We start from the raw sequence: 143285 nt of genomic DNA, 5'->3' as shown, positions 1-143285 counted from the left end.
GCTTCACAGGCCACAAAAGACATAACTATTTTCATAGTATTCCTAATAACACCAACTAATTTCTTTGTGATAAAGGTAGAGCTGTTCTATAATTGCTCATCCGCATGGTTGTTGATTCATTTACAGTATTGTCAAAGGACTAATAGATTTATTGTTACAGAATAAGCACTTGACTATTTGTTTCATTATGAAATTATTAACCCCATGTTCATCACACAAGACTTTCCGACCGTCACTGTGAAAAGTACTGCAGAGACAATAGCCGCGTTCACACCAAGTACTTTCCTGTACTTAGTTCCGGCACTCAGAGCCCCGGCGCTTTTTACCCCAGGGCACTTAGTACAGATCGCGTTCACAGCGGAGTACTTTTCCCTGAGGGAAGATTACGCAAATGAGCCGCTGACGTCACTTCTTCTTCTTCTGCTTTGGCTTTACTGGCAGGCCACAAACCACTTCACGGCGAGTACAGTAGGTGGCGGTATGCACCTTAAAGTTGTTTGCAATCCGCTACAAAACAAGAGAAGAAGAAGAAGAAACACTTCCCGCGTATACTGCGACGCCCACCCACTCGCTGTACATTAGGCGTCTGTTGTTTACCTTCCGACCTCAGACATGATGGAGATGGAGTCGACTGAAGTTGTGCTGTTTGTGCTCATGTTATACAGCTTTGTAACTGAGTTAATGCAGCCTGAGCAACTTGCGTACAATAACAAAACAAGCCGAGCACGGGTGGTGGTGGAGAACGCTTTTGGCAGACTGAAGGGCAGGTGGCGGTGCTTGATGAAAAGAAACGACTGCAAGATGGACAAGATCAAAATCCAGGTGGCAGCATGTTGCATATTACATAACCTTTGTGAAAGTAATGAGTACAGGGACGAATGGACTGCCTTACCGGCGACCCAGCTTTATGAGGCATCTGAACAGCGTGTAAATTGTACATTGTAAACATTTTGACAATAAAGCTGATCTTTGTACAGTGCTTTTGTTTCTCTCTTTTATTTTCCAGTCAAGACAGGCAACATTACAATAGTGTACAGTGTGGCAATATAATAACAATAAACTGTGCCAGGTGTGTTGTATGCACAGTAAATAGGATCAGCAGCAAACCCACCTTTATTATTTATTATATATCTTCCTGAGACCCACTGCATCCGTCTGCCATAAACACTATGCAAACCTACATGTTAGTTTCGGCCCATAGTGGACTCCATTTTGTGTTGTGTAAAATGGGGGGGGGAATTAAAAGTTTGCAAATCCCCATGTCCTCCTCAGAGGACAATCATAAAAACATTTAGTTTTAGGTCAAATAATATTTAAAATTATATAAATTATCATATGTGTGTATGTGCCCCTGCCATTCCTCCACAAGGTTGCAACATTGATGATAAATAAATGACAAATAAAGCTTTGCCAGTTTATAACCGATGAAACATGATGGTATCAGAATAATCACTTACTGTACATGTGATGTATAGGATGCTACACAGGTCACTAAAGATAAAGTATCAGGAGAAATAAGCAAGCTACAGGATCTGTTTAACAGTAAATAGAAGTTCACATTTTTTATGTAAATAAAATAGAAGTTGTACATGTAAATTAACATTATCAATATAAAATAAAGTGTCAGTTGTATCAAGACTATATAATAACAGTAATAACAATAATATAAAATGAACTGGTGAGCATCTTGTCCTCCGTTTCCTGGGCCTTGGTGAACAGCACCATCTGATCCCCGTGCATCGACTCTTTCACCACGGCACGCCGGTTCTCCAACGCCTGGACGGTGTCAAAGAAATTCGCATCCCGTGTCCGCTTTCCTAAGAGGGGAAAATAAGCAAGATACAAGATCTGTTTAGTCGCCATGTAGTTTTACAACATACTAGTGTGTGTGTGTGTGGGTGTGTGTGTGTGTGTGTGTGTGTGTGTGTGTGTGTGTGTGTGTGTGTGTGTGTGTGTGTGTGTGTGTGTGTGTGTGTGTGTGTGTAGCTGCCGCTCAAAGTGCCCTTCTTTATTGTTTTGTATTTTTGAAGAGTGCTTCATGTATGCTTGAACTTTGTTTAATGTTGTTGAGGCAAGTTTTCTTACCGGAAGTCATGTGACCTCTAGCCCGGATGTTTACAATGTTTGTGAGAGAGTAAAAAGGCGCGAACATTTGTAAATGCCGGTCTAGGCGAATACGTTTTCACGCTGTTTCATAATTGTACCAAGAAGGAAATAAACATGATTGTGAACATCAGTTCGATGCGTAACGTTCTTTCAAGACAAAGTTACAGTGTGTGTACGTTTGCGTTTGGTTGCTGGTAAGGGGGACGACCAAGCGCTGTGATCTAGAATGCAAAGCTCGCTTGTTTCCAATCCCGAGAGTTGTCCATCCTCGCCTGAAACAGACGATTAGTGCCATGAGTTAGTGAAGCAAATTACAGAAACACTGCACAGTTATTCACAAGTCAAAACGTTTTCATAGGGGCCGAGAATATCTAGCTAGCTAGATGTAGCTAGCTCGGGGCCGGTGTTAGCCATTTCAGCCTAGCATGGCTAGCTTGATCTACTGAGCAAATAAAAGTACATCTGAGACCATTATTGTGCAGATTAAAACCCCAGTGCATGTAGTTGATTTTACCTTCGTCGTGGTCGTCATCGTTGGCCACTGAATCCGCCGTTTGTAGTCCTGCCTGAGTTTATTTATTTTTAGCCGGTATGCTGTGGGGCTGTGCACGATTCCCAGGTTGAGTGAAAGCTACTGAACTGGCTTCAGTAGCATTCCCTGGGTCGCGTCCTCCGCGTAGATCTCCAGAAGCGCCGACACGTCCTCATCACTCCACCGCTCCGATGATTTCTTGATGCTTGCCATAACTGCTTTCAAAAACAGACTACTCTCCGTCGGTGCGCTGGGTTTTTGTAGCGAGGAAAAACAATGGCGGCTCTACACAACATTTTCACAGTTGTACGGGGCGTGGTTTGCAATTCGCCCAGCCAATCAGCACTGGGGCACTTTTTTCCCACAGGAAAGTACGATCTCTCAGCGGGCACTAAAAATGGGGGTAAAAGTTCCCGAGATTAAGTGCTCTTTTTGGTGTGAACGCGACATAAGGGGTACTAACGGAACTAAACGCGAAAAGTACGGTGAAAAGTACTCCGGTGTGAACGCGGCTAATCTACTGCCTCTTCTGTGTCCTTGGTTAAAATTGATTCTGCACAATACCCACAATTGAACACATTTTTTCGCTTCTCTGATTTATGTGCATTTTTCAAAGGAACACTATTGCTGAGCCCTGTCGCTGCTGCTATAATATTGTATATTGATTCAGATTAACAAATTCTGGTCTCACAGAAGACTGTACAGAATAAAGGGCACCCAAAGGTTCCTCACATCCTTAGGCTCCTTTATGAGTGAAATCATTGGACCACATACTGTATAGTATCGGGTTGGGACAGTAACATCACTTTCACTCAATAGGTTTGCAGAGGTCACATTCATCTTGGGATGCTCTCTGGTCCAATAGGAGGCGACATTATTACCTGGTCAACTCAGGATTGTAAGTGATTGAGCTATGCTGTAATGTGACACTGTATTGAGTAAGATCCAGACAGGTCACACCAACCCTTCCCTCCTGATCAGCATCACGAGGCCTTCAAAACGGCCTGCTCACCTCAATCAATGACCCTTATATACATACATTTGCATACTAACCTAATGGATCTTTACCTTGATCAGACCTGACCAGCACATGGACTTTTGGCTGTGTATCAAGCACTTACTTTGTTAAAGACAGCAGCAGCAGGCGATTCGGTTTGGTCTCACCCCAGTCGCAATATGTACATTACAAAGTGTAATAAAAGCTGGTGTTTTCCTTCAATTAAATCAAAATTAAACCAATAGACAACCTTTTTGTTGTTATTTCCAATGCACATTTAGTTTTTGCCACAGAGAGGATACAAGTTGTAGGGTTTCAATATGAAAACAAAATAGGAGCCCATCAATCCATGTAATCTAATATTTAGCACCTACGGTTACGTGGACAGGTTGGCTAACTCAGTCATCCAACTCAATATAGGTGCCCAGGGTCACCTTAACACCAACATCATATCTTGGATTGCACATGCATTTGATCAACAGGTATCAACATGTGGCATTTATGGGCAGAGGGTAGTACAACTCCTCTTGACAAGAATATGATTTATACAAACCCATACAGCATAAAATGGTTGCTTGTGCTGTATAGTTGTATTTTTTTTAAAGTATTTTCTTTATAAAGAATCTCTAAAAACACTGTTATGCTCTTATATACATGGCAATTGACAGAAACAGTTCTGTTAATGATAATAAAAAGATCTAAAGGAAGATGTTAAAGAAGTGGGTTTGAGTCTGGATTCAGATTTCCAAATATCAATCCATTATCTGTACTCGCTTAAAGGTAGGGTAGGTAAGTTTGAGAAACCGGCTCGAGATACACTTTTTGTTATATTCCATGGAATGCTCTTAACATCCCGATAGCAATGAATATCTTAAATGCTTTGACAATAAATCCATAAAAAAATGTCATCTGTGGAAGCCGTAGTACTGTAAAAAGTACGACCAATCATTTTAGCCGGCCCGGCTAAAATGACTGGATGGCCTACCTGCCTGTCAGCCTTCCATCTGTGCACAAACTTATCTCGTGCCCTCATTGGTCATGTGCGCGTTCGTGTGTGTTGGAGGAGGGGCTCTGTAAGGAAGTGGCAGATTTTCTCCGGTTGTGTATTTTCAAATTCTAGCGATCTCGAGCCGGTTTCTCAAACTTACCTACCCCACCTTTAATTGTACACTGCCTCTGCTTTCTGGTCCTTATATTCAAATGGGTTTTCTGCTCTTGCAAAAATGTAATCATGTCTGGGATTGTTTTCTCATATGTCCAGGATGTCATTAATATGATATCACTCAATATCCTTTCGTCTTTCTCTGATTTCTCACAAAATCACTATCACAACAAAGAGAAAGAATGAGAAAGAAGGCCAGCAGAATAAACTCCTGCCAAGTATCCTCCTCAGGGCAGGCTTAAACGGGTCTGTGGCAGTCCATTTATTTATCAGTGGCTAAATTCAATAAAAAGCCCCATATATGAAAGAGGGGAAATAGTCAGCGCTGTCTAACCGGAGGATTTATCACGGCTGAGAAACATGTTGTGGCTCTTATCTGTCCAACACTGCGCCATTCTCTAACGGCTGATGACGTACAGCTCTTCCCACGTCCAGCCACAGTAACAGGCTGGAAGAAAGACCATTGACTGTATATACGGTTTACAGATAATGATATCTGTAGAATAAATCCTAGATTGGAGGTTTGCAACAACTTGTGTTTATTTACTCAACCTTTTTTAACCGTGAAAGCACCCTGAACATGTGTTCTTTCTAAATGAAGTTATATTAATTTAAGTTTATAGTATAACACCTTTCAGATGTATTTTTGTTCAAGTACAGCAAAATATCAAAATTGTAGTATTAAAAAGTGTAATGTTCAAAATTCAACTATATGCAGAAATGTATTATGAGGCTTTTGTCCTTTTATCTCCAATCAGGCTGAGTCTTTTATGAATAGTTTGATATTAATCATATACAATTATTCTTTCTCAGTAAGAAAGCAAAAACCGCAAAATGTCACAGAATTAATTTTCAAATAACAGCTTGAGCTTTATTTTTATTTTTTTCAAGGTGTGAATACGATGTACCTCAACTCAGGGCCATTATAACACTATTTATTTGACACACACACACACACACACACACACACACACACACACACACACACACACACACACACACACACACACACACACACACACACACACACACACACACACACACACACACACACACACACACACACACACACCACACACACACACACACACACACACACACACACACACACACACACACACACACACACACACACACACACACAGTTGGTCCTCGCTGAGTATAAAACCGGAGATGTTTACAGCTAACAATGTGAGAAGGCTCATTGGACACTTGGTGATTAAGTGAGCAGGTCAGGGCAGCAGCACATTCCCCTGTCACTCAGCTGATGGCAGATTAGTCGTCTGAGTGGCAGCCATCAAATGCCATTTTTGCAGGTCTGTGCACGTACACACACACACTTGCAGATGTCAGCAGGCCTATGTCTGTTTGACAGGTCTGGCAACAGGTCTGCCTTTTCCATTGCCTGTCCAGTCCCGTCCCTCCATCCATCCATCTGTCGGCCCTACATCAACCACCTCACACACCAAACCCTGGCTCCTGGCTGCCCTGTATTGCCATCAGTGCCACACACACTGTACACACAGCATTTCTCGTCTTGCCTCAGACAGACAGATGGACAGTCTGAATGACACTTGGACAGATACATGCAAGTCCCCAAGCGCAGTAGCAGTCAGTCTGATTAGGCCCACTCATAGCCGCATGCAGCCACTTACACAGTTACACTTACACATACAATACAACAAACACACGCGCCTTAGTGCATTTATATATGATGTTTCTCCACTGATATTATGGATGCTATAATACCGAGTTGATTATTAAGGCAGATTTGTCTGAGGAATTCCGACTAAATGTCTTAATACACAAAATAGTTCACTATGTGATGTTTAAGGCAAGCCACACTTCTAACCAATATTTATTAAATAATAAGTCACAAACATTTAATCAATGTTTATAGAGTGCCAATAAGATTGTAGATACTTCAAAAAGATAACTTTATATTGTGTATTTTTTTCTTATTTCATATTGTTCAAACTTAGACGGAGAATTATCAGACAATAAAGGTTACAAATGTTCTGTTTAATGTACAACTGTATTTACGCTGTATAGTATCCAAGTCCTTTGGATTAGACCAGATGGGGACATTATAGATATGACAAAATACTTCACAAATAAATGCATTATTATAGAAAATATAACAGTTATGTCTGTTCACATATGTCTATTACGTTTTATATTTTAAAGGAGAGGTGTCATGCTTTTCCGGTTATTACCCGTCCCCTTGTGTGTTATGAAGGTTTTTATGCATGTAAACGGTGTGCAGAGTCAAAAACCCTCAAAGTACACCCTGGAGCGAGTAAAACTCTAACACAGAAAATACCTCCCCAAAACGCCTCGTTGGAGATACGTCATTGTCCATTTGATTCTTCCGGGTACGGCATGATGTCATGCCGTACCCGGAACTAAATGGACCAATCCGTGGAGCCGTTACGTTATGTCCGCGGAGCCGTTACGTTAAGCCCCCGCTGATTGGTCCAAATTGACCAATCCACGGACTTCCTCACACACACACACACACAGTGCAGGCAGCTCTGCTGATTTCTCCTTCCTGGCTGCAGGCTGATAACAGACAGTTGGGATCGCGGCGAAATTCTCTCTGCAGACCCATTCTCACAGCGTTTATCAAACTTTTTCTTACTCAATATCAAGCCACACTTATTGTTTTTACTTCGGCTGTGAGTTTGTGTGTGCTCAGGATGAGTTTGGCTGTGTTTCGCTATGTATCCTAAACTAGGAAACAACACCTCCACGGAGCTCAGCGCGATTCACAACGTCCCGACCAATCAGAGCACACTGTGCTCACAGGGAGGGTGGGGGCTGGAGCTTTTGGAGCTACAACGAGCCGTTAAAGGCAGAGAGTGAAATTCAGTGAATACACGTAGTTTACAGAGATGCTGTATGAGAAACCAATGTGAGTTTGGAAAATTGTACAATATAAATCTATTTTAGTATACCTCAACAATGGAATTATGATCAGTGGAAATGGCCATGACACCTCTCCTTTAAGTTAATCTCCAGTACACCTTTAACAGTTCTCCTGCCTTTGTCTTATTCATCCTTCAGAGTATATTTTCTGACATATGGTAACCCTAAATTGACCTGGCATAATTTGGCGAATAGACCATGTCAATTAGTATGGGAAAGCTAAAAAAAGATCCACACTTTAGACACGTCATGACCTCACACACATAAGAACATTTCAGCAGAAGGACATCAGGAAGAAATGGCCTAAGCTAGGACCAGCCTTGTGCAGATATCAGTTCGATTGGAGCTGTTACAGCCGTCAAACTGTTTTTTTTTGTCCTTCAATGTCCCTGTCTGCAGTTGATCTATGGTGAACGATATGGGGTAAAGGAATGGAGCAGTCCTTATGTCTGGACATGAGTCTGGTGAATGTTTATTGATTGACAGTTAGCCAAGGTTAAGGTTACTTCCTGTTGAAATAATTCATCTGATTGGCTTAAATAGAAGACTGCAGAATGTGTCGGAGGGTTCAAACATCTTCCACTGGATGTTTTTAACAAGTTTCAAAGTTAAATGTAAAATAAACGTGTAACCTTGTTATAGGGGTAATTCACTTCAGAAACACTTTTTGTTATATTCCATGGAATGCTCTTAACATCCCGATAGCAATGAATAAATTAAATGCTTTGACAATAAATATATACAAATATTTCATCTGTGGAAGCCGTGGCACTGTAAAAAGCAAGTCCAATTATCTGCCTCGGCCCGCGGCAGATAACTGGATGGCCTACCTGCCTGTCAGCCTTCCATCTGTGCACAAACTTATCTCGTGCCCTCATTGGTCATGTGCGCGTTCGTGTGTGTTGGAGGAGGGGCTCTGTAAGGAAGTCTGAAGGAAGGGGCAGAATTTTTTCCGTTGAGTACTTTCAATTTCTAGCGCACTCGAGCTGGTTTCTCCATTCTTACCTACCCTACCTTCAAATGTGTATTTTTATAGTTACTGAGTAGTAGCAGTTAAATTAGGAATTCATACACTGAGATTAATTAATAGTGACAACTTAATTATGATATTTATTAATCAAGTCTGAGTCTACTGGAAATAAAAAAGTGCACGGAAATGCTGCCTTCCTTTTTCCAAAAGATGCAATAAGAAAGCATAAAAATGAAGAGAGAAAATGTTTTGTGTGCAACAACAAGGCAAGGACATTCATTAATTGTTTTGCTTACATTTTTTAACGCTTTGCTAACAGATTTGAAGACATTACTAAAAAAAGAAAATATACTATATCCCCTTTATTCCACAAGGGTGAAGTACGGAAATGATGGGTATGTGGTTCAAGGGTCAAGGCCTTTTATACAATATGGTTGTTACTTATATAGCTAAAAAGAAAATACTGTAAGTGAGAAAGGGCAAAAAACACACATTGCAACCACCGAGGAAGGAGAACTTTGGTTGCATTCCCATGGTAGTTTGCACAAACCCCTCAGGCGTAGCTTTATCCCCGAGCTAACATGGTGGAAAGCCTCTGAGTACCCCAATGATCAAAGTCGCCCATTTGTTTGAACACACTGAGACAGAGTCATTAGAAATGCATATTACACGACAGCTATTGCATATTAACACAGTCAGGCAGCCAATTAATCATTAGCTCATCAATATCTCATTTGCATGAAATTATTCTCTTTTAAGAGCCTGTGTCTGAGGTGACGGGGTGAGCTCATCGATAATGCTAATGTCCCTGTGGGCCTGGGAGACGAAGGGGAAGGGCGGAGACATGGGGGAGAAATGGAGAGGGGGAGACCTTGTTCAAGTGTTCGACTCCCACTTTAAATACCATATGAAGAGAATTAGCATGAACATCAGCTAGAAGAGTTTTATATCAATGAGTGTGGGAGAGTTTCTGTGAATATGCTTAAGTGAAATGAACGTTTGCAGACGAGACGTGCTTGATGCTCACACAGATTCAAGTGTGAGCACGGACCCACACACTTATGCTATTGGCAAGGCCAAAGTGAGTGGAGTGTCTCAAGGTCGCCTAAGGCTCAGGGCTTTTATAGATTGCAGCTATGGCGCGTATGTGCCCTGGCCACACCTTTGTGTGTGTCAGCGTGTGTGTTGCAGGGCTGGTAGATGGAAATGGCAGCACTGGGAGTGATTCCGTCACCCTTCCCTAAAGAGGAAGGTGAGATGTGCCATGCTTGTTATCCATCAAGACATTGATTCCTCGGAAGGAATATAGGAAAAGGGAGAGAGGTGAAAATGCAACAAGAAAAGACATCAGAATTAATTGTCAGCCAATTTGTATAACGATGAAGTAGACATTAATTCTAATGCACATACTTCGTTAAAGTTAGCCCTTTTTTGTGCTTTTTAATTTAAAAAACGTTTTGCTCATGTGTAAAAGTGATAAGAGTATTCTTACAGGTAAGCATGTGCCTTTAACATAGTGGTTATAAGTAAATAAATCCTAAATCTAATAATTTGTTAATATCACTTACTATCCATGTGACAGTTTACATCTCCGGATAAATCTAGTAAGTTGTACTTGAGTTAGGTCTGTTTTTTGTAAAACTACATTTATCAAGGTCAAGAAGGAACTGCTGCTTAGCGTTTGAAATAAACAGAGTGCTCCTGATAAGATCATAACAGCTCCTTGTTGGAAGCAAAAATAAAAGTGAGTGGCCCTTGAGCATTCAGTTTCAAAACAAAACTTTACAAAAAAAAACACTGAACAAAAGAGAGAGAGAATATTTTGGGGCACAAAATGTAAACTTTGTTAAACCAAACTTAAATGATTTGCTTAATTTGTATTAAATGATCATACAAAGTAACTATTTTTCATGTGAATCTCACCTTGTTTCGCCATCTTATCTCCTAGTAGTCTTTATTTCTTTCTCCTTGATTCTCCTTTCCGTCCTCATAGCTCGAGGAGGTGATAGCTGATTACCAAACATGGAAAGGTTTTCCTGAGTTCAGGACTTTTCATCGATTACCGACCCCCTGCTTCTTATGCTCACTCTCTGCCTCTCCTCTCTTCCTCATTGTCAATTCTCCCTTCTCTCCCCACCCTTAGCTCCCTCTTAAACCCCTTCCCCTTTTCATCAGCACCAGAACCTGCCCGTGTTACCGTTGTTAAGCACGGTCAACATAACACATCGCTGCCAATTGCTATAATTGTGCATGTGGGTGTCTGTGAGAACACGATCTGTGTCTGTCTATTCAAGTGTTTGTGTTTGAGGATACACTTGAGGCCTAATTAGAACCGTTATAGCTGCAAAGGGAGTGGTATAATGGCACATAATGAAAAATGACAAATTTCCTCTCCAATAAAAGCGAAATTGATTAATGAAAAGCACTTTGAGATAGAAGAGGTAAAGCGTTGTTGGATATAAAAGATGATGTATTAATCCTCTGCCGTTACAGATGGTTCAACCCTCCTGACAACTGCTATTCTGTCGAGACACTGTTAGCATGCATAATTATGCTAATTAAGACCTAATTAAGTGCTAATTCTTTAGAGAGTCTCTTTCTTTGGTTGTAATTTAACACGACTCAGCATTTAACACTTCTTAAAGAATTTCACATCCCCTGTGATTCATTTGTAGTCCTCGTTTCGTTTGTTATGTAGACACATGTAGGCCTCCGCACTGGTCAAACAATGATGTAAAAAAAGGCCACGGTTGAGAGAGAAACGGGCCCCGAGCAAGAAAGAAAGAGAGAATTCAGTGCACTGGCATGGACATACAGATAATGGAAATGTAACTGAGAGCTTGTGTTAGGCAGAGGTGGGAAGTAGTGGAGTACAAATACTTCGTTACTGTACTTAAGTACATTTTTATGGTACCACGACTTTTTACTTTTACTTCTTACATTTTTAACACAAATACCTGTTCTTTCTACTTCTTACATTTTCAAAACAGGCTGGTTACTTTAGTTTTAATCTGCGTTTGGTGGCGTGATCATTATTATTTAGAGTCATTGCGTGCCTATTGATTTGATCTCTAAACAAGAGGGATTAATGAAAACGTTGTCATGTTGCCGTTGTTCAGCATCGAAACATTCATTAGCTAACAATTACATTATTGTTCCATTAATATAAAGGGAGGTCAGTTACTCTTTAAAACAGATGGTAGTTATGGGTACTTTTGACTTAAAGTGGACCTATCATGCTATATTTTAATAATATAGTGTAGGACCATACCTATATAAGGCATATTTATACTTTTTTTTGTTCAAAATACCAAACAGATCATGCATTTTAGCCATGCCTCATTTCGCTCAATTTGCACTTTTGTAGCAAGGGCTGATTCAGTGAGAACAGCACCATCTACAGGCCTGGCATTTGTACTACAGCGTCTCCAGCGCTTTCGAACGGCAATGGCCGTGGCTGTCTCCTCCTGATTGGTGGAGTTGGCCCAATAGCCGTAGCGCCACTGTCCTGACGTCAGGACAGTGTTCAAATCTGGATCAGTTTTTATCAGATCCGTTGCAGCCCCTTTTTTTAGAGATTTGGGTATGGAGGAAAATAGAGAGGGTTGTGTTTTCGGACACTTGGTGAGTTCCCTGGAACACCGGGGACACATATTCATGTATAAAAGACGTACAAAAGTGCATTTTGCATGATAGGTCCCCTTTAAGTACATTTTGAAGCCCATACTTCTTTACTTTTACTTGAGTAAAGAAGTTTAGTCAGTACTTCTACTTTTACCAGAGTATTTCTAAACACGAGTATCTGTACTTCTACTTGAGAAACGGATGTGTGTACTTTTGCCATTTCTGGTGTTAGGTTGCAGAATTTTGACATAGTTCATTAGTAAAAAAGTTGCATCACTAAATATTTTTATATTTAAAAAATGTGGTATGACAGGGGATCACTATTAAATGAGGTGTATTTACTCTCCATTAATGGTCACAATGTGCAGAGGTTACACACTAAGTATTTCTACTGTGTTTCTGTTTTCACTAGTTCATGAGAGGATTAGTTCTCCAGCAGGCCGACAGGACATAGTTATGTTGAGTGACAGACAGATCACAAGTTGTTACATTATATTGCGTCAGAGGAGAATGAAAATTGTGTGACAGTGATCCAGTATGTGTTCAACAGTGACCCTGCGTACACACAAGCGGTGACTCACTGTCATTAAAACAAACCCATTACAAAGTTGACATGACATCTGTCAACCCAGCCATCATCACAGGTCAGGACTCTTGACCTCTCCCTGTCATGGTGCATGTAGAGATCAGACGTAACGCAACCCACTGATTGGCTGTGGAGCTCAGGAGCAAAAGCTGTTTCATAACGATGTCTATTGTATCAGACAATAAGGACTTTTTCAGTTGGTGCAAATTGGGTGTTGTGTTTTTCTTCAACAAGAAACCTAATGTCATGTTTTTATAGCCCCGGTCTGCAATTTCAGCATGCCTCTTCTTGTTGAAAGTCACAAAAGAAGACTTCATGTTTTATTTTTATGTGATGTAGCTTTCAATGTTTTTTGAGAAACATATGAGACTATATCCTCAAGTCAAGATGGTCGAATGAATCCCAGATGTTATCCTTAAATTCAAAACTCACTGAAACCGAACGCTTTATTAATCTCAGACGGAAAATGTTTTAGGAGGAAAAAACAGACGCAATGTAGGGTGGAGATTTTCCGCGTTACCTTAAATCAACGATGGGCTGATACATTGGAGCAGGAGTATATGTGCTGATAATGACGTGTGGCACTAAGTAACTGTGGAGTTCCTGCCAAAGCTTAATTAGAGATTCATCCACTGGTATATATCACTGTGAGTGTGTGTCAACAGGGTGCCGTGCATCCACTGGTAGAAGGGGGTTTATGGTGTAAACTGCTGGTGTGTGTGTGAGAGAGTGTGTAACAGCCACATAGGTCTGTGAAATTAAAGAGCAATAATTAATGAGAGATGGGAAGTTTAGCACCTGTTTCAGTGTATTGTTAAGGGAGATCTTGCAGAAAATCTACTTTGTAGGGCCTGAGGGTGACTTTAAATAAACAAGGGGTCTGAGCGTTATACTCTGTTGTCTTACACCGATAATGTGGTACTGTTTATCTGTTGGTTTTAAAGAAAGAAAAATAATGAACTGCGTGCGCTGAAATATATCTGATTAATTCCATTAAAACAATTCAAATACTGACTGAGTGTAACAGGTAAATACATCCCCCAATCCAGTCTGTGTGCATACAAAAAAATATGAATGATCTGCTTTTGTATCTGTGTGCTATTTTCTTATACAAATGTAAACACAATATGTCCTTGTACATCCTAAATGTTCCCATAGTGTATACTTCTACATGGTATACATATGGTCTCATTTAAGTTTAAACAGATTAATATAGAGTGATGTAACTGTGTGGACCAAAGAGGGATTAAATGAGGCATCATTTTTAGTTCAAATGCAGCCGGTGGAACCTTATAGCTGAATCTTTAATACACACAAGTTACATGGCACATTCCTTATTGCATGTTTCGTGTGTGTGTGTGTGTGTGTGTGTGTGTGTGTGTGTGTGTGTGTGTGTGTGTGTGTGTGTGTGTGTGTGTGTGTGTGTGGATATAGTGTACATGGGGACATGGGGACATGGCCCCTGAGGTTTGATTATGAGCCGGTGACCAGAGTGCCCAGAATATTTGGTGGAGAAGGAAGCACACAGACAGCGGTCCAGTGACACAGCCCCTGGGACTCGAGCTTATTCAGGCTCTATGAAGTTGCTGGCTGAGGCTGGAGCAAGACACACGCACACACACACACACACACACACACACACACACACACACACACACACACACACACACACACACACACACACACACACACACACACACACACACACACACACACACACACACACACACACACACACACACACACACACACACACACACACACACACACACACACACAGGATAATGACGAGGTCCCACTGCAGAAAGCACATTGCTCAGACAACGCTGATTACTTGTAAGGTGGACAAATTCAGGGCGTGCACACTTTTATTTCAACTGTGACCAAAGAAAAATATTTCAATTGTGTGTGATGTAGCATTAAAGATGGAACTGAATACTGTAGTGGGTCTATCAGTCAATATGCCGCTGTTATGCTCTCTATTACTTTTTGTTATTTCACACCCATACAGGAGAAAAACTTCAAGTCCATTTACAAAACAGGGGGATTATTGAGGAAAAAGGAGAGAAACAGAAAGCAGGATGGAGGAAGTGAGGCAGAGAGAGAGACAGAGAGACAGCCAGTGCAGCTTTGACTCTGTATTAGCAACATGTTTCTGGGCTGTGTCATTTAATCTTGCTAATTGAATGCTCTAATAATTCTAAAGAGATTATTGTCCGACAAAGCTTCACACTGGGGTCAGAGGTAAAACAGGCAATGATCTATTTGTCAAATACATCAAGCTTTCCTCTAATTTCCCTTGATTGAAATTGATCATTTTGTAAATGCACGGTCCAGATGGCTGATAAGATGTATTCCCTTTGTGTTGGGGGAGGTTGAGCTAATATTATGTAAAGAAAGTGCGGATAACTCTGGATTAACTAAAGATCCATGTGAAGAAAGCTGGTTTTAAAGCTCTATCTGCCACAAGCTGGTGATTCCACGTAAAGCTATCATGGTTTTAGTTAAGCCTGAGCTTTACTTGAAAAGGACTTGCAGGGTGTAACCTCGAAAGCATCTTTCATTTGTATTATCCGATTAGGGATCTTTATTTGTACTCATTCATTTATGGCCTCACAGTTGATTAAAAACTGTTGGATAAAACGCCCATCAAGGCCAATGTTAAACAGCAGTATTTAAAGGACAGCGAAATCTATTTATTATTTTATTTCATTTCTCAATCAGTAGATGTGCAGCACAAAGGCAAAATAGATTGTGTAGATATTTGTGGCAAAATGTAAACCTCAATGTGCATCATGGCCTTGTAGCAAGCATTTCCCATCTGGTTAGCAGTTTGTAGAATGTACAGTATTTGACCAAATAGCCCTTCAAATAAAATCACCAATTGTAGAACCATATAAAAAAAACCTGATGAATTTGGTTTACCCAATCACTGATCGGTGGCCAGGCCTTCAGCCAAAGCCTTTTCAAAATCTGTTATGCTTTCAAGCACAATGCATGTGCAGATTGACATTGATTGATGTATGTATACTTAATATACAAAACATTATCTCATCAATGAAAAAAAAAGAAATACATCCTGTGTTTTTGTTTGCATTACCCCCCTCATTTTATAATGCCTTAAGAATTTTCAAGAAGAAATGTTTATTATGACCAGGTTTTTCATCTTCAAAAGCATTTTATGTTGTTAAAGAACTACTGAACATCACATAAACCAAGTTAATGTTGCACAAAATAAATCACAATGGAAACTGATCTAGTGAGACAGAGATAGAAGAACGAGAGGGATTGGCCTGTCATTTCAGATGGTCTGTTGATGGCTCTATGTGCAGCTGTATATGAACTGCTGAAGTGCATTTCTCTTCTGACATTCCACAATATGAAGGTCCAGATTATTCCAAAGTCATTCCAAGTTTACCAAAGCAGGTCGTTTCCCCCCTAAAAAGTCACAGTCTATGTTACTCAATCTGATCCCAACTCAGCGTTTCGGAGAGTTTTCTGTCAGCCTTGCAAGATAAACAGCTCTCTCTCTCATGCCCCCTTTTTTCGCCCCCTCCCCTCCTTCCTTTCTGTCTCTCTCTCTCTCCCTGTCACAGTTGCTCATTCGCAGGTTGATGGGAGGCATCAGAAGGGATGAGCAGGAGGCCTTTGAGACAAGTGTGTGAGAGACACAGCGGCCTATCGGTGGAGAGGGATGTCTCTCTCAGAGCCTGTCTCTGGTCATATCCACAACCGGGAGACAACAGATGATGCAGAAGAGAGGGTAACCCGGGCAATCACCCAGGGGCAGGATGGCAACGCTGAGCGGTTACCGTAGAGAGAGAGTACACCGAGAGAGGAGGGGTCACCAGGCCAACTGAGCTGGCTCTCCCGCCCATGTCCCATCATTTACACTGGGTTTTTGACTGCCTGCTGCCCCTCCCCTCCCTTTGCCCTTCTCTTCCTCCCCAATCCTTCTCCAGATGTAGAGCCTCATCAAATAGATCTGCGCTGACAGGCCCTAGCTGCGTGTGTACACTGACCGACTGCTCTTTTTGACTTTGTGTTTGTGTGAGCAAAGAGAGGCGGGGGAGATAGTCTCTCTTCCTGGCATCTGAAGGGTCTGATTTTTGTGGCAGGGCTGTCAGATCTACGTTCCCTCCACGCCAGATCAATGCCACCACCAGGCAAGTGGCAGCGCCTGATGAGAGCCACCCGCCCCTCTGACGGGTGCCCACTACGACAGGGAATATGTTCTTCCAAATAGCAAGCTGGTAGCAACTGAGTGACGCACACACAGAGTGGCACCACAGAGGGAAATTGGTTCCTTTACCGCACAGGAACACATTCTGGGATAGTGGAAAAATAAAGACGACAAGTACAGAGGGCCTTCAAGTCCGTATGTTTCCTATAGTTAACCCAAATACTAGGGCTGTAAGTTAATAATTAATGCAGTGATATGATATTGTATTTTGAGATAGTGACTTGAATCAAACAAATAATTTTAATTCAAGTCTTTAGATTAACTCAATCAGTACTTTCATTTGCAAAGATATGTGGGCTCTCAAAGTAATGCAATGATTTTGGATGTTACAAGAACAGTGATAAATGCAAATGTAGATCTCTCTCTTCTGAAAGCATTAACCAAGGACACTTTATTTTAGACCTAGTATGCATAGGGCAGTATGTTCTTTATACTATGACAGTTTTGCTAAGGTTTCATTGTTAAAAGCACAATACACAGCCCTAACAAATACACCTGTGGACTACTCATTCTGCATGGTGTGGATTGGGGTAGATTATTATAAAACGATACATGACAGACTACATTCTTATATCTTTATTCAGTGCACCAATTATTTGACAATTTATAATTGCTGTGTCTTTAGTAGCTGAATCATTGAACAACATATGAAGTGATCATTTCTATAAAACAATTCCTTCTTTTTTTTAAACAAGAAAATACCAATTAAATGTAACTTTTAAAGAAAGATTTGTTTCCACTTTAGCAAAGGAAGCAATGAGGATTATTAATGTACTTCATTTGAAATTAATAAAGTTTCCTGATATGTTCATGGTGAGTAAAAAATAAATATGCAGTGTATTATTTTGTAAACAATTCAGAATGTAGCGGTTTGACTCTTCATCAGTAAGTGACGTACTGTAATGGGGATAAATATCAGGCGCAGATTTTAAAAAGGATGATTTTGTCAAATGAATGCAGGGGTGTCAAACTCAATTTCATCGCGGGCCACATCAGCATTATGGTTGCACTCAAAGGGCCGGTTGTAACTTTAAGACTATATAAAAATACATATATAAATATATCATATATATAAAATAATGTTTTATATTACATTATTGCCTCTGCATTGGATTATTATCGGATAGGGTAATAATAACTTCATAATTAACTACGACTGAAAGCAGAAGTTTAGGGCAAATAATTGCAAGTCTCTTCAGTGAGAATGTCACAAAATGATTTAAAAAGAAAAGCCAAATTCTGGAAAAAATGTCACAATCAAAAAAAAGAAGTGACATTTTGAAAAAACAAAAGTCAAATTCTAAGAAAAGGGCAAATTCTAAGAAAAAAGGCATATTTTGAAGAAAAAACATCAAATTCTGAGAAAAAAGGCAAATTTGAGATGCATTGTGCTCCATGTATGGGCAACGTGCTTCTGTAAATCGGCATGTCACCGTATAATAAACATATTATATTCTTTGCAAGCTCTTGTGGGCCACATAAAATGAAGTTGCGGGCCGGATTTGACACCCCTGAATTAATGCCATTAAATAAAAACTCTCAGCAAACATGCCCATAGAATAGCAACAGCCTATTTCCTTTTTTCTATTCCATCTTCTTGGCTGATATTAGAAAATATCTGAACTCCATCAAAATGCTAACACAGCAGAGTAACACTTAAAGGTGGGGTAGGTAAGTTTGAGAAACCGGCTCGAGATACACTTTTTGTTATATTCCATGGAATGCTCTTAACATCCCGATAGCAATGAATATCTTAAGTGCTTTGACAAAAAATTAATTAAAAAATGTCATCTGTGGAAGCCGTAATACTGTAAAAAGTACGACCAATCATTTTAGCCGGCCCGGCTAAAATAACTGGATGGCCTACCTGCCTGTCAGCCTTCCATCTGTGCACAAACTTATCTCGTGCCCTCATTGGTCATGTGCGCGTTCGTGTGTGTTGGAGGAGGGGCTCTGTAAGGAAGTGGCAGATTTTTTCCGGCTGTGTATTTTCAAATTCTAGCGCACTCGAGCTGGTTTCTCCAAAATTACCTACCCCACCTTTAACTTCTAAGAAGTAGTTCAGCCTGATGGAAAAACTCTCTCATTCTCTGAACACATTCTTCACCAAAAGTCAGATACCGAAGACCGAGTAAAGGACAGCAACAGAGCGAGGCTTTTAATGCACGGCATCAAAGCCATAACACTGTAGAGGCTGCCCATTTAAATCTTTACATTCTTCATTCACTTTAGCTCACCAAACACGACAGTCCCCATAGGCGAGTAATGAATAATCATTAGCAAAAGGTCCACAAATTATTGATGTAAAATAAGCAATGATTCTTTTTTTTGTTTCGCAATTTATTGCCATTAACAAGTAACTTGCAATCCAATAAATGTCAGCATGGCTTTCAGTTAATTAAAGGGAAAGATATTATACAGTAATGCAGGGTGGCGTTTATATCTCGATTTCCACAGACTGCAATTTACTGCTGAGCCTTTATTTGAAGGGACCCACAAATAATGGCTATTAAGCCGTCAGAGGATGGACAGGGGATCACATTAATGAAATTAGATAAGGTGGAATGGTGATCTACACAGCCTGGACTCTGGAGACACACACAGACACACTAATCCACACAGACATGCATGCACCCTGCACAGTATGACATATTAGGACTGGGTGCTGTTTTGTTTCCACTTTCCACCTCCTTTTGTTCCCCTGACCTGCTACCTTGTGTTTTTTACTTTCTTGCCATCACCTCTTCTGCACTTTGTCCGAGCGCCAACTGGAGACAGTCAGGTGTGCAACATGAGGGCCTGTCAGCTCATCAGGGAAACTTTCCCTGTTTGTCCTGAGCACTGTAGGCAGCCAGTCAGTCCATCAACCACGCCATCAACCCCGCCAACACACACACATATACATACACACACACATACACTGGCACACGTGTCCACATCTCCTCCACTAACAGGGAGGTGTCACTCGGGGAGGCAGCTGCAGTCGCCGGTGTGACTGCTCTCCTCAAATCAGAGACCCTCGTCCCTGTCAACAGCAACCTGGCCCTGAGGCTACCACTGTCACACAGCGTGCAGCCTACCGAACACGCTCACACTCAGACACACACACACACTGACTCGGGGGGAGGAAGAAGAGGAGTTGGAGGAGAAGGTGGCTGTGTTGTATCTTGAGAGCTGATTTCCACTGCATTAGGGAAACAGGATGATGGAGACGGGAAGAAGAGAGAGAGAAAGGGAAGAGGGGGAGAAGAAAGGATAAAGGGAGGGTTGAAGGATGTGTGTTTTAGTGAGAACAGTGGGCCTGATTTCCCCCCTGACAGAGAGGCCCAATTATTAGCTGTGACAGTTTAGGGAAATTGGGCTTGAGTGTGATGGGACAGATAGGAGCCGAACAGACAGGGGAACTGATAATTGTTCAAGAGACGCTCAAGTCAGGTAGAAATTCGGCTGCAGGATTCACTTCTGCTCCGTATCATGTATACAAATCCAAAACAAAAAAAATGTGATAACTCACAAATAAGACGCTGGCCAAAAAGTCTTAATATTTCCTTTTTTTCTCAGATGGTGCTTATCCTCTCACCCTCCTTTTCTTTCTGTGTGTGTGTGTGTGTGTGTGTGTGTGTGTGTGTGTGTGTGTGTGTGTGTGTGTGTGTGTGTGTGTGTGTGTGTGTGTGTGTGTGTGTGTGTATGAATGACTTGGAAGGCTTCTCAATTCTCTAATTTCCCCTCCTCGACTCCTCGGTCCTCCGGTAGTGACCCGGAAATGAATTTCAGCGCGCCATGTTGAAGGACATCTCATTTCTCTAAATGCACATCGAGGACCGAGCATCGAGCATCGAGGAGGCTCTCTGGTGGAGCTATAACCAAGGATACACTGATGGCTCCTCTACGGATGTATTTCCGGCAACAGTGATGTTTCAAAGAGTCGTGACGCACGGCCGGACTTATCTCAGCCAATGACAGCTCTGCATGCATCCCCTGGATATTATTTTATTAACTGCTTTCATCGCGACGCAATGTTTACAGTGAGAACAGCTGTGAGGTCCGTGCAGAAAGCAGAGCAGTGTGTAAAATATATATCACTCAGTATAACAGGCCTACATTACTCTCTGTATTTGTATGCTGTAGTTTAGTAGATATCTACAAACAAAGAGTCGATATTTTTCTAAGACCATTTAGTGCTTCACATAATAAAATACACAACGGCTGAATATATATATATATATTATATGCTTTAGGAGCTGTAGGTGCGTGTTGTACAGTGTGTAGGTGTGTGTGGTACAGTGTGTAGGTGTGTGTTGTACAGTGCGTAGATGCGGCGGACAGACGGGTCTCAGTTGGTTTGGTGTCCTATGCTTACTTTTAATACTTGTAAATAAAACTTTTGGCCCGTAATTTAAATTCCCCATTTCAGCGACCAGAGAGGGGGGGGGATATATCCAGTCTCTGATTGTGTTACGTTATTATGAGAGTGCTCTCATACTTGTTTGATTCTGAAATTGTATATATAAATATATGTGTGTGTATATGTCCGCATCTGTAGCCTGTTATTGTCTCATTATACCGCACTGTGAATGAATTCAAAGTAAATATATAAGTCATCATGAACACAGTTCTGTCCATCAGACGGAGGGTGTTTCTCAATGTCGAGTAAAGCTGCTCCAGAGCCACTATTTCAAGCATACTACGTCATCGAGTGCCGCCGAAGTACTGTTCCAATGTCCAGCATACTTGGAATTCTACCGAGCCCGGCGTACTTCGTAGCGAGAAATTTCGAGGCTGCACATGTGTAGACTCCGCGGTCTTAAAATCCCCACAATGCTTTGCGCACGGACCAATTTCGCCAAATCTGTGGCAGAAAATGTAAGGCGGGGCCTCTCATATGACGCACACCTGCACACTTGCTAGCCTGTTCCACTCTTCGTTTTCCGAATGCCAGGAAGTATTCTTCCCTCGCTTCTGAAGCAAGTGACTCGGAAGACATGTGCTACCAAGCAAGCGTACTCGACATTGAGAAACACCCAGAGTGCTGTGCCTCCTGTCATCATTAATGGACGTCTCTTTAAAATGACCGCTCAGAGGAGAGGATTTCTCATTTCTCTAAACGCCTGCTGCTTCCACTCCTCTCTCCTCGGTTCCCCTCCTCGACTCCTCCGCTCGCATCTCCTGTGGGCGGGACTAAGACATGAGGATAGGAGTCGAGGAAGGGTGTCGAGGAGGAGAAATTAGAGAATTGAGAAGCCTTCTTGGTCTGTATTTGTGCTGGCAGCATACATAAGAGGCCCTCTGTGCAATCGGACAAGGTGCCGATATCTCAGTCATGTGACAGTGACTTCCTGTCTGTATGTCAGACAGCAACTGAAGGCTTGTCAATACAAGCGCGTGCTCACATCCTCTCCCATCTACTCAAACACAAACTTACATGGCCTGTAAAGAACCGTAAAAAAGCTACCTTTCGCTATTTCAAGCGTCTCTTATGGGAAGTAATGCAAAACTTCAGACTATGACAGTTTCTTTCTTTACAAAAAAAGTTTAAATATACTGAACATTTTACTTAATCACACCCCAAAATACTGTTATAAATAAGCTTTTGGCAGAATTAAATAATGAATTATATTGATGTTTAACAGGGCACAGTAGCCTCCATCTATTCCATCTACAATCTCTTCCAGTGTTGCATGTCAGGCTCCGCAGCCTGCTAGAGAGAACCTGGAGACTTTTTCAAAGGACAACACTGCCCTCGTATGGCGAGATGATGCTATTTTACAAAGTCATTCATGATGGCTTCACTCTGAAGTTACATGTGTTGCAATTTGGCACAAAGAAGTTATCAAAAAAGTGTCAAAGGCACCTCATGATCAGTGGTCTACATGCAAACATTCTTTAGACGAGTCAATAATGCATCAAGAAAACTAAGATTTGACACACTTTGACAGAAGCTGATCATTTGCCAGTTATTTAATGCAACAAACACACTCACACACTAACATAGGTTGGTCAGTTATCGAGATGAAGCCCGCAGCATAAAACATTGTTGTTTGGACTCATTGATGCCCGTTGCTTTGACCACAACCATTCACTCTCTGCTTAACATTTGCCATTGATCACAGTCAAGCCCCCATTGGCAGGTCTAATTCATTTACGAACTTGTCATTCCACATCATTGATTAAGTTGTCCTTCATCCCAGCTTTAATGATATGCAAAGATAAAAGATTTTCTCATTATTGTCTTTAATCTAATGAAAGGCCTTGTGCTACAGCAGGGGCTGGTTCAGAGGTCCAGACTATTGACCTTGGAGGGCACAGCTTGCAGATGAATGTTTTTAATTAGACAGAGCCGACGGCTTTGGGAGGGAGAGCGTTAAGTTGCCCGTTAGGCCAGAGGGTGGGACAGATATGTATAGAGCAGTTTAATAGATCTCAGCAGGTCACTGTCTCTTACCTATATGTAAATACAAATAAGTGGAAAATAAATCAAACTGAGAAAATGAGATCAACTATCTACTTGAAATTTGCTTTTAATTTAGCACTTTTTAGATTTGGAACCACTTGTGGAAGTTCAAGCTGCTTCAGTCACTGGCTGACGTGACATTTTGAATATGTTAAAATAGACATTAGGTCTAGAGAATCACATTTGTTTCAAATAGGTGTATACAGTACTTTAAAAGTATATCATCATCATGTTATATGATTGATCTTTTTGAGCCAATGAAACCTTTAAAGCAACATAAATAAAATGCATAATTTGTCAAGGTATAAATAAAACATCATGGCGTTCCAGTGTCCTCACCAATATTAATTTCTTTTGGCCACACTTTGCAGCCTGTGAAAAGTGTTGACTGTGCACAAAATATTCATATAATAGAAGTTGTACTAAAACCCAATAAACAAATCTGACTTGTCCAGTGCAGTAACATGATGCTGCATTGATTTGGAGTCATGAGGTCGAATGACTTTGAAGATATTGAAAAAATCCTAAATATTTCAACAACAAAAAAACAACATTTTCATAGAAATAATTATATATAATAGAAAACACACAAAAATCAATTAAAGTGTTACGTCTTATTTTTCCAGTTTAGTTATCATACATTGTATTAATGGGCAAACAATGGGTCTCATGAAATGATAACTATTGTTTTTGTATTATTATTTTCTATTAAAATAATCATGTAAAATCAATTCATGACTAATCATAATTAAAACGATAATTTATTGTTGGTCGCTTAAGCCCCGGCCACACGAGGACGATAACGCAAACGGACCGCAATCGTTATCAAAAAAGTATTCCGTCCACACGCAACAGGCACCAGAAACGTGTCCGTTCACATGAGACCGCTCGAAAGCGCTGGAGACGCTGTAGTACATATGCCAGGCCTGTAATGCTGTGTTCACACCGGACGCGATGCGACGTTTGGGGGCGGCGCGATTACATGTAAAGTCAATGCAGAGACGTGGACAGACGCGAATTCGCTCCGACGGCGCGCATGAAGCGGTGGACGCAGCGCGAATCACACGATTGAGGCGATTGAACAGTGCCGCGTTAAACGCGAGAGTTCAATTTTTTCAACTCGAGCGTCAAATTCACGTGACGCGTTCTCGCGGAAGCCAATCAGCGGTGAGGATCTCAGCCGCCGTCACTGACGTTCAACCACACAACATCAGCCGTTAGCTGTTAGCAGTTAGCACACAGAGCTCACAGCTCCTCATATCCGTTCAGAAACTGGACAAAAGTTAAACAAGTACAAACCACAGACTGTCTGTGTCATGGTGAATACAGTCGCTGCTTATTTATGTCTGTAGGCCGTTGTTGTGAGTGTGGAATGAGCATATACAACGTTAGCTTAGCCTGGTTGACCCGATCTTCATTCAGAAAACAAGCATTTTAAAAGGTGTTTTGCCTGCCGTCTTGTCTGCAGACTTGTCAAAGCATTAATTCATGGTTGTTACTAACCGGTATCAGTATGTTGTTACTTCGGCATCATTTAGAAACGTGTATTACAATTTAATCACGGTAAAATATGTTCATTTGTTGTAGTTGTAGCTCCCGAGCCAGCGCGTCTTGTTTGAATGATGCGAGTAAACACAGCTGGCAGCCGCGGTGAACCTCCAGCGTTTAGAGCGATGCGATAGGAGCGATTAGAGCGAAGCGAATAGTCGCATCGCGTCCGGTGTGAACGCAGCTTAAGTGGCGCTGTAGTCCTACCACAAAAGCAGCGAAGAAGACTTCCCGCGCATGGTTGCCATGGTTGCCCTTCTGTTTATTCTTCGCTGTGGACGCTCTGGCTCTTTTTCTCCCTCCCCGAGGCAAGCGCTGTAAATCTCTCCGGTAGTCCACCAGCAGATGAAAAACACCCACCTCTCCGCCTCTTCCAAGGGACGAGGGGACCGTGCGGCAGGGTTTCAGTTAGATTTTTTTCCGCCGGTCAACATGTCCGTTAAAGTTTAAATCTTCCGGACAAAATTAGAAAAGTGCCGGTCAAAGGTCTTCTTTGTTATTTATTGAGCTTTAAACCAAATGAATAACGACTCTATATAATAATATAAGAATAATATACGGAGCCTCTCTTTTCCTCCCCCTCTTCTGACAGCCCAGCAGCTGATCTCTGAGCAGGAGAGGTGAGGAGAGGCGGGGCTATTGCTTCAACGTTATCAGGAAATGATCGTATAGGCGTAAACACGGAGCCGTTTGCCCCCCCAGAGCATTTCGTTTGCAGATCTACCCACCTTGGGACCCGTTATCGTTTTCTGCGTTTCCATGTCGGCCTTGTGTGGCCGAACCGCCTATCTGATAGTGAACTGTAGCAGATACGACCGTTATCGTCCTCGTGTGGCCGGGGCTTTAGTGAAATGTCTGTAGAGTGTCCAACCTAAAACTAACTTCACTGAGGGACGACCAAACCCAGACAATTAAGGAAATAATGACGAAGATTAAAAACAGCTGTGGACACCGCGGCCGGAGAGTTTTGTTGTACTTACTTGTCTGTATGGCTTCATCATGTGAGCATTGAGGCCGGCGAAGTCCTGCAGGCTGTTATAGTTTCAACTTTGCTCGTTTATTCTCAAAGCATTATAACCAGCCCACTCAGCCTTCACATGTACACTCTTCAAAGGTTCAGAAGGCTGAATGTGGCTCTGCAGTCACACATATGGGAGGTATTATGATAGCATCTGATGGTGAACGAACGCAGAAGTCACTGCTGGAGTCCATCACAAACATTTTAGCAATTAGCATGTTAGCCAAACCCGGCGTGCACCTGTTGGGCACAACCCCCAGGAAGTGCTCCGGACTCTGTGCCCAACATTCGTGTCCAAACGGCGGTACTGCAACTTCCGTATCAGTCCGTGACGTCACCCGGCCCAAAACAACTTTTTCCCATTGACTAACATGGGGAAAGAGACGTCTGAAAATCAGCGGATAATTTTTTTTTAACTAAATAAACTACCCAGTATGAACTATGTTATAGCCCTTATTATAATCATTAGGTCCTTGAAGTTGTAAAATGCACTAAAAGCCGAATCTAGATTTATTTTCTCTCTCCATTCATTCTAGTGAGCCGAGAGTGGGAGTTTGGGGGGCGGGGCTTAAGGGGCGCATGCTCTGTGAGCGCACATACGGTTCTTCTGCTCTGACAGCCAGGCATGCCAGGTAATCTGTGACGTTTCGCTCTCTCAAAAATTGGGCCATTTTGCCTTCATGCGCCAATGAGCAGCTCTCATAGGAAAGAACGAGACCCCGCCTCCCACGCTGTATCCAGTTCTTATTATACATCCATGGTTGGGCACCGATAGGTTTGAGGTGTGTTTGATTTGGGTCACTGAACGTGCTCGCTGGGCGGTGCCGTACGTCAGGTAGATGCAACTTCTGATGATGCTAATTAAAATGTAGATGAGTAGGCTACAAAATGACTTCTATTAATAAAATAAGCTTAGGTTATTATAGTGCAATTACTGACTAGCAGTATCAACTTGTAGTAATAAACCCCTTTGTATGTTGCATTACTTACAATAATATACCCAACACTAAATAAAACCATAGGCCTATAGAGTGGCGAAGTCCCTCCCCTTCCGGTGGACCTCCATGGGACCTTATTTCGGAAAAATTATGTATTGAAGTCAATGGAGAGAGAAAGATTATCTTTCGATCCCGTTTGAATTGTGCCACGAATTACACATATGATGTGTGTCAATTTAAAAGATAATTTTGCAAGTCAAAAACTGTGAAGTAACACATTTGTTTGTGTGAAACGCACACAGGCATCTTGTTAAAGTTATCTTATTTTAGCCAGCGCCATATAGATAGATTATATCTATATGGCGCTGATTTGAGCTATCTCTTAGTTAGTGGAGGAAAACAATTGTGACATCACTTACGCGACTCTGGGATTTGTAGTCTTTCTAGTTACGTATTTTTCATAGTCTTATATTTCAACAGTTTTATGACAAACTGTGACTTTTTTGACATGGAAATTATTTTTTAAGATTGACAAACATCATATGTGTAATTCATGGCACAATTCAAACGGGATCGAAAGATACGTTTTTATTTCCCTTTAGGCCTAGATATATCTGCTGCCCAAAAAAATGCTTAGATCTGAATAATATGACGCAACAAAAATAAACATTTTAATAAATGACAGAATGTCAGTGATTCATATAGGGGGACTGGAACAACTTTCTGCATGTGATATTGCAGTGACATTTTCAATTACGATTAAGATACGACATGGACGATGGATCACATAAAATTAGAAAATATAACTCTTAAACAAATTCAAAGATATTTAGGCATCGCCTATGGGCGTTGTCTAAATATCTGCACAGGGGGCCTCATGACAAAATGTCGCTTAGGGCCCCAATTTTGCAGCACTGTCTATACCTTAAATAATTATACAAACAGGAGTGAGAGGTCTTGTAATTTCGGGCTGAGCAGATGCAACTGAAGGAATACACCACTTGAGGACAATACTGCCTCATATCAGCCATTATGGCAACAATGTGTGACTACTGTATTATCTTAATAGGTTGCAGTTCACAAAAATGTTTCCAAGTTTTTCAACAGCATGTTAAAAAACTTGATAATCGACAGAATAGAACAGTTAAGTCTGTTTTATAAGCTGTCATTTTATTATCTTTATTTACAGAATAAAAATATATATCAGCCCTGACGAGCAACTAACTTGAAGTTGCTTTTAAATTGAGGACCCTCCATATCACTCCTGCCAAATCATTATCTTTATTGGCACTTTAACACTTTTAGATCACCTGGATCAAAATATAAAAAGAGTAACATGTTACACCAGATAAAAATACATGTGTGATATCACAATTGGCTTGTAGTATGATCTCAACACTATTTTCAAATAAGGCAAACATCTTAATTTACAAGGCTGCACACAAACATAGGCCACTCTAGCAAATACTTTAGGACTTCATCACCACAGTTATCACATGTCCAAACAAACACGAGGACGAACGTATGTATAGTAACACTTTGGACTTCTGATCCGATTCCTCTGGACAATAACCGTTGAACATTATTCAGTGCTAGCTGATGATGTTATGGCTCATACTTATTTCAACTAGCACATTTGGTGTCCAGAAAGCACAATGAGCTTAATATTGGAAATCATATCAGTTCCTTCTCTTTTGAAAGAGAAGATGAGAGTAATGAAAATGATAAGTAGTTTTTATTTACTCCACCTACTCCTAATATCTTAGGGCTAGATTTCTTTCCCTTAAAATCTCAAACTTTACAGGGATATTTTCATTACAACACCAAAATGTTCTTTTCTTTTCTTTTCTGACATAGTTTGATGCACAGTATTAACAAGCTTTACAACCTGAACACTGATCCAAATGTGGCCTTGGCTATTCTCGCTCCATCAATACACAAACATCCACCTACCAAAACATATGGTTGCATGTTTACATCCATCATCCAGCTGTTGACAGCTCATGCTGGTTCAGCTCCATCAGTATGTAGCTATTAGTGGTCCATTTCAGCATCAGACTCATGATACATTGTGAACAGAAGTAATCCACCACTAGGTGGCATTATGCATTCACTTCCTGGTGTTTCATTCATACATTGATTGAGCCAGGCCAGTCTGCTTGAAGGTCTCAGCCACCTGTCTGGAGTGCTGCATCTTAGCCGACAGAGCCTCGAGAACATCATTCTGGTCTACAGCAGTGGCTGTCCGGTAAATAAACGTCCCCATTGACTCCAGACCCCGCATACCTAGATTCACCCCACAACCTGAAGGATAAAATCGAAGGGAAAGGAAAAGCAGAAATCACAAACATCATACAAATAAAATCTATCTTAGTAACTCACAATGCATATTTATATTTATACTGTTCTTCTTTTTGCATCCTTAAGGTCATAGTTGTGGCTTAAATGAACAAAGGCACATGCATAAACATAAAGCAGCATGAAGACAAAACCATACGCGTTGGCTGAAAGGCTATTGAATGCAGTAATGAGTCACACACAGGCATAACTCATATAAAATTGATCCTCTCCTTTATTTCCATATTGCTCTTTCTCACTCTGTCTCATGTATTCAGAGGGCTCTCTGTTCTGCTTTATATTATGTCTCACCTTCATCAATACTTTGAGGACAGAGATAACATTACATATTAGAATCGTATACAGTACAGTGTTTAAGGGCAAATATCCCTTTTTATTCTCAGCAAAGCAATAAATAAGGTTTTATAGACATTTTATAGTACCTGTGTCGAAGTTGAGGACGCGTGCTGCCTCCCCCTCCACAGTGACCGCCACATTGTTCCCCTCTATGTAGGCAGCGCTGATTCGTCTGTGTGATAACTGTATCTCAAATAGACGGCGGCTGCACTGCATGTGGTGGAGAGTCACGTCATTGAGACGGGGCTCTATGTCTGTCTTATACACATTGAAGGACTGGTGGAAAATGTTCTTCATGATCTAGGCAGAGAAACAGAGCATGTCATTTACAGCATCATTTAAAGTCTACCTTACCATGTTTTAACCATATTGTGAACATCAAATTGATTATTTCAGTGATTTTACAAGCAACGTTTGCGTTTCTTTGTCATATATGATATGAAAAAGCATATTTGACAAGATATATATATTGATTGTAATATTTTTTTTTATTCCATATGAAAAGCAAAGCAAACCAAATACTCAAACAATGATTTGCAGATTGATCCATGATGAAAACAACCACAGCAGCCCATTTAAACTATCTGTTTTAATGGTGCTCTGTAAGTCAAAATAAATGCCACTTCTAAAGGTTTTGTAGCAGCTTTTCTTCTGTGTGCAAGACAACTGTGACTCATAAAAGCACTTTGTCATTTTATGTTGATGGATGGACACAAAAAAAAAACTTTTGTGAGCCTTTTCATTGATTTTTAAGCAATTGTGTGTATTGAGTGACAAGCCTCGTGCATTCTCTCTGCTAAACTCTGCACTTCTTCAACCCATACGTGCACAGTCATCTGTAACTAAGTAACAGTGTATCTGATTGGCCACCCACATAGCAACAAGCTCTCCAAGGATGGTCTATCTGTCTCTACTACACACTCCAGGCTACATTTGACCAGAGCAGTACTTGTCATGAAACATAGAGTGTGTAAATAAACACAGACTGCCCAGCGGTTGTAAATGCACAAACAGCCTGTAGTTGAGCACATGAAGAAAGGATCCTGCGCAGCACTTGTTCACTGAGGTGTAACGGCAGGGTACAGATGGCCTCCATACACAAAAACACCAGTGATGTCTATTTTCTCTTTCCCCTCTTTCCCCATTTCTTCATCTCATGCTCTCTTTGCCTTAGATACACTCAACCACATCCACAGACTTAAACACTTACACATTCACTCACGCAAACATACACCCACATAAAGACACTAATGGATTCCCAAAATAGTGCAGTCGAAGGCCATTTGCTGAATGCAAGGTGAGCAATAAGTAGCTACTGTATTTCAGCACAGCGCTGTCTCCAGAGATGTTTTTATCTGTGTTTTCCTTGCATTAACATGGAAATACTGCTGCATATCTTTCACATCTGCAATAAGTAAGCATATCTCAGATTTGATCAAAAGGATAAAGAAAGTCTCACAGAGGAGTTGGCCGTGTGCCTGAGGAAGCGGACCATCTTGGTGTCGGAGGCGGGGCACACGAGGGCCATGTAACGGTTTCTGAAGGTGCCGTAGATCTTCAGATGGAAGCCGGGTTTGGCCGTTGGATTTCGGTGCTCTCGGAGGGCCTCCATCCCGTAAGCCGACAGGTCGAAGTAGAGGCTGTGGGCACGGATCTCAGGTGTGGGTACCTGAAGAAAGGAGAGGCAAGAAGAGATCAAAGATCAAATCATTTCAGATACCACAAAATATACAAGGAGGTTAATGTAATATTTGTCGACATGAAAAACATATCTCATTATTGTCTTAGCATTCACGCACCCTGTTATGTTAATGTGGTGAAAACATTACAACATTACTCATATCTTCCTGTGGGGATATATTCATTTGAGTGGAGAGTAAGAATATCTTTTTATTCAGTGCTTCATTCTGGCAAGGACGCCCCATTTTCCCTCAAGCCAGAATGGATCCATTTTATTTTCAATGACATAAGCCAGCCAAGTGGGATAAAACGGCATTTATCGCAACCAAGGAAGATAGTGAGGGAACAAGAGGCAGCTGGGAGGGGATGGGAGCAATGGTGGGGACGAGCAGGTCACACCCTGAGAGCTAAATTAAATCAGTACAGGAAACAGCCAGGGAGAAAAGGGGCCAATAAAAGGCAGCCACACAGCCACTACAGAGAACGTAATATGAATGGTTATGGTGGCAAAGAATAGCAACGTGGGATATGCTTGTGTTCAGATTCATACAATGTCTTTGTTTCTTCAAACAAATCCTCTCTTTTTTGTATAGATTGTCACTGTTGATAATAATCATTAGCACAATTCAATCTTTATGAACAATACAGTCAACAATGGCTAATGTCTGGGTTGATGTAGGAGACCACTGCTGTAAATATTCTTTGTCTGCTGTTTCAATGTCTCCTCCTCAGTGGACCAGTAAGAATGCAGCATTTGTTTTTCAGTCTGAACAATATTTCTTCCCCCAAAGGCAGATCAGATGTCTTTGCCTTACCAATTTATTTCCAATTTCCTTTATCTGCAGCTTGTGTTACACAACTCAAAATCAATTTCCCTCTGAGGGAGGGTTCCGTATTCATCTTCTCTGTGTTTTCTGGGGCTTTTCTGATGTATCAGTCAAGGTATCTGAATGATCTGTTTATATAATGTCAAGTGACCTTTGGCACACTAAGTGAAAAACATTGTGGTGGATGTTTTTGATATATATTTGATCACATTCACATGCCAGGAAAAGCTTTTGAGTCTAGCCAGAGGCGCACAATGGATCACATGTTTTTTCATCACTGTCACCTGCTTCCATCAAAACAACAGCTGCTCTTATCAAATTCAATGAGAAAATCAAAATAGGGCTGCTGTTGATGCTGACGAGATCCAACAGTCTGCTGTAATCTGGCTGTTTATATGAGAATCAGATATTGTGTTGAGCTGCTGTTGGCAGGTCCACATGACTGTTGGCTTTACTCAGTTTTATGAGGACAAATAAAAGACTCTCACTGCAACATCCTGCAATATCCTGTTTCTACTCCCTGTCAACCTTTACACAAACAGCAACCTGTTGGTTAATGACTCAGTGTGTGCACATGAGTTAATGCATCCGTATGTTCATTTATGTGTTTACAGATTGTTTGTGCGCGTTTATGTGTGTGTGTGTGTGTGTGTGTGTGAGTGTGAGTGAGTGTGCATGTGTGTGTCCTGACCTGCCTCTGGTCTAGTCTCTCTATGGTTGCATTAGCTCCATAGGCATGGCAGGTCTCCACAGTGTAGTCAGAGCTGATGCCCAGCACTGAGCAGGAGTCGCCACACGACCCATCAGCCACCACAATCACACGCGGCCACTCGTTCCGCGGGATTCGCCGCAGGTATTCCTCTGTAAACTGAAGCAATAAGGTTGTTATTATTATGGTTATTGGATATAATAGTTGTATTAACAGTGAGTTAGAATGTACTTTTGCATAGCTTAATGACTCCTTTATTGGAGGGGGAAGTAACACAGTGCATTTACTGAGATGAAGTATAAACATTTTAGTTTTCATTTGTAGCTGTAGATATTAAGTATTTTTGAAAAATAAAGTTTGCTTGCAAAATAATATGCCTTATTATGCATAGTATCTTGTAATGCTTACATATGTGGGATAGTTGGACCAAGAGCATATTAAAAGAGTTTTACACTTTAGGGGTGAAGGTAATGATTATTTCCTTTATTCAATATGTTGCCAGTTGGCTAGTTGGTTAGTGAGTAAGTGAATTAGTTAGTTAGTTAGTTAGTTAGTTAGTTAGTTAGCTGGTTAGTTATTTCTACAGATATGTCTTTACTGCTGATACTTCTATTTCTTTTTCTATTAGTTACAATGTATTAATATCCTTACAAGCCATTCAAATGGTCTCACAAGGTTGTGCGTGTCTCGGCAACAGTGCGTCTCACAGAGAGATTTATTGCCATGCCTGTGTATGCATGGCTGCCTCTCAATAAAGCAGGTACTTTCCTGTGCCGAGTAGGAGGCAGAGCAGGAGAAAGCGAGTTAAAAAAAGACTCACAGGGGCTACATTGGCAACTGCTTCATCCATTTAGACTGCAGAGAACAGGTAATTTAAAAGACCCCTTTTGCATTATCAAACCTTTGAACTTCTGGCAGGCTAGGAGGGTGAAACAAAATACGCATCAAACAAAATGTCCTGTTTGATCAAGCGGAGACTCTAAATTAAACGGATGTTGGTTGTAATCAAAGACCCTCTTGACCCTGCTTTCCATCGTCCAAAGGTTGGTGAGTCACTGGATAGCAGGGAGGACAGCCGCAGCTAACAGAGATGACATTGAAGCTGATGATGAAAGAAGCTGTTGGCCGGAGGCAGGGACGAGGAGCAACACACAAGTGTAGCACTAAGATCGTTTTGTTTTTTACTGTCACAACATCCTCAGTGACACTCCTACCAGCCTTAATAAAGCAGTGTCTCTGGTTTCCAGCCATGACACAAATATTCACTGAACATTTAATAATTGTTTGCCCACTCTGATCACTCGTTTCTCCCAGAGTAACCCCTCTAAGGTTTTGGGTTGGCGGGTTTATGTTGCTCCTAAGTTGAGGGCTGAGAGGTTTTGTTATCATGCAATTTGTCTGTTGTTGTGGGTGTCTTCTAGGTCAAAGTGAGGGCTATACAAATAAACATGACTTGTTTTTATGAAAGAGGCATAACATTTGTGATTATATAATAATGCATCAATCACAGTTTGTGGCGAGGTGCCAGAACTTTACAATTTCAATGAATGTGTATTTGTCTTGGGAATACATTCAAACAAATCTGTTTGATAACATTAAATCCTTTGCAATCCAAATAGGATTAAATCCATTTTATTTTTTACTGTAATAATGTGTTTGGATTTGAGGGTTGAGGATTTCCCCTAGGTTTAAGGTCTGTTCTCACTTTACAGTTTATTTCCACAGATGAGCCCCCATTTAGTCTAATTTTACTCAATGTTGTCTTAGGATTTTGCTTCAGTAAAATTGTAGAATTGTAAATCACAGTAAGGCTGGAGTCAAAAATGAATGTGATTAAGAGAAAGTCAAATTTAAGGAGGATGTTTGCTGCAAAACCCGTATGCAAAACGTTTCTATGAAAACAAGGAAAACTGGCTCATATTGAGAGCGTCCAAAGGCACTTTACATGTCAGAAAATAATTGAGTGAGCTATATATTAGACAGCAGCCTTGTTCAGGGGCATCTGATTGGACATATGAACACACATCTCTGTCACCATCACAGCTGATAGATATCAGACCCCTACTGAAGGAGGAACACACCAGCCACTTTTCTTTGACCGCTGCCACTAAGGGAGGATCAGGTTTTGACAGACTTTGAAGGCACAGTCATTACAGAATGAGGTTGTGTGAGACATGAAAACTACCTCTCCACTCGTCAAAGTCTTCAAACATTATCTCCAGAAGAGTGATACATGTAGCCTATTATTGATCAAATATCACGAGAGGAAATTCAAGTTGTAAGACATATAATGAATAGCCTATTGGCCAGAGAAGCACATGAAGGTTATTTTGAGAGAAAAACAGCATTGAAGTGCCAGCATGATTAATAATGGTTAACTAAACTGTAGTCTGGAATCCTTGAGGAGGTTATACCTTGTTACCCAGCAGCACCTTGACGTCCACCTTCTGTTTCTTCTGCTCCAGGAGGCTCAGCAGGTACTCCTGAAACACGCCTATCCTGGTGAAGAAGTGCTCGTTGTGCCAACAGCCCTCCATATTATCAAAGTCCACCCCGAGTCCCAGCAGAAACTTCACACTCCGGGGATCCAGGGCGATCTGCTGGGGCCGGCAGAGCAGGGCAGCCCGGTACCTCTCATCCAGCACGGTCAATTTCAGCACCTTCCCGGAGCGGACAGCGACCAGCGCGGCCGTCAGACCCACGGGACCCGAGCCCACAATGAGCACCGAGACCCTGGCCCGCCACTGTCTGAAGCCGTCCAGGCTCACTTTCACCACCACGTACACGGCCACCGCCACCAAAGTGCTCAGAGCGGTGTCATAGGCGAGAGCGCGATACCTCTCCTCCGCGTTCTCCCCGATGCCGCCAACTCCTGCGTTTTCTGCCTGCAACCCGTCCATACCGCGAACAGGAATTGTAGGCTACTATAATAACGAGCCAGCAGCTGAATTCTGCTTTAATATCAAGCCAAACGTCCTTTCATTATGAATGCATTCACTGACAGAGAGAAGGCGTTACATCCATGCACACATCCAAACCAGACCATCTGAGACGCTGCAAATTGAGTTGCAGCACGCTGCTCTCTCTCTCCCTCTCTCCCTCTCTCTCTCTCTCTCTCTCTCATCTCTCTCTCTCTCTCTCCTCTCTCTCTCTCTCTCTCTCTCTCTCTCTCTCTCTCTCTCTCTCTCTCTCTCTCTCTCTCTCTCCTCTCTCTCTCTCTCTCTCTCTCTCTCTCTCTCTCTTTCCCTTTCTCTCTCTTTCTCCAGCCTGAAGTACGGTGTTAGATAGTGTCGTCAAATAAAGAAAAAAAACGTGAAGCCATATTTCAGAAAGTGCCAGGACTTCATAAAGTCAATGGAAACTAGCCATAGGCAAGTGATTGTCCCGTGCTCAAACACAATACATGTTAACAGCTAACTGCAGGCACTGAAAAATGTGCTTCGGTATTACTCTAGGAAACTATTGATTTACAGTTGAAAAACAAAAGAGAGATTTGAATATCTCTTTAACATTTACAACTTTTGATCAGGCATTTGTGAATCCATTTTGTATTTGTCGACCAAAAATGCGCTTGTGGATCTCACATTTCTGCTTGTGGATCTCAAATCTCTGCTCGTGGATCTCAAATCTCTGCTTGCGGATCGTCTTTTTACACACACAGAGTTTTTAGACAACCTTTCCGCCGGTCTCGGCTAAAATCTACTCGTGTCACTCGGTTATTTTCGGAAACCACGTGATGGCCTGCTGATGACGACATTTCCGCATGGTTTTCAAAGTAAGAGCATGATGGTTTGTTTAATGCACTGTTTTTTTAATGAACAGCGGAACGTTAGATGCATTCTTTATCACCATCATCATCATGTTATAGTGATACAGTTAGTTTGTGTTTATTGGTTCAACTTTCTTCATTGTTTTTTGTGTATTCAGTCAAGCGGGTCAAAGTTACAAAGCACTTCACATCTTATTAATTGGCCTAGTTTTACCTTACCAGTGCAGTGGTAAGGTAATCTGTAGAAAAGCACCGTATTTAGGTCAGCCTTCATACCTACTTACTTACTTACCTAGTTTTATGATTCCAAAATTATAAAAGTAGGGTAGACATGTGGAGATTATCCGGCTCTCTCTCTCTCTCTCTCGCTCGCTCGCTCAATCTGTAGCATATCGTTTTCGAATCAATCATTTTTCAAATTATGAATTTCACATATATAAAAAAAAACATACATTTCTTGGCGTTGCTTAGCAGTTGCTAGGCCAATTGTTGGTGTTGCTTATTACCAAGCAGAAATTTGAGATCCACAAACAGAGATTTGAGATCCACAAGCGCATTTTTGGTTGACAAATACAAAATGGATTCACAAATGCCTGATCGAAAGTTGTCAATGTTAAAGAGATATTCACAGATCTTTTTTTTATTTGTGAAAATATTTAGCGTATATGGTGTTTTACATTTACAAATCAAATTTTTTTTTATACAGTCTATGATATTTACACACAAATAATTTTTCAGTTCACACAAATAATCAAGAGACATATCTATGCCCATAGGCGACGCAATAGTCGGGGTCCATCTGTGTCAGTTCTTTGGTGTCAGCTTGGTGTGTCCGGGCCTTTACACACAAACACACACACACACACACACACACACACACACACACACACACACACACACACACACACACACACACACACACACACACACACACACACACACACACACACACACACACACAGCAGCAATTGGTAAAAAGCAGAATGTGGCAAATCTGGTATGACAGAGTCTTAATTTGGTGGGGAAAATATGATTAACAAAAAAGCCAGAGGAAAAAGTCTGCTTGTAGAAACTTCTTTAATTTCTTCTGTACCTTTGGCAAACATTGCCATTTCCTTTGACCCTATATCTTTTCCAGATCTATGTTACAGTAATCACTGTTATTATATTGTGAAGTACAGATACAACACAATTCCCTTCTACTGTATGTTGCATATACTGTATATGGAAACAATGACAATACATTCCTCCTTTAACCTGCACTCAAACAAATAAAGAAGCTAAATAAATGAATATTGTGTTACCAAAGAACAGTATTCATACTCCGTCATATAAATTACTCATCATATTTCTTCTCTCTGCTTCCACCCTTGAATGACCCCAATGCGGCACATTCATCAGAGGGTTTAGCATTTTAAATAATGTGACCTTTAAGCCCCCTTTGAGTCCTGCTTATATAATTAGCTCTTTGACGGTGGTAATGACATCAATATACCCAAAGTGACTCCTGATATAAAGCAAAGCCTTCACAGGAGGCTGACAGTGAGGTTCATATGACAGGGAAAACAAGACAATCTATAAATCTAGTTAAATCGCTGGTGATCAAGAAAGAACGTGAGGTGGCAAAGATAAACACACACACATACAGAGACAGAGAGAAAGAGGCGTGTTAGTGTGAGACACTGTGCCTCCGCCGGTGATTGGTTTCCACCTCTGCAGGAGCATGGCAACCATCACACTGTCAAGCGAGTCCAGATGAAAAGAGATATTAAGCTCTAATTACAGCTCAGACCTGCAAGCTGGCAGCCAACCACAGACAAGGCATTCCCTGGAAATGAATGGAGAGTTGTTTCCTGGAAACAATATGATGAGCTAAAATATTCCATAATGGTGCGTCAATGATCTCTTTGTATTGATATCAGAATCAGAAACAGAAACAGGTTTATTACCAGGTAGGTTGGCAGGTACGAGGAATTTGACTTGGTGTTGTGGTGCATACATCAAAATAAAACCAAAATTAAAAACACAGAAAGAAAACTATTTTAAGAAAATCATAATAACATTAAGAAATATTTAAAAATATAGTCAAATATACTTTTGTTTTTTCTTAATTCAGAATAATATGGCCTTTTAAAGACTAATTGAAAAGCATTATGGTTTAATAACATATTGTTTGTATTAAAAACTCTAGATAACGTTTGTACATGTTAGTGGATAGATTCTAAATTATTCAACATGATGTACCATGAACTCTAGAAAACAATTATGCAGCCTTTTTTCTTTGATTTTCACATTAGCATGCTAATATATGCATTGACAGAGGGGAAATGGAGATGATGCTTTCACCAATCCTGGGGAATTGAATGTGATAATGACAGGATCCCTCACACGTCCTGCTCCGACACAATCCCACACCTAAACAAAGACGCACAGAGAGCAGGTTTTTATCCTGCCCACATCTTACCGCCAGTAATGGGGCCAAACATAGAACTGAAATCATTAGAGAAACAAACTAGTTAGGCCCCCAGATAATGAATACAAACCCTCATTGATGTCAGCGAGTTCAGGCCATATTAAATCAGCATATTCACATACAGGGTCACTGTAAAAAGCACGACCAATCATTTTAGCCGGCCCGGCTAAAATAACTGGATGGCCTACCTGCCTGTCAGCCTTCCATCTGTGCACAAACTTATCTCGTGCCCTCATTGGTCATGTGCGCGTTCGTGTGTGTTGGAGGAGGGTCTCTGTAAGGAAGTGGCAGATTTTTTCCGGCTGTGTATTTTCAAATTCTAGCGTACTCGAAGCCGGTTTCTCCAAAATTACCTACCCCACCTTTAACATAAAGTGTTTCCTTTCTGTTGGCATAGTTCTGCTCTGGGACATAACAGAACTCACACAAACACGCAGAGATGATAACACACAGAGATTCCTTGTTAATTTACAGTCAACTGCAAATACTTTCCACTGGACCATCATTTCAAGGCCCTGGCTAAGCAAACGTCACAACTGACACTGACACTACACATTTGACTCAACGAGTGCCAAAATAGTTGGTTTAGTTTATCTCAAGGACAGGCAGATTATTGACTATCGGTGGATACATTCACTGACTTTTGATCTGGTTCCTTCATATCCCTGAATTTATATCGTTCTGCATTGTATTTTGTTACAAAATATTCCTTGCTGTAGGTTACATGTTGGAGCTTGAAGTGGGAAAACATAGCATTTATTTCACAGTGTTTGCACTGCCAACTGTCAACCTGTCTAGCTCCAGCTGAGTCTGAAGTGGTGACGCGCTCAGAGCTAACAGACTGGAACTGCGGTGACGTGGGTTCAGCCGAGCACACACTACGACCACAAGGAACACATCAGATCACCATGGTTACTCAGTGTAATAAGGTCAGTGTGTGACGCTTTATGCTATCATCGTAGAAAACTTCTGGCAGCGTTCTGAAAGCAATAAATTGTAGCAAATCTAGGTTTTTTTTGTTGCATTGGATTGCCATCCAGAAAATACTTGTATTACATAATTGCCTATTTTAATCTGACTAGTACATTCTTAATGAATCCTTAAGCCACACAGCTGCAATTCACAATGTTAGTTGAGCATGTCATGGCACACTTACAGAGTCCGTAATTTGAAAAACAATTTCCCTGCAGACACATTTTCTAATGACCAGAAACAACTGATGGCTAAAAATAGTCCCATTCAGCAATCCAGCTGCAGACGACGAGAGAGAAACAAAAATGAATCTTGAAGAAGGATGATTGACTTTTCCCACAGCATAAAAAAGAACAATCCAAGCAGCTGGTAAAGCATAACACTTTATTTTCTCACTAAGATAGTACAGAGACACACTGAATTGGATGTATTATTAGCTGAAAACTCAAGCATGCACATATAAGTGAATCTGCATTCATTTAAGTTTGTCAAAAAAAATCAAGAATCACAGGCGTAATAAAACTTACATACACTGGATCTTACTTGGCTAATGACACTATCAGGAAATACAATCTTTGAAAAACTTAAGAAACCAATATTAAAAGAAAATTTGTAAATACAATTGAACCTTTTTACCATTTTAACATTTCCTGCAACAATGGGTTGGACTGAAAGCATCCATAAAAAGAAAGGGTCTCAAGTAGGACTGAGACTACATCAGTTTTCCCAGAAGTTCACAAGTCTAATCAGACTCAAGGGTTATCGATGGTACTCCACATAAATCTGGGATAATTCTATCCAGAAGTTAGCTTTACTCTAGGGCCCTTAATGTCAAAGATTTCGATGTTTGCCACAACCACACTTTAGTCATACCAGAACCCATCATTGTTGTGAACAATTCTCATTTTCTATTGTGATTTAACTGACCGGACAGCCTGGGCCTACATTAAGCTGAAGTGACAAGTTAAAGAGCATTGTACTCCACACACTTTGAAGGAACAGTCGTGAAGTGTTTCTGGCAGATGGTCATCAGCCTCTTCAGCCCCTGTAGAAACAAACGTAAAATGCAATTAAGTTGTTAGTTCAATTTTAAAAAAGGTTTTGATATCCTACCTGGTGAATTTATTTTGTGAAATAGCAGCTGATTTGACCTTCTTGACACTATAACTTTTTGTCAATGTGCATGTCCTGTTTTTTCAGATTTTATACTGATTTAATGTGATACAATGTGATCATTTCTAGTAAAAACTGTAAATGATGAACCAACTTGAATTCACTAAAATACTACATTTGTATTATTTATATACAAAAAATGCCAATGTATGCAGTTGTTGTGACTGTAAACCAGTAGAAGTTTAATGCAGCAGAACAAGCATACCGCACTCGCAAAATATTCAGTGTGTAAATATGTTTCTGTACAGGAAGTGTCCAATGTTAATCCCTGTCCAACAATTATGTTACCGTATGTCTATAAGAAGAGGAAATATGCATATAATGTCATTTTATAAATAGAAGCACAGATATGCCATGTAGAAAATAGTGCTCTTCTACTTAGGTAATAGAAATAACATTGGGAATACAAATAATATAATTTGAATGTACATATTTCAAACATATAACCATACAACCCAACCAAACATGCGTTTCATAGCGCATACAAGAAAGATGATACTGATTCCTACACCGTCAGAGTGCTGATAGTGCAATCATAAATATTTCCTTGAAATAATTCCCCTCCTTATATAGATTTAGGCATTCTCTCTAAGGGATAATCTGAGGGTCTCACCTGGATGTATTTTCTCTGCGTCTCATCGTTGAGGACGTGGGCCACATGCTTGGAGAAGATCTTCTCTCGCCCAGTACGAGCGTGGATACCCACCATGGTCACACCAATGGGCCAGGGAGCGTTACCGATGGCCATCTGCAGGTAGGCATCATTTGCCTGGACAAAATGTTGAATAGTTGATATATTTGTAAATTGTAAAAAAGGCTTACATGGTCAAAAACACTGTTTTTCAGATAATAACATACCTTGACATATTCTCTCTCCAACATGAATTTAATGATGTCGGTAATTGATTCTTTGATGTCAGCTGGTAAATTCTGAAAGAGATAATAGAGAATGTGTAACCATTAAAAATTAAGAAATCTATTTTCCTTGCAGCTTTTCTGTTCGCTCTGAAAATGTTACCTTCTTCCTGAGCTTCCTGAAGAGAGGTTTGAGGTAAGACTCGGTCTGCGAGTGAGTGGCACTGGCCAGCTTTCCCTGAACACTTCTCTTCACATGGTCCTCTCGCCTGTTCAGATCTTTGGCCCAAACACCGAGAAGAAACTACAATGCAACAGGAAATGAGACAAAACAGTACCAAGTATTGAAACGGGGAGAGACGACAGACAGAGTAGGATATTCATCTTGAATTGGGTTAAGGCACATAACAAAAAAAATCCCATCATCATAATATTTTGGATCTATTTAATAACAGTGCAATTCAACACTGTAAATGAATGAAGAACCACATAGTCAGTAGCCAGAGACGTGTTAAACATGTTTTATGAAAAAGCTCCCACTAGATTTAAGTTAGAGCATTATTTTCTTGTCTTACCCTCAAGAACTTGTCGATAACATCCTGGTCTCCATTATCATCGCCTTTTCCCAGAGTTCTACCAAGAGTCTGGATAAGAGTGCAGAAACCATAAAGGTACAGTTTCAGTATAAGACATAAATTGCATCATAACTTTAACTTAATAAAGAACACAATTTACAAAATGTGTTTAACTTATAATATATTTGCTGGTTCCAAATCAATTTATAAATAAACATTATTCAGTATTAACAAAACACCCAAACCTCGATTACTAATTGGTTACGACACAGTCTACTACCTCCAATTCCTCTATAGTTGTGTTTTCTTCGTGCACTTTCAGGTCGTGCTGTGTGTCCACTTCTCCCGGCTCGGTTCCTCCAACGATCTCGTTCAGGTACTGCGCGTCAATCTTGTCCATGGCTGCTTTCAGGTCGTTCCTCAAGCCCTACACACAGAGTTAAACAGTGTCAACCAGAATACTGTATTTAAAGTTGACAATACACACGGGTGTTTGCTATAACTCATCATACTGAAATAAATGTTGATTGCACAATGTTAAGGCTTTGGAATAGTAACACCACTTGCTTTTAGATTGGTTACTCATAAGCTTTGATTTCACCATGCCAACAAGAATACATTCTTCTGAAAAAACGAAGGAGCTGTGGAAAATTAAATGACATGTGTTCCGTGCAATGATGCCAGCTTTTATCCAAATGATAATGGACCTTGCACACAGACTGGAAAGATGATAGCTTTAAGGCTCCTTCCTGCTGACATCTTTAACCTTTCCGACTTCAAATCCAGCCATGTTTAGACTGTTACATCCACTCATGCAGCTGCGGGTTCCTTGTAACAGCATTTTAAGTATTAGTAGTACTAGTACTAGTGGTACTAGCTCAGATGAAGTCCAATGCTCATTCGCAGTTGCAAGGAAAGGTTGAAACTGCCTGCACTCAACACCGTGTGGTTGGCATAATAGCCGTGGGCGATTCTGAGCAACATTGGGAATAAATTACAATTTTAAATGTTTGAATATATTCCTAGCTTTTTCCATAATGGTATGAGTAAGTCACTAAATGTCACTAGTTGTTGGCTTTGTGGAAAACAAAAAGAGCTCGGGTTGTCTTTCCTGCACCAACAGTAATACTGCTTAGAACATCTAGGGGGGAAGAATGGGAATGTTTTCTATTTCTACTTTCAAAACGAGGACGATAACACCAATAAAAGAATCACATACAAAAAACAGATTAATTTCCCCTTAATTCACCCCAAAATGACTTAACTATGATTGCTTCACAGAACTTGTCAGGATCTTAGTAAAAAGCGACACAATCAAATATGAGTCCTTTGAGTGCTGATAGAAAAGTGGCGGTTAAGGGACGTGAAGTGCACTTTACAACGTGGAGTATACTGTGTGTTATTTCTCCCTGGATAGAAGGGACTTGAATCAGGATGTCTTTACTGGGCAATGTGTCATCACAATCAGTCCTACCTTGTTCACTTCAGGAGTCTGAATCTCTATCTTCCTGAGTCTCTGGAAGGCGTCGTAGTCAGACTCTGCAAACATTCGGATTGGTTCCCCTCGCTCTCTAAGTCGTCGAATTACCTTTACGAACACAGTGATGCAAAAAATGTGCATTGACTTTTAATATGGAAAGAAAAATGACTTTGAGGCAAGTGTTAATAATTTACGTTTACTCACTTCCTGTCGTGACAGTGACATTGGCAGTTTCTCTTCTGTTAGCTCCAGTGTTAACACTGGTTTCGCTGAGGTGGACGGCTCATCTTCTTCTTTGTTATCATTCTTTTAGGACAAAAAGGAGGGAAAATAAATATATTTATTTATGAAGGAATAATTGAAGGTGAATTTGATCATATTGAAAGGTTGTGCTTTCTGGGCCAATGCAAATGAAACAAATATAACTGGGGTATGTAACAATGTCCTAATAAGACCTTAGGGATAAAAAGGTTGTGTCACTATGATCAATCTTATAATGTACATTTTAATATAAATAGCAAGATTTTAATATAGCAGGATTTTAATATTAAAAAAATCATCTTATTTCAGTTGGTCTAATCACAGGCAAAATATATTCAGTAATTATTGTTGCAATATGCTACCACAACATGCTTTTATAGGCACATGCAATCTCAGCACTCTTAGATTGTGGTGTAAGGAGCACAATCTAAAAGAACAAACAGAAACTGATTACAAAAAGCCTCCCCAACAATCAATGGCCTTTTCTCAAATAAACAACAAGTATACTGTATGTGTACAAAGAGCACAGCTTAATACGTTTGACATCTTAAGCCTTGCACAAAGTCGAAGAGAAATGCAGTTTTCCATAGAGCAACTGTTACAAGGCAAAGCAAACTAGGGGACAAAAACATAGTTGATCTAAATATAAAAGCTTCTGTCATAGATTATTTGCAAAATAAGAAACTTGTTAACACAAATCTTTTTTATTTCAGTTCGGTATCCCATGCTGAAATCCACACCATGTCTGTGTCCCACTGTGGCTTTGTAGATTCCTTTCCTTGTTCCCAAAGTTTCTGCCAAGTGATTCTTTTTGTGTTTGTAAATGGTTTGAAACACAGAAATGGTCCAGTATATAATGTAGTTGTCATAATGGTTGTGAAATTGTGAAAAGCATAAATATGGACTATGGTGGTGAATTGGAAGCATGTGGTTGTTTAGCTAATTAATTTAATGCAGGTCTGAAAACAATCACATTTTCAAATGCGTTTCTGCAATTGACAAGACTATGAAAGTACCTAATTTGAAATCAAAGAAAAATCCATGACTTTTAAAAATGTGCTGGAAAAGACCAATGATGTTTCACATTAGGCAGAGATGAGCTGATTACATGTTTTATCAGACATCGAATTAGTATGTGTTCACTAAATTGAGTTGACCCAGGCATCATGGGCTTTACTCAAAAGTAAAGATGTCTCCACCATGTTATTTCTACTTTGATCCTCACTGGCTTTAGAGAGCAAACTTTCAAAAAGGGTGCCAAGGAAGCGAAAGTCTTTGGGACACAGTGTGCTTTGTCCTTTCATCATGCATCCTGTCAGCTACTTTCACTGTGCAGTCCCATACCTGGCTCTCAGGAGTCTCTCTCTGAACCTACCGATGCAGGCAGCAGAGGCAGGTTGGGGGAAAACAGCAAACACAAACACCAATGTACACCTGAGCATCAAAGACTGACCTTATTTTGTTTCCTGGCAAAGGTTTTATTACAGTATTACAAATGTCAAATCAAACATGAGATGAATCTGAACTGGAGAAAGGCAGTGATTTATTTGCATTTGTGTGTATGAGAGAGCAAAAAGAGAGTGATCTTGACATTAACCTTATATCCGCATCTTATGAAGTAATCTTCTTGTTCCATGCGTGCAAGATCGGACCTTTTGAAGAATTTCTTGTTGTCCTGAAAGCACAAATATGATGGAATTGTTATAACATTTATAACAAAATTCTATATACAAGCAATGAAAACATCATACCGGTGGCCAAGACTAGAGTGGTATAAAATAGTAAAGCTCTCACAACAAAGATGGCATATGTTTTACTCTTTATTTTCTTGAACTATGGTTGATGAATGTTTATCTTCAATACAAAATAGAAAGTGATTTAGAAAATACTGTTTTCCCCTTTGTGTTGGGTGAGAGCATACTGTCCTGCAAGTATCTTCTTGCAATGATAAATAAAACTACTTCGTTTTTTTAACAAAGTATGAACATTATAGGTGACATATTTAAGGATGACAAGGTACTGAAAATAGATTTGAGAATGATATTCCCTAAAAGTATTACAGGACATAAACTATCACCAATCATCAACCCATGAGCTTATTCGTATTAATTACACATATATTATTAGAAGCTTAGTTTATTAATGGGTTTTATTTTGTGTGTAGCATTTATGGTTTAGGTTTAAATCCCAGTATTTCCCCAGCATGGAGCAAGCACATCTGACTTCTGTTTAATAATAACGTTAGAACATTAGAAACAGCCTGCACATCCATGTATCTAACGTTAACGCCACGTTACGCACTTGCTAATGTTCGCTATTCTTTGGTGGCTTTAACCTACTGACCTACTATGAACTATATCTGAACGTGTAGTTCAAACTGGCCTATGTATTAATAGCTGTATAAACACGATTCTGTAAAGGCAACGCTGTCTGATGTGAGTTAGCAAGCGTTAGCTAAGTTAAAGCTAGTAAACATGTTAGCAACAGGGCTAAGTTACCAAGCTAACAATAACAATCGACTTAATCAGCTACTCACGTCGATGAGGCTTTTGTCTTCGATGAGTTTTCTTTTCCTTGCGATCTCAGCCTTTAGTATATCCATTTCTGTTAAGTAATGGTGGTCGTAAGTCGTCTATTTTAACAAACAATTAAAAAAGTGGGACTTGTGTAACAACTAACAACGCCACCACATACACGGACCCGGAAGTTGACCTTACAACCGACAAAAACCACTAGATTTCAAAATAAGAGTCCTCCGTTACAAGGTGTTAGATAAATACAAATTAAAACAATTGACCATTAAAGTCACTCTAAAATCGAAGCTAGGATATTTCCGGACCAAGCACTCAAACTTCGGCATACAGTTACTGTGCTGTTATGTAGCCTACAGTGTCCTGTGTTACAAATAATATAGTAAACATTATGGCTTTATTGGCATGTTCTATTATTATACAAATTTGGCAAAGGACTGTTGGAATATTACTCAAGGCATTGTTGGTGTATCTAATCTGGCCTTGCCATTCAGCTATATTGTTGTGCATATTCTAAAACAATATAGGACTAATATGGGCTGCTGGAGCTCCCTTTCCTTCGCTGCAATAATCGTCCACTTGCAAGATGGTACAACATTGCACAAAATAGTCTGTGAGCATTGGTTTCTTCAACGTCCAATCATTTTAAATCTCAGTTTTTGCAAGGTCTGAGACTAAAAATGAAAAACTATTTTTGAAAAAATTATGGAATAAGTAAGACCAACTTAAATGGCATGCATTTGTATACGTGACCTACTGTTTTCTGCCAGTGACTCAGAATGTATTCTGCTGCCTGAAGCGAGGTCATGACAGGAGGGAGGGGAAATGTATTCATTGATGTACAACATATGAATATATAGATATCATCTATGCCCAAAATAATAGGATAGCAATCTAAGTCCTGTCTGGTATCATCTTTAATAAATGCAACATTAGTTTAACAACTTACTCATGAAATCAGTCAAACATTAGAGGTGGTAATTTTTTCATTTACATCTTTTGTAAAATGTAGAAAAATAAGTTGTCAAAATAACAAAAAGGGATCTAATAACATTAATAATGTTTCACTTATTTGAGACTGAGAGTACAAGAAACAAGTTGATGTTTGCATTCTGGTGTCCTTTTTGCTTTTGCTCAAATGCCAGACCATTGTTTGGATACCACAGTGGCAAATGTGTGACTCGACCTTTTAGATGAGAACCATCAGGTGGCGCAAAGGGATATGTGACGAAATTGTAATATTAAAGTAATTAATTTATTTACATGGCGAAAGGGAAGAGCCAGCATCCTTGTTGGGAGCGGGGATATATCAGGCAGGCAGTGGCATTTATCAGTTCCATTTAAGCTTAATAAGATGAAAATGTGCCGATGGCAGGATCTGTAGTGCAGCCTGAGGAGGAATTTAACTGATTAATAAGGCAGACAGACAGAGATTCCGCTGAGTGTATCATCTGATTTTGGTTTTCTGAAGAGCGATTTTCGTCTGCACGACTTACCCAAGACTATATCCCCCCCTGACAATGGAGTTTGGGGAAAGGAAGAGGAGAAGGAAGTCACAGAGCTTTAAACTGGTCACGGATGAAGGTAGGCTGATAAATGAATGCAAGATCTTGCAAGACGCGCGTCTGTGTCTGGCTGTTTGTCTGGCGCTGTTTGCCAGCAGAGACTCTGTCAACAAAAGATATGGCCATGACAATGTCTGTTGTCTCTGCCACGTTAACAGCTAACTCTAACGATTTCATTATTACATGTAAAAACATTTTTTGGCTCAGTCCCACAATAGATTCACTAAAACGTTAATTAAATGAATTGTTAAACACATGTAGCTGCAACATGTTGAGTCCAGCATGTTGGGCATTCTGAATATACAGCAAGCAGCTCAAATTGTTCCCTTTCTGCTGAAGCTATTGCGCTCCAGGCCACCTCTCTTGGCTACACTTCTACATTCTGCCTACAGGTGGTGATTTCTGGTTGTGATGGAGGAGGGGGGGGGGGGGGGGCTGCTTCTGTTGACATCATCAGCCTGCAAAAGCTTAATTATGACATTGCAAATGGCCACAGCATTATTCTGCATCTATCTGTCACACATGGCATATTAAGTTTTCATTTCATTGCAGCAGGCAGTGCCCCTTCAATAATGATGAATTCCAACTGCAAAGATGTCAATGGAGAGTCTAAGGATGCTGCTGTGAATGATGGTATGTACCGTTTTAAGGATTAATTTCTATAATGTATCATGGCAGATCTAAATTCCTACATCTTTCTCTATGCAGTGTGGCGGAAGGATAAAGGAGTGGAAATCAAGAGGCAAATCACAGGAATGATGAGGCTCCTGAGTGATAAGACAGGCAGGGTGTATCAGCGTGTGGTGACGGAGCAGGACAGCTTAACAAAGGAGCCCCAGGATAGGAATCTGACTTGGGCACATCAGCTTGCACCTTCATCTCTTGTATCAGAGGACCACCAGAGCAACAGCTGGAACTCTGCGGGGGACCCAACTCATCCACCTTCATCCATTCCCACCTCCATCATCAACGGTCCAGGCTGTGGGCAGTACAGCACCCGCTCCAAGGCCCTGAGGAGCCTGAACAACACCAAGGATCTGATCAAAACAAATGAAGCTAACGGTAGGGTACCAGAGCAGGTTTGAAGAGTAGAAAAACCAACAATGACATCTTTATACTCAAAGAAAAAATATGCTCATAGAAAAGAGGAGATAGTGTATTGCTGGACACTGCACACATTTTTTATTGTACAGGTACAACAAATTACAGAGGTATTTGTGTGAGAGACAAACACTTTTATTCATTTGTGAAAGCATATTGCACCCGTATGTGTATGCATGTTAGACATTCACTAACCAAATGTCTCTTCAGCAGATGTAATCCCTCCTGCTGCGCCAGAGACCCCCTGCTGTAAGTGTAACTGTAAGGGCACCTTGCAGGCTATTTTGCAGGAAATGCGTGCCATGAGGAGGCTGATGCAGACTCAAAAAGGTCAGTGGATAAACACAAACACTCACACACCGTGGGAAAGTGAGAAAGAAAAATTAAATATGTTACCGTCTTTTTCTAGGATCCTTGGAAAGACAGGAAGAGGCAGCATCACCATGCCAACCTCGTCTGGTACCAGGCCCTGCTCCTCGCTGTAGGCCGCGCAAGAGAAGGCCAATCTATAAAGTGGCACCACTTACTGTGTCTAGTACTAGGAGAGCGGCTCTTGCCCCTCTCGAGGCTTCACCACTTATAGCTGCACCTGCAGAATCTGGAAAGAGGGAGGAATGTGAGAAAGAGCAAGGCTCATCTACACCAAACAGCCATCCCACATCCTCTGCTCTTTCTGTGCTGCCACCTCAAAACAACCCAGTTATTGTCAACAACAGACACAATACTCTCCTGAACAAACTCAGGGAGCCTCATGTGTTAGAGGTAATATTTACGTTAGCATAATTGAATGCACTTGTTTTCTGAGCCTCAATAGTATCTCTTGTTTACTGCACTCCCACAGAAAAGCCACTCTGAATGCCCCGATAATGCACTAGGTGTGGTCTTTATACTATGTGTTACCAAAATCAAATTTTTTTTTACCTCAACCTCAACTAGAATTGGCATGTGGAAATACAAGTGTTGAATTTATACAACTACATAATGCTGCCTTAAAGTTTTTCCGTATTATTTAGAAAGCTAATGCAATTGTTTGTTTAATATTAATTTGTTTCCAAGGTTGACCTTTGTGTTCCAAGACCTTTTTGGATTCCAAATGATATTTTTTGGAATGTATAAGATGTTTATTTGCTCCAAACATCCTTATGTTTGGAGAAAACTTAATTGTATTGCCCTCAGTTTGTGAGTTCTCTATTTTTCTTCCAATACTAGATTTGTCTTATGTTTGTCTTAATTTTCCCATAATACTTCACAGTTCACAGTAAGTGTTATTTGATTCTTTTAGTCTGAGGTGCGTCTTGCGGAGGATTATGACGTGTATATCTCAAAGGCTCAGCTTGACTCCATTCTGGTCAACTATACACGCTCTGGCAGCCTGCTGTTCCGGAAACTGGTTTGCATCAATATGTTTTTAAGAGCCAATTCACTGCCCTTTTATTGTTATCAGCTTTGCAGTCACTAGATACTTACATTAGATTTTGAACAGCAACAACAAATATCTTATAATTGACTTTACTAATGAGCTATAAGATCACAAAAGGCTCAACAGTGTTCTAACATGGAGCTTTGTGTTCAGGTGTGTGCCTTCTTTGACGATACTACGTTGGCTAACTCCTTGCCAAATGGTAAAAGGAAGAGAGGGCTCAATGATAACCGTAAGGGCTTGGACCAGAACATTGTGGGTGCCATTAAAGGTGAGAAACAAAATAATTAATCAGTCTTGTTTAACCAGTGCACAACAATAGTGATACATTGAAATATGAATAAAACATTCACACAGATCTGTAAACTCTGTCCAGTGTTTACAGAGAAATACTGCACAGAACACAGAATAGAAAAGTTGCCCGGTCCACGAGACTGGGTTCAGATCCTTCAAGATCAGATCAAACTTGCCAGGAGGAGGCTGAAGAGAGGTACAGTTAAGCATGCAGCTAAATTCATAAATTATTATAGGTTAATTACAAAATGACCACTGACAGACGAGGCCTTGTTCGAATGTTTGAGGTTAATCTTGTTTATCCTTTGCCTATTCAGATGCAGCAGAAGCAGAAGAAATCTTAAATGGATCTTCCACATGTATGAACCTAAAAATGAAATATTCACACACACACACGCAAACAGTGCACAGACCTTTTATATGTAGGATATCACAACATTTCCATCTGCCCTGAGCAATCAGTATTCTTACCTCTCCCCACTTCACTTTCCACTGAAAACACACACACACACACTTGTGTTGCTGGCTTGCCTATTGTCACGATGTTGCTGTGACATTATTCTCACCTGGTTTCCCAAAATGGCAGCTAAATACTTTGACACCATGCACCTTATCCCCTTTTTCACCTTATTATATCTATGCCACAATAGCATTTATCTTTCTGCTGACTTTCAGACCAATACAAAATCCCTCAAATGCAAATTCAAGCTTTTGCTGTGTTGATACTTTATATATTGAACATTATTTTCTTCCTTCTTTTATAGGCTGTGACTATAACAAGCCCGCAAGTGTTGAGGGGCCAGTGGTGGACATGACTGGTTGATGTAAGGGCTGCCACAATGGCCTTACAGAAGATTTGTTGAATGTCTTTATTACTTCTCTACCTTGATGCATTTTGCAACTTTAGATATTTTCTTTGCAACTGCTGTATGTTATGGATGTAAAGGGAAAAGAGACGAAAGGACCAAAATAACACATGCAAGATTATTTAAAAGGACTCTCCCTCACACACACACACGCACGCGCGCACACACACACACACACACACACACACACACACACACACACACACACACACACACACACACACACACACACACACACACACACACACACACACACACACACACACACACACACACACACACACACACACACACACACACAATCCAGGATTGTGGGCCAATATACACTGAACTATACGATTGTTAAAAAATGTCCTATCATGTTCATGTTTAGAAGTGACTTGATGTTTTCATTATAGGCTACAGCTTTTACGTAGTTCTCATATGTCATTAATAGTAGTCACACGTTTAAAACCAAACGAAGAAGGCCAATTGTAACCGTATAATTAATATGCACAAATTATTTTTTATGGGAAGTTTTCCATTGTGGATTGTGCCTTAAGCGACCAGTACTTCACTTGGTGTTATGTGCAGTGAAGTGTCAACATTAATTACAAACATACATCCAAAGATATATGTAATGGGCAATTTTGCAAATAAAAAACAAGTTGGTAAGCTAGAACTGGTTGAAAATATTAAATGTATAATATTATATGAATAGTATTATTTTTTTATTTTCATTATTAGAATGGTTAGGCTATGCATATATATATTGTGCTTGTTGTTAATATTGTAATGAAGTAACAATTGTATTTCATTTTCAATCACTGTGCATATTAAATTAATAGTTGTTTCCAACATTAAATGTTTCCCTGGCCATTTTGTCCTGTTTTCGTTTTTAATATTCTAGAATTAGAAGTAAAAATAACAACAGAAGAAATGAAAAATACCTAATATGACTGAATTTCTTCCTGAAACATCTCAAGTGCTTAAATCAATATGAACATATTGGTTACCAATGTTAAGAAACTGTAACGAAATACAACATACAATTCTATTAAAGATCGTTCATAATGTAAGGTTACAAGCCCCAGCCTTTGCTAAATACCTATATTCCAGCCAGGCAATGTTATGTTGTTCTGGGTGCAATTGGAGGGAAAACAGTAAATTAAAGGTACACTCCATTGTAGAGATTTTGTTGCCAGACTTCCCAGATCATTAAAGGGGATGTTAAAGCCGCCGCTGTTCATGCAGAGGACCCTTTGAGATCTGGTGAGTTTCCTCTCTATATTGTAAACCATATATTGTTTTATAAAGATATACGTGCTCAAAAAAGTATATGAATTCAAATATACTTCATTGTACATGATTACCTATTTTCTTTGTCATCTAGTTGTGAGTAAGAAGAAAACAAATGTCTCACTTTCCGTCAGGCATTCTCCAAGGACGCCCGATTCTGGCCCCAATGCATTCTGGTGCCGTCCCCGCTCTTCTGTCGGGATCCACCGCTAACGTGAAGCTGGTAAGGATAAACTGGACACAGCAATTAAAGGGGAAATGTTGCAAGAATATAACTCCGCTTTGGTCCTAATATCGCATTTAGAGCCATTGTAAACACTTATATTGCAACATATCATTACAAACGTTGCACAGGTTGCATGTTTAGTGCTGTTTTATTGATACGAACACTGATGTTGCACACATCGCATGGCGATGGACAGGAAAGGGTTAATTTTTTCCGCCGCCGACATTTTTATTCGGCGCTCTACGGCAACTTTTCAACTTACATGTGAACGAGCTGGCACTATGTTACACAACTATGTATCACATTTAGTCGTTAGCCTTTACTGTGTGTGTTTTTAAATGCAGTTCAGCTCGCACACTCAGACACTCGGTGTTCTTTGTTGCACAGAGCTGCTCATCACCTCATGCATTGATCAGCCTTTGCAAGCGAAAGCTAGCATGGAAACGGAAACTGCATTTTCAGCAAAACAAACAAGCGTAAAAAGATATAGCTGTCACAATCAGCACATATGTCTTACAGTTCAGCGCCCTGTTGCTAATAATATGGCATTCGTTTCACCGAGTATTGTAACATTGATCGGCAATGATATTATTATAGTGCCGCAGGGTTGAATGAACTTAGCAGCATTTTGTCTCTTGAACACTCCCACTGTGTACAAACCGAGGCCCCTTACAGCAGGTTAAACAACCACCGGGGTTATAATTAACCAATAACCCTGTCAGGTGGCTGAGCTTGAACTATTTTCATGTTATTCTGGGTAATTCAAGCATTTATTTGTATTTCACTGTACAAATGTGAATCTGTGAGCACGCTCATTGTGGAGTTTTAAAATGTTATTTCGTACAAAACTGACGAATTCAATGTTTTTCCATTGATTTGTCTGTCAACATCAATGTAATTTTACCCCAAACATAGATGTGTCTGGGTAATGTTATTCAGTTCAATACAATAGACTTACAATATAATTGTTTGTAGTTGTAACTAAGGTGTAACTTGGAGTTATTAAATGTTAATTTGGCTTTGCCGTTATTTATGACTGGGACAAATGTATCCGCAGGGATTTTGTTAACTGTTTACATTATTATCAGCTACTCAATTGTGAGAATGTGCTGCTTTTCTTTGTATTCTAGAATTAAAAACTGAATATATTTTATGTTTTTGACTGTTTGTCAAAGAGATGCACAATATTGGATTCATGCCGATATTGTTCAACTCATTTTGGCCGATGGCTATCCATGCATGTATTTCCCACTAGCAGATGTAGACAAAATATTATGCGTTTAAAAATGTATATGTCCAGTGGCCATGAAATACTTTAATTTAAAATGTTGGTTACTTTTTCCCGACATTTTAAGGAATACAACTGTAAATTGATTAATCAATAATGTAATTGGCAGATTCATCAATATTTAAAATAATTCTTAGATATTCTAGGCGACCCTAAATATGACAGCACTCAGCCCTTTGACTCATAAGGGTAGGATTCATTGCAGTGCTGGAGATTTTCCAGAAGCTTATTGGTCTTTTGTCATATTTCACTCAAAAAGATGCACAAAAGACAACATTTGTTAATAATCTCAGAGGGCATTGCAGTGTGGTGAATGAATTTATATTTCATTTATTTGTTTAATTATACACATTCAACAAGATTTTCTTCTAGCCAATTGCAACATTCAAACAGTGTTTCCTATAATCTATATGTTGTTGTTTTGTCCTGGTCATTGATGTGGTTGTAGTGGTGAAGACCCAGAGCTTCTACAGACATGTCGGTGAGGGAGTCCTTTAACCCGGAGAGCTATGAGCTGGACAAGAACTTCCGGCTCACACGCTTCGCTGAGCTCAAGGGCACAGGCTGCAAGGTTAGCTCTCCTTATGAACATCTGCCTCGGATGCATTACTGTCTTTGTATGATTATCCAACTGAATAAGAACATCTGATTCAACATTGTATGATAACAACATGGTGGTTATTGTCTTTGGTCACAGGTGCCCCAAGATGTTTTACAGAAATTGCTAGAAAACCTACAGGAGAACCACTATCAAGAAGATGAACAGTTCCTGGGGGCAGTTATGCCACGATTAGGTAATAAGGATCTTCATATAGCGCTATAATAACAAACGATTTAAGTTACAAATTGCTTACAATAACATTTTAATCTCTGTTTAAAGACCAGCAGTCAATTTCAAACTAACTGCTCTTTAATCAGGATTTTTTTGGTTCAGAATCAGAACAATATATCACATAGTGAACTCTTTTATTTTTCAAGGCATAGGCATGGACACCTGTGTGATCCCCCTCAGACATGGTGGCCTTTCCCTGGTCCAAACAACAGATTACATCTACCCCATTGTGGATGACCCCTACATGATGGTATGGATCTCTTCTTTTATGGATATTACTAATGCCATTGTGGTATTATTAAATATACACCTATGTGACAAACTGAAAGATGCCACTGTTATATTTCTGTGTCTGTCTACTTTTATACGCTGTGCTGGAGGCCTACTTTACACAAAAACCCTAGATGTGCTTCATTATTATTATTTCTATTTTGTAGGGAAGAATTGCCTGTGCCAATGTTCTAAGTGACCTGTATGCCATGGGAGTGACAGAGTGTGACAACATGTTGATGCTTCTGGGGGTCAGCAACAAAATGTCAGAGAAGGTAAGAAGCATCTCCGTTAATGCATTCACTTTTGGATCTAGTTTCTGGTCAATAACTGTGAAGAACCAATTGTGTAATAGTAGATAAAACGCAATACCACTTATACAACATGTTATTACAGTAAACTGTTAATTTATAACATGTTTCAATATATAATTACATTTTTTTCCAATGTGCTCCCTGTCTGTGCTCTGAATTTATTTTCTTGTCTTTACAGGAGAGAGACAAAGTCATGCCGCTGGTCATCCAGGGCTTTAAGGATGCATCAGAGGAGGCGGGCACATCAGTAACAGGAGGACAGACGGTGCTCAACCCCTGGGTGGTGTTGGGAGGAGTTGCAACAACAGTCTGCCAACCCAACGAATTCATCATGTAGGATTTGAGTTGCTACTACATATATTTTCTTATTTATGTATAATGCATAATTTAGTTGTAATGTATATATTTGATTTTCTCAGGCCAGACAATGCAGTGCCAGGAGACGTGTTGGTGTTGACCAAGCCACTCGGAACACAAGTGGCGGTTGCAGTACACCAGTGGCTAGATATTGTAAGTCAAAATGCTCAATCATGAATCACTTTTGCTGTACAATTCTTGTTTTTAGCATGCAAACCAACGCAATTGACGTTTTTCTTTTTAACTCTCAGCCTGAAAAGTGGAACAAGATCAAGCTGGTGGTAACCCAGGAGGATGTAGAGCTGGCCTACCATGAAGCCATGATGAACATGGCTCGGCTCAACAGGACAGGTAAAACCTCTAAGAATGTGTCCACATTTTTGAATTGCTGTAATACTCTCCTTTTTTATTTATTTAAATGAATCATTATTTTTCTGTTAATTATTTAGTTAAGCTGGGCCTCAGTAGCGTAGGCAGATATGGGCCAAACATACTTAATATGTCCTAAAACGCATGTTAACTGAAATAAGCCACCATTAAGCCAACTATACTTGCCTGATTGCAAAAAAGTTTATTCAGACGAGCCGCATATTAGAAGTCATGTTACAGGCACACAACACCAGCACAGTATAACATGGCACGGCTGCACAAACACACAGCTGCTAACAGCATCAACAATAAAGCATGGATACACAGAGCGGTACCGACATTCTCATTCCCGTTTATTACTAAATAAATCTAGCAGTAGGCTACTGGAACGGCGGCCACATAAACACACACATTAGCCGCGTTCACACCGGAGTACTTTTCACGTACTTTTCGCGTTTAGTTCCGTTAGTACCCCATATGTCGCGTTCACACCAAAAAGAGCACTTAATCTTGGGAACTTTTACCCCCATTTTTAGTGCCTGCTGAGAGATGGTACTTTCCTGGGGGAAAAAAGTGCCCCAGTTCTGATTGGCTGGGCGAATTGCAAACCACGCCCCGTACAACTCTGAAATGTTTTGTAGAGCCGCCATTTTATTATCCTGGCATTAGCATTATTAGCATTAGCATTCGCCCAGTGCACAAACGCAGAGAGACTAACTTATGGCAACACAAAATAAAACATGGGAGCGCTGGAGCGTTATTTATGACTCTGGGACAAATGTATCCGTAGGGATTTTGTTAACTGTTTACATTATTATCAGCTACTCAATTGTGAGAATGTGCTGCTTTTCTTTGTATTCTAGAATTAAAAAAACTGAATATATTTTATGTTTTTGACTGTTTGTCAAAGAGATGCACAATATTGGATTCATGCCGATATTGTTCAACTCATTTTGGCCGATGGCTATCCATGCATGTTTTTCCCACTAGCAGATGTAGACAAAATATTATGCGTTTAAAAATGTATATGTCCAGTGGCCATGAAATACTTTAATTTAAAATGTTGGTTACTTTTTTCCGACATTTTAAGGAATACAACTGTAAATTGATTAATCAATAATGTAATTGGCAGATTCATCAATATTTAAAATAATTCTTAGATATTCTAGGCGACCCTAAATATGACAGCACTCAGCCCTTTGACTCATAAGGGTAGGATTCATTGCAGTGCTGGAGATTTTCCAGAAGCTTATTGGTCTTTTGTCATATTTCACTCAAAAAGATGCACAAAAGACAACATTTGTTAATAATCTCAGAGGGCATTGCAGTGTGGTGAATGAATTTATATTTCATTTATTTGTTTAATTATACACATTCAACAAGATTTTCTTCTAGCCAATTGCAACATTCAAACTTTTCGCGTTTAGTTCCGTTAGTTGGGAGCGCTGGAGATGAGGAGGTGTCGGTGTTCCGGCGATTTACTCGGAAGGCTTCAGTAGAAGCTGCTGGGAGTCCCAGCAGCTTCTACTGAAGCCAGTCCCCAACTCCGCGGACTTCCGGCCGGGGACTCCGGGTGGCAGTATACGCCGTGAAGTTGTTTGCGGCCTGCCAGTAAACCCAAAGCAGAAGAAGAAGAAGTGACGTCAGCTGCTCATTTGCGTAATCTTCCCTCAGGGAAAAGTACTCCGGTGTGAACGCGATCTGTACTAAATGCCCTGGGGTAATAAGTGCCGGGGCACTGAGTGCCGGCACTAAATACGGCAAAGTACTTGGTGTGAACGCGCCTATTGCGTAAAGTCCAATTGCAAAACCATCAAAAACAATAACTACCAAATTTACATTTTACCTGTAATTAATAATGAAATATACTATTACAGTCCAAATACCTTTGATGGTCAAGGCAGGAGTCGACAGGGCTTAATGTTGAACACTGAAATAATGTCCATTTTGTCAAGCTAGTTTACCAAAAGGCTACTGATTCCGGACAACAATGCATAGCGCATGTTTACTGGATGAAATCGGAGCGCCCACCCATAGCTACGTGTATGGCCTCACTACTACATCAGCTGTGTGTCATATAAAAAAAGTGAATTAGGGACCTTCTTTGTGAACAGCACTATCCTCTGCAGTAACTGCTGTATTGCACCGACTGTGGCTAAGAAGTCTTTTCTAAAAAAACCAAAAGAAAAAAAAACATTATTGGATCACCTATTCATGGTTACAACACATGCAATATATACTATATATATATATATATAGTATATATTGCATGTGTTATTTATATATATAAATAATGGTTATTTGTTTTCTTTCAAAACAACACACATTTGGCCAGTCTTTGGCATAACACAATAGTTAATGTTTCTTCGTCACACTCACTAATCTTCAATAACGAAAACGGAGTTGTGCATCCCCCTAATATCAACCAACAAATCAAATTAATTCATCAAAATGCCATCTATCTCTCTTTTCTCTTTGTAGCGGCTGGTCTCATGCACACCTTCAACGCTCACGCCGCCACCGACATCACAGGGTTTGGCATCCTTGGCCACGCTCAGACGTTGGCACGGCAACAACGAAGTGAAGTGTCATTTGTCATCCACAACCTCCCGGTGCTTGCCAAGATGGCCGCAGTGTCCAAAGCCTGTGGGAACATGTTTGGACTCATGCATGGCACCTGCCCTGAAACATCTGGTATGTGTCTTAACCGTTTTTACATTTTGCCTCACAAAGGGCTTCACAGGACGCACCAACATATCAAAACATCAATATAAGACTGATGCATATTCACAATTTTCTACGGTCATAATTTGCTAAGGCAGTCTAAAAAGATGAGATTGACTAACTTTTACAACATGGAGAGAGACAACAGGCCATGATATAAAAAATAAATCCATAAATATTTCAAGCAGAAAGAAGCAGAAATGTCATAGTAATTGTATGTTGAAGTTGGACTGAAGGTAATTTGTAAGCTATACTTACTTTGGTTTTTGTTTAAGGGAAAGGAAGAACTGAGTGGCCTGGAAATGGTTTAAAAATGAACACCTATTTTTGAAACATTTGTAAAACAACAACATTCATTGTTTTAAGCTACTTTTGTCGCAGTAAGATTACAGTAATTCTGGTATACAATATGTTCAAGTGGGATCTAGTGAAAGTAAAACAAGCCTGGACTGAGAATTGAGCCTTGAGGCCACAAAGAGGAGCCCAAAAAGATGATCAAATCTCTTAATCACAACATTCAGAAACATAGGATAAGACTCTCACACTCACGAGCATCAATACACATTGAAATTTCTATCGGAGACCCTTGTGACTGAAACAATCTCGTTCCTTTATAGGAGGCCTGCTCATCTGTCTACCTCGAGAACAGGCTGCTCGTTTCTGTGCCGAGATCAAATCCCCAAAATACGGCGAGGGCCACCAAGCGTGGATCATAGGAATTGTAGAGAAAGGAAATCGCACTGCTCGCATCATTGACAAGCCACGGATCATAGAGGTGGCCCCACAAGCAGCCACGCAGAATGTCAACCCGACTCCTGGAGCAACTTCGTAATCCTCCTGTGCTGCATCATAGACCTGAACCGCTGAGTGTTTTTAGACACGCAAACTACAAAACCATCCTAGAGTGTTTAAATATATACACAAAATAGTATGTACACAGAAAAGACTGGGTTGGTGTGCGTCTACATGAAAAACAGCCCCACACAGTGGCCAATGGGGCATGTCATCACCCAGTGGACTCAACCTGCAGTATCCCCATGCTAAACATACGTAAGATTAGAGCATACTTAAAAATCCATTTGCCTTTTGTGTCTGTTGCATTCTGTTTTGTTAAATGTGTGTGATTGGCAGGCAGCCTCTGATAAGAGAATGATGTTGATGAAGACAATGATGTGATACAGATTCATTTTGAAGCCTAGGAAGTCTGGTGTTTGTTGCCTCTTTGGGTCTTTAAAGTTGCTCTCATCATACAAGCGGACTGTGGGATGGTGGTTTTTTTTTGTCCATTCACTTTGTACAGTTATAAAGCCTAGTTTTACTTCATTGCTGTAACTGATGCCTTGAAAGAAACGGAGTGTGACCAGAATGGTTTGTTTTTTATTACTTTGACTTTTTGTATTGTCCCCACCTAAACTAATAAATATTCAAATAGAAGATGGTTTGTTTTTGCCTGCTCTAAGGGCTGCCCTCATGACTTTCACATTTATGACCTGAAAGTCATACATGTGAAGAAATCTGCATACCCCTCAGGAGATTAAGCTTTCACCATATGTATAACCAAAATGTCATGGTGTATAGAGTTGCAATATGTTTTCACACACTTATAAAACTGTAAAAGTCAGTCTTACTGTGAGTGTGTTGCCTTTTTTCAAGATCTGGTGCATTTAGTTTTGCTTGCTTTAAGTTGTGGTGAGCAATCTGATTTACTGTCATGAAGCTCCCAGCTGATCGAAGTCCAGATCTATTTAGTTTCTCCGAAATAGCCTGGATGAATCTGGAAGACCCCTGTAAATGTTCATATGGATACCAGGGGAAACATTGACCCCAATCACACCTCTTAAAATAAACTTCTCTTATAGATTAATTTGAGTGATTTGCTTTTCTACCTTTTGATTGCACCAACACCTCTGAAGTTGAGCTACTACAGTATATGTGACAGATGTATAATGATCTTTAATACTTTAATCAAAGATTACAACTGAAAATTAACAGCAATTCATAAATACTGATATTAAATTATTTATAGTAATACATTCCTTTTAGCAGATATATTTAAAAGTGTAATATGCACAAACAAGAGACTATACAATAAGTGTATTTATACTTCGATTTATTAAATAACATGAGCTTTATATACAGATTTTGGCATAAACTGACAAAAGGGAGTGAGGACCAATCATTGCAAAACAATTCCAATATTAAGGATAAAATATTTCAATAAGTTAGTGAAGTAAAAACTATTCATTTAGTCTGACTTAGTGCAATGACCAGCTCCTGTGTGACCCACCAGGAAAGCAAAAACATCATAAAGGCAACCCATCACTACATTTTGTTTTGTTTCTTTGAATGAAGAATGGAAGAGGTTGTATGCCTCTTTACAGAGTCTGTTATTTATGCTTTTTCCCATTTTCCATCTGTATTTGCTTTGCCTGCTCCACCATCTTCTTATCATTTTCTGACTTGAAAAGTGCTTGGATGTCCAGCATGGCCTTGCCAATATGCTGACCAAACCGGAATGAGTCCTGCAGGCGATCACAGAGAGAGACAGAGGGAGAGAAAGATGGTATAAATGACAGACAGATGGATCTATAATATGCATCGCTATATTTGTCTGCTCTTACTGTGTCAGGGCTGGAGAATTTGCTGGAGATGTGGAATGTGATCAGGTTTTCCCCAACAATTATATAAGATACACCATACCCGTCATCGGCCACCTGGTGGAAGACAATATATGTTGTTATATTACATTACATTACATTACATTTGGCAGACGCTTTTATCCAAAGCAATAAGTGCATTCAACCAGGAGGGTACAGAGTAACAAGAATCATGTAGGTACATTAGTTTGAACTATGCCAAACCATTCGAAGTGCTAGTACATTAGCTTCAACAAAGCCAAACCATTTAAATATTACTGCACAAACTGCTGCAGTACTTAGACGGCTAGGTGAAAACATTAGCACATGTTAATCTTTACAACATAACAATAAAAACTCACAGGGCCAAATCCACCACCGGCACCCACATATTTAGGGAACTTGTTGATGTCGACTAAATTGAGCTGCTGTTGTGGAGTCTGGCTAGTAGACAACTTCCAGGGCTCTGAAAGCACCTAGGAGAAAATACACAATATGCTACAGCAGTTAAAAAAAGGAGAATAATTGTGATAGGTAGGTTGAATGAAAAATCGTCGAGAAACTAATAAAATGATAGGGATGATAACAGTTCTAACCTTGGTAAGGAATGGCGAGTCGATACCAAGGTATTTGGACACTATGTAGAGACAGAAGAGATGACGGTCGATGCCAGAGCCAGTCATGGCCAGACGATACATGTTTTGATGCTTATCTGCTGCTTTCCGAAAAAGAGCAAGTCTCTGGGCATTCTGATCACAAAAGCAAAAAGGCACAAAATAGTCAGACCTGTACATTGAGGTAAGATCACAATCAAATCAAATCAAATCAAATCAGGTTTTATTTATATAGCACATTTAAAAGCGATTTTTGGTCGAGCCAAAGTGCTGTACATGTAATAAAAACACATTACTACAAATCACAATAAACGACAATAAATTACAACAGATATATCTTAAAAACAAAATAAAAATAAAACACACGGAAAAGTCAGGAGTCGTGCTCCGCTCTAACTAGAAAGCCAGAGAGAAGAAGTGTGTTTTTAGTTTAGATTTAAAAACCCCTAGGGTCTGGGCCGACCTCACATGACCTTATTTCTATTGATGCAGGTGTTAAGATAACCCTGGCAGAGTATCAGTGAATTCAGTCCAGGGCACCCACACCCAGAGACACATTGCCTCTGGGTCCAGGTGACCCAGGTCCTTAGCAGCACAAAGTGACACCTCACAGCATGCCCTTTCAAATTGTGTCCACACCAAGTCGCTGATTGCGAATTTGGAAGCCTTATAAACACATATGGCACCAGATATGTCCAAAGTCTAATTATTTGCTTTTTTTTTAAAGTGTTAACTGCACTATAGGATTTATTTTCTTAATTCCTGCTGGTCATTTCTATGAATCCACTACTTACATATACATATTGTTGTTCCCACAGAATCTAACTCAACAGATCCTTTTGGTTTCAAGTGGTTTGTTCCTAATGAAATGTTTCTGTGTTTAATGCTTACCGTTGCACCTGCATCCTCCATGGCTCTGACAAAGGCAACAGCTTCAGAAGTGCAGGAGCGAACCGTCTCTGTCCGACCGTCTCTGAACATACGAGTCATTGATGACTCGTACGTCAGACAGAACACTCTCTGGTCCTAAACAGAAGATGGATTAAAGACATTTAGTGACGGATCGAACTTTCAAAGACAAAAGTGAGCAATGATGATTTTATAATGGCGACGGCAGCCATACCCTGAACTGTGCCAGCTGCAAGGCCAGCTGTATAAAGGCATCAGGGCTGCACCTGCACTTCTTGATCAGTCCTTTTCCAAACTCAGTAAACAGATAGCCATGAAAGTCCACGTCATCAGCTATCTGCTTGGCTGACAGGTATGACGTCTCAATGGCATCTTGGCACTAAGAGAGGGTAGACTGATAAAAACACAGCTAATGCAGCAAACACATGCAAATTAAACAGGTCAATGCTAATAAAATATTAAGAGCTCTGTTTTACCTCCTTTGGAATCTGCCACTGAAGTCGAGTGGGATTTGGCAGGCCTTTGTTCACATCCCCTTTACAGTGTCCCTCCTCTGTGTAGCCAAGATGGAAGCAGTCTGTTGCAAGGACATACTACACAGACAGGAAATGGTGAATGGAGATACCTACTAACTTTGAATACTTTTTAAAAACAGTTCCAGCAGACATTATACCTCCCACATATGTCCAACAATTGGTGCATCGGCCCAAGAATGTTCAGCATTTATGCCCATTTTTCCATTTGGATACGAGATTAAGGTGAAGGACTTGTCAAACCACCTGCGAAGAAAAACATTTTTTAGGGAAACAAAAGCACTACAATCTAATAGCAGAGGCCTTCAACTGACTTGTCTGCCTACCTGTCATAGCATTTTCCATGAAGCAGCGATTTGGCGTAACTGTCAAGCGATTTGGTCTTTGTAGGGTCATAACCCTGCGCCTCGTCATCTAGCGTCAGGAAGAAGGCAGCGGACTCAATGGCGTCCAGGGAAGCTTTGTTTCCTCCCTGGCTGAAATATTTATTCCGAGCCCGAGCCCATGGAACTCTATTGGGGAATGTCAGAGTAAGAGTCTCATTTTGTGTGTTAATAATACACTTTATTTGTATATTACCTCTCATGCTTGACACAGCCCAAAGTGCTTTACAGAGTATGACAGAAAAATGACAATAACAAATGAGGAACATAATTAAAATATGTAACAACAATAAAATATGAACAGTGATACTATTACAAATTATAAGCCAAATTAAAAAGATAGGTCTTTAATTTACTTTTTTCTAATTGAGGTTCTATTAGTTCTAAGATCAAATGGGAACAGAAAGCAGCCTCCCCAGTTTTCTTGTAATCAGAATCAGAATCAGAATACCTTTATTACAGAGGGGAAATGTACGTTGTTACAGCAGAAAAAGAGCCACAGACAGCTTAATGTTACATATGTTACATATGTTACATGCATTAAAAAGTACTAAGTTAAACAAATATATAATACAAAAAAAATGTAATGCACTCTAGGTACTTTTCAAAGTGAAACATTGGAGGATCTGAGTGTCCTTGCAGGTTGATAAAATGAGAGACAGTCACTTAATGAGCATGTGTCCTGAGCATGTGTGTCTGTGTGATTTTATACCTGTTCCCTGCAGTTAGGGCTGCTAATTTGAGTTCTCCTGGCAGAGGTTCTGAAGTATCATTGAGGATCCTTAGAAACTGTGTCTCAAGTTCACTGGGTAAGAGGTGGCGCCCTCCAGTGTACAGCCACACTTGGAAGAAACGGCCCTTGTGGTAGACAACCAGGTGCTTACGGTCAGTCAGGTGCTGCACAATATCTGAGGGAAGGGCCAACAAGAAGAGGAGGATGTGAGGACACCAAGGGGAACAGTAAGGGGGGAAGTTGCAGATAGCATAAGATTGATAGATGTTTTCTTACAGTAGTTGTTAGAGGGTAAATCAGACTAGACTTGTGGCTGAAACTTTTGAGCCAGTCACACTTATGTTCATACCTCAGTTCTTAATGACAAAGCAGGTATTTAACTTGCTGATGGAAAACATGCTCATACATCAAGTTTCAACCCAGTTTTGCCCCTATGATTTTGAGTGTTGATGGTGAATGTTGAGTATTGTATTTGTCCTTTAAACTGTACAGGCCTGACCAGTTATTTACCTGTTTCTATCCCAGGGATGCGGGTGGTGTTAAATATCCTTTCCATCTGAGTGGAACACATAGGGACGGTCCCTAAAGCCCTCAGCTAAGGAAAAAAGGGATAATGAAATCATCACAGGTTTACTGTTTTACCATAGGTGGTTTCAATTAGGTTAGATTGATGGCAGAAGAAGTAAAAGTCATGGCAAACCTTACCGGTGCATGTTCACCACGTTCCAGTTTGCGTCTGTATTGCAGCATGGCATGAACCACATTCCCCGCTCGAGCAGCCTGTCGATGTGTTGGGTTCACGTACAATAGGTCCTAATGCATTCAGCACAAAGACAAAGCACAAATATAAATCACAAAAACAGACATTTACTCCAAACATTGCAATCTGTTATATTATGATTTATAATAATAATGGCACAAACAGATATCAGGTCCTCAAGCTGAAACACATTTGTTGTTGTTCCTATAATAAAATATATGTGTATATATATATATATATATATATATATATATATATATATATATATATATATATATATATATATATATATATATATATATATATTTGTATACATATTTTTATATATCTTTGTTATTGTATTCGGGATTGTGGGAAACGGTATTTCGATCTCTCTGTCTGTACACACAAACTGAAAGATTGACAATAAAGTTGACTTTCACTTTGACTTCAATAGGCCCTACCTTTGAGGGTTTTTGAAGTACCTTGCCACTACTGTTTTCAGAATGCACACTGCTACTTCCACATTATGATGATGATGATGATGATGAGACAATAACCTTACTAATGCATTGCACTGGTATAACAGACTGAGACTCTTACCATTATATAGAAGTTACTGTTCACCATGATAGGACTCCTGCCTCTGAGGTAAATGTACTCCTCCCACCAGTCACTGACCTATAAAAGATGACACTTTATTAATCTATATCAATATGATTTAGTTGATTTTAGTAACACTGTTGTTTCATTTTAAATACTACTCACATAATTTGTCTCCCACCAGGATTTGAGGATGAGGTATCTCTGTAGCTGGGCTGCTAAGGAATCTTTAAAGTCATTGGCCAACGTCTCCATCTGGTTGTACTGCTCACTGTCCAGCAGAGAGCGAACTGATTCCAGGTACTGTGGGAAAGCATGGGGGGTGTTACCAGGACATAAGAGCAGTGATGTGTGGAAACACAGCTGAAATGGAGCAGCTCAAATACACATACATAATATCTGAAAGACATCTACATGTGCAGGAAGCTGCATTAATCAAAGTGTTGCAAAAGGCTTCATTGGGTTGGTTTAGGTTATGAGCTAGATAGGTTTAAATGTAGGTTATGTGCTTAGTCAAAATGTTACTTAGAAATGTGATATTTGGTGTGAGGTTATCAAGGGTGACATGGCAAATGGTGATGTTAGATATCACTTAATGACATTCATTTATTGTGTCCATGTTATCCATTTCAAGAAGCCACATGTGTGTTTGTGGTTATGTGTGGTTTGTAATGTGTAATTTCCCACCCTGTGAATTGTATCATCCACACTGGGCACAGGGAGCCTGGGTAAGGAGGCCTGGAAACTGTAGAGCAGCGGCCTGCGCCCAGAGAACATCTTCACCAGGCTCTGATAACAGACAAACAACATCATACATATACTTTGTGTAAAAGATGACCCTCTGTAACAGCAACATATAACAACAATAAACTATAGACTCTGCACTCATTAAGGAAAACAAAGCTTTATGGTGTACTGGTACCCTGACAATTTAAAGTGAAAGACATCAAAACAAACATACCAGCCACATTTTAGTAGATTTGCTCATTCTTCCATGGGATTCAAAAATCCATCCATGGTAGGAGAGTAGAGCTTTGAGAGTGTATCTCAGGAGGTAGATGAGGAACAGCCACAGTCCAGTGGCAAACAGGATGGCACTCAGCACCGCTCGGGTCTGCACCGACATACAATGTCTGCTCGGAAAAGGAACAACACTCCCTTTTGTTAGTACATTAAGGTATGAAATCGAACTGTAAAATGAAAATATTACTTTGTTTACGAGTAGCCGATTCACTGCAGAGCTCATCTAAGAAAACCTCCAGGTGCATTAGAGTTCTTTAATGCTGAACACTTAAGAAGAAAAGGAAGAAGAAGAAGAATACTGGCTGAAGGAGATTTCTGACCTGTGTGGTAGGTTTTCCTTGAGGGCGTCAATCATCCCCAGAGAGGGGTCGAAGGGGATGTACAAGGAGCTCAACATGGCGATGACAACTATCAGCCAACTGGAAGGACTGGCAGGATAGACGCCAGCCAAAACACCATTCTGTGAAAGAAAAGCAACAAGATTTGATATCAGCACAATATTCATTTTGATCTCCTATGTTCTGTTCAGAAGATTAATGAAGGAGTGAAAATGCAAATCTATTCGAAATGCATTCAGAGGATTTTAATGCTACACTCTAAAGTCTGTTTGTTATTTAGTGACTCCACATTTTTTAACACTGATAATCAAAGGTGTGAATATACCTTGAATTGAATGGCTCGCTTTTTCCATGCGGTCACTCCAGACAAGTAGATGTTTTTGATGACCTCTTTACTCAGTTTAAGGTCCAGACCATCCGGGCGCACAGTGAACTGGAAACCCACCGCCTGATGGGCCTCAGCCATCTCTGAATAGAAGCGACTAAAATGGAAATCAGAAGGAAGCTTTTTATGTCATCTGGATTCAAACTGGTAAAAATAAGCAACAATGATAAGGACTATAAAGTTCAGTGGTACGTTTGATCACTTCATCCCTTCTGTTAAAAGCTGTTTACCTTATCCATATGGTTCAAATTAAAATGCATGCATTATCAATACGTATGGACTCTCCCAAGATGTCAATATCCTTAATCCATATTTTCTACTATTTTAGATCGCTGAATATCGATTCCCTGTGGATAAAGATTCTGCAGCAAAGATCCTAATCTCTATTGAGTTATTCATCAATTTTACAATCCTTTGGAATTTCCTTTAATGTTATTATTAAGTTGTTTGTTTAACTAATTACAACATCAAGGGTAACATAAAACTGGTAGACTCCAACATAACTGTAAAGTTATGTTCATGTCTTTTAAATGGAATGCCCTTGTTTAATTATGAACACAAATATGTGGATTTCATAAAGCACTTATTTTAATGGCCAGTATGACTAGGATTTATTTTTCCATGTCATGCGACTAAACAGTCACCAAGTGGGACAAAGTTCAATGGCCAGATATAGCAGTACTCTCCGGCTGAGCATGCGCAACACCTCAGATGGGTATGAAAATATAAACACTGAGTACCTCCAACAGATGAATGCTAAACCCTTTAGTATTACAGAACACTGTGAAAATATATGAGAACATGTGGAGGTCAGCATTCATTTGTACTGTTTAACAAATGAAAATGAGTGAACATGCAATTGTCAGCACTTGACTTCCCCATCATGAGTTTCACCTGTCTGTTGTTTTACAGACATCGTTTATACAGATTAAAAAAAGAAAACACAATATTTAACTGATTCAGTATTTTCATCCCTTTTATAATTGTATGGAATTTAACCATGGAGTTTATGAAATCAAATAGGAAAACCTAAACAGTTAATACAACTAACTGCATGGCTAACTAAATAAGTATTATAACTAAAGACTCATACTTTACCTATGTCAGAACAGTGAGTATAATAATCCAGATGAAAGCTGGGACCTTGGTTTGCGTCAGTGGGCAGTGAAATTCCTCTGTACTCTTGTGTGCTCTGTGTGACTCCAGTGCCCTTCATTCAGCTTTCCTCAGGTAGTGAGATCAGAGCTGCAGTCTCCTGTACTTTCCTGTACTTTCCTGCCCTCCCTCTCTCCCTCTCTCCCCCAACACCACACTCTCTCTCCCCCTCTCTGCCTGTTCCTCTCTCTCACATGTTTCTTTTTGTAACAAGACACCAAACATATAGAGCCTAACCTCATGTGACTTGAGCTCTGTAACTGAATCTGCTGCAGTGAGAGCAATGCGATGTTTCCTTTCAACGGCTGAAAGTGCAACCAGTGGGCCTATTTAGCTGTTATAATAAAAATATGTGTAATAGGAATAACGGCATACACATCTCAGATTATTATCAGCAGATTCAAGCATTGTGATCTTGCCTCTGTGAAATGGAATTTAGTGCTTTTAATTGAGACGAGAATAGAGAAATGCATGTATTGTCTTGATTTTTGTCTGACATTTTTACAAACCAGTTTGGTCCTACCGTTACAACTTCAAATACTAATAAATACTCTAATATTAGACTGGGTCGGGGTTTTCAGCATACCTATTTTGGTTCTTATTCTTAAATAACCTTTATAAACCAATACAAAACATTATTTCAATTTCACAAACAAGGGAGAACAGCAGAGACTTTATATATAAAGAACACACATGTACACATAGAGCACTCCATTTTCTTTAAAATTAAGTAATTATTATTATTATTATTATTATACAGTGATTTAGGTAAACGTTTAACAGTAATATACCCTTACTAGTTAACTTTAAACTGCAGGATGGAGATTTTAGAGAGAAGATAAAACAGATAATGGTTATCCATCTACTGTAGGCCTAGGGAGATTATCTCTTTATGCTTTATATTCACAAAATATGTGCAGAAAGTCTAAAAAAAAAAAGTTAACATTAAAAGTGAAGATAAAAGACAGATTCGTAGCGGGTGGAAATGGGTAGAGGAGTAAAAACGCTGAGGGAGAGAGTTTTGAAGATCCAACCTTGCAACAGCGTTGTGCTCTATACTTGGCAGGAGGACCTGGTCCCCTACAACTGTCCCCTGTCCTGCAAATGCAACTTTCTCCGCCCTGTGCACCTAAAAGAAAAAAAAGATAACAGTAAAATGTAAGGCATCAATATGAAAGAAGTCTTTGTATTTCACATACACATTAGTGATGTGAGGAAGTATATCTTTTGTACCTGGCCCCATCTCTTTGACTGTACGCAGAATGATGTGACCACATTTTCTGAGTTGTTCCCACCAATTATAACCAGCCTGTCAGTGGCACCCAGGAAATACAGAGTAGGGAGGTCTGCATCTGCTCTGGCGAGGGTGGGAAGCAGCTCAGACCAGGAGTCTAAAAAACAAAGAGAATACATAAGCACCATTTATTTTGTTGATGTCAGAATATTATCAAAACGGTACAAACAAGGTTGATGGTTAAAAAAAACCTATTCCTCTTGCAAACATGTTCTGCCTTACCATGCCTCGTGTTGTACTGCAGCAGCAATTTCTCTCCAGTCCTCTGGATGCTCCCCAACACGTAGAGACTCTCTCCGAGGCTAGTGGCAAGTGGCACATCATAGGACAAGGACATGGTGAACTGGAAGTCAATGAGCGGCAGTGAGGAGACAAACCTGAGGCAGAGATCAAATTCAGTCACTAATTGATCAACAAATAATGGCAAAATTGTATGTAAGGGGAAAACATATCACATGTTGTTCTCAGTATCCTTCCATAAACCTGCCATCACTGTTAAAGAGGACACAAACCTCCATGTGTCCTTCCAGGGATCATAGCGTTCTACAGCTGTGTAAAGAGCTGTGCTGGAGTCTGGGGTCACCAGTGAGTCCAAGTACCAGCCTCCCACAGCGTAGATACAGCCTTCACAGGCCACTGCAGTGAAGTGCCTTCTGTGCTGTGGGTGCAACATATTCAATAGTATTAAAACAAATGATTGCAGAAAGAAAGGCATGTTTTAAAAAAAAAAAAAACGTATTATTTTCCAATAGTACTCCAATTTAGATGAACGTTTTTTTTAACTAGAGAATGCAATTCCTGAAGAAATTGCTAGTGGGAATGCTTTATGCTGAAAAGCTGACGCTAAACTGCTATGCTGAAATGTAATGTGTAAGAAGAAAGTGAAGAATTTAGATTGAAATGATACATGAACACTGGGGGCTTGAATGTGTGATGAGAGAAGAAAAGAAAGTAAAAAGGCTTGGAAAAGCAGCAGAATATTTGAACTGCAAACTTTTGAACTAACTTGATGGCGAATGATCTGTCGCCATGCCAATGGCATTTGATGACATCCCATAATACGCTTAGATGCGTTGATGGCTGCATCGTTACCAAACCTGTGAAGTTTTGGGCCAATTGGAGCATTTTCACTGAAGTTATGAGAAAACCGTGTTTCATGGCGAGCATTGTGTTGCCATGGCAAAGGCATTTGAAGAAATCTCAAAACTGTCCCGTAGATGTCTTCACGGCTGGACTGTTAGCACACATGTGAAGTTTGAGCACTTTTTGAACATTTTCATAGGAGTTATAGCGACATCGTCTTTTATGGCGAGTAAGGCCATGGAAACGGCATATGATGAAACCCCATAATTGACGTAGAGCTGTTGAGGGCTGGACCGTTAACCATTATCTGAAGTGTGGTGCTGTTTTGACCCTTTTCATAGGCGTTACGACAACATCGTGTTTTATGGCGAGGGATGCGTTTCCATGGAAACGGCATATGGTGAGATGTCAGATTTGGCGTAAAGCTGTTGAGGCATGGACCGGTGATATACAGGTGAAGATTGTGGGATGATCGGACCGTGTCCATTGGAGTTACAGCGACATCGTGTTTTATGGCGAGGGATGCGTTTCCATGGAAACGGTATATGATGACACCCCATAATTGACGTAGAGCTGTTGAGGGCAGGACCATTAACCATTATCTGAAGTCTGCTGCTCTGAGCATGTCAGTTGGAGTTATGACATAATCGTGTTCCATGACACAGGTGTTTATATTTGAGCTAACGACATGTCCAGAGATCAAAGGTTTCCATGGTGAGGCTGAACTTACAATGGGGTTTAATGGAGACATGTTGACAGTTTTTGTCACTTCATACCCTCAAGCTTAATTATTTTGCTTAATTTCTTTTAATTGTTCAAGCTACGAGATGTTTTCCTACGTTTCTCATGAAAAATGATGTCTCAGGAATGTAGGGTTTGGGAATTATGGCAGGTTTAAAAGAAAATATGAAGGCAAAATTAAATCTGTCCTCCACTCTAGCTGTGACATCACGCACTCTGAAGAAGTTCTCTTTACCAAGGTCTGAACAATGTTTAATATCTCTAAAAGTAAGAATCAGATTTAAAAGTTGTGTTACACAAATAATGTCAGAAAGATGTGTAACATTTTAAAGTTGGAATGAGGTTTCTGAGTGAAAGTATGAAGGAGCAGTTAGCAGTTGAAGAAGGAGCAGTTAGCAGTTGAAGTTGCATGAAGATTGTTGAAGTGTGAAGAGTTCTCCATTGACTTCCATGTTAAAAATGTGATGAATTATGGGATGTATCTCTGGAATTATGAAAGTTATGAATGATAAAAGTAATAGCCATCGATTCCCGACCGAGCTGAACGTTTTGATGTTTGAACGGAGTTTCTGCGATGTTGAAGAAGAGGTGCAAAATAACCCGGCGGAATAATAAAGAATTTTGTGCGTAGCATAACAGATAGTTGCAATGCTGTATCAGCATTCCCACTAAACAAGGGGTCACAACAACATGTATATGGTCTCAAATCCAAAAATGTCAACATGAGAATATGAAAAACAAAATGTATAGAAATCAAATGAATTATAACACTGAGAACGTAAATAACACAGGTATAAAAAAATTAAAATTAAATAAAAGATGAACGGCATGTTTAATTTTGGGTAAAACAGACACTAACCTTAATCATAGGAGCTGTGGAAACCCACTTATTAGTGGAGGGATTATACCGTGAGGAGGCCATCTTGAACTCCCAGCCTCTCTTCACACGCTGCCGGTAACCTCCAATTACATATAGGTAGTTATACAGCACCACTGTAGTGAAACACCACTTATCAGCCCTGAAGGGAAGCTCTGTGACTGGATACCAGTGTCCGCTGTCCTCTGAGCCTCTGAGGGTGAAGATATGTCGGGCACTTTCAGTTTCCGGGTCTTTCCAAGTAGTCAGGTTCTCTTTCCTAAGGCTGCACATACGTCGGTCTCCATGTGTCCTCCTCAGGTGGAAAACTTCTTCTTTCTCCTGATCCTTCAGACACCTGAGGAATTCACCAGTTTTAGGAACAACAAAGAAACATGTGGTCAACTATAGGAAATCCTAATGACAGCCAAAATAGTGCATACTTTATGAGGTGAGGTAGCTCCAGCAGGTTTCTACTCAGGTATGTGAACACGGTCCTCTTCAGCTCCACACAGCAGATATCCTGAGCCAGACTAAGGTAGGACTGACAGTTTCCTGGGCTGAGTTCGAGGACTGACAGACACTTTGAGAGGAAGGCCTCAGCCAGGAGATAGCTGCTGACCTCCAGAGTTGGAAAGGGAGAAATATGTTTTGTTTTAGGGTGAATTACAACACTAAGGGAAAGCATGAGATTTCCTTAAGTGACATGTTTAAATAGACGTAGAGAAAGGAAGTCTGTTTACCTGGATGTGGTAGCCCAAATCCTCCTGAGGGACTTTAAACTTATTATGGAAGGAGAACTCAAGGAGATTGTGGAAGACGGAGGAGGACACATGGTCCAGGAGGATGAGGCTCTCTGAAGTCTCCCTCATTCTGGATTGGGACAAGGCTCGGAAGTACTCACTGCACTGGGAGAGTCTCCCAATATCCACCTTAAAAAAATGAATTATTAAACCAAGATGGTTGTGGCCTCCAGTTCTATCTGGTTAACTTGTACAGTTTAGAAATGTGTGTTTTGGTTTTTACCTACATGGAATGCACATGTGCTGGTTTGCACTGTAAACATGGTTTCATCTCCATCTCCAGGGTGATATGTGCGAAGTGCCTCAATGGTTTTCCACTCCTCTGAGTCTGATCCTCTATCTGTGACACCTGGGGATGCTATCCGATATTTGACTGCTGGAAAAGCTCCCCATAGTCTTGTAAGAACATATATGAGCCAGAAGCTTAACCCCTCTATTAATATGATAACCCATTGCCTGAGAGGATCCATCTCATTGACGGTGTCAGATCTAAGTGAAGACAATTATAACAGTTTTAATACAGCCTGTACAATTTTTTTGTTTAAACTCCACAGGTTTTAAGATGCTTTGCACCATACAACCAGTCCTACAATCACACATTCAGACTGTAAGTGCTCCAAATGAGAGGAGACAAGCTCCCAATATTACAAGCAGCCACAGCAATGGCAAATAAAGGACAGAACGACCAGTTGAGTCCATGTTTCACTGGCTCATCTACTTTTCCTTCTGCAACGCTCACCGTCAAATGCTCTTTGAAAGCACAAGGAATCAGCTGAGTGCAAATACTTAAGACAACATGCCAACAGAAACCGCTTGTTAAAGAAGTTGGTGCAATGCAACGCAAGGCAAACTTCAGAGTTCCTGTTTGTTCTGCTACAGATCCAGTGCATTCGGAGGTCTCTCGATCTTTGAGCAGTGCAGCTCTTTCTGGCTGGTCTATTTTTGGCACTTGGAGGTGGGACAACAGTCAACCGTCTACGATGAAACATGGTCTCCTTCACGCTTCACGTCATCATGGGGCAACTAAGTTACTGCTGCAGTTTTAAAAGTAACTTTATGTTTCACAAAATGTATCGATACATTTGTAAAAATGTATTTTAGGGCCAATGTATTTATGAGAAAAACAAATGCATTGACACAGGTTCTAGACACATGTTTATTAGATTTTAACTAGTAGTTTGTACTACCATAACCAACATCAAACAGATGAAGCGTTGCTTTAAAAAAAAAAAAAAAAACAGTTAATGAGGCACAGTAAAGCAGCTAGCTTATTTTCAAAAGTAAACTGACAAAGCTTTAAACATAATCATAATGGTATTCAAACAAAAAAAATAAAAGTTTCAATAATTGTAGGATCTATTTAAGCAATTTAGCTTAATTGAGTTGACTACAAGTGCCAGATGTACATTTTAGTTAGATAAAACCATAGATGAGAATGACAAATGTTTACCAGATGATGTTACAGTCATACAATGATAAATAGAAGAGAAAAGGTAGCAAGACAGTTACAGAAATGTACAGTTAATAAATTCAATTCCACTATAGTACTTCAAATCTTTATTCTTCCCCTTATTATTATTTCAGCCAATACTTTGGCACTCCATAACTTCAGCTTATTTTCAGCTACAGAAACCATTCAAATATTAAACTATTCAGCCTGTTCAGGAATCGATGGGAAACCTTCACATTTTTAAAAATATGTTATACTTTCAGCTTTTTAAACTCTTTTTTTAACATGGAAGTCAATGGGAGATGCCTTTAAATCCTCTTTTCCTACACTTTGCGCCAAATGCTACTCCTTCCACATACTTTCAGCTAGACACTTCATTTTCTGCATTTTTGTAGCTAAAAGCAGCCACAAATGTTCACAGTTTTACAGCATTCGCACGCATTTTCTGCAGGAAATGCATTTTCTAGTTACCCATTAGAACAGTTACATCGATACTGTACAAAATAGCCCTTGTGGAATATTTTGTTGAATGTGGGTAATTAAGCTTTTAACTTCACATTATTGGACCTCCAAAGAACAACCCTAATTCAGAATGGACCTCAGAAAAAAGGAGCAAGGCAGAATAAAACAAAAAACTCTAAAATAACTCGAATTTTGAGACATGACCAGCATTGTTTAGTACAGTAGCCGACCATCATGTTGACTGAGCCCCTCAAATGCCCCACAACCAATTTGAACACGCCGTAGAGCTTTACCTGCTCTAAAAGAATTTCGAATTACAGAGAAAGATGCTTTAATAGGCTGGATTGTCTGCATTATGTTCAAATGTACATGTATATCTTCCACCCAACATTGCTTGTAGTAAGCAGAGTTGCATACATTTTATATCAAAACGTGGGAATCAGGAGAAGGCTTTCTTTAACTTGAGGTAGCCATCAAAGCGGCACTGGGCATAGTCCTGCAAAACAATATAGTCTACTTTAAGGCAACATTTACAAATGTAACATCAAATATGTGACTGACAAAGAATTATTATGTTTATTGAAATAAATGTACTATGCCACTGGTGTTTGTTTTGTAATGTGAAATAAAATAAAATTCCTTACCATGTATCCAAACTCGATCTTGGAAATCTTTGCTTGAATGATGGACCACAGCCCCCAGAGGAAATGTGAAGCTAATGCATACCTACAAATCACAGCAAGAAAGGACCAGGGCTTTAGTGATTCTGCTATAACCTTTAAATCATACATAGCATTGCTGTAGATCAAGTTGTACCTGTTAGCTTCAATTATCATGGCCTCCTCCTCCTGTGTCTGGTCCTTGGAAATGTCAGAGTGTCCTCTCTGCTGTGCCAAATAAGCTCTGATGAAATGAAGCTGAAATTAAAAACAAGTGACACGTTAAAAAAAAATGTAGAAAAGTGATATCATCTTTTGTTTACACATTTTATGATTGCCTATATCTGCATTATTTGATGTACTGCACATTGCCATCAGGAAAACCAAGTGTCTTTACTCTAAAATGGAGTAAAGCAACTTAAAAAAACGAGTGACCCCTCCCCCTCCCACCCAGCCTACATCTTCTTCCAGCTTCTCTCCTCTGGATGGCGCTACAGGCTCATCTTAACAAATACCACCCAATTCATAAACAGCTTCCTTCCAACAGCACCTATGACACTTAACTCCACTCACTACTCCACCTTACCACAAGGTCCTTTTTACTGACCCATATTGTTCTGCAGGCACTGGAAAGATCTCAATATTATTTTTGCTGCTGCTATTAATTGATATATTCATATCTCACACTGCACTGTAACTTTTATTCATGTACCTGTGTTATTCATGTTTTATTATCTTTGCTGTGAAATGAGTGTTTTAAAATGCCATTTTTAAATATGTTACTGCTGCAATATGTCTTAATGCTCTTAATAACTTTGAATTGCCTTGTGTTGAAAGGTGCTATATAAATAAACTTGCCTTGCCTCAATGAGCTGGAGGTTTCCTATAATTTCACTGTCTTTCAAATGTATGTTTCCTTTTTGTGTGCATTGTTTTGATGGTTATCGTTTCTGTTCATTTATTTAACTGCACTGAAACTGAGCTCCTATGCTGTACCAATACAGATTCCAACAACACCGTAGCCTGGTTATTCATCTAGCCTCATTTTTAAATCAATGATTGCCATCTGAATACAACATTTGCATTAGCAATTTTAACCACTAGATGGCACTGTATGATCAGAGCATATCCATTTCCCAAAAGAGATGGCCTTATATTTTTGGTTTAAACATCAACACTGTGAAGGCTTCTCAATATTCTAATTTCCCCTCCTCGACTACTCGGTCCTCCGGTAGTGACCCGGAAATGGATTTCAGCGCGCCATGTTGAAGGACATCTCATTTCTCTAAATGCACATCGAGGACCGAGGACCGAGCATCGAGCATCGAGGAGGAGCTATAACCGAGGATACACTGATGGTTCCTCCACGGCTCCTCCGCGGATGCATTTCCGGGAACGGTGGAGGCGTGACGCACGGCCGGACTTATCTCAGCCAATGACAGCTCTGCATGCATCCCCTGGATATTATTTTAGTAACTGCTTTCATCGCGACGCGATGTTTACAGTGAGAACAGCTGTGAGGTCCGTGCAGAAAGCAGAGCAGTGTGTAAAATATATATCACTCAGTATAACAGGCCTACATTACTCTCTGTATTTGTATGCTGTAGTTTAGTAGATATCTACAAACAAAGAGTCGATAGACCATTCAGTGCTTCACATAATAAAATACACAACGGCTGTAGCCTGATTATGCTTTAGAAGCTGTAGGTGTCTGTGGTAGGCTACAGTGTGTAGGTGTGCGTGTTGTACAGTGCGTAGATGCGGCGGACAGACGGGTCTTAGTTGGTTTGGTGTCCTATGCTTACTTTTAATAATTGTAAATACAACTTTTGGCCCGTAATTTCAATTCCCCATTTCAGCGACCAGAGAGAGGGAGGGATATATCCAGTCTCTGATTGTGCTCTCATACTTGTTTGATTCTGAAATTGTATATATTTATATAAATATATGTGTGTGTATATGTCCGCATCTGTAGCCTGTTATTGTCTCATTATACCGCACTGTGAATGAAGTAAATATATAAGTCGTCATGAACACATCTGTCCATCAGACAGAGTGCTGCTGTGCCTCCTGTCATCATTAATAGACGTCTCTTTAAAATGAAAATTGGTATTTGGAGCCAAACACTTCAGAGACATGTTTTGTATATATCTGAGACCTATTATATATTGATGAAAAACAGTATAATAGGGGACCTTTAATAGGTTAGTCTACTTTTATTCAGCCCTGGTTTAAACTGACCTGCTGCTCTCTGGTGGGATAGTTCTCCTGTGTGGCTTTGTAGAAGGGCCACTGGTTATAGGTGTAGTCATACATCCACTCACAGAAATGGTTCCCAAAGTCAAACCCCCTACATGAAAGAGTAATACATTAGTCATTTAAAAACAAAAGACCACAATCTTTGTGTATGCATCTAAGTGTAGTCCAGACAACATATTTCTTATCAGAATGAATCATTACTGTTGATCAACAACTTTACCTGTAATTGTAACTGCTGTACTCAAAGTCAATCAGCATGAGTCTGTCAGTGGTTTTGGGGTCCTTGTCTTCCAGTATCAGAATGTTACCTGCAGCAGCAAAACAAGATTTTCTGTTAATAATAATAATAATAATAATAATAATAATAATAATTTCAGCCTCTGTTGGGTTAAGACACATCGACTTCTTCGGCTATAACTGAACTTCAAGAGTCACATTGTTTTGCACAAAGAAGTGCTTTTTGTAGAACGTATATATGTTGGCGATTGAGAGGTTTTGAATGTGAACATGCTCAAATGTACTTTTGGTCTGGGTTGGACACTTAATTCCAATTTGAGTGACAATGTTGGCTTTATTAGATAACAAAACTAATAGACAGGAAAGTAGGAGAGAGGGGACACGAGAGCCACGTGGGTGCCCTCAATAGTGGTAAATCCTAAAACTTGTGGCAGTATGAAGAGAGACCTTATCTCATTCACCATGACAATGTCACAATGTACAAAGCCAGCTCTGTGACCAAATTGTTTTCCTAGATAAGTGTGGACAAACTTGACTTGCCTGTACGGAGGAAGAGCTGCAAAGCTACCCATATGAGCAAAAACTGTCACAGTAGATATATTGGCATAATCACATATATCACAATCAGCTGTGTATATATTTTGCAGTTTTCCACATATCTTTAATATGTCAGTTCAGATTAAGTAGTTATTCTAAGAGACACTGCCATTTATTAAAAAGCTATTCCCCGACCGCCACCTTGTATTCTTCATCTTCAAATACAGGAAGATGCATATGAATTTGAGAAGTTCCTATTAATAACTACACCCAAGCCTTTCTTTGACTTATGGTTATAACTGCTAAGGGTTGATCAATTAGCCAAAGTTAGAAGTTTGAGGATTAAAGTTTACCTTCCGTGACGTCATTGTGGCAGAACACCACTGGTGATTTAGTCTCGGCCAGCAGCGCACTGTGGTGGAGGAAAGAGCCAGATGAACAGAGTAGATGATGACAGAGAAAGGGAGAGGAAAGAAGGAGCTTGTCAGTGATGCATTTGCAGGCGGTGTTACTTACTAATCATTAATACCAATGTTAAATAAATGAGGCGAGTATAAAACATGATGTCCTAGAGACTACCGTTACTACACTGCAGCAATGACGGTATTTTATTTTTAATAATTATTCATTCAAATTGTACTGTAAAGAGGCATACTAGGCAAAAATATACTGATTAATTCAAAGCATCTATGTATGTAACCCATAAGATCACCCAATATGATCATTATGTGTATTTTTGAGAAAGCTTCTTTTTAATAAGTGGCAAAAGTATTATTCAATTCTCCAGAAGCTTAGGATGATGTAACTAAAATATGAAATATACTGAGGGGGGTGGAGTGGTGCGTTTTCCTGATTAATTTAATTGTTTACATCAAGCCAAGAAGATGGCGCCTTGAAGTCTCATAACTGTGTCAGACATCAGTGGGAGACTGCTACATATCTAAAAGATAAAACATGTGCTCATAGATAAAACAGTGACAATAAACACTGTGCTGATTATCTATTGGCTGCCGAGGTCAGCCCACTTGGAGGACTCAGCTGTGAAGTCGTGGAGGGACTGGGACAAAGGTCAGTTATTAGACTGAAAAGGAAAATAGAGAGTGTCCTGTCCCAATGATTACATTCTTGTTAGCAAGAAATATAAAACAATAACTGTATAGTTTTATTTATGTAACATATAATCATTTAGTTTATATATATATATATATATATATATATATATATATATATATATATATATATATATATATATATATATATATATATATATACACATGTCTTTAGGTTTTTGGTGCTGGTCCTTAAACGTCAGTAGTAACAGGCTAACCTGACCAACTTCCTAAAATCTACACAACATCAGATTAGGTTCAACATTATTGTCATTGCACAGAATATTGAGTGAAGACAATGGAATAAGGGTATGCATGTGCTAGATACAGTGTGAGCCGTTGAACAGTATTTACAGTGGGTAAATTACAGCAAATGATATGCGATGGCTCTGACCAAACAACATCTTGTTGACACTTGGCTTAAGCAATAGTGATTGCATCATCGTGTTTCTACTTCCCCTCAAAATCTGTTTTTGACACTGACTGTAAAACTCTGAATCACGAGGGTTTGCATGTTCAATGACCCTCCTGCTAAATTGTGATTTTAAAAAAGAGAAAAATATGATATATTGACGTTTTTGTCCTCGTACATGGGTATCTGCAAGAGTTATAATTGCCAATAGTTGTTTTTTGTGTGTATATTGTATTTTATTTTAATTGTGATTATTTTTCAAACATTTTGAAAAAGATTCTGCTCCCTCGCTGACACTGTTTTTCCTCATCTTTACTTACCCTAACTTTGAGGCTTTATTTATACTTTATGATAGTCACTTAATGCATCACAATATTGCTTTTATATTTATGTATATTTGATTCCTGTGCCCCAACTCACCGTAGATTCTCCAGCTCAGCAGGCAGGTCTAATTTCATCAGCTTATTGTACTTCTTCACATGTGCTTCACGTACAAAATTAAGCTTCATCACTTGATCCATGTATCTAAAGGAAAAAGAAGACATTACATCCAAAGCAGATAGTTCTAGTCAAAGAAGGAGATACCAAGATGTCCTTACTTGTCAATGGTCCCAAAGAGCCAACTGGGCTCTTTGTTAAAGGGCATGCTCATTTCATGGAAACCTGCCACCTTGGTGGCAATCTCAGCCGATATGGCAGGATCGGGAAGTTGATCTGTGCGCATGCGGGTATTCTGGAAAAACAGATAAAATAAAGATGATATCAATGCTTCCTCTACCTAAGGACCTAGATCAAGTATTTTATGGATTGACATACTACTTACAAAGTAGAAGGAATGTGTTCAATAGAAATTCAGATTAGATTTTAACCCTGAATGTTCAATACTTTGAAACATTATTTTGTTATGTATGAATGTGTGTACGGTGTATGTGTGTGTGTGTATTATACCGGAAAGTACTGTTCTAAGCGTCCCTGGGGAAAGATGCCGTACAGTTTTGGTCCTAAAGTTCGTTCTGCCAGGATGGCGAACATCACACTTTCCAACACCAGGGAGTCCACTCCCTGTGTCACAGAAAGACAGACAGAAAGACAGACAGAAAGACAGACAGAAAGACAGACAGTTTGATTACATTTTTGCTTTAGTTTATACTTCCAGGCAGACAATATGATAGAAGAATGACTACAGAAATTATATTTTCCCCCATAGTAATTCAACAGCTGAACAGACCAACCTGTAAGATGGCACCATACACTCTGAGGAGCACGACGCGAGGTTCATCTGCGACAGCGGGCACATGGTCAGGCAAACAACACAGGTAGAGCAGATTACTCAGCCCCCCACTGCAAAACAAAAACACCAGTGCTATCACATCAGGGCAAAGTTAATGTCATTACACATAGCTACAGTATATAGTAATTGGACACTAGTGGTGCTACAGTACGTGCAAACCAACTGTTTTGCTATCGTGTCTAAAGTGACTGATCACTTGCACTAAGGCTGCGGTTCAGTCTTTTTTGATTCCTAACTGAGCGAAATAACCTAAGTGGGAGCGAGGATAAGAGCTATTTATTACTCTGGACGATAAGGAAAGGAGCTTAACACTTCCTTCATTATCTCCATTAGCATAGAATACACTGTACCATCCTGTACGAAATTAAAGCAGATATGTATTAAATTAAACCATCTTTCACTGTTGTCCACGTTTATAGAGCCTACATGAAACAACATAATGAGAAGCCACACTCCAATGTTTAGACGTGTCTATAGAAGTCTAGATCTATGTCAAATTGTAGTTTTACCACAGCAGACCAAATGAAGTCCTGTTGGATTCTCCTTCACATCTTTCCTTAACTTAACCCTATTACGTTTTTCACTAAGGTTAATGAAATGTGGTTATGAAAAGACATAGGACCTGTTTTTTTTTTATTCGCAGCCCAATACTGTCCTTGCCTAACTGGCAGCTGGCTCAGCCTTAGTAGGCTACATGGTGCACCTGCTGCTCAAATTGAGCCCTGTGCTGTTTTTCACCTGTACATATATATTTGACTGCACTCATAATATCACATTGTTTATATACTTAAAATAGCATAGTTTATTCATATCCACACTTAAGCTGTTTAATATTGTTTATATTACCACTATACACACACACACATTACTCTGAAACTTCACTGCTTTACACACTCAGAACTTAAAAAATGCCTTTGTTACTAAATGTATAATTTGTAATTGAGTTGTTCCCCTGTGAATAGGCCATACAATACACTACACTTGTTGTGGCTGTACACAAAATTAAAACAAAGAATACAAGAATGATTATTACTAATTTGGTGTCAATTTTAAGTACATAATAATGTGCGATGATGTCAAGTAGCTATCTTTGTTTTGAGGGACCCCAAACTATTACATTAGGATTAGTGAAAGTACGCCATATTATCTCAATATTTGAGACATTAATTTACTTAATTTAAAAAGGCTACCTATAGTATTAAGATAAGGACATTATAGTGATGTTATCTTCACTAGGCCTACAGCTGTAATTTCACATTATTTACCTAACAATGCTTATTTGAAAATCCCTTTCTTCGACGGTCTTCCAGGACCCAGCTAGGAAGTCTCTGCACCAGGAGAACGCCCTGCTCCGGGTGTCCCGGTCAACCTCCTCGGTTCTCCCATCCCGGAAAGCCTCTGCCTCCGAGTCGTAATCACAGTTGGCCCCAAATAAGGGACTCGGGGTCCCAAAACGTTTCTCACGCATTCCCCCCACTCGTTTATTCTCCTCGGGAGGACCAACATCTTCTGTTGTGACAGAGGGAATGTTGCTAGAGAGCCCCGACTTCTCTACACCGCCCGGGCCCTCCTCCTTGACTCCGCTGCCCGTCACATTTCCACCCGACTGCATCGTGAGTTTCCGGGCGAAGAGCAAAGGGAGACCGGTGTTATATGTCGGTCTGAAGACAAGACAAGACTGGCTCGCTGGAGTTCGCAGTTCACCGGTAAGGCTACGCAACCGGAAGAGACAAGCATAGCGGGATAATCTGGTACGCATGGGTGGGCGGTTTGCAGCAAGTATTAAAGTATATTGGGGGCGTTTCTCAATGCCGAGTATACCTGCTGCAGGACAACTGTCACTACCTATGGTCACTACCTGATCTGCAGCCCTGCCCTATCTGCAGTGCGCATGTGCGAGATGGTTCGCCAAACTACATACGGCAACTCTAATAGGACACTTGACACAGTGGCTTTTGGCAAAGCAGAAAAAGAACCGAGAGAGATGAGTTATTGTTATTACAACGTGACTTCACTATTATTTAACAACTCTTTTTATTGGGTTCTTTTATTTGGGGTTAAGTAAATTGTCAGAATAAGTGAGAAATGGATTTAATTTCTGTTAGACAGCTATATGCTATACATTTTTGCATACATTCACAGTAAATATTTATTCAGTATGATAGCTTCGGAGTTTTTTTTGTGTGCTTTGCCAAATGCCACTGTGTCAAGTGTCCTAGTTGGGTTGCCGTACGGAGTTGTGCAATATGGCGGACCATCTCGCACATGCGCACTGCAGATAGGGCAGGGCGGCAGATCGGGTAGTTCTTTTTTTAATTTATTTTTTATAAATGTTTTATTGAAAAATGTTTAAACATACAAAAGCTCGGTGAGAATATCATCAACTTATCAACATAAGTTCAAGACATTCATTCACAATAAGACAAAAAAAACATAAATAATACATCCAATAAGAGCCAGGGGGAAAGAAAAAAGCATAAAGGCACAAAAACATTTAAGAGGCATTAAGCTTACTTAAAATAATAACCATTTGGAAATGTCATTGCAAATCTTTATAGACAGGTTACAAGATTGTATTTTTCTAAGGGACAGAAAAAAGGACTTGAACTCATTTATGAAACAGGGAAAGGAGGGCTTGCCTCCTCTCCATTTACTACAATGTAAATGGTATTTACCCAAAATAATAATTATATTTACCAAATCAGAAATGGGAGAGTCCAAATTATCAATATAATATAAAATGTGATATATTTTGAACGCCGGAATATTTGTTAATTTAAGTAACAACCAATCTCTCACATTCGACCAAAACAATTCAGAAAAAGGGCATGAGAAAAATAAATGTTCCAACGATTCATCAGATAAATTACAAAAGGAACATCATTCCACTTCAAATTTAAATCTTGAATTTAAAAAAGTAGAAACCGGGTAGATTTTATGAACAATTTTAAAATTAGTTTCTTTTGCTTTAGGGGAAATAGGCCATTTTATAAAATAAGATAGAGCTTTTTCCATTACAGATAAAGTGTCTAAATCGGTCACTTGAGGAAATAAGCCTCTGTTAAAATTGTGAAAAATGTGGGATTTCAGGGAAGCATTAATAGATTTGTTATTCTTAAGAGTATCGCCAATAATTTCCAAATTAGGTAAAACTGATACAACATTTGAGTACAGTAAAGTATTATGAATCATTCCAATAAGTGGTACAGGAATTGCTTTACAGATTTTGTTATAATCTTTAGCAGTACACGTTATATTGTATTTCGTTGAAAAGGCCAACAAATCTAGCAGTTTACCATTGCAATCTAGTAAATCATTAACAAACAAAATACCCCTCTCATGCCAATCACTCCTAAACAAGGATTTTCTGTTTATGATAATCACTCTATTGTTCCATAAAGTAGATCCATGGGGAGAAAAATTGTGGGTAAATATCATCTTCCAATAATGAAGTATCTGCTTATGAAAATTTGACAATTTGGTCGGAATCTTATTAACCTCAAAATCACATTTTAAAAGAAAATCAAACCCTCCTAGAGGCAGATCGGGTAGTGACAGCCACTATTTCAAGCATACTACGTCATCGAGTGCCGCCGAAGTACTGTTCCAATCTCCAGCATACTTGGAAATCTACCGAGCCCGGCGTACTCCGTTTGGAGAAATATCGAGGCTGCACATGAGTAGACTCCGTGGTCTTAAAATCCCCACAATGCTTTGCGCACGGACCAATTTCCCCAAATCTGTGGCGGAAGATGTAAGGCGGGGCCTCTCATATGACGCACACCTGCACACTTGCTAGCGTGTTCCACTCTTCGTTTTCCGAATGCCAGGAAGTATTCTTGACTCACTTCTGAAGCAAGATGCTCGGCAGACATGTGCTACCAAGCAAGCGTACTCGCGATTGAGAAACACCCTGTGGGTGCTTCCTGACATTCGGAAAACGAAGAGTGGAACACGCTAGCAAGTGTGCAGGTGTGCGTCATATGAGAGGCCCCGCCTTACATCTTCCGCCACAGATTTGGGGAAATTGGTACGTGCGCAAAGCATTGTGGGGATTTTAAGACCGCGGACTCTACTCATGTGCAGCCTCGATATTTCTCCAAACGGAGTACGCCGGGCTCGGTAGATTTCCAAGTATGCTGGAGATTGGAACAGTACTTCGGCGGCACTCGATGACGTAGTAGGCTTGAAATAGTGGCTCTGAAGCAGCTTTACTCGCGATTGAGAAACACCCTCTCACTACCCAATCTGTCTCCCTGCCCGATCTGTACTGCGCATGTGCGAGATGGTCTGCCATATTGGACAACTACATACGGCAACTCTACTAGGACACTTGACACAGTGGCTTTTGGCAAAGCAGAAAGAGAACCGAGAGAGATTATTGTTATTACAACGTGACTTCACTATTATTTAACAACTCTTTTTATTGGGTTCTTTTATTTGGGGTTAAATACATTGTCAGAATAAGTGAGACATGGATTTAACTTCTGTTAGACAGCTATCATACTGAATAAATATTTACTGTGAATGTATGCAAAAATGTATGGCATATAGCTGTCTCCACGGGCTGCGGAAGCGAAATGCTTGATGGGAAACGACTCGCTGGTATCTCGAGCTGAGCGCTCATTGGTGGGTTTTACCCCGTGCTGGGGATGAAACTCTCCATTGGCTCGGCAAAAGTGTGTTGTTGTTTTGTGTCAGTTTTACGTCGCCACTTCCATTCACATTTTTCATCATTGTTCCACAATGTTTATCATCATTAAATTAATATCTATATATTTTATACTATACTTGCACTGCTTACCGTTGTCATACTTTATATATCTTAGCATATTCATACACACTGTCCATACTGCTCACAGGCTGCTGCTGTGTACAGTATATCTCGTGAATTCATACCCCTCACTGTTTTTTCATCATTCAATTCATTCTATATTTTATTCTGTAGATTGTGTACATTACTTTTCACTTTACTGCTTTATGCACTCCTGGTTAGAAGCTAAACTGCATTTCATTGTCTCAGTACCTGTAATCTGTGCAATAACAATAAAGTTGAATCTAATCTTGAGCAGGAACAAATGTATTTACTTAGTACATATCTGACATTAACGATTAAACACATTTGTGCATTCTTTATAAATGCAAACCGAGTCAAGCCGACTCCAGGTGGCAGTATGCACCTTAAAGTTGTTTGCAATCCGCCAAAAAACCGAGAGAAGAAGAAGAAGAGGAAGAAGCCGACTCCGAGCTGTCCGACTTCAGGCGAGCTTTTTGAGACCTCCCCCGGCTGCGATCGGCTATTCTCGTCTACTTTCGAGGCGAGCCGCAGCTCGTCTCAAACAAGCCTAGTGGCTCTGCAGCAGGTTTACTCGACATTGAGAAACGGCCACGGCCTTGGCCTTTTAAAGGGCCCATGTCATGGCCATTTCCACTGATCATAATTCCATTGTTGAGGTCTACTAGAATAGATTTATATTGTGCATTTTTCCAAACTCACATTGGCTTCTCATACAGCATCTCTGTAAACTACGTGTATTCACTGAATTTCACTCTCTGCCTTTAACGGCTTGTTGTAGCTCCAATAGCTCCAGCCCCCACCCTCCCTGTGAGCACAGTGTGCTCTGATTGGTCAGGACGTTGTGAATCGCGCTGAGCTCCGTGGAGGTGTTGTTTCCTTGTTAGCGATACATAGCCAAACACAGCCAAACTCATCCTGAGCACACACAAAGTCACAGCCGAAGTAAAAACAATAAGTGTGGCTTGATATTGAGTAAGAAAAAGGTTGATAAACGCTGTGAGAATGGGTCTGCAGAGAGAATTTCGCCGCGATCCCAACTGTCTGTTATCAGCCTGCAGCCAGGGAGGATAAATCAGCAGAGCTGCCTGCTCCCTGCACACAGATGTGTGTGTGAGGAAGTCCGTGGATTGGTCAATTTGGACCAATCAGCGGGGGCTTAATGTAACGGCTCCGCGGACGTAACGTAACGGCTCCACGGATTGGTCCATTTTGTTCCGGGTACGGCTTGACATCATGCCGTACCCGGAACGAAATGGAAGAATCAAATGGACAATGACGTATCTCCAACGAGGCGTTTTGGGGAGGTATTTTCTGTGTTAGAGTTTTACTCGCTACAGGGTGTACTTTGAGGGTTTGTGACTCTGCACACCGTGTACATGCATAAAGACCTTCATAACACACAAGGGGACGGGTAATAACCAGAAAAGCATGACATGGGCCCTTTAAGACTGGTGTTTCTCCTCGTCGGACGCGCAGTAACTGGTGATTTGCACAGAGGTAAACTGGCATATTCATTGTCCAATCACATTTCGATTACCTGTTCTAATTGGTCATTTCTATGTGGTAACTTTGTACGTCATCTTCCTGCACACTGAAGGACTCTGGGAAATGTAGTGTCCATGTTTGGCAATGCTACTGAACATTCTGTATTTTGAACGGTTTGGTTAAAGAGCATATTTGTAAAAAAACAGCAAAAACAAACCATGTTTAAAGAGAGACATTGATGTAAATGGTAGTTTATGGTATGGATGGATGGATTCTAATTTAATTTCCACCCAGTGAAAAGAGCTACTTGATAGGCTACAGTCCTACCCCTTTACTGCTGCAAACCCTATACAGCCTTTGTGCTCTGTATATTGAGTCTTCTAATGCTTTTGAGCAATTTGTTGTTTGGTCTCTGATAATGGTATGCAAAACACTAATGTAGTTGATTAATCAACTATTTCAAAAGCCAAATACCATATCCATAATTGTAAATGTACATTTATGGGAAACCATGATGTATTGCCTTAAGCAATGAGTTTAAACAACAGGCATAAATATGTCTACAATTCAACACTCTAAAAAAAAATGATTTAAAACCTTATCAGGTTTAAGAATATGTATTTTTTGAGTTAAGCTTCACACCTTAACTTTTTTTGTGTCGTCCTGCATTGGACGATTTTCAATGATTATTTTATAGCTTGTTTGTTTTTTTGCTTTACATTGGTAATCTGTGCCTGTTTTGGTCAAACTGCAGATGTTTTGAGATGTGCTATGGAAATATAGTTTGCATTGATTTGAAGTCATGTGTGTTGAGTCATATAGTCATAATATGCCATTGTCAATGTCAATTCATAAGACTCGAAAACATAGTTCAGCAATTGGGTATTTATTTGAAACTCAATCACTTTTCACAAAACATCTGAAAAAGAGATTTCAGGATAATGTAATGTTGTTACTGAATGAAGACCAGCTCCTTACTGCTAACCACAGTGGTCTCTTCTCTAGAGCCTTTCTGGACAGAAACGTCTCTCCCTGTGTAAAATACATTCCAATGGTCAGTTGCTGTCAGACTTGAGGTTGAAAAAGACACAAGATGACATCAGACATCATACGCCTTTGGTGGAAACATGTTCGGCTTTTTTGATTTTCAAATCATCTCCCATACCTTTCCTGTCTAACACTTAAAAAACATGACTCTTTAGTTTACTGTTTGTCACGAGTCTGCTTTATGTCTCCAGACTCAGAACTAAACATGGAGAAGCATCGTTAGTTATTGTGCTCCAAAAATCTGGAATAAACTCCCAGAAAATGTAAGGTCCGCTGCAACTCTTACTATTTGAATCCAGGCTAAAATACTTTCATTGTGCTGCTGCTTTTAATTGAACCATTCATATCTTACACTGCACTGTAACTTGTATGCATGTATTTCATACCTGTGTTATTCTATATTAGCTTGTTTTATGTTTATTTTAATCTCTTTGCTTTTTAATGACTGTTTTTAAATGCCATTTATAATGTGTTTCCACTGCCCTATTTCTTAATGTTATTAATGTTTTTCATTTTTGTAAAGCACTTTGAATTGCCTTGTGTTGTTTATATGAATAAACGTGCCTTGCCTTGTGTTCATTTTACAGACTTCAGAGAAAAATAAAATTGGTGTTTTAAATATTTTCACAGTGAATGTTGTTATACTTACTGTTTCTGAAGCACCTAGGTTCACAATTATCTCCGACAGACGGTTGACACACGGCTGCTTCACAGTGGATATACACCTGGTAAAAAAATGTTATATATTATTCGTAATTATGACGGTTATATTACAAAAAACATATAAAAACTAAACTTGACAAAAGCCTTTGTCTTAGATAGTTAAATCCTATACCTTTTCGTTGAGAGGAATCATAGCCGCTTGCTTTACACCTCCACCGGATACAAACGTGAACATCTTGAAAACAAAACGCCTGTGGTGGGTTGGGTACATGAGTCCTGATGAAGCGTCCACAGGGACCAGAGCAGTCAGATAGCGGTCATCACGGTATGGGCAGCTATGGCAAAGAGAGTGAAGAATAGGTTTTGAGTATAGCCTCGTAGAAAGTTTTATAAATGCCTATTTCCAAGTAAAATCAACATTCACTCTTACCCATCAATCAGCAAGTCCCATTGAGGGAGACTTTGAGGGTAGGGAGTAGAAGTTGCCCAGCATTTTCCAAGAGTCAATATAATGTTGGGATCAGTCCTCTCCAGTATATGGACTTCCGCATACACAGGGTCTCTGAGAACCTTTGTGACGGGGTAGTCAGAGTCAACGTAAAAGGAGTTGTAGGCCACCTCCTCTGCTCAAGTAAAAAAAATGTGGTTAATGCACAGTCACTGCCGAATGAGACTGACAGCACACCATATGTCCTTTACACTAACCTTCCACACATCCCTTGACTGAACACTCTCCATTGGCCAGCACTAGCTCCACGCGCAGGGGTCCTGGAGCTGCCACTGGGTGTGGTGGAGGAAGCAGGCCAACCTCGATAACTAGAGCCTCAATTGCGGTGCCAATGTATCTACACTGGACAAGCACCCTGAGACAAGATATACGGTCTATGTTAGTCAGTTAGTCAGAAAAGTATTAAAGTGCAGTTTGTCATATCACAATGAACTAACCCCAAACCATTGTAGAGAATTCAAGGTAAATTCACTGTATTCTATTGATACCACTGATTTGTCTGAATACTTGAGGCCTTAGCAGAGAATTAACTGAAGTAGCAATAGAAGTAGTAATCTTTCATGTTGTGACCACTCAGAGTTAAACAAATACAAATAAATACTCATATTGACTGTCCCTGGTGATGGCTCCGTTGGATCCAATAGCGACTTCATAAAAGGAGGACATCCGGTTCTCATAGATTATAACGCCAGGCTCCTCCTACAGTAGGTTGGCAGTATTCCAGTTTTATTTCCCAACGAAAATGTATACTAATGACATTATACATTTAAATGAGTCAAAATCCTTACCATCATGACAGTGCCACAGGAAGTGACAGGGAACTGGTAGATGGCAAAGGCTGAAGTAGTGCCAATAGGATTGCAGGTTTCGCCACCACCAAGGAAGGAAACTGTCTCTAAATCGAGGTTGGGTAGGGTGGCGTCTTTGGCCACCACCACGATTAATTGACCATTCTTGGTGCACTGAAGGGTCACTGAAAACAACACAATTACAAGCAAAGACTATGGATCATGCCATACTCATTGAACACATTTTAATTACCAGAGATATAAATGTGTTTCTTTGAAGAGTAAGAAAAACACTAACCAGATTTTCCATAATAGCACATGTGTCCACCATAGCAGCAGTTTATAGCTTCACAATGTTCAGTAGAGATTCCAGGAGCTCCACACTGTATCTTTTGATTGTCAGCAACTTCACAAGTTTGCTGGGGCAGCTGAGGCCTCTGTGGCTGTTTAGGCTGGTGGGGCTGCTGAGGCTGCTGAGGATACTGAGGGGGGTTCCATTTAGGGGCAGTTGCTGGCTGCTGGGGCTGCTGGGGAAGCGGATGCCTCTGCAGCTGATCATGCCAAGGATTCTCAGGCAACTTTTGCCACTGTGGCTCTTTAGGCTGCTGAGGCTGCTGGGGCTGCTGGGGAAGCTGATGCCTCTGTGGCAGTTTAGGCAGCTGATCATGCCAAGGATTCCCAGGCAACTTTTGCCACTGTGGCTCTTTAGGCTGCTGAGGCTGCTGGGGCTGCTGGGGAAGCTGATGCCTCTGTGGCAGTTTAGGCTGCTGATCCTGCCAAGGATTCTGAGGCAACTTTGGCCACTGTGGCTCTTTAGGCTGCTGAGGCTGCTGGGGCTGCTGGGGAAGCTGAGGTGGGTTCAATTTAGGGGGAGTTGCTGGCCACTGCTGGGGCTCCTTTACATTTTGAGCATCAGCCAGACAGCCAAGCAGGGCAACTGCCAAAAAAGAAAAAATCAATTTCATTGCATTGGCTTCACAGTGAACTGATTCGAAAGGAACACCAACTACTGTGGAATAAAAATGGTGCTATGCTGACTTTTATAAGGTTGGCCTATTGATAATGTTGACGATGAGGACTCACATCCTATTTGCTGCCCATAACTTCCAATCACAAGCTCCAGTGACTGTGGTTTGTGGTGATGCACTAAAGAGATTTAATGGATTGCCAAACAAGTCATTTCAGTGGACAAATAACATGAATTCTAGAGATATTGCATCGGAAGATAATAACAGCATACATGGTAGTAAACTCACTGTTGCATTATCATGAATATGTATTCATTAGTATCCAACCCATGCTTAAGAACCCCCTGATTGTCATTGAGCGTGAATGTCAGAATTTCCAGATTGTTTGTACAATTTCAAAACAAAACCTTTCACAGAGTTTGTATGACCTGCAATGTGCAGGTCATCATGTATTTGGGCAGCAGGACTCGACTAAACAAATACTTCTTCTTATCTTATTTGCCATTGATACAAACATTTAACTGAATTGACGAGCATCCATAAACAACTAGTATAGCATGCAGATATGTCAAATGTAAAGAAATTAGTAAGTGGCGTGTGCATATACGTCAAGCATTTCAACATTCTCTAGATGGCTGGATTCATATAATATATACTAGCAATTTATAAATGTATAACATTCATGTCTGAACATCTTATTTCATTGAAATACTAACACATTTTCTAAGAACTTTGCAGGGGAAATATTGTGAGATTGGCACACTTAGTATTTCCCGTCAAACATAGAAAACTGTATGCAGATTCAGATCAGTCTGTACTTGGTTGACATAGCAATTCATTTTTCCTGGATAAGCTTTTTTTCTCGCTGTTGCGGTAACGAAGATTTAGAGGTTGCATACAATTTTGTTGTCAATTTTGATTTGAATAATTTGTTTAATAGATTTGCCATTTATAAAATATGGATTTGTTATATTTGAAATCATTTGGTCAAAAAAGAGGACGAAAAAATGGAAATCAAAGCAGATGAATAATTGGAGCTTATTGTAAATCACGTATCTGCAGGTTAAAATAAGGAAAAACATGTCATCACTTAACCTCTGTATTATTTTTCAATTTGGGGGATAATCAAATTTTTCTCTCGCAGGAATATTTCATTTATAAACTCTTTTTACTTCTCAAGATCACCAATCTATTTGATCTCTATGTAAACACAGTAAAGGTCATTTAGAAACATCAACCTGGAGTAGGACCATATTGATTTGCAGCTCTCCACAAAATGTACTTTGGCAAAATATTGAGTTTGAAATTCCATGTTGAGGGCAGGTTGACCTAACCCAAGGTCAACATAACTTTTTGTCACCAAGACTTTTGGAACTTTCAAAAGTTACTTTCAAATTATACCCTCCATATGTTAATATTTATTTCATTTGGCTGCATTACCATCACTTTTGTGTCAGCACATCCACAGTTTTGTGTTCATATTACTATTTATTTATGCTGCTTGTATTTTTTCAGCATAGTATAAAATGTTATGCATTAAAATAATAAATAATCTAAATCTAGTTGAAGATGCATCACCAGAACTGTAGGCGTTGCTTTCGTCAAAAGCAGCAATCATTTCATTGGCTTAGCATCTAAGATCATCAGGTCTGATGGGGAATGGCCAACAGAACGGGCGGGAATGTTGTGGAAGCAAACATGATAACTTGTTATAAAAGTAGGTGCACATGTCCATCTTCTTCACATCACCTAGTGAACTCGATCACTTGCTGTTGTGAAGCGATGGTGATGAAGTCCACTGTTGTGTGCCTTGTGGCACTGGCCTTGTTAGGCAGCTTATGTCATGCTCAAAGGGCACAAAGTGGTGGTTACCTACCACAACAGAAGCCAGCACAGGAGCCTGTCAAACACCATCCTCACCAACAGAGTAAGCAGACATTTGAAAGACCTCTCACCTGGGAATACCCTGAAGACCCCACGCCTGACCCTGAAGTCGTGGTGCCGTTCGAGTTGAGATATCCTGTTGCTGCTGCAACTGTTGCTGTCGAGTGCAGAGAGAGTATTGCTCACGTGGAAGCCAAGAAGGACTTGTTTGGGATTGGCCAATTTATCAACCCTGCCGACATTACCCTGGGAAACTGTGCCCCTGTCGCAGTGGACAATGCTAATCAAGTGTTGATTTTTGAGACAGAACTCCACAGTTGTCATAGCACATTAACCGTAAGCTAAATACAAATGCTAGTCACTGAAAAATAAATGAAAGATTGCAATGATTATTATCTAAAAATATGGTAAACCAATATGTTCATGTATGATGCCATTTGTTTGTAATAATATACATTTTTCCACTAGGTGACAGAAGATTACCTTATCTACAGCTTCACTCTGAACTATGATCCCAAACCTCTGGCCGATACTCTTGTGGTGAGGACCAGCAAAGCTGCAGTAATTGTGGAATGCCACTACCCAAGGTAATAAGACCATTAGAGGTGTGGCAATGAACATACAAACATATAATAAATAACATAATATGACATTGAAATACTAACACATTTAGTAACTCCAGTAACCATGGATCACCAAATCTGATTACCTGTGGCGGATGCATATTAGAAATGACTTTAAGCTGCATTTTAAGCAAACCTCTTTCATCATTTAGGAAGCACAATGTGAGCAGCCTTCCTCTTGACCCCTTGTGGATCCCATTCTCTGCAGTTAAGGTGTCAGAGGAATTCCTTTACTTCACCTTGAGACTCATGACTGGTGAGTTAAAAAACAGTTTATCTGCAGAATTAACCTTTTACAGAGCTTTGATTAGAAATGTATATTTTGCAACACTCTTACATTTAAATTTTATGTTTGATCAGATGACGGGCAAAACGAGAGACCAAGCTTCCAGTATTACCTGGGAGACATCATAAATGTAGAGGCTGTTGTCAAGCAGTTCTTCCACGTGCCCCTCCGTGTCTATGTGGAGAGATGCGTAGCCACCATTGCACCTGACATGAACTCGCTACCTCACTATGTCTTCATTGAAAACAATGGGTGAGCTGGTTAATTTAAATTGATGTGTACAGCGAAAATTGATTATCACAAACAGAAGTTTGTCCTCTAATGTGGTTTTTCTGCATGCAGGTGTTTGGTTGATGCAAGGATCACAGGCTCTAGCTCTAAGTTCATGGCTCGCACTTCAGACAACAAGCTTCAGTTCCAGTTGGAGGCCTTCAGGTTCCAGAACGCTGGCAGTGGATTGGTGGGCATCTCCAAGACTGATTAAAAGATTCTGCTATATATCATATGCAGGAAAAATACATATAATAATAACTTAACCACTCTCTTTTTCTAACAGCTCTACATTACATGCCACCTGAAAGCTACATCCACTTTACGTCCCATCGATGCTGAACATAGAGCTTGTTCCTACATCAATGGGTGAGTCTGGGCTTCTTTGAAAATGTGTCATTGGAGTATTGATACATTATTAACTTTTCTTCTCTTCTTCTTCTTTCCTCCAAGGTGGAAAGAGGCCAGCGGACAGAATGCAGCTTGTGGCTCCTGTGAATCTGGTGTATTTGGAGGAAAAAGTGGAAATCAAGGACCTTGGCTTCCCCCCAACCCCGGTCAGACTCCTGGAAGGAAGATCCGTGATGTGTCCCAAAGAGAAAATAACGGTATGGTATATTGTATGCATTCCTAGTGAATGTGTGCCTGAGTTGTAAGACAACCCCAGCAGTGCAAAACGTGACACGTGTCTTCTGTCTTTCTTTCTAGTTTTCGAATGGGAAGGTGATGTCACCCTGGGCCCCATCCCCATTGGAGAGAGGGTTGTCGCTTAACTCAATTTCCTGCCACAGCTATGACCATGAAAATAAACATTCTCAATGGTTAACAACTGTCTTTATGTTTTTCACTTTCTTTCTTGTTGATAATTCAGCTTAAACAAGAAAATAACCCATATTTACTACTTTTAATGTTAACAGAATTTGACATATACAAAAAATAATAAAGGTGTAAGAAACAGATGAAAGTGTAACTTGCTTTTCATTTCCCTCTGTTAAATGCTAAATGTTCAGTTCATACTGTAGACTAGCATCTTTTAAGCTGCACACTGATATGAAAGGGACTATGATTTCTGAGTTAACATCATAATTTAATAAATGAGAATACAATTTGGTAAAAATAAAAGTTTCCTTCCATTAGATCACTATGGTGTACAATAACTTCTAGTAAAGTAGAAGGACAATACAAATGCATCCTGTGTGTAAACGTTTACTGCCCCCGTGTGCAACAGATTGTAAACTGCAGTTTAGCGATTTGCACTTCAGAACCACAGGCAGTGAACAGCTCCACATTGCGTCTGCTCGGGATCGAATGATACATTTAAAGTATTTGCATAAACTCAACGTCTGAGTTAGGATGCTCTGATTGATAGTTCATTTACAATCTTTGATTCAATAGTAAATAAAAAGGGAGCAAAACTGAAACGTTCAGCCACTGATCACCTTAAAGCTTCCTCAATGCCTATATTTTATGTATTTTTCCTCTGAAAGTCATAGCGTTATCTGGATAAATTAACCATATTATGTATGCCTTATTATGATAATTATAGCCTAGTAAAGATAATTTGCATTTGAGATACATGTTTGATGTGCGTTAAGACCTTCCATAATACCCTTTGTTGTTTGAGAAAACATTTAGTATTTCAACAGTCTATTTATATGTAGCCTAGCACCTGTTTCGTTTTACCTTTTAAGAAATGTTTTTCTTCAATATTTGAGGCACTTTGTTTTCGTGTCCGGATATTTCAACAATTCTTCTTTAAATGTTGCCATTGCCATTTTTGGTTAATGTTCTGTTCTGTCCTATACGGCAGCACTTGCCATTTTTCCCCCTCTCTCTCGCCATTGTATTTATGGATATATCAGGATAAAGTTGTCTGACACAAGCAGGATGGGGTCAAAATAAACATCTCAAACAAGAAACAAGAGTTCACATACAGTATGCATATACAAACGGACTGGGAAGCACGTTTTGCTCTGTCTGTTTATATATGTGTCAGTGTGATGTCATCATCGGAAACACTCTACGGTAATTGCCATTGTATGCCACTGTTTTCCTGTGTGCTTGCAGGCTTCAAAGCTCTGCCTGCATCCACACAGGACAGTCTGCTCACACGGTAACGGCACTGACGTTATACCGCCTCTGCTACACCCCCCCCCCCCCCCCCCCCCTTTCTATCTCTGCCTGTCTGCTGCTGGCCCGTATCCTCTGTGTCACAGGCAGCATCACACAGCAGCAGATTATTTGGCGAGGAAAAACGCGGAGGGACACGGGATTGTATTTTGATTTCCGCGGTGTGGTGCAGTGTTTTTTGAAGATCATTCCCTCTTGCTTTCACCGCTTGTGTGGATGTTTGACTGCAGATTTGATGGTGCTGAGCAGGCTCGTCTGATTGAAGGCTTTGCGGCCAGGGGGGCATCTGTTGGGGGGCCGCGGAGAGAAAACCCTCTGTCCACGGCTGCGTCTGTCCTCTGCCCTGTGACTGTGAATGGACTGCGCTCCCCTCCTTGATTTTCTGCAGTCGCTCTTAGTCATTTGTGGAAGAAGATGGCGGACAGAGCCGATATGTTTTCCTTATCCACCTTCCATTCCCTCTCTCCTCCTGGTTGCAGGTAAGAGCTTACAGTGGGGGGGATGATGGGGGACGATGCGCACGGTTGATGAGTGGAGAAAATGACACTAAAGATGATAAACAAATAATGTATACCCGTTTTGATTTGATGTTGCAAACGAACATTCGCTCCCATGGATAGTAATAGATCTCTTTTTAATAACCTCCCAGGCCTGCCTCCCTGCGCGCCCATAGGTGATGCAGCTGATCAGGACCAGTTGTTTGTGTTTTGGATGTGATGTAGCAGGCTATTCCTTCAACACTATGTTTTTATTAACACAACTTATAATATTCTCAGAACAGTGTGGAGAAGAATACATGTGAAAAAATGTATGACAAATGATTGATCTTAAACGCTTAGCGAAAGGCAACCGCCTTGCGCATTCTCTGTGCGAGGCCCACGCCCTGTTGAGGCAAGGGCATGTTGCTGAACAATGATTTACGGAAGTACTGATATCGATATTGTTTCAAACGCCTCTAATATGACCTCTGAGAATCACAGTATGAAAAATCTACTTGCGTTTTCTGTTTGCCTTAACACAATTGAGAGTGTGATTATACTTGCTGTTTCCTACTCGTACATAGCCTATTTAGTGTAACATTAGCCTACAGCAGGGACGTGCACAGACATTTTGGGGGGCGGGTGCTCAAGTTAGAAAAAGGGCACTCCCCATAATCATTTATAAAAAAAAAATTTAAAACCAAAAGTTAAATATAGTTGAACATCTCTGACTTACTGACCAATTAATTTTAATACCCTCACAGTCACGCAATTGTTTAATACTCAACTGAATTCTACAAAAATAATCAGCTAACACAGAGACAATTGTCTTCTTTAGTATTCACAATGCACAAGAGCAGACAACAAACTAGTACAATTAATAGTTATTAAATGAGCAGCCAACAATCAAAATTATGAAGTTACTGTTTAAGGCAGGACATTACAGGCAAAAATATCGTATTTTCATGTACTTGTTATTTTGGTCTATTTTGCTTCCATGTTTTCTTTCACTCTAATGGAAATAAAACTTCCAAAAAACACATATAAATGGTGTTCGTTTTACTACCATGTCTGAATTCATTTATAGATTTAAAGCTAATCTGCATATTTAAACATAACATTTCAGGGGAAAATACTGACTTGACGTAAGTAATAGGGGTGTAGCGGTATACGTATTCGTACCGAAATTATTCGGTATGGGCCCTTCGGTTCGGTACACGTGTGTACCGAAGTGTACCGAACGAATATAACGTTAAACATAAACAATTGAGAACGTGAACAACTTTTTGGAAGTAATCTCAGGTGCTGCGTCGCAGCGTTCAGTGTAATCTGCTCATACTGGGTTCAACGCGTCATAGAGCGACCAAGTCATTTCATTGGACGAGAGGCATACTATGAGAGCTGGTCACAGGGATGCGTTCAAATTTAGTCAGTAATTTGAGGAACTGTCGAAATGGCGAACGCAGATAAAGTTGAGCTCGAACATCCTCTAGCATCATTGAAGTCTCCGGTTTGGGAACATTTTGGTTTCGCAGTTACGTACAAGGATGACGGACAAAGACAGGTGGACCGAACCAAAGCTGTTTGTCGGCATTGTTCAACTAAAATTGGTTACACGGCTGGCAATACATCAAACTTGCACACTCATTTGAAAAGGCATCACCCGAACGTGAATATCACCGGTACCAAAAGAAAAAAGACTGAAGTGCAAACCCAACTCCCACTAGCATTTAAGCCTCCAACACTCGCAAAAAGTTCAGACCGAGCCAAAGCTATTACAAACGTCAAATATCCTTATGTTGCCATGTTAGCAAAGCGCTACCTGGCTGTATCTGCTACCTCTGTCCCTAGCGAGAGGGTGTTCTCCACAGCAGGAGACATTGTTAGTGCCAGCAGATCTGCCCTTTTGGCAATCAATGTGGAAAAGTAATTTTTTCTTAAAAAAAACATGAAAATACAATGACAAGCAAGCAAGTCCTAATGTCAAACTGGCTGCCTACAGTACAGTTCAAATACAGATTATTTCAGTTCATCGAAATGCTGCACCTTAATGTTTATTTTATTATATTTTGTATTTATTTGAGTGAATATTCACAGTTTAATAATAATTAAAAACCCAAAACTAATATTTTATGTTTTCTGAGTACTAGTACAGTAAAGTTCAAATACAGATTATTTCAGTTCATCGAAATGCTGCACCTTAATGTTTATTTTATTATATTTTGTATTTATTTGAGTGAATACATTATTCACAGTATAATAATAATTAAAAACCCCCACAAAATATTTTATGTTTTGTGATCATTTTTTCTGCTGTACCGAAAACGTACCGAGCCGTGACCTAAAAACCGAGGTACGTACCGAACCGAAATGTTTGTGAACCGTTACACCCCTAGTAAGTAACAATCTGGGGAACCTTGAGGTGATATGTTTTTTTGTTTTATCCTTTTCACCTGCAATTTCTTGGTAACTGCATGCAAATTAGCGCATTTTAATTAGGCCTAGTTAAAGGTGGGGTAGGTACGTTTGAGAAACCGGCTCGAGATACACTTTTTGTTATATTCCATGGAATGCTCTTAACATCCCGATAGCAATGAATATCTTAAGTGCTTTGACAAAAAATCCATAAAAAAATGTCATCTGTGGAAGCCGTAATACTGTAAAAAGTACGACCAATCATTTTAGCCGGCCCGGCTAAAATAACTGGATGGCCTACCTGCCTGTCAGCCTTCCATCTGTGCACAAACTTATCTCGTGCCCTCATTGGTCATGTGCGCGTTCGTGTGTGTTGGAGGAGGGGCTCTATAAGGAAGTGGCAGATTTTCTCCGGTTGTGTATTTTCAAATTCTAGCGATCTCGAGCCGGTTTCTCAAACTTACCTACCCCACCTTTAACGCCTAATTTGCATATCAATGTGGCGATTGTGATGAAGTTATTAGATACACATTTTACTGTATTCACTTTAAGTGTCTGTACAGTACATTAGCCTGTATGCCCATGATACATTGCCTTAGCTAAACCTTGAGCTAACTTATCCATTAGCTAGTAGCCTACCTAGTTAACTATTATTTGTTATTGTCTTTTAGCTAATTAGCTGTAAACTCGAGGCACTAGCAGTTTAGTAATTTGTTCATCACCACTCACCTTCAAAATAAGCCAAGAAAAGCCGGCATAACATGGGACAGTAAAGTGGAAGGTGCTGCTACCTGTCTGTCTGAAGGGACTGCCGATGTCCGCACCGCTGTGCAGCAGACGGGGAGGGAGGGAGGGAGGGAGAGCTACGGAACTTCACAGTCTAATCTCCCGACCTGATATTTTAATTTTGTACTCAATCAATATATTTTTGGAAAGGGAAACTGTGCGCAAACAGCAGTAAATATATATTCATTTATAAAAAATAAAAAAAGGGGGAAAAAAGGGCACTTTCTCTGGGGGAAGAAAAAGGGCAGGGCCTCAAGCCCACTTTGATGTCTATAGGCGCGTTCACACCAAGTACTTTTCCCACAATAGTTCATGAGAGCTTTAGTTCATGAGAACTCTTTTAATTCTCATGAACTAAAGCAGATCGCGTTCACACCAAAATGAGTTCCTGAGGGTGGATTAGGCAAATGAACCGCTGACATCACTTCTTCTTCTTCTGCTTTGGGTTTACTGGCAGGCCGCAAACAACTTCACGGCGAGTACAGTAGGTGGCGGTATGCACCTTGAAGTTGCAATCCGCCAAAAGACCGAAAGAAAAAGAAGAAGAAAAACCTCCCGCGTATACTGCCGCGCCCACCTGCTGTATATGAGGCATCTGTTTACCTTCCGACCTCAGACATGAGCTTCGTCTGAGTTATTTAAGAAAACACAAATACAGATCGTCGACCAGTCAAATGCAATAGCAATGCTGATTCGGAAGCGAAGGCGGTTAAGAAGGATTGACAAAAGGATTGGACGACGACATGCACACGCTACGCTACGTGTGAAATGAATAAACTGTGCCAGGTGTGTCTTATGCACACTAAATAGGCTCAGCAGTTAACACACCTTTATTATATATCCTCCTGAGAGCAACTGCATCCGTCTGCCATGAACCCTACAGAAACCTACGTGTTAGTTTTGGCCCATAGTGGCCTCCATTTGTGTCGTGTAAAATGGGGGAAATCAAAAGTTAGCAAATCCCCATGTCATGTTCATAAAAACATTTAGTTTTAGGTCAAATAGTTATTACACTGCTCTGAAACTCACTACACTAACTCCTAAGATGTTCCCTTACTATAATTAATTAAAAATATTGAACTCACAACCAGTGGCGTCGCCTGGCCTGGGCATCCGGGGCTTTAGCCCCGAATGTTTTTTCTGTAGCCCCGGACAATTCTCCCTCAATAATATAATACATTAACCGTGCTTTACGTGAGCCTCATCATGACACAAGAGAGGACGGCAGCACTGTAATTTCCCGTGTTCAGTGAATGCAACAGAGGCATGACACCAGACCAATCAGAGAGTTGCATGGAAATAAACGTGTGCTTGTGTCATTCAAGCTCGGCTCTGTGTGTGTGTGTGGCAATAGCGCATTTAGTGTGATAGAGAGAGAGAGAGGGGGAGGGAGGGACCGGTGTCAGCATGGACATGTTGTTAGCATCTGGTTAGCTAGCTGCACTAACGGACATAAGGAGCTGTTTGTTCCACAAGAAGCTGGCGGAGAGTCCTCTCCTCTCAGACTGAGAGACTCAGGTGAGCTAAAGGACTCTCTGAGTGTTTAGATAGTTAACTTTAGTCTAAGTTATCTCACTGGGTCTCAAACGGTTTGGTCACAAATTATTCAAAAGATTATTTCCGCGGCACACCTTCATATGATCATTATAGTTATTAAAAAAAAGAGAATAAAGGAAAAACAGTTATTAAATACTATATGGCAGTAAAACAAGAATAGAGTTTAAAAGGGGAGTGATTAGTAAAATATCCATAAAGAAAAAGTACATCTGTTTACAGTTCTGCTTCATATGGGTGTTGAGAGATGTATCCATAGATCTCTTCATTTTGCTCTCAAAGTGCACCAGATAGATGCATTTAACTTCAATATTTAAAAAAAAATCTTCCCGTGGGGAGCATCCCCCCGGACCCCCCTAGAGGAGGTGAGCCCCCCACTCATAAAAAATACCACTTTACCCCTGCCTATATGCCGTGAGCTGATTATCGAGCCTTCATTGTAACAGTCGCGTGTGTGCGTGTGGGGAGTGTTGCAGTAAAAAATGCCACTGTAGTGCCGCCGCCACTGTGGGCTAAGCCCCGAATGTTTTCAGGTCCAGGCGACGCCCCTGCTCACAACAATGGTAATAACAAACTTAACCATTTCTCTTTCTATAAATAAATAGTGCTTGTGTTGGACGCCATTTTGAAATACAATGAAATTATCTTTTTGAAAGCCACAATAAATAAAGCTTCGCCAGTTTATAACCGATGAAACATGATGGTATCAGAATAATCACTTACATGTGATGTATAGGATGCTACACAGGTCACTGTAAAGATAAAGTGTCAGAGGAGAAATAAGCAAGCTTAGTTACATGAAATGTAATGAAAAATGTAAGATACAGGGTCTGTTTAATCGCCATGTAGGTTCTCTTTTATTGCACACTCAAGACAATATCAATAACAGCATCACACTGTCCCAGGTGTGTCGTATGCATGTTCAAGGTTCAAGGTTCAAGGTTCTTTATTGTCAATCTGACATAGCTACAGAGTAATTATGCAGTTGAAAATCTTATGTCACAGGCTTCTCCAACAATGCAACATAATAACATAACATAATAACAATAAGAGCAAGAGCAATACAAAAATAATAATAGTTATAAAAATGAAATAAAGTTATGATGTGGAATAGTGCAGTATGAGTCTATATACAAGTTATTGGAATGATATATATATATTAGGTATTAGATACATACTACTGAGTAGCAGTTGAATGTTTGAAGTTGTTTCAACAGTTCAATTTTTTAACAGTCTCACTGCCCGCGGGAAGAAACTGTCTCCGAATCTTCTTGTCCTTGCCAGGATGCTGCGGTAACGTCTGCCAGACGGCAACAGAAAGAACAGTTTGTGGCTGGGGTGATGGGGGTCTTTGATAATCCGTAGTGATTTCTTCCTGAGCCGCTGGGAGTAAAGGTCCTCCATGGATGGCAGCTCCGTCCTGGTGATGTGCTGTGCAGTTTTCACCACCCTCTGTAAAGCCTTACGATCGAGGTCGGTGCAGCTGCCGTACCAGGCCGTCATGCTGCCAGTGAGGATACTCTCTATCGTGCACCTGTAGAAGTTGCAGAGTATCCTGGAATCCATTTTGAACCTCCTCAGCCTGCGGAGGAAGAAGAGCCGCTGTCGAGCTTTCTTAGTGATGGTGGTGGTGTGAAGAGACCATGTCAGGTCCTCAGTGATGTGGACCCCAAGGAACCTGAAGCTTTTGACTCTCTCCACCGTAGTCCCATTGATGGCGATGGGGGCGTGTCCCTCTCCCTGCTGCTTCCTGTAGTCCACAATCAGCTCCTTTGTTTTGCTGATGTTGAGATGGAGGTTGTTCTCCTGGCACCAAGATGTCAGGTTTTCGACCTCCTCTCTATATGCCGTCTCGTCATCGTCTGTGATCTGGCCGATGACGGTCGTGTCATCAGCAAACTTCACGATGGTGTTGGAGCTGTGTGTGGCCACGCAGTCGTGGGTGAACAGGGAGTAGAGGAGAGGGCTGAGCACGCAGCCTTGAGGGGCACCGGTGTTGAGAATCAGGGTGGAGGATGTGATATTTCCCACCCGCACTGCCTGGGGTCTGCCCGTCAGGAAGTTCAGGATCCAGTCGCAGAGGGCGCTGTTGAGTCCGAGGTCTCTGAGCTTGATGGCCAGCTTGGAGGGCACAATGGTGTTGAATGCTGAACTGTAGTCAATGAACAGCATTCTCACATATGTGTTCCTCTTCTTCGGGTCCAGGTGTGAGAGGGCAGTGTGGAGGGTGAGGGCTATGGCGTCGTCTGTGGACCTGTTTGCTCTGTAGGCAAACTGCAGGGGGTCCAGAGATTCAGGGAGGGAGGAGGTGATGAATAATTTGACTAACCGTTCAAAGCACTTCATTATGATGGAGGTGAGTGCTACTGGGCGGTAGTCGTTGGGGCAGGTGATGATTGTCTTTTTGGGGACAGGAATGATGGTGGAGTGTTTAAGACAACTTCTATGTAAATAGAAGTTAACATTTTCAATATCAAATAAAGTGTCAGTAGTATCAAAACATATATATATATATAATAACAATATAATAACAATAGGTAGGCTCAGCAGCAGACACACCTTAGTGCAAAGTGAAGTGTCAGTAGTAATAACAGTGGCATATATATAATCACAATAATACAAAATTAACTGTCCCAGGTGTAGGCAATTTGGGGTGAAGTGTCTTGCCCAGGGACACAACGACATGCTGACTGCAGTGGGGTTTGAACCTGTGCTCCCCTGATCCGAACACCAACGCACCAGATCACTGCACCACACGCCTCCCAACAAGTCATTGTACAGTTTATCAACGACGACAAGTTTTTCTTTATTTTTTCATTGAAGGCCTGTTGGATTTAATCAGCTCGCTTAGCACTGCCAGAAGCCCAGCCTGAAAGGTATTTTGTTGCTCCACCTGGCGTGCCGACACCTCCACCTGGCGCGCCGCCGAGTCAGCATGGCGCGGCATCACCATGAGCAGCTGGTCGTCCGATTCCTGGGCCTTGTGTGAATGCAGCAGCCGTTCGTCGTGCATCTCCTTGGCACGCAGGTCCTCATTCTCCTTGCTGACCATGGCACGGCGGTCCTCCATCACCATGATGGTGTCAAGGAAGCTGTCATCCCGTGCCCGCTTTCCTAAGGAGAAATAAGCAAGATACAAGATCAGTTTAATCGCCTAGTACAGACGTGTCAAACTCAAGGCCCACGGGCCAAATGTGGCCCGCCACGTCATTTTATGTGGCTCAAGTCAAATGTGTGCAGTGACCAAAAACTACATTTCCCACAATACATGCCGATGTTACCCGCGAAGTGACGGCATCCCGCCACTAGACTGCAGTGTTTCCACATCGATGCGATTTTCCCAACAAGTGGAATTGAGAAATACAAATAATGATCCCAAAATGTCCAGGAAGAGAAAATTGATGCAGATGGAAGGGTGTTTCAAGAAAGATGGGAAGGCGAATACATGTTTGTGCTTCAAGGAGAAAAACCGGTATGTCTTTTGTGTTATGAGGCGGTGGCGGTTGTCAAAGAGTACAATCTACGTCGGCATTTTGAGACCAAACACGGAGCTAAGTATGCCAAAATTAGCCATCAAGAAAAACAACAAATTGCCCAAGAATTAAAAGGCAAACTGCGATCGCAGCAGAATGTGTTCGCGAAAGCCACAACCAAAAACAACGCGGCAGTGAAAGCTAGCTTTGTTGTGGCTGAAGAAATCGCCCGTGCTTCAAAGTCTTTTTCAGAGGGAGCGTTTTTGAAGCAGTGCATGCTGAAGGTCTGTGAGCAGGTGTGTCCCGACCAGATACAGACTTTTAAAAATGTCAGTTTATCAAGAAACACTATCGCGGACCGAGTTAAGGAACTAGCAGGAAACCTGGCAACACAGCTGGCCGAAGAGACACGCAGCTACATAGCTTTTTCATTAGCTGTTGATGAAAGCACAGACAACACGGATACAGCGCAGCTATCTATTTTTATTAGAGGCGTGAAGTCGGACCTCTCTGTCACTGAGGAGCTGTTGGATGTGGCTGCCATGCATGGGACCACAACGGGTGGGAGAAGTCCGTCAGTAAAAACGCATTGCCCTGGGAAAACTTGGTAGGATTAACTACAGACGGTGCACCTGCAATGTGTGGAAGAAAAGTGGGCTTGGTTGGACTAATGAAGGAGAAAATGCAAGAAAGTAACTGTCACACGCCTCTGATAACGTATCATTGCATTATCCATCAAGAAGCTTTGTGCAGGAAGGTACTGGGGATGGATGATATAGTGACCACGGTCATGAAGACAGTGAACTTCATTCGGGCGCGTGGCCTGAATCATCGTGAGTTCCAGCTGTTCTTGCAGGAGATGGGCTCGGAGCACGGAGACGTGCCGTACCATACAGAAGTAAGGTGGCTGAGTAGGAGCAAAGTCCTCAAACGATTTTTTTGAGCTTAGGGAAGACATTGCTCTTTTCATGCAGAGTAAAGGGAAACCCTTGTCTGAACTGTCAGATCCAAACTGGCTGTGTGACTTTGCTATGTTGTGTGACATAACCGAGCATCTCGCCCAACTGAATTAGAAGCTGCAGGGATGCAAACAAGTCATCACACAGATGTCCGACACGATCACGGCTTTCCAGCGTAAACTTGACCTATGGATGTGCCAAGTGAAACAGGACAATCTTGCCCACTTTCCTGTTTGTCAGAGCATCTCAGCCTCATGTCCCGGTACTTTCTCATGTGCTCAGTTAGCTACCAAACTGAGCCTGTTGATGAATGAGTTTGATCGGCGCTTCTCTGACTTCAGAGCACAGCACTCTGGATTTGCCATCTTTGCTAGTCCTTTCACCACCGACGTGTGCACTGCACCCCAACACCTTCAGATGGAGTTAATAGAGCTTCAAAGCGATAGTGGCCTGAGAGCAAAGTTCCAGGATGCTACAATCCAGGACTTTTACCGTCTACTGCCCCCTGCTTTCATGCCACAGCTTCGACTTCATGCTGCCCGTGTTCTGTCTATGTTTGGGAGCACCTATCTGTGCGAACAGATGTTTTCAATAATGAATGTAAACAAAAACAAGTACAAATCACGCATCGCTGACGACAACCTCCACGCTGTTCTACGGATTGCTACAGCACAGGACCTAAAACCAGACATTGACACACTGGCCACGGAAAAACGGTGTCAGACATCTGGTCAGAAAACACATTGGTAAGCATTTGAAAAAACCTAATAAAATATAATAAAATGCAATTCAACCAAGAAGAAGAATAGTTAAACTATATGCAATGTAATGATTGTGCTTGCATTTTGTTTTGTGTTTGTTATTTTCAGAACATGATCAATGGATGTGTTCAAGGACAGGCAGCATCTCCTCATCAAAAACTAACCTAAAAACTTGACCAATATAGTTGTGGACTGAGACAACCCTTATTTTGTTATTTTGAGTTTATTACATATACTACTTTATATGTGTAGCAATGTATTTAGTGTTTGCAGGTTTTATGTGTTTATGCAGACAAATGTTTACTGTAATCAAACCATCTCTCATTAGTTGGATGTATGCCCCCTGCAAGGCTGTGTGCAGCCATTTGTTTTTGTAAAATGCTACATCTGTCACACATGTTCTTAGCAGCTGGTTTTACAGTTATTTGTTATTTCAAGTTTTGAACAAAGTTAATGTCATAACTTGTGTTTGATGTTATTTTTCTTTATTCACTTGGATAGTTTGATCGTTGATTGATGGAGTAATGTGGGTTTCATAACCTGACAAATTAAAAGGATTTATGTTATAATAACAGAGCAACAAGCAAACATATTTTTGACATCTATGCAAATATATATGTAATATTTGTAACTTGAATAAGTAATACATTCAGAGTTATTTAACATTAAGGAGTAGTTACATTTATTTTACATTGCATTTAGTTACATTGCATTTAGTTACATTTATAAGTTACATCTGGCCCTTTGAGGGCAACGATTATGCTGATGTGGCCCTCGGTGAAAATGAGTTTGACACCCCTGGCCTAGTAGGTTGTCAACAGAGACAACATTGGACATGGTGCAGACAGGGACAGTGTACAAAATGCAGGTGTAAAGTAGAAGATAAGATAGCATCAAATAGCTGACGCTCAAAGTGCCCTTATTTATTGTTTTATATTTTTTTAGAGTGCTTAATGTACGCTTGAACTTTGTCCAAAAATGATAAGTTTTCTTACCGGAAGTCATGTGACCTCTAGCCCGGATGTTTATGAGAGAGTGAAAAGGGCGCTAAAAGTGTAAACGATGTATTTTCACGGTGTTTCATAATTGTACCAAGAAGGAAATAAACGTGATTAGTGGACATCAGTTCGATGCGTAACGTTCTTTCAAGATCAGAGTAGTTACAGTGTGTTTGTACGTACTTTTGCATTTGGATGGTTGAAAAGGAGACGAGAAAGTGCTGCTGTTGTGATCCGGAGGGGAAAGCTCACTTGTTTCCAATCCAGAGAGTTGTCCTGCCTCGCCTGAAACACACGATTAGTGCCACGAGTTAGTGAAGCAAATTACAGAAAACATTACACACTTATTCACAAGTCAAAAACGTTTTCATAGCGGCCGATAATGATGTTATTAGCCATGCTAGGCTGAACTGGTTAGCAGTGTTAGCCAGTTCTGGCTAGCATGGCTAGCTCGAACTACTGAGCAAATAAAAGTACATCTGAGACCAGTATTGTGTGCAGATTAAAACAGTGCAGTGCATGTCGTTTATTTTACCTTCGTAGTAGTCGTCGTTGGACAATTCACAGGCCACTGAATCTGCCGTTTCACCACAAGTGCCGGAGAATGAGGGTCACTCTGTGGCCGAGCAGAGGATCCAATCGATCATACCATTTACGGGTATTCCGACCGTTACCACTCTTGTTATTATGGTCTTTTATTTGTTTGTAGTCCTGCTTTAGTTTCTTTATTTTGACCCGGCATGAGTGTGCGCTGTGGAAGATTCCCATGTCGGCTAACTTTACCGAACAACGCTGATACATTTTGCAGTTGGAAACTGCCTTCAGTAGAAGCTGCTGGATCCCATCCTCCGAGTAAATCGCCAGACGTGCCGACACATCCTCATCACTCCATCGCTCCGATGATTTTCGTATTCTTATTGTTGCCATAATAACTGCTTTCATAAAAGTACTCTCGTTGGTGCAAATACAATGGCCGCTCCAAAAGAAAATTCAGAGTTAAACGGGGCGTGGTTTGCATTCCGCACAGCCAATCAGACGTGTGAACTTTTTTCTCCCACGAAAGGAGTAAACGGGGTAAAAATTGTTCTGATGAACTAATTTAGTTCCTGGGGCTTTTTGGTGTGAACGCAAATATATCGTAGTTCTGATGAACTATTGTGGGAAAAGTACTCCGGTGTGAACGCGCTATATAGGCGCTTTCACACCGCAGTACTTTTCCCACAAAAGCCGCGTTCACACCGCAGTACTTTTCCCACTTTAGTTCCGATATAGTTCCGAAATGTCGCGTTCACACCAAAAAGAGCCGGAACTAAAATTAGTTCATCAGAACCTTTTTTACCTCCTTTTCCGTCCCTGCTAGAGAGCAGGTACTTTCATTGGAGAAAAAGGTTCCTATGTCTGATTGGCTGGGCGGATTGCAAACCACGCCCCGTAAAACTCAATTTTATTATCCTCGCATTAGCATTATTAGCATTAGCCCAGCGCACAAACGCAGAGAGACTAACTTATGGCAACACAAAAGAAAACATGGGAGCGGTGGAGATGAGGAGGTGTCGGCATTCTGGCGATTTACTCGGAAGGCTTCAGTAGAAGCTGCTGGGAGTCCCAGCAGCTTCTACTGAAGCCAGTCCCCAACTCCGGGGACTTCCGGCCGGGGACTTCGGGTGGCAGTATACGCTGTGAAGTTGTTTGCGGCCTGCCAGTAAACCCAAAGCAGAAGAAGAAGAAGTGACGTCAGCGGCTTCATTTGCCTAATCCTCCCTCAGGGACTTATTCCGGTGTGAACGCGATCTGTACGATCTGTACTTAGTTCATGAGAACTAAAGAGTTCTCATAAACTAAGTTCTGATTAACCTTTGTGGGAAAAGTACTGCGGTGTGAAAGCGCCTAATGGTTCATCAGAACTTAGTTCAGTACGGGCCCTCTGTGAGTTCATAGCTGGACGTCCAACAGCTCCTCTCTTCACAGTACCTCACAGAGACGAGCTTCTTTCATTTAACCCTTCACATTCAAACAGAAACTGAATAGGCAGATTTCGAAAGATTTATTTCTTTGGAAATGTTATTTTAAATACAATTAAATCAAGTTATGTTGGTAAAACTAATGAAAAATACAACTAAAAACATATTTAAAAAAGATATATTAAAAAACATATTTTTCTTTTTAATGTTTTTAAATATTATTTTGTAAAATATCTTAGGCCCTCAGAGAGGGCCTAGAGGGCCCTGACGGCTCGCCACTGCAGTATGTTGTAAAACACGATTATTATTTATATTGCCATTATGCAATTATTTCATACCGATTGATGCTGATGCAAACACAGCAGAAAAAATCCTAGGCTACATAACAACAACCCTTTTTTTCTATTTCCTTGCTATTATGCTATATTGTTTTGTTACAAGGTTGCAGTAATTTCACTAACTTATCCAGAGGAAGAAAGAATAAACAAGGGAGATGAAAGTATTTATTTGATGCTGCTCACAGCACCAGAAAGTTCAAATAAAGGAAAGATGTGGCTCTCTGCACTTATGGAAATTATGCCACAGCATTTTCATTGTCTGACTCTGCTTGTCTAATGTCCTTACTGAAAGCAATCACATTAGTAAGTCAGGTCCCAGTGGATTTTATATCCACAAAAGGCACTCATGGTGGATTTGGTTACGTACTGGAGCCTCATTTCATGGACAGATCATATCAGATCAATAGACCTGATTTTCTGCATGACTACTCATGACCTTAGTTTGGATCACAGAGCCATAGCTTTGGCTCAATAGTTTTAATTTACAGCGTTGGCAAACAGTTGGACTAACCTTATCTTTATTTATCTTGTATTCATCAATTCAATATTTGGAATAACGCTTTTGATGAGCTTGTATCACTGACTCCAAATGTAGTCTTTGCAGTTTACTTCTCAGTTATCAAAAAAAAAAAATGCACTGCTAAAGAAGACAAGGCAGCTGCGTGCACCACTCACCACTTCATTTAATGGAGTGGACACTGATCAGCTGCACTCTATATATTTTGTATTACTTTGTGTACATCCAAGAGTACATACAAGTTTATTTCAGGTCAGCTATTGATCATCAATATCAGACTGTATACCTATAATTCACCTGATGCAATATTAGTATTTGGAGCAATCAATGTCTTTATTTGATGATTGTTTGTAGTGCATTTCTCATTTTATAATGTGTGTCAATGTTTGTGTTTGTTGTGTCTCTGTTTCTGTGTTTGACCGATTTATGGATGAAACCACTGGTGGTGTGCTGGTGTGGTACAGTAATCTGCTTTACATAACCCAAACACTGTTTCCAATGGGCAACATAATCCGTAAGAGAGCCTGTCTTTCTGAGCTCCAGAAATTACTACTATTTCTCCTGCATTGCCTGGACAACAAACACATGGTGCTCTTTCCAATTGATGTAACAATTTACTGAAACCAAACCAATGTGCTGATACACCAAAACTCATAATGTACCAATAAGCTATACTTCAGAATTTATGGATTTTTTAAAGGAGTTGTTTGTGTAGATTTTAGGGGTCAGTATGGTAGTATACGGGAGGGTTGGATCTGGTTCCTAGATGGTTAAATAAATCACTTACTGACTGTTATCTAATTTTGCCTTACAAAACATTCACATTGTGATCATGCTCAAACACATACAGTGTGTCATCTTTCTGGCCAAATCCGAGCTTTGGTTCTTTGACTGAGAGTCATGATGGATCCATGTTTTTGATAGATCTTCTTGCTTAGAAATTGACCAAAGCTTTACCTAAATGGAGACAACCAAGCTTCATATAGTTAGTAAATTAATCTTTGTTTGTATCTACAAAAATATATATATTTATTATTAATCTTAATCTTTGACGTAAAAATGCCAGAGATTTACTGGTTGGAGTTTCTAAAATGTGAGTATTTTCTGGGTTTCTGTTATTTTTTTATATCTTTTAAGTGACTGATAAATCAAGAAAAATTGTCGCATATTAAGCAATCTTTAGTTTCAGCCCAACAATGGATCTAAAAGGTTTTGGATTTGAAAAGATAATTTGACACCAGACTCTGATTTGATATAATTGTATTCAACCCGTGTTGTATTCATCAATGATTTGAAGCTAGACTACTCAACATTTCCAGTAAGCGTCCCAATGATTGCCCGCCCCCACTTCCCTATGAATCTGATATGTTTAGCAGTCGATGTTCTCTTTGAAGGCTGCTCGAGAAGGCAGGGGGAGGGAGTGAGTGGTGGGTATGGTAACCATGGGGTAAGAGGCTTAAATCAAATACAGATTCATTTTAGCTTAAGCATCCCATCTCTGCCTCCTGCTGTATTTCTATCTCCCTTTGTATTTAGATATTTCCTATGTCTCTCTCACACTATGTACAACCAACCAACACTTGCTATATTTTTACAATCTTCACAGCAGTTGTTAGCTTTGTATTTCTCTTTAACAAATATTTTAAAGTCATTCCATTTCCATCTGTTTATCATCAATATTACGCCAGTGAATGTTTCATAACATTTGCTTTGCATCTGATGACTTAATTAAACCAAATTTAGCCAAATCAACATGAAATCATCATCTGTGAGTAAAACCGATGCATCACCTTTGATTCTATCTTCAGGTTTGGATCTGACACAGACAACAGAATGTGCTTCATTAGCTTAAATGTATGACTCATATGTGTGTGCCCGAGTTTATTTGCGTGTGTGGGTGTGTCTCTACATTACTGAAGACTGATGGTCGGTAAAAAGCCTGGGAAATTGATCTTGTTAATGAGTCAGTAGCAACCACATGACATATCCTTTTAAAGATGACGATGATGTCACAGTGAAGCAGTGTTTTAATGGTTGAAAGGCAGCGCAATTACAGAAGACGCCCCATCGCCCCTCCCCCCATGGATATCTATTTGATAAGGTTTCTACATCTATTTAATAGTCATCAGTATCTTCAATTCTTCTCAGATTCTTATTTTGTTTCATTTAATGTTTTAACTATGGCTTGTCTTTATACATACAATCTTACTGTTTATGACATTGTGTGATGAGACTCATTTGGGTTATTTGAAGAGTGGCTATACAGTTTGAGAATGAGAAAAAAAAGTAACCATTATTTTCCGTGAGCCCAATGTTAGATTTCAAATGTCCAAAACCTAAAAAGACTCAAATTATATACAATAACATAATACTTAGCTCCAATGTTAGAACAAAATAAAATCACAAAATTCTCACATTTCAGAAACATGAACAATTCACAATTAAATGTTTTTATTACTAATCAATTCTTAAAACTTGAAAGTGTGTTGATTCGCATAACGCACACAACAAAATTCAACAGTTTGATTTTGCGAGACAGTTAGCATTATTCAATCAGACAATGAAGGATCCCCTGCATGGGTAACATGCCTTCAGTGTACATGCAGAATGAGACGAGCAAAGATGACAGTGGGCTGGTTTGAACATTTCTGGTCTGGATGTGACAGTATCAGTTGTGGCAGAGAATAAATGATAAAACAAATATGGGCTGGAGAGGCCTGAGAAGGGCAGAGAGAAATTGAAAAGAGGTAGCGAGACCTGAAGACACACAGGTGGAAGCAACATCTTAGCAATGCCAGGATCTGGGTGTGCCATTGCAGCAACTTGACCGCCATTAGTGATTGGTCATTTTGTGCTGACTGCTTTTCCTTGTGGTAGGATTCTCATCTTGCTTAGCATATCACAATTCAGAATAGGTAGAGACCAATGGCTCTTTTCCTGCATGAGTATGTGAATGTGATTCTTAGTATGAAGAGGAACATGAGGGGTAAGCCTTAGCTTCAAATCCCTATTATTAAGAATTGTCCCAAGCAGAGGTGAGATAAATGCAAAGGATGTCACGGTGTGCTGTCGGATAAGCAGCAAGCGGTACACAACATGGTGTGACAGGAACTGTACACTCACTTGGAAGCTGTCTAAACAAGAAGCAGGAACATGATGTAATGTAGACACTGCAGTGGTGGCTGTATCTCATGTGATAGAGACACTGAAATATAAATAGTACGGAATATTTTAGAAAGGGACAAACAATTATAATAACAAATAATATATGGGATCAGTCAGTGTTGTAACTCTTCAAGGAAAGGACTGAGGCATTTGCTGTTGTTGTTACTCTGTGCAGCTTTTCACTGACACACATTTTGAGGTTTTGCAGTTTAGGGGAAACGGGGCCACACTCTGTTGACATGCATTGCAGAGACCTCCTACACTCAGCAGATAAGCACTCGAACAAAATGGAGTCTGGAAACACAGCAGAATTGTAAGGTGAATATGGAGGGGATCAAAAAAGTGACAGGAGAAAGAAAGTAAAAAAACTGAAAAAAACTGAAAAAAACAGTCTTGGGGAAAACCCTTTTATGTTCCCTCAGCCTTGTTCCTGTGCTGTGAAGATAATACGTTTTTTTAGATGGATGAAATATTAAAACACTTGCAACGAGCATTTTAACTTTTATTTTTGGTGAGAATTATGCAATTTAGTGTCCAGATTTTCCTTTTTTTTGTTTTTAATACACAAAACCAACTTTATTTGAACATACCACAGGGATTTAACTATATATTAATACCAATATATCAGAAGCAGTGCTCGAGTGGACACAGACTCCTTATCTTCTGGTCAGGTTTATAGTTACGTTAAAATGATGACTTTTAGGCAGCTGAAGCGAAGCCGAGACGGTTGTTGGTGCGGTCGTAGATGGAGTAGTACTCTCTGAGGAACACGTCCCCAAAGATCCACAGGGGCTGGCCGTTATGAGAGGGCAGGTATGTGGGGGCGATGCCCACAGAGCAGAACTGGTATCCATTCTGGTAGTGCTGTAGGCGGAGACAGGAGATGGGAAAGGTTAATTACATTGCTAACAAACACAATAAAAGACACACACACACAAATACATGCCTATTGAGTGCATGTAGTAACTTACCTGATTGATGTAAGCAGAAGGAGCCAGAGGGAGGGCAACACCGCTAATAACAAAGCTGAGAGTTGGCAGGTTGTTGACCTGGCTGCAGTCCACCATGTACTGAAGATCAAGAGAACAAAGAGATATTAAAATTGCTTTTAGAAATTCCAAGGGTATCGCACAAGAGATCTGGGGAGGCTGCGTTCTGTTTTTACGGCCCTAAACTATGGAACAGCCTCCCCGTGGATCTTAGAACAGCAAACCCCCGTGACATTTTTAATATGGCTTTTCATTTGGGTTAACTTTCAATTCTCACTAGTCTCATTGTCCATGTTTTACTGTATTTTTTCTGTTTTGCTTTTAATATACTTTATTTAAAAAGTATAATAAAAGCAAAACAGAAAAAATACAATATTTTTATTTTCTTCACTCACACATCCGCGACCCACTTGAAACGGGTCCGCGACCCACTTTTGGGTCGCGACCCACCAGTTGAGAACCACTGGTCTATATGACTGTCGACAGCAATGTTAATAAAGAAATAGGGTAGACCTCTGTTGTTTCTCATCAAAAATATTTTTCTAGTATCTAGTGCAGGGGTGTCCAATCTACGGCCCTGGGGCCAAATGTGGCCCGCGGACCAACTTGTGCTTGTCTTATATTGTACTTCTTAAATATAAATGTCAATAAGACCACTTTTCAAATAAATTCAGTCAATTACATTTGGAAACATTTTCTAACATAAAAAATGTTGATAAGAAAAAAGCCCAATAACTTATTTACATAACAAGCTTGAAATACACCCTTCCTATTTCTCCTCATTATAATCAATCTGAGGCTTCTGTTTTAAGGGATGAGCTGCCAACACTCACAAGCATAATTTACCTACATTTGATTGATTTTGCTAACTTATAACTGAACTTATGAGGCAATATACCTCTAGTGAGTGGCCCAGCCCTTTGTATATTTTTCTGTATTTGGCCCTCTGTGAAAAAAGTTTGGACACCCCTGATCTAGTGTATACAAATGTATATTTCATTGTATTTTCACTAATACACATACTTACTACACCCTCAAAACTGAAAACTGCTACACAGATCTTCCTGTACTGGAACTTTCCAATGCAACATCTTTCACTGGTATGTTCTTACTGTGAGACATCACTCTTTGAGTTGCTATCGACAATGTATGCTTTCTGGTAGTACTCTTTCTCAGTAACTAAGAACTAGTCCAGTTCAGTGTTTTGTTCAACTGATGTAGTTGTTTGTTTGGTGGGTCTGACTCACATTGACAGTGTCATATCCAAAGGTACCATAGAGGCTTCCGGCTCCATAGGGCAGGTAGAAGGTGTGTCCATTGGCAGAGTAGGTAGAGGACTGCTGGGGGTTGAACTTTGTGTGTGCGTCTGTGAATGACATAGTTTAGGATTATCTCTGGAGGCATGTCAACAAACATGCCATCATGCCTCACTGAGTCTTTTGACACTAATAAGTCAATTTACACAGTTGCTGATGCTTCCTTAAAGACTGAAAGTTATTAGTGGCATGGCTGCAAGTACACTCAAACTCTAAATCCCATGATGGCCTATATCAGCTTTATGTATGCTAAATATGTGTTGAAGAGTGTGACAGATGAGGGATTTATTCATGTAAGCCTGTTGGTTTATACTCACTGCAGGCCTGAGTGCTACAGTAGATGGAGTCCACCCACAGGTTGGCAGAGCCGGTGTCAAAGAGCACTTGGAAGGGGGGGTGTTCCAATACTGATGGCGCCATAGTAGGTGGTCTGGGCATCACATTGGTTAGAGATAAAGAAAGAGAGGAACATAATAAAATAAAATGCAAACCCATCAGTCAGGACTGTGTGTAAAATCGCGTTAAGCTAGGATTTCTTACATCAGCGTAGTTATTGATGTACATGTTGGCAGAGCTGGAAAACTCATCAGGCTGGTACTTGAGAGCCGGATCCTGGTAAGGCAGCTCGATCCCCTTCTCTCTCAGGGCCTCACGCATAGACTTGTGCTTATGCAGAGGGATCCTAAGGAAGAAGGAAGCATAAACATGAAGAAGTTTAACCTGATATAACTATCCTTAGCAACTTTAGCGGTTGATCTTCAAAGTAATTTGCTCTCATAAAAAGAAAATAGTTTATTTTACGAAACAGGCGCAGGATATAGAGATCATTTCCTTACCTGACGATTCCCTCCACAAGCGCCACACAGACCAAAACAGCAACAAGATACTTCATGATGCCTCCTGTCCACACAGCACTCCTGAATGGATACAAATCTGAGTCTTAACAGGCTTTATATACACAGGTTTAGGCCCATATCAGCTAGACTGTTATCAAAACTTCAGTTATATCAGTTCAGACCCTTACAGGTTTTTTCTAAAAGCTACACACTTAATTTGCACAACATTAATTCAATAAACACTAACTCAAATGAAAGCCTTTGGGTATATCCATTGGAATAATGTAGTGGTGACATTAACTCATCAGAGTTTTAGAATTTGACACTTTTCATAGAGTAATTACTTAACTTTTATTTAATGTAATGAAGAGGTATGATAAATGTGTCTATTTTCTGTCTTTCAAGAAGATGATGCTGAGTACTTAGCGCTTACGCTGAGCTATTTATACCTTTTTGCAGAATTAAAACAAATCTGTCTATAAAATATAAATATCAACAGCAAGGTCAAGTTTAATAGTTTGTGTGGAACTGTAACTTTCCGCAAATGGAAAATGAATGTTATATCAGGACTTCACTATCAGTAGCACCTTAACCACACAGTTTAATCACAAGCTCTTGTGTTGTTCAGCTTATCATAACTTTTAATAGTGTTTGAATTTGAAAAGCTTAAGGACATTCAATGAAAAATACAACTTATGTATGCTTGTTAATTGATTGTATTCTTTGTGCTTGGACTGGACTATAGTCATAATAACATCTCCCCTAAGATTGGCTTTTACTTCCCCTGTATTTGCTGCCAATAGCACCTTGTTTTATATCAAAGCAGACCAGTAGCATGGGGGAACTCTGATTACAGTGCCTTTTAATGACCCCATTTGTTATGCAATTAGATTAGATCAGCCCATTCTCATTTTCTCCATGGGACAAATGACATTGTGTACACAGGACCCTATGTGGCGGTTTGATGTAAGCTTGCATCCATACGTAATAGGTGGAGTGCCCCTTTCCTATTGGGAAAGCTGCAATGCAGCATTTCCTTCAACCCATAGCAATCTAAGAGCTGTAGAACTGAGAGCCTGCTGAAACTAATGGGGCAAAGATGAGCAGAGCCTAATCAAGAAAAGTTGCAATGCCACAGTTCATTACAGATACATACACTTCCCTGCTGGCATGCTGTTGTGTATAGAAGTTTAGAAACTCTGGTGTAAGAGGCAATTGCCAATAATTCACTTTCAACTGTTATATCATCCACCATTTATATGATGAAATTCAGTTAACCTTTTTTTAAATATTGCCATTAACTTGCAGCACTGTGTGAGTGTTATCCCATTGTGTTAGTGGAATGAATAAGAAGACAGAGGAGGTGGGTGTGTATCTGTCCAGTATATGTGACTGAGGCCCATATAGACAGTGACAGGCAATGAGTTACAGCAGCTCTCAGTGTGTGGGCATAAATCAATGAGATATTCCCCTCTGGAGCGCTAAGTAATGAAACAGGCACATTGCAGGTATAGGAATTGTTCCTCACAACATGTATTGAATATACTGTCTCTCTTGTGTTTCCAGACCATCCCACGACATCAGCCTGGAGGAGTTTGATGATGAAGATCTCTCTGAAATCACAGATGACTGTGGGATTGGACTCAACTATGACTCTGATCCTTATGAGAAGGTGGGGCCCCTTCTCTGTTCTTATGTTGTTTTCTTTTATGGAAATGTGACCTTTTATAGCAAATGTTGTGCTTTGTGTCTCGACAATGTGAAAGCATAAACTAAACAAGTTATTTCACTGTTTGCAAACTTTAGATATTCATTATTGTGTGTATTTTAAGTGATATTTATAATTTGTTCCTACCAGATTTGTTAAGGTTTTAAGGCTCTTCCCGTTGCCTTGGAAAAATTCACATTATAGTTCATTAATGCAACCTGCATGTATTACTGGCAGAAAAAATGAAAATATTTAGCTTCAGGGGAGCTTTAGTGAAATGTAGCTAAGAAATGTGACATTAAGAGGACAGAAAAAAAAGCTGACTTGGTTTGCATAGCTGTTTTGTGTATGCTTATTTTCAAAGGTTATCTTATATAAGCACCTCTGTAGCTCTTTTCATCCAAGCTACCAGTATTGCAGTTAACACAGTAATGAGCCTAGATATTCATATTTTTTTAAACCAGGACAAAATTAATACATTTCCTGGCTATGATGAACATAATTCTCCATGTACTCTGATTATCATAATCATAGTAAATCTGAGCAAACAGCATGCATTCACTAAACTCCTTGGCTTCTCTACTTGGCATGTTATAGAAATTCTAGTACTTCCACTAAACCTCCTATTCAAGTGACTGTTATGAAGTATATGCAAATAATTGAGTCATTAGCTGAATCATCCCACATGTCTGACCAGCTTAGACCTTAATTACTGAATTTCTAAGAACTATTATCTCATATCCTCTCTCTTTTTCTGTATTTCTCATTTCTCCATCCTGTGGGATGTAAATGTTTAATGCTGGTGGCGTGGAGCCACGGCTGCAGCAGAGGGTGGGTGACCCAATGCAGTTTGCTGCTATGCAGAGACAACCTCCCTCCCTTACTCCCTCCCACCCTCCCATGTGTCTTCCCTTCCCTCCCTTCCTCCTATGCAGAGTGTTGCTCGGAGACAGAGCTCAGATTCCCTCCCCCCTTGTTCTTCTACCACCTATCCACTCCCTTTCCCCCTTAAAGCTTTGCTTCCTTCACTTTCTCCCTCTCTCTCTATTTCTGCGAGGTGAACGGGGATTTAGCTCAGAGATAGTTGGTTCTGAGGGTTAAGCTCTGGGTATAAATCTGTGCTAGATATTTAGCTTCCTCAACTGTAATCCACCAACAAAACACATTATGGGTAGCTAACCAAAGCCCTTCTGTAAAAAGACGTGTCTGCATAGCCCTCCAGAAAAAGAGATCATTTAGAGGGTAGATGTTTTGGAGAGGTCAAACCGTAGTAAACCATGCATCAGTGCCCTCTTCCACCTCTCACACACATCAGCAGAGGCCATGACTGCTCTCTTTCCAAACAAGAAAGCGCAGCGCAGAGAGCGGCGGGCCTTGTTACATTACATCATTGCCAAGAGGAAGTAATCTTGCTGACATGGGATGGATAGGACAGACTCCCAGTTGCCCTCTGTGTGTTTGCGTGCACATTTAAATAACAGAGAATGAAAAGCGAGACAGAGAATGTTGTGCACGGGGTGTTTCACATGGTATTTGATTTTGCTTGCATCAGTAGGATGGGTGACACCCTGTCAGCTCATCAGCAGCAGCAGTCCTTCCCTCTTGCGTCGCACCCTGCTGATGAGGAGAGAGGCTGCTGGTTTTTATATCAGATAGGATTTAGCCATATCAGGCAGTATATTTTTCATGTTAAGGACAGCCAAACTAAACAGTGAGATTATCCTCCGCCCCAATCCTCGGCTCTGATTAATTCCAATTTGTTATGGGGTTCAAGTCTTAATCTGCATAAACCTTTAGATCAGTACTTAGCCTTTGTGACGGACACACACAAATGCATGTGAACAAAAACAAATAGACACACACTATGCCTGACTATGTCATCCTGAGCTGAAGGCAGGCAATTAAGAATCGTTCACATTGGTTTGTTATGAAATTCATATTTTTTTATCTGGTAACTGCTGGCCAAATGCCAAAATGTCATAGCATATCTGGCCCAGGCTGTCCTTTCCTACTATCCATGATGTCAGAGGGGATTAGGTTTGACAATGTGTTTTCAACCATGTGATTTGTTTTTTTTCTTTGACCTTTAATTTTTTAACTCAGCATATTAACATAACAGGACCACAATGGAGGCAACCTCTCCTTTTTTGTGTCTCTGAATCTCCCTTACAAACACAAAAACACCCTGCTGCTTTCTTCCACGTCCTTCACATCCTGTCTCTCAAGCATCCATCTCTGTCTCACCAGAGCACGGATTGAACACCATGAACACATGCATAATTCAGTATGTGACAGAGAAATGGGGTATGTTTCCCAGCTGTGGTGCTAGTTTGAAATGTGGACATTTCAATGATAGATGAAGGGCCATCACTCAGCTAGGTGGTCTCTGTAAATGGGAGGCTAATAGGCATCTGTCATACACTCCGGCATGAAATTCAACTAGATTACAAGCTACATTTGGAAAACGGTCTTTATGAGGGATCAAATGCACCCACATTTCAAAAATAAAACTGAAGCCAGGATCATGATAACACAACACCTAACTTACCAGCAGAAGAGCTTGTTTGCATAGGTTCAGTCACAGGGCTGGATGGGATGTCCTTGGGGACCGGAGACCTTGAGGATTGATTCTCGCCAACACACAACTCTTATTTATAGATCTCTCTTTTTCTTAAAGTCTCCCTGCCTGTCTGTCAGGTGCCCGGGCTAAAAAATGACTCTTGACAGTACAGATCTTTCTCCGAGGCAGATGTGGCACTTTCACAACCTTGCTGATGGATCTCTGGATTTTTACACTGTCATAGAGTTATAGGTCACATATCCCCAGTGATGTTTTATAATGGGTCAGTGTGAGGAGACAGCATTGTGAAACTTGACAGTAGTACATTATGAAGTGAGATGATATAATGATCGATTGAAAGGTTTCTTAGAACACACAAAATTCCTTTCAAAACTTTGTTTCACATTAACAGCTAAATTACAGACAAAATATATATGTTAATGAGTTCTATTTATGAATATTCATGTGGACTCTGTCAGCAAAAGACTGTGTGTTGATTTTTGTTGCTGTGGCATAAAGTGGATGCACCAGTCGTCAGCATAATGTTGTTGGATGGTTGAAAGGGTGAGCTTTGATTCCTCCATTAAAGAGACTGCACTGAAAGGCATAGAAACTGCTGCGCTGTTCAAACTGCAAACCAGATAAATCAATCCTTGTGTTAGCATTGTCAAAGTAGGGAAGAGATGATCAGAAAAAGTGGTATAGTGCACTCTGCATCTGGTAACGAAGATGTAGCAGCTTATTGTAATATCAGCATAAGCAAGGTTACCTACTCAATGTTTGAGGCTCATCAGGGAGAGATGATGTCAGTGTGATGTCGGCTTTGTAACGTTAAATGAGTGAAGCATGGGTCAATATGAACATGTCACTACCCCGCAGTTATCTATATTATCTCCATAAACATCAAATCAGCTTAAACTCTTAAAATGGCTCATATTGGAATCATATTACATTTAGGTAAGAAACAAATATTTTAATTGTATCAGCGATCTTTATTAAATGAAAAACGTTTATAAACACAGTTCACCTGCAAAAATCAATGAGGATATTTATGATTACCCCGGTAATGGTTATTTGTCACAGTAACTTTCTTGAGTGTTCTTTTTTAACAATCCGTAATAAAATATCATCCCTTGGTGAGAGATTATACAATTCCACAAAGCAGCTATTTGATCAATGTTGCCTTGTGACAGACATTGAAATGGCCTCTTCTTCCACAACTAGCCAACATTGGGAGATGTGTGTCAATCATTTACTTAATTGAAATTGCACCCTCATTAAACCTTGTATCTGGCAAATATAACAGATACACAGCAACACTTATATGCTTATGGAGGTGTGGTCTTTTAAACCTTAACATCATTTAGTGCACTCCTTTCCGGTAAACTTGCTGAAACCTGAGAGATGTCTGATTGATTCACTCTCGTTTCCTTGCCTCTCCTATGTTTCCTTTGTCTTCAAAACAGTCCATCCTCAAGACTGCTGTTCTGCTTTTGCAGGGTTTTTGCAGAGTGACTTTATATTTAGTGACTTAATTGGTTCAACCTTTTCACCTTTTTCTTTTCATGGGGAGGTGGTTATGTTGCTGATGCTGAAGGCTGCACCTACCTGCTCTTTCTTATGTATACAAACACACACATACACTCAAAATATATTCATGTGTGCTTATGATAAACAGAACACTCAAGGCTGCAAGAAAAAATCCTATCAGCAAAATGTACTGTGGCTGTTGATGTGTGCAGAGTTGCCAACTACAGTGCTTTTATGTGTGTGTCTGTGTTTTACAAAGGCCCTCTGTGTAATCACAGTACATTGTGTCGCATGCCGTCCATCTGTGCTCTCCTTGTTGCATTCATCTCCTGTTCTTGGCAAAGCTTTTAAAGGAAAAAGGATGTAATATTATGCAGAAGGTAGCAGCTTTTTCCTTTCATTTGTGTTAGTTCACTACATAATAGTTTCCCTTCATGCTTTCAGAGCAGGAAATGCTTTAATTTGTCTATATGAAATATAATTCAAAGTGTGAAAACATACAAATCCCCCTTCTCTTTTCTGGCCTCAGGACTCCCTTATACTGGAGAAGAGTGACATGCACCACGCAGTCTGCTCCTTCCAGGATGACTTCCAGGAGTTTGAGATGATTGACGACGAAGATGAGGATGATGAGGATGATGAAGATGACGAAGATGAAGAGGTTGACCCTGATGCACCCCCGTCCCCCTCTGCCTCGCCTCCTCTCTCTCCTTCTCTTGGCACACTTAAGAGCAGACCGACCACACTGAACCTCACCACTGCTGTGTCACAGGTTAGCAGCCTGAAGCTCTGGTCCCAACAAACACTAATATCGATTATGCACAATTCTTACTCGTTGTCATAGTACTGTTCAACATTGTTCAGTATCTCCTTTGCTCTCTTTTCATTAGGATTCATTGAACAACAACAGCAGTCTGTCGCCCAAAAAAGGAAGCTGGCAAGACTCTTTACGGAAGACCTCACAGGGTAAATAAATGACAAATGATCTGTGGTACATTTGCGTATGGACTATGAATTGTGTTTTTCTTATTGTCTGCCATGCATGACACCTCACAAAAGATGATACTTAATTTGACTGACCATGGATAAATAGCCTGCATCAAAGCTTAAAGGTAGGGTAGGTAAGTTTGAGAAACCGGCTCGAGATACACTTTTTGTTATATTCCATGGAATGCTCTTAACATCCCGATAGCAATGAATATCTTAAGTGCTTTGACAAAAAATCCATAAAAAAATGTCATCTGTGGAAGCCGTAATACTGTAAAAAGCACGACCAATCATTTTAGCCGGCCCGGTTAAAATAACTGGATGGCCTACCTGCCTGTCAGCCTTCCATCTGTGCACAAACTTATCTCGTGCCCTCATTGGTCATGTGCGCGTTCGTGTGTGTTGGAGGAGGGGCTCTGTAAGGAAGTGGTAGATTTTTTCCGGCTGTGTATTTTCAAATTCTAGCACACTCGAGCTGGTTTCTCCAAAATTACCTACCCCACCTTTAACTTAAAGTGGACCTAGCATGCTATATTTCAATGATATATTGTAGGGCCATACCTATATAAGGTATATTTATACGTTTCTGTTTTCAAAATACCAAACAGATCATGCATTTTAGCCATGCCTCATTTCGCTCTATGTGCTGTTTGCTGTCTACGGGTCTGATTCTGCTGACCACGCCCCCCTGCAGGAGAGGGGAGACGTGCTCTGATCAGCTGCTGGGCTGTCAGAAGAGGGGGAGAAAAAGAGATCTCCGTCCTCCGTGTTTTATTATATAGAGTCGTTATTCATTTGTTTTAAAGCTCAATAAATAACAAAGAAGACCTTTGACCGGCACTTTTCTAATTTTGTCCGGAAGATTTAAACTTTAACGGACATCTTGACCGGCGAAACAAACTGAAACTGAAACTCTGCCGCACGGTCCCCTCGTTCCTTGGAAGAGGCGGAGAGGTGGGTGTTTGTCATCTGCTGGTGGACTAACCGGACAGAATTACAGTGCTTGCCTCGACGGGGAGGGATTGCATTGCAGCGGGAGCAAACGCTTGCCTCGGGGAGGGAGAAAAAAAGCCACAGCGGAGAATAAACAGAAGGGTAACCATGGTAACTATGGGCGGGAAGTCTTCTTCGCTGCTTTTGTGGCAGACTACAGCGCCACTTACAGGCCTGGCATATGTACTACAGTGTCTCCAGCGCTTTCGAGTGGCAATGGCCGGCCGTGGCCCAACCCCACATTCCCCTGATAGGTGGAGAGTTGGCCCAATAGCCGTAGCGCCACCGTCCTGACGTCAGGACAGTGTTCAAATCTGGATCAGTTTTTATCAGATCCGTTGCAGCCCCTTTTTTAGAGATTTGGGTATGGAGGAAAATAGAGAGGGTTGTGTTTTCTGACACTTGGTGAGTTCCCTGGAACACCGGGGACACATATTCATGTATAAAAGACGTACAAAAGTGCATTTTGCATGATAGGTCCCCTTTAAATTATTTTCTACAATATGTAGAATATTAACATATAATACAGTATAATACAACACAATAACATATCCCTAAATTCAACAGAATGTAATTAAGTTGTTTTTTTAAATAAGAATGGCTTTGATTGGCTCAAGTGTGGTAATTTGAAGGTACTTTAAACATAAACATAAACATAACTTACCAGATAAATCAATGCTGCATGTTCAAAATAAGCTCCTTTACACATTGCAGGTATAACTTTCAAAATAAATATCTTCTATCCCTCCAGGTCGTCTGTCTCCAACCCACACATGTCTGGAGGATGGTGTCCCTGTGACAGGCCAGTGCCCAGCCTCTCCAGTTACCCAGGCACCAGGGTCTCAAACCAAAGGTACTCCCCAAAAACAGACTGGGGAGGGCGGGAACCCCCAATCCCCTCACAGGCCCCTCCTCTGCGACATGGAGGGCAACAGGCGGGAGAGGCCCGAATACGGTAACAAAAAGGCCAACCCCGAAAGCAGATCATTCCATAATCATCAGTGTCGTGTGGTGCCGTGATGTGAAATGGAGTGACGTGAAGTGAATTTGACTTGTTCACTAGTAGAGTATGTTTTAACACTCTCATGGTGATTCTTACAGTCCCATTTGCACATGTCCACTTTAGGGAGTTAAATGAGTATGCTTCTAGTGAAGAGATGGCTGAACTGACTCATCCATCACCCTCTTTTTTCAATTTAAAACATGTCAATTCATTATTACAATTATGTCCAAATTGCCTTTTCCCCACAACCCTTATGACATGTCTCCTTTCTGTCTTTGCATATTCTTCATCATCTTCTTCATTCCTTTGTCATACGTTATTTTCATTCTCTTATGGCCCTTCTTGTTTTTCTGCCCCTTTTTATCTCTGTAGGCTCATTTGGTCAACACAAGTCCCACCCTTGTTCTGGTGATCTCACTGAGCAAAAGGCAGATCCCTTAATCCAGAAGACCAGAGTACCTTCTGTAGATGAACAATCCCAGTGTTCAGACACAGAGGTGGACCACGACCTCAACAGCGACCACAACCACAAACACTCAAACCGGCGTGCCACCGACACTTACACAATCACCAGTGAGTCAGGTTTGGAGCCAGAGAACGACTTAGACCTGGATGGGACCAGTCGCTGCTTGTCATCCACTGCCCCCATTGGAGTCAATGACGGTGCAGATACACCCCTGTCTGATGAGGAGCTGGAGAAGGACTATGATGTGGAATTTATGTGTAAGGAGACCTACGATATGGTGTGTAAGGAGAGTCGATGTTCATATGTGGAATTCCCCTCAATTGAACCCACCTCCTTCTCTAGCTATGTGTCCACCAGTCGTTCAGATGCAGGAGTTTCTGCCATGGAGGCAGCAGGTAACGACTCCACCTCTCCATCGTCAGACCCAGGGATAGCAGATATGAACCAGCAGGGTTACATGACTTCAGACCAGGATAAGGACCTAAGCTCTCCTGGCTCTGACTCTGACATTGAAGGGGAGCTGGAGGCAGCGTTTACCTGTGGAACTGTGGTCTCCAACATGATCTCCTCTATCTCTGAGACCGAGCTGGACCTGACAAGTGATGAGAGCAGCAGTGGGCGCTCGTCTCACCTCACCAACTCCATTGAGGAGGCCAGCTCGCCTACATCAGACCAGGAACTGGACCTGGAGACAGAGTTAGAGCAGGACAGTGACATTGTGGGACTTAAAACGTCTCTACTTCTTGGCCAGCCTGACCCAATCAAAGAAGGGTCTATTCTTCCCTCTCCTTCGCCTCTACCCTCACCATACCCTCTGGACTCACCCATCTTACCTCCTGAGCCCTACGAGGAGGAGACCCTGCAGGATGTGGACGATGAGCTGTCTTTTGAGCACCAGGCGGACCCAGATGAGACTCTGCCTCCAGCCCAACAATGTGAAGACAGTCTGTCCAGACAGATGGTATTGCAGATAGAACCAGACCACAGTCTAGAGAGCTTCAAACGCTCCTTCTACCTGCCAGTTGGACCAAGGCTTATGCCCAATGCAGATGAATATGATGGAACCAGTGAAGGCGAGTCTGACTCAGAGAGTGAAGACGAACTGAGCGAGAACTCAGACTCACCGTGGCTGCTCTGCAACTTGGTCAACAGGATGATCTCAGAGGGCTCGTATCCCATCAGTTGTCCTGAGGACTGCTTCAAGAGGAAGTTGTCTGTGTCCGACACCATCTCACCATCCTCAGACATTGGAGAGGGAGATGGTTTCAATGATGAGGACCAAGAGAAGAAGGTAGAGATGGATGAGTTAGATGAAGAAGAGAAGGAAGCTAAAGGGTACGATATGATGGAGCCTGGAGAGAGGAGGAAGAGTGTGGAGGGGTGTGAACTCAACGGGAGGGGAACCACAGATTTAAACACCTTGTATACAACGCAAGACTCTGAGAAGAACTTCACAGACAAACCATCTAAGAACACTAGAAGACAGGAGGAGGATCAAGAGCCCAATAATGACTTGATGATGCACGAGGGAAGGAAGGAACTGGACTCACCGAGCCTCAGTGAGAGCGTGGTGAGCGACAAAGACGAAGGGCGAGAGACTGAGCCCAGGCCAACGAGCCGCTCCTCAGCCTCTCTTGAGCGTATCACCGAGGTTAAACACAGCCTGACACTAGACATACCGACCGCCCAGACCAATCGCTGCTTCAGCCTCTCTTACTCTACAGACAATGAAGAAGAGGAGGACGATGGAGACTCATACCCTTTAATGGGTGACATGAGGAAGCAGTCCTACAGGGGGAGTGACTTAGAGCTCGACAGTTCACCACCAATTGATTCCAGTGTACAAAATCATCCCTTATCTGACCGAGACCTCCCACTGTGCGAGACAAATCTGTCTCTGAGGCAGTCAAACGAAGAGGATGAACTGGCCTATGACTCCATGAAGTACACACTAGTGGTGGATGAGAATACTACGCTGGAGCTAGTTCAACTCAGAAGGTATGATCTGATGGTGTGTTGAATGTATGAACTCTAAGAAAGAAATTGTGTGTGTGTGTGTGTGTGTGTCTTTGTTTCAATTGAGCGGAACACATTTAATATTATTTGCTTTATTCTACTACAAGAAGTAATAATATAACATTTGTTTCTAAATGTTTTGATCAAACTCTACTTTCTGTAGCCGTCTGGTGGTGAATCAAGCAGTTTAAAGCATTTGTGGATGTCTAACCCTAAATTGATATTTGAAACGGACACATGTTGTCCTCTCAGGTGCACATCCGTTCTGAGCGATGAAAGTGAGCTGTCTACGCTATGTGATGAAGACCATGTGGAGACAGGGCAGGTGAGCTACGGTCGCGATAATGAAAAAGTGAGGCCAGAACTTCTCAGTTCTTCTGAGGACTCTTCACCTGAAGCTGATCTCCCATTCTCCAAGAAGTTCCTCAATGTGTTTGTCAACAGCACCTCCCGCTCCTCCAGTAAGTCCCACACCCTTCTGGAAAACACCCAGATATGTTTTTGCAATCAAAGATGTCAATTTTAGGATTAAAGGAACGGTTTGACATTGTGAATTTACACACGTTTTCTTTCTTCCTGATAAATCAATACAACTGTATTGGTCAATAAACTTTAAAAGTACAGTCAGGGAATAGGAAGCTTAGCTTAGCATCAAGTATTACATTATTCCAAAAGGCAGAGTCTCTAAAGCTTAACACATTATGTATTAATTATATTATTCAATTAAACCCAACCTGTCATAAGTGCTGTGCTGGTAGCGGCATTTCCCAAAATATGGAAGTATTCCTTTAAATTAAGCCAACATGTAGCCAATTATACAGCCTACAGGTTATAGCCCAGCAACATTATTGGTAAACATTTTCCCTCAGGGTCCTTACCATGATACACTACATTTAGGTTTAACACCTTGCTGTCAGCATGATACAGTAGCATGTGATCTAAATTTGAGAGGGAGAACCACACAAGCGCACAATGGGAGGGCTCTGCTTCCCAGTACATCCCTCATCAATCAGTACTCCAGCATCAAGATTTATATCCCTAATGAAGAGTGATTTGCATAATGAAAGGCTCATTACAAAGGCTTTCTTTTCCATTTATTTTTTGACAAATCTAATTAGCTTCCAAGTAGACTTCCTTGCAAAAAGTTAACTTGAGAATATAGCACCAACACATAACTACAACCATAGAATAATGTATTTTATTTTAGACATTTGAACAAGGTCGTTTTCAGGTCATCAAAACAGTCTTATGTGTTTCTGCTGTCTAGGCACAGAGTCTTTTGGACTTTTCTCCTGTACCATCAATGGAGAGGAGAGGGACCAGACACACAGGGCAGTCTACAGGTAAGACAATCTACAGCACACTCATTCTTGATCATGGGACAATATTTGGAGAAATGTGAATTACAGTGAAAATTATATCTATAGATAAATATTGCAAACGGTTGTAGAAACATAATGGTATTGTGAATTCCATTAGCTCCAGAATTGCCCTTTTCTGTCTAGAAGAAAAAGTCTAGATAAACAAAACAATATTTCTTTAAGGTGACACTAATTATGTTAGGGAGGAGGGCAGATGTCCAACTACAGCTGGGCTCGAGAGCTGCAGGACGACCAGTAATAATCACATCAGCCACCTGTGTCTCTGCTTGTGTGTGTGCAATAGTGAGAGAGAAAGCTACAAGCACCTTACTATTATATACATTTATGTTGTGGATGTAATAGTATGCATTCGCTTTGCCATTGTTCTCTTTCAGTAAGTACATCCCCTCTAACTAGAGCACTTTGACTCCTCAATATCAACTCTTTTTTTTCCAACCCTGTCAGCTGTTTCCTAATTTCTTTATCTCTTCTCCCCATGGGAGTCACCCAAAACCCATCAGATGCTTCCTGATCAAATTAACTCCAGCAGGAAACGCATGCAAAGACACACCGTTTAACATTTCTCTTTTGTCCTCTGACTCTCTGCTGCTCTCTGCAGGTTCATTCCCAGACATGCAGATGAGCTGGAGCTGGATGTTGATGATCCTTTATATGTGGAGGAAGAAGAGGATGACTACTGGTACCGAGGTTATAACATGCGGACAGGGGAGAGGGGCATCTTTCCCGCCTTCTATGCCCACGAGGTCATAGGCCAGTCTAAGGAGTTGTTGGGTGAGTTGAGAAATACATCACATGTCATTTTCTGCGTCTCAGTGTGAAGGTCAGAAGAATCACATGCTCTGTATGTATGTGTCTGCATTACAACCCGTAGGAATGAAAAGAAATCCTGCATGGATCGAGACTTTCAACGTTCAGTTTCTGGGGTCAGTCGAGGTACCTTATCACCAAGGCAACGGCATTCTCTGCGCTGCCATGCAGAAGGTAAGTTAAGTGTAAAACAGCAAAACACATGTCCAATCACAAACAAATATGTATTCACCATTAAAGCATATTTGTATTGACACAAAGGTATTTTCTGTACATAAGATTGCGATATCGAGGAAACGGACGGTACATGTGCGGCCTCCTTCTCTGTGTGAGCTGGAGATTAGCTTGCAAGGAGTGAAACTGATCATGAGCCTGGAGGATGAATATGATGCCCTTGATGAGGTATGTACAAATAATTACATTCATTTATAAATTACTCACATAAAGATAGATAATTTCTTTATTGTGAAATTATGTTGCATTGATGGTTATGTCTTTACTCCTTTGTCTCTGCATCTCTCTCTTCCTGTAGTATGACAGATGTAGTCACTTCTTCCAGATGAAGAACATCTCATTTTGTGGATGCCATCCGAGGAACAATTGGTAAACACACACATTGGTTTTCTGTCCTCATGTCACCATTGTTTAGTGTGACTGATTTAATCATATTTTTTCTTCTCTCTGCAGTTACTTTGGCTTCATAACTAAGCACCCGATGCTGAACAGATTTGCTTGCCACGTGTTTGTATCCCAGGAGTCTATGCGACCTGTAGCAGAGTGTGTTGGGTGAGTCCAAATCACATTATCACATCACTTACCATACATCAGAATTACCAAGGCACACTAATGACTTGAAAAGCCTATAACATTAACTATTTAGCTATAAATCATATTTGAAGTGCTCTCTGATGTTTTGCTTCTGTAGTCTGATATCAAAGTCCTGATGAGAGTGCATCTTTACTACCAATCACTCTCATCTGTAGCTGGACAAGTGAGCACTGATCCAGGTTTATTTTGCAGTATAGCCTTTTATGTGTGTGCATGTCTGGGAGCTTAGTCATGCCGGATTCCTATATATTGCATTTGAATAATTAAAAATACAGATTGTTTACTGTCTCAAGGTGAGGCAAGAGCAGGCAGACGTGTACGGCTGCAACTAATGAGATTCTTTTTTAGATTAATCTATTAATCTTTTGGTATATAAATGTCGGAAAATGGGGATGAAGAGTAGAATGTGTTCCTTAAAGGTGATGTCTTTTTTTGTCAGTCCAAATCCCAAAGACATTAAAGTTAATATGATATAAAACTGATCAAACGCCATATTTGAGAGACTGAAACAGCATGTCCTAGGATTTCTGCATCCATTATCAAAATATTTGTTAATCATTTTCTGTAAATCCACTAATCCATTAGTCAACTAATCGTTTCAGCAGAGCAGTAGGGTTGGGCTGAGCTTCACATCGTGCTTTGTCTGTGAAATAGACAAACCCTATGAAAAAAACCAGTAACACTGCTTTCAGTGAGATTGGTTCTGTGTTTGCACTAGAAGCAATCTTTACGTTGGCACCAAACAGCCATTTCTTTGTAAATAGTCAGAACACGGCTTTACAAATTCTGTTACAATATGGATCACTAAGTAAGGATGTCTTCTAAATGCTGGCAGGTTGATCTTTAGTCATCTGTTTGTCTTATTATAGTATTATTAGATCTCAGTGCTGCTTTTGACACTGTTGACCACAACATATTACTAGACCGACTGGAAAACTGTGTGGGACTTTCGGAAACAGTTCTAAATTGGTTTGAATCCTACTTAAAGGACAGAAACAACTTTGTTTCTATAGGTAAATACACATCTGAGTTGACAAATATGACATGTGGGGTACCTCAAGGCTCCATCTTGGGGCCTGTTCTCTTTAACATCTACATGCTACCACTGGCTCAGATAATGAAAAACAACAAAATAAGTTACCATAGCTATGCGGATGACACACACATTTACGTAACAATTTCACCAGGAGACTATGCTCCAATTCAAACACTGAGTAAGTGCATTGAACAAATCAATTACTGGATGTGTTAGAACTTTCTCCAATTAAACAAAGATAAAACTGAGGTAATGGTTTTTGGAGCCAAGGCAGAATGTATAAAAGTTAGCACTGAGCTTCAGTCTGCAATGTTCAAAACAACAGATAAAGCCAGAAATCTAGGTGTAGTCATGGACTCTGACCTGAGTTTCAACAGTCACATTAAAACAGTTACTAAATCAGCCTACTATCACCTAAAGAACATATCTAGGATTAAAAGACTAATGTCACAGCAGGATTTGGAAAAACTTGTCCATGCTTTTATCTTCAGTAGACTCGACTACTGTAATGGTGTCTTCACAGGTCTCACTAAAAAATCCATTATAAAGCTGCAGCTGATTCAGAACGCCGCTGCTCGAGTCCTCACTAACACTAAGAAAGTGATCTGAAGTCTTTACACTGGCTTCCTGTGTGTCAAAGAATAGATTTCAAAAATACTGCTGCTGGTTTATAAAGCTTTGAATGGTTTAGGCCCAAAATACATTTCTGACCTCCTGCTAAATTATGAACCATCCAGAACTCTCAGGTCTTCTGGGACTGGTCAGCTTTCTGTCCCCAGAGTCAGAACTAAACATGGTAAAGCAGCGTTCAGTTATTATGCTCTAAATATCTGGAACAAACTCCCAGAAACCTGCAGGTCCGCTGCAACTCTTACTTTTAAATCCAGGCTGAAGACTTTTCTTTTTGCCGCTGCTTTCAATTGATATATTCATATTTTAAACTGCACTGTAACTTTTATTATCTTTGCTTTTTATCTTTGCTTTTAAATGAGTGTTTTTAAATGTCATTTTATATCATTGCTTTTAAATGAGTGTTTCTAGATATCATTTTATAATATGTTTCTTAATGCTCTTAATGTCTTTCATTTTTGTAAAGCACTTTGAATTGCCTTGCGTTGAAAGGTGCTATATAAATAAACTTTGCCTTGCCTTATCCGCAGACGGGCCTTCCAGGAGTATTACCAGGAACATCTGGAGTACGCTTGCCCCACCGAGGACATCTACCTGGAGTAGGCAGCATTGCCATGACGACTACCTTCTCTCTCTGCAGCTTGTGTATGATTATCGAGTTTGCCACCAGAGGGCGCTGTCAGTGGGGTCTTCTCTCCATTGTGTCCCTCTAAAACTGGGATCTTCATTTCTACAGTCTGCTAGGCATTTGACTGATTTCATCCCTCTCTCTCTCTTTATTTCCATTATCTCAATGGAATGATTGCCTGTTTCTTTATCTTTTTCTATGATATAAAACTAAAACGCTGAGCACTTGTTTATTTTAAGGTTCCTCTTTTGAAATGAAAACAATATACCTACTACTGCTGTTTCACCTTTCAATGCATGGCTAGTAGGGTTACTGCACACAGACACACCAAGAAATACACATATCCAAGTGAATGGCAAGCAGCTCAACAATCAGTACGGGAATGGTGTAGAATCAAGAGGTTGGCGTTTAATTAGCTGTAAATATGTATTTGTTCAATATTGACAAACTGCTCATTTGATTTTTACTGATAGTGGCATTGGAGCAAAGTAGAGAGAGTACAGTGAACCGTCCTTGGTCCAAGCTTACCCCTGTGTCTCGTTCAAGACGTAGTTTGTGTTGTAAATACGTATGTATAGAAAGTAGAAATACAGGCGTCTCCAGTCTAACTAACTAATCCACAAACACTCACAGCTGAGACTGATGGAGGGGATTTTGATTTGTCATGGGTATTCGGGACTCACTTTGACAGGAGTAACTGCAGGAGCGAGAGATTTTAGAGTAATGACTTGTAATATCCTTTGGATGTCAATCGCCCTGCAGATATTTAAGTCAGCTTGGATTACGTGCAGTAATTCTCAGCACATTTAGGATGACATTTGACCTTTGTCCTGTCCTCAAAGCTGCACTGCTGGCTGACCTTTACCTTGGGAAGCTTTCACAGAAAATCATTCAACTGTTAAAACTGTTAAAAATCATACATTACTGTATGCTTTGCTATGATTGGTGTGACCTTCAGCTCAAAGAAAACGAATACCCTCTGAAAAGCCATACTCTCGCACCTCGGACTGATTAACTGTGTGTGACACCCTAGTCTCAGTTTTATTTTAATTTGTCAGTTTCAATGAGGGGAAAGGGAAAACTGAAGCGGTAGCCACGTTTAGTTATGAGGTCCTGCAGTGTGCTTACTGTACAGTGAGAGGGTCACAATGTAAACAAACCTTTGATAATCCATTAAAAGGGAGGTTTTATAGTTATGGTTAGACTTCGATCTTGTTTTTTCAAGTACGATTGGTAAGAGAGATGGCCACAATTATTTATTGCTCTAAGTTTGGTTCAAAGGTTGAAAGGATCATTCACACATCACACAATAACCTGCACTGGGGTTGTTGTAGCATACCATAGCTTACAGTCTAGCACCTTATATAGGGGAGGGGGTATATTTGAAAAAACAATGCACTCACTACAGGCTTCTGACCATTAATTCCCGACTATCCTCATTGTTCTTTCAGACACTGTTTAGCAACTTGTTCTGCTGCTTTAAGTCACGGTCCACCAGAACAAACACCTCAGTTCACTGTTGATATGGCAGGATGGATGTAGGGTTGTTATATGTATTGCTGTCAGGTAGACTATGTATATACAATAGTGAATCTAAGATAGTGCTGTGTCCTTTATGTTGAGTATGTTATGAAATTATTATGTTCATTATTCAAAAGAAATTCAAGGAAAGATCACAAGCAGACAGAAACCCCTGAAATAAAAGAAAAACACATCTGTGATCTGCAATAATTTTTGTTCATGTTTTTTCACTCGGTATCTGTCACATAGATGGAATTACGGTTCCAGAAACCTCCTTAAGTCCCTGCAGACAGGCTTTAGCAGCACATTTAGGGCACCTGTGTGAGATGTGACATCATTATTGTGTGACACTAACAGACTACTGACCAATCTGCTGTTAGAGCTGAAAAGTTAGTCATTCAGATGCCATTGAAACAACTATTATTGCATCTTGCCGATTATAGTAATCGCCTTTAAGCTCCAACAATGTGACCCAGCTCTGATCTGTATCTATTTGCTTCTGTTTCTGTTTTCTATCTCGTTACAGCCTAGTTAAAACCCCTTCTTTCCACACAGCTACACAATAACAACCTCTGAGGATGATCTCGTCCCATATAGCCGCTGAGACATACATTAACAGTTAAACCAAACTTTTGACTTTATTACAATTAACAAGATGCTTTACTGTATACCTAGAGCAAAACAGTATGTGACAGAACAAACATATCCTATCTTGTATCTTTAAAAACAAAGACTTGTAGAGTTAATCAAAATTCCAGGGAAAAGCAAACAAAAAGATTACAACAAAAATCACTCTGCCTTGTCATGGGTTTGGTCTTATGAATAAAATATATGCTTGATGTCTGAAACCTTCATTCTTGTCTTTATTGTTCAGATCTCATGATTGCTTGTGTGTTTGAAATAGACTGCAAATATTTTTTTTTTAAATCACATAAAATCCATGCATCAATGCTAAATGCTATGAATATCAAGAATGTTGAGGTGAAAATTAAATAATAAATCAATGATTAAAACATGTAATAAAATATCCAGGAAATGTATACACTACATTCTTAGTGCAATGTTATTTTTCAGTACGAATGGTCATTTATTCATATCTGTCCACAAGCATGTAGCAATGCATCATCAAATGATTACAAAATCAGCATCACATCTGGTGCTTTCACAAAGACCTCTTGAGGTCAAAATCAGTGTGTACTTCAATTTTTTCCCAAATTGTCATTATTAGCGGGATTTGTCCCATCAACACCTGCAGCAACCCGGCTTGGGGCTACACTGAGGATTGCAGCAAGGCTCCAGGTCTGTGTCGACTCCTTTTGATATCTGGCTCTCTCCGAACACCATTGACGCCTCAAACTTTTCCTTGACTTGTATGATCTGCTGCAGCACGGCTTGGAGGTCAGGTTTTCCAAAAAGCTGGAGAGGGTAGTGCTCTGAGGGGTCGACCTCCAGGTCGAAAAGGAGAGGGGGATCGTGGGCCTTGAGGACAGCAAATACTGGGCAGTCATGATCTGGAGTAGTCCCACTGTGTGTAGCACCTGAGAACAAACATGGACAAATATGACTCATAATTTATAAATAATTCAGTTCTGACTGTGATTATGCCTCTGGACATTTCTACATTTTAAAAGGCCTGCTGTACCTCGTGTATAGAAGTGGGCCTTGTACTTCCCTAGCCTGAGTGCAAACAGGCCATACATCTCACTGGGATCTGTGGGGTAGAACATCATGGTTTCCCTTTTACCCTGCAAAAGATGAGTAGATATAAAATTAAAAACATTGTCTGTGTTTACACATTATTTTAGTCTATAGACTGTGAGCCACTACCTTTCCTTGGTTGATAAGGATGTCTGTCATATCGACCCCATCCAGCATCACCTGCGGTAGTTTGGCTCCTGCCAGACCTGCGATAGTGGGGAGGATATCTAGAGTGCTGGCCATCTCATGAGTCACACCTAAAGAGAGGCATACAGGGGGAAAGGCAGCATTCACTAAAGACCCTGACACAAGGCACACACTTCTGGCCTTCAGGAAGCGTTTGTTGCCCTGTTTTTGCAGTATGTTGCGGCTATCAGAGCGATTCAGCCTATTAAATTGGCAACAATTGGCCATAGACCAGTTGAGTCTTGAATGAATTCAGTGTAAAGTGGTATGCTTTTAAATACGGTAGCTTAGTAAATGTGACTGAAATAAGCAAAAGGGGAAAAGGGAATATACACCAAGTGGTTTTAGCTCTTGATGTCTAAGAAATCCAGACCTGGCCTGATGGTGCCAGGCCAGAAGGCGATGGCCGGCTCCCTCATCCCCCCCTCATAAGTTGTGCCTTTTCCACACTTCAGAGGGCCAGAGCTTCCTCCACAGGACATGCGCATCAGTTCAGGCCTAAAGAACAGAAATGAATAACACACCATTTGATAAAGGATACATTATCTCAAGGCAATAAATCAAAGATAAAATGCAACTTCACCTTTGAACAGAGGAAAAATTAACAACTGTACCAATGCTATCAGAGTGGGAGATAAACATGTCTGCATAAGAAACTATAAAAGCAGGCGTCAAAAACCAACCCATTGTCTGAAGTGAAGAATACGAGAGTGTTGTTGATCACTCCTGTTTTCTCCAGAGTTGTCAGTAGGTTTCCTATCGTGTTGTCAAACTCAAAAAGAGAATCTCCAAATTGGCCCCTTAAAGTACGCCCGGCGGCCTCCACTCCTGCATACTGGGGGTAGTGGGTGTGCTGTGGGAGGAATTAGAAGAAAGTGTTTACCATCTGAATTGTTCTTATCTATCTACATGGGGTTAAAAAAAAATTGTTTTGTTTTGAAAACTCAAATGGACATGGACATGTTCTACATATTAAAATTGTTGATGCTTACATGGGACGGATAGTAGAGGAAGAAAGGTTGTTTATTCTTTGCTGATGTGACAATGAAATTGGTTGCAAAATCACTGTAAGCCCTTTCCAGTTCCAGGAAGTTGACTGGTTGCTGCTTGATGACCTCATTGTGCATTAGTGGGACGGTGACAGTACCCACATCACATAATCCAAAACACTTAATATCTGGAGGGAAACAAGTCAGGTTCCAACAGGGACCCTGGAAAAAACAGGGAGACAACAAATATTCTAGACAAAATCTCCCCATTTAATAATGCTATCACATATTACCTCAGTCATTTTAGTTTGGAGCTAAATGCATTCACACTGACCATGTCGTGGGAGTAGGGGATCCCCAGGTAGTGGTCAAACCCCTGCTTGGTTGGAAGAAACATCCCATTGGCACCAACTCCTAAGTGCCACTTCCCTATGGCTGCAGTAGCATAGCCCACAGGTTTCAGCACTTCAGCAATGGTGGTCTCATTCAGAGGAAGACCCCCTCTGGAACCTGGGTAAAACACTCCTGGGTAGACACCTGAGCGGGTTTGATAACGCCCTGTCAACAACGATGCCCTGAAAAGACATCAAAACAGATAGGGACTATTATTTAAAGACGACATGTATATGCTCATTGTCAAATTCATACTTGTATTTTGACTTTATTTTTGATTGAAACAGTTCTTAAAAATAACGTGTCTTAACAAAATAATGCTGAATCTTAATTAAAGAACGATAGAAGGTAAAATAAAATAGGTGTGTCTTATTTCTCCTGTGTAGTAATAATATCCATGTATTTGGAGTAACTGGGTAACATAACAAGAAAGCTATATTAAAAAAAACACCTCAAATGATCTTTAATAAAAATATTTTTCTAAAATCTTATCATAATACAGATGTTATCAAAAAGGTTTGAGTATTTATTCCATAGCGTAACTAGTAAGGCTTATGTGCTAACTAGTCTGACAAAAGTGCCACTAGTTGCTTAAAAAGAGTGACTAGTGTAATGTTTTATTTAACTAGTAAAGCAGAGTGCCAAACTAGTTTGACCATATATCTAACAAGTGAAATCAAAGAGCCAACTAGTGTAGGCAGCTGCCGTCTGATATCAAGGATATGGAATAAATACTCAAATGGCTTGCCATAGCCATCTGTCGTCTGTGAAAATGAGGAACAATACGCCACTAGATCCGGATTGAATGTTGGAAATATCAAACCTACCGCGGTGGTTTATGACATACAATTAAGGGACTTAACGGGACAATAATATTAAAACGAGTGCACTGCACATACATTAAAACGCATTTGTTTATTGCATATGGGACATTCTCTCCCACTTACAGACAATAACATTAAATCAGTCAGCGTCGGTCCTGCATAATTACAGACAGCGCAGACACCATAGACTGTAGATTTAAAGGTAGACACCTGGACGGGGTGCACACGGGGCTGGTGCAGTAGAAGTCAGTGAACCGGAGCCCTCCAGCTGCCATCCGGTCCAGGTTTGGAGTGAGAGAACTGGGATGTCCATAACAACCCAAGTCCCCGAAACCTAAATCATCTGCAAAAAGGAGGACGAAATTTGGCGGTGAAGCCGAAGATGTGCAAAAAAGAAAAGGGCTTAAGAAGAAGAAGAAAAAGAAGAAGCCGATGCTATCCATTCTGAGTCCTCTTGCATCTGAAGACTTGCAGAACTTCCGCGTTAGGTCCCCCTATCTGACCAAAACAAAACGTCACGTGTTCACTCGCGGAAACTGGCGCGTTGACGTCACGCGGGGCTAGGAAATGTAGTCCTATTTTGCAGCAGCCTAATGCATTGTTTTTTTTAAGTGAGGAAAATATTGCTGTTGCCTGTTTATGAAGAACAATGTGGACTCAATCTCCCCTTCTCCATAAGAAAGGTAGGTGTTTACAATGTTAAACATGATACTGGTTAAAGACTGCTCAGCTGTGTTTTGTTAGCAAAGGCCCCTCACCAATTGTTTGTATTAATATGAAATACTTTTGAAGACTCTCTTGTCCTGTGACTGTGCTACTGTGACTTTGATACTGTAGCAGGATACAGACACAGTGTTTTTGCCTCTTGTGCGTTGAATGTTTTGTTTACCTCTGAAGTTGTTAGTCTAATGGCCTGCTGCTGAGTTTCAGTCCTCTCTGGCAACCTTAGTTTCTCCTACTGATTCGACCTGACACATGGTCAACTGGGGAGGAATACAGCTGGTGCAGTGCTGCAGGACCCACCTGTCGAGGAGATGTGTGTGGGGGGGCTTATTCATTTATTTATTGTCTGAGTAATGCGTCAGTGAGGTGGCTAGGAGAAGAAACTGAGGCTGCCACTTGCATGTAATATTCTGACGTGTGTTTGTATGAGGGAGAGAAAGAGAGAATGAGTGAAAATCCAAAGATAGCCCCACACATGTGTCATTTGAATCACCTGTTACTTCGATTTACAGGGGATTTATGTAAAGTTATGCTGATATATGAAACATAATCACTGAGAATGTGGCCTGCTGTTGCATTTCCAGCTCGTCCGATAATGGCTTTTTTCTTTGGCCCTGATGAATTATGCAACACACACACACACACACACACACACTACCTTTCACTAGTGTGTGTGGGTGTGTGCGCCTGTGTGTGTGAGTGCGTGTGCCCATTCATGTACACAAATCAGTTAGCTTGCGTGCTGTCCAGCATCCCTGTTCAGCCTTAGGGTATCAGTCATTTGGCGTCAGATGATAGATAGTTCTGATTTACTTTTTACTTTCACATCTCTCTACAGGGCTGACCTACATTCATACAGCTGTGTGTGGGGTGGGAGTGAGAGAAAGATAATTCCGATAAAAGACATGAAGAGGCAAAACATTTTTTAATACTGTGGGAATATCAAACTCACCAAACCGTCCATGGATGATTGGAATCTGCATTTGTTCTGTACAAACTTGATGTCATGTGTGTCCTGCAAAATATATGAGCTTTTAAACAACTACCTTTCTGCATAATCATCTAAAACCGTAAGCTCTGGAAACATCCCCGTGGCAAACAGCATTGTGCCACAATCTTGGATGAGGGCT

General features: G+C 40.4%; 11 protein-coding genes across 12 annotated transcripts; 4 read left to right on the top strand and 7 right to left on the bottom strand.

Moving 5' to 3' along the window:
• Positions 1-27676: 27676 nt before the first annotated feature.
• On the bottom strand, positions 27677-36051 carry si:dkey-234i14.6. The gene is made up of 5 exons (XM_034141221.1): positions 35428-36051; positions 32996-33172; positions 31257-31466; positions 29884-30097; positions 27677-29407 (listed from the first exon to the last, which is right to left on the bottom strand). The coding sequence occupies exons 1-5, from the start codon at positions 35911-35913 to the stop codon at positions 29229-29231; spliced, it is 1266 nt and encodes a 421-aa protein (XP_033997112.1). The 5' UTR covers positions 35914-36051; the 3' UTR covers positions 27677-29228.
• Positions 36052-40597: 4546 nt separating this feature from the next.
• Positions 40598-47301, bottom strand: prpf18 (PRP18 pre-mRNA processing factor 18 homolog (yeast)). Of its 2 annotated transcripts, none has more exons than XM_034141803.1 (10): positions 47108-47301; positions 46169-46246; positions 44515-44616; positions 44305-44418; positions 43108-43257; positions 42831-42899; positions 42419-42559; positions 42259-42330; positions 42014-42169; positions 40598-41272 (listed from the first exon to the last, which is right to left on the bottom strand). In XM_034141803.1, the coding sequence occupies exons 1-10, from the start codon at positions 47171-47173 to the stop codon at positions 41192-41194; spliced, it is 1029 nt and encodes a 342-aa protein (XP_033997694.1). In that variant the 5' UTR covers positions 47174-47301; the 3' UTR covers positions 40598-41191. The 2 variants fall into 2 exon arrangements, with proteins under 2 accessions (XP_033997694.1, XP_033997695.1); XM_034141804.1 differs by having other exon boundaries at positions 43111-43257.
• A 1172-nt stretch (positions 47302-48473) lies between these two features.
• On the top strand, positions 48474-52474 carry bend7 (BEN domain containing 7). The gene is made up of 10 exons (XM_034141917.1): positions 48474-48686; positions 49220-49300; positions 49376-49729; positions 49982-50098; positions 50178-50530; positions 51051-51158; positions 51342-51459; positions 51565-51678; positions 51800-51841; positions 52247-52474. The coding sequence occupies exons 1-10, from the start codon at positions 48623-48625 to the stop codon at positions 52303-52305; spliced, it is 1410 nt and encodes a 469-aa protein (XP_033997808.1). The 5' UTR covers positions 48474-48622; the 3' UTR covers positions 52306-52474.
• A 1301-nt stretch (positions 52475-53775) lies between these two features.
• sephs1 (selenophosphate synthetase 1) lies at positions 53776-61627 on the top strand. The gene is made up of 10 exons (XM_034141687.1): positions 53776-53849; positions 55589-55711; positions 55838-55934; positions 56119-56222; positions 56410-56517; positions 56735-56889; positions 56976-57066; positions 57165-57264; positions 59764-59976; positions 60624-61627. Exons 2-10 carry the CDS (start codon positions 55616-55618, stop codon positions 60836-60838), a joined length of 1179 nt encoding a protein of 392 aa, XP_033997578.1. The 5' UTR covers positions 53776-53849; positions 55589-55615; the 3' UTR covers positions 60839-61627.
• Positions 61628-62099: 472 nt separating this feature from the next.
• Positions 62100-70183, bottom strand: cpt1b (carnitine palmitoyltransferase 1B (muscle)). The gene is made up of 19 exons (XM_034141686.1): positions 70001-70183; positions 68843-68999; positions 68500-68639; positions 68118-68289; positions 67844-67945; positions 67322-67459; positions 67157-67234; positions 66520-66627; positions 66325-66409; positions 65794-65989; positions 65025-65210; positions 64839-64944; positions 64642-64758; positions 64380-64544; positions 64148-64282; positions 63239-63391; positions 63005-63118; positions 62628-62720; positions 62100-62528 (listed from the first exon to the last, which is right to left on the bottom strand). Exons 2-19 carry the CDS (start codon positions 68981-68983, stop codon positions 62394-62396), a joined length of 2364 nt encoding a protein of 787 aa, XP_033997577.1. The 5' UTR covers positions 68984-68999; positions 70001-70183; the 3' UTR covers positions 62100-62393.
• Positions 70184-70763: 580 nt separating this feature from the next.
• LOC117491844 (kelch-like protein 1) lies at positions 70764-75097 on the bottom strand. The gene is given in 9 exon segments (XM_034141948.1): positions 70764-71077; positions 71079-71186; positions 71291-71448; positions 71574-71728; positions 71864-72009; positions 74035-74389; positions 74475-74653; positions 74775-74963; positions 75062-75097. Coding segments are annotated over 9 exon segments (1401 nt in total). The 3' UTR covers positions 70764-71002.
• A 1514-nt stretch (positions 75098-76611) lies between these two features.
• Positions 76612-85128, bottom strand: chkb (choline kinase beta). Its single transcript, XM_034141721.1, has 11 exons — positions 84516-85128; positions 83192-83300; positions 82908-83021; positions 82559-82692; positions 82380-82484; positions 80792-80850; positions 79885-79972; positions 79647-79755; positions 77563-77663; positions 77391-77472; positions 76612-77242 (listed from the first exon to the last, which is right to left on the bottom strand). The coding sequence occupies exons 1-11, from the start codon at positions 85007-85009 to the stop codon at positions 77186-77188; spliced, it is 1452 nt and encodes a 483-aa protein (XP_033997612.1). The 5' UTR covers positions 85010-85128; the 3' UTR covers positions 76612-77185.
• Positions 85129-90419: 5291 nt separating this feature from the next.
• LOC117491641 (zona pellucida sperm-binding protein 4-like) lies at positions 90420-93504 on the bottom strand. Its single transcript, XM_034141720.1, has 8 exons — positions 92838-93504; positions 92540-92724; positions 92353-92450; positions 91949-92106; positions 91674-91866; positions 91416-91578; positions 91230-91305; positions 90420-90565 (listed from the first exon to the last, which is right to left on the bottom strand). Exons 1-8 carry the CDS (start codon positions 93502-93504, stop codon positions 90486-90488), a joined length of 1620 nt encoding a protein of 539 aa, XP_033997611.1. The 3' UTR covers positions 90420-90485.
• Positions 93505-95255: 1751 nt separating this feature from the next.
• On the top strand, positions 95256-97534 carry LOC117491640 (zona pellucida sperm-binding protein 3-like). Its single transcript, XM_034141719.1, has 8 exons — positions 95256-95727; positions 95860-95978; positions 96167-96270; positions 96375-96552; positions 96643-96760; positions 96857-96939; positions 97024-97178; positions 97279-97534. The coding sequence occupies exons 1-8, from the start codon at positions 95290-95292 to the stop codon at positions 97341-97343; spliced, it is 1260 nt and encodes a 419-aa protein (XP_033997610.1). The 5' UTR covers positions 95256-95289; the 3' UTR covers positions 97344-97534.
• A 1253-nt stretch (positions 97535-98787) lies between these two features.
• mapk8ip2 (mitogen-activated protein kinase 8 interacting protein 2) lies at positions 98788-138256 on the top strand. Its single transcript, XM_034141680.1, has 14 exons — positions 98788-99179; positions 120814-120919; positions 125575-125817; positions 125936-126011; positions 127777-127980; positions 128401-130492; positions 130763-130971; positions 131778-131853; positions 132491-132663; positions 132764-132873; positions 132979-133101; positions 133232-133302; positions 133387-133485; positions 135724-138256. Exons 1-14 carry the CDS (start codon positions 99115-99117, stop codon positions 135794-135796), a joined length of 3720 nt encoding a protein of 1239 aa, XP_033997571.1. The 5' UTR covers positions 98788-99114; the 3' UTR covers positions 135797-138256.
• On the bottom strand, positions 137955-141875 carry arsa (arylsulfatase A). Its single transcript, XM_034141681.1, has 8 exons — positions 141643-141875; positions 140550-140790; positions 140219-140437; positions 139910-140079; positions 139600-139724; positions 139170-139297; positions 138985-139087; positions 137955-138880 (listed from the first exon to the last, which is right to left on the bottom strand). Exons 1-8 carry the CDS (start codon positions 141873-141875, stop codon positions 138585-138587), a joined length of 1515 nt encoding a protein of 504 aa, XP_033997572.1. The 3' UTR covers positions 137955-138584.
• Positions 141876-143285: the final 1410 nt, after the last annotated feature.

Source organism: Trematomus bernacchii, unplaced genomic scaffold (assembly GCF_902827165.1).
Source record: "Trematomus bernacchii unplaced genomic scaffold, fTreBer1.1, whole genome shotgun sequence".
Lineage (NCBI taxonomy): Eukaryota > Metazoa > Chordata > Actinopteri > Perciformes > Nototheniidae > Trematomus > Trematomus bernacchii.
The sequence above is the reverse complement of the archived record's forward strand: the minus strand, read 5'-3'. Positions and strand labels throughout refer to the sequence as shown.

Bases quoted from the DNA above. Each gene is read 5' to 3' on its own strand.
- sephs1 (XM_034141687.1), top strand. From the start codon at position 55,616: ATGTCGGTGAGGGAGTCCTTTAACCCGGAGAGCTATGAGCTGGACAAG. The intron at 57,067-57,164 runs GTAAGTCAAAAT...TTTAACTCTCAG, and splicing joins TACACCAGTGGCTAGATATT to CCTGAAAAGTGGAACAAGAT. The intron at 59,977-60,623 runs GTATGTGTCTTA...GTTCCTTTATAG, and splicing joins CACCTGCCCTGAAACATCTG to GAGGCCTGCTCATCTGTCTA.
- bend7 (XM_034141917.1), top strand. From the start codon at position 48,623: ATGGAGTTTGGGGAAAGGAAGAGGAGAAGGAAGTCACAGAGCTTTAAA. The intron at 51,679-51,799 runs GTACAGTTAAGC...TTGCCTATTCAG, and splicing joins CAGGAGGAGGCTGAAGAGAG to ATGCAGCAGAAGCAGAAGAA. The intron at 51,842-52,246 runs GTATGAACCTAA...CTTCTTTTATAG, and splicing joins CTTAAATGGATCTTCCACAT to GCTGTGACTATAACAAGCCC.
- cpt1b (XM_034141686.1), bottom strand. From the start codon at position 68,983: ATGGCTGAGGCCCATCAGGCGGTGGGTTTCCAGTTCACTGTGCGCCCG. The intron at 68,640-68,842 runs GTATATTCACAC...TTTCTTTCACAG, and splicing joins AGCGAGCCATTCAATTCAAG to AATGGTGTTTTGGCTGGCGT. The intron at 65,211-65,793 runs GTATAAAATCAC...ATTCCCCAATAG, and splicing joins GCCCTAACTGCAGGGAACAG to AGTTCCATGGGCTCGGGCTC.
- LOC117491640 (XM_034141719.1), top strand. From the start codon at position 95,290: ATGGTGATGAAGTCCACTGTTGTGTGCCTTGTGGCACTGGCCTTGTTA. The intron at 95,728-95,859 runs GTAAGCTAAATA...TTTTTCCACTAG, and splicing joins GTTGTCATAGCACATTAACC to GTGACAGAAGATTACCTTAT. The intron at 96,271-96,374 runs GTGAGTTAAAAA...ATGTTTGATCAG, and splicing joins CACCTTGAGACTCATGACTG to ATGACGGGCAAAACGAGAGA.
- arsa (XM_034141681.1), bottom strand. From the start codon at position 141,875: ATGGATAGCATCGGCTTCTTCTTTTTCTTCTTCTTCTTAAGCCCTTTT. The intron at 140,438-140,549 runs GTCAGTGTGAAT...TGTTTTTTCCAG, and splicing joins TCCCCTACTCCCACGACATG to GGTCCCTGTTGGAACCTGAC. The intron at 140,080-140,218 runs GTAAGCATCAAC...TTCCTCCCACAG, and splicing joins TCCTCTACTATCCGTCCCAT to CACACCCACTACCCCCAGTA.
- chkb (XM_034141721.1), bottom strand. From the start codon at position 85,009: ATGCGTACCAGATTATCCCGCTATGCTTGTCTCTTCCGGTTGCGTAGC. The intron at 77,664-79,646 runs GTCAGTTTAAAC...TTTTAATTTCAG, and splicing joins ATCCCACCAGAGAGCAGCAG to CTTCATTTCATCAGAGCTTA. The intron at 77,243-77,390 runs GTAAGGAATTTT...ATTGTTTTGCAG, and splicing joins AGATCGAGTTTGGATACATG to GACTATGCCCAGTGCCGCTT.
- si:dkey-234i14.6 (XM_034141221.1), bottom strand. From the start codon at position 35,913: ATGGACGGGTTGCAGGCAGAAAACGCAGGAGTTGGCGGCATCGGGGAG. The intron at 31,467-32,995 runs GTCAGGACACAC...TCCTTTCTTCAG, and splicing joins AGAGACTAGACCAGAGGCAG to GTACCCACACCTGAGATCCG. The intron at 29,408-29,883 runs GTACTATAAAAT...TTTATCCTTCAG, and splicing joins CGTCCTCAACTTCGACACAG to GTTGTGGGGTGAATCTAGGT.
- LOC117491641 (XM_034141720.1), bottom strand. From the start codon at position 93,504: ATGAAATTGATTTTTTCTTTTTTGGCAGTTGCCCTGCTTGGCTGTCTG. The intron at 92,107-92,352 runs GTATTTATTTGT...ATCTTGTCTCAG, and splicing joins ACCAGGGACAGTCAATATGA to GGTGCTTGTCCAGTGTAGAT. The intron at 90,566-91,229 runs GTAAGTATAACA...TATTTTACACAG, and splicing joins ACCTAGGTGCTTCAGAAACA to GGAGAGACGTTTCTGTCCAG.
- prpf18 (XM_034141803.1), bottom strand. From the start codon at position 47,173: ATGGATATACTAAAGGCTGAGATCGCAAGGAAAAGAAAACTCATCGAA. The intron at 44,617-46,168 runs GTTAATGTCAAG...TTGTCCTAAAAG, and splicing joins TCATAAGATGCGGATATAAG to AATGATAACAAAGAAGAAGA. The intron at 41,273-42,013 runs GTGAGACCCTCA...TTGTTTCTACAG, and splicing joins CGCAGAGAAAATACATCCAG to GGGCTGAAGAGGCTGATGAC.
- mapk8ip2 (XM_034141680.1), top strand. From the start codon at position 99,115: ATGGCGGACAGAGCCGATATGTTTTCCTTATCCACCTTCCATTCCCTC. The intron at 131,854-132,490 runs GTAAGACAATCT...TGCTCTCTGCAG, and splicing joins ACACACAGGGCAGTCTACAG to GTTCATTCCCAGACATGCAG. The intron at 132,664-132,763 runs GTGAGTTGAGAA...TACAACCCGTAG, and splicing joins CCAGTCTAAGGAGTTGTTGG to GAATGAAAAGAAATCCTGCA.